General features: G+C 46.7%; 2 protein-coding genes and 1 long non-coding RNA gene across 3 annotated transcripts; 2 read left to right on the top strand and 1 right to left on the bottom strand.

Moving 5' to 3' along the window:
* Positions 1-2,132: 2,132 nt before the first annotated feature.
* On the top strand, positions 2,133-33,038 carry BCO1 (beta-carotene oxygenase 1). The gene is made up of 11 exons (XM_005907884.3): positions 2,133-2,237; positions 8,194-8,322; positions 11,311-11,440; positions 12,983-13,130; positions 14,620-14,767; positions 17,246-17,469; positions 19,420-19,677; positions 26,611-26,716; positions 28,714-28,808; positions 30,116-30,227; positions 32,584-33,038. The coding sequence occupies exons 1-11, from the start codon at positions 2,174-2,176 to the stop codon at positions 32,811-32,813; spliced, it is 1,644 nt and encodes a 547-aa protein (XP_005907946.1). The 5' UTR covers positions 2,133-2,173; the 3' UTR covers positions 32,814-33,038.
* Positions 33,039-50,442: 17,404 nt separating this feature from the next.
* LOC138991851 (uncharacterized) lies at positions 50,443-52,475 on the bottom strand. Its single transcript, XR_011467744.1, has 2 exons — positions 52,318-52,475; positions 50,443-51,148 (listed from the first exon to the last, which is right to left on the bottom strand). It is a non-coding gene; the product is annotated as an uncharacterized lncRNA (long non-coding RNA).
* Positions 52,476-52,642: 167 nt separating this feature from the next.
* On the top strand, positions 52,643-104,962 carry GAN (gigaxonin). Its single transcript, XM_070388658.1, has 11 exons — positions 52,643-52,952; positions 78,856-78,970; positions 80,978-81,328; positions 82,777-82,994; positions 83,209-83,330; positions 86,320-86,432; positions 87,260-87,409; positions 88,283-88,419; positions 88,682-88,810; positions 96,085-96,194; positions 96,307-104,962. The coding sequence occupies exons 1-11, from the start codon at positions 52,786-52,788 to the stop codon at positions 96,486-96,488; spliced, it is 1,794 nt and encodes a 597-aa protein (XP_070244759.1). The 5' UTR covers positions 52,643-52,785; the 3' UTR covers positions 96,489-104,962.
* The last annotated feature ends 1,594 nt before the right edge of the window (positions 104,963-106,556 follow it).

Genomic DNA, 106,556 nt, shown 5'->3' with positions numbered 1-106,556 from the left:
AAGCCAGTACATGCAGAGTGCTTCACCAAGTGCTTGACTCAGAAAATATTTTCCATGAATGGGGACCATTGCTTTTCTGAATATACAAAATGGACAAGGAGAACGTGGTCATGTTTTCACTTTATAGCTTCAATCTGATCCTCTCAACAAACCCCATGACTCGGGCATTGCCAACCCTTTTGGCAGAATAAAGTGAGGTTCAGAGGGGTCGTGTGATGAGTTACAGTTTTTAAATCATAGAGCCCAGGTCTTCTGATCCCCATAAGCCCTGAGCTCGTTACTTCTGCACCAGAGTTGCCACCTTTGGGAGTGTAATTTTTTCCCAAATGCTCAGTGTACGCCAGACATTCTCCTTTAATCCTCACAGGAGCTCAGCGTTCACAACCTAGGAATAAATAACTCTGACATGGATACACATGTTTGAACCAGACAGCAGAATAAACTTGCAAGTTATTGTGGGACTGAATGGAAAATGTGGGTCAAATAGAAATGCCTTCGGAGACAGTGGGGAAGAAAGGACCCCCACACTGACTGGGGGACAGGGGCTTTTGCTGGACTTTTGACTCTGAATAACCTTGAGATTTTGGTATCACTATACCTCCATTTACAGATAAGGAAACGGAGGCTCCCAAAGGGTACATAACGTACCCCAGAAACAAAAGGGAGGAACATGAATCTAGCGTCACTGGAAACATGTAGCGTCTTTCCTTGGTCCAGAGTTTCTTAGCACCTGCTGCACAAGTGAGAATCTTCTGGAGAAGCTGCAAGACTCCTGAGGGCTGGACTGTACCTTCAGAGACTCTGGGTGGGCCTGGAGTGGGGCCCAGCACCGGCACTGCTAAAGCTCCCAACCAGGTGATCAGAACATGTGGCCACGCTGGAGCAAAGCCAGGCCAGGCCGCTCTCAGAGCTGAGCTCTGCGATCCTGAGACAGTGTGGACCCAGCCCTGACCCTGCTAGACCCAGCTGGTTGTACAAAGGCCAGTGCCTCTCACTTTTCTCACTCCACCCAGAGAGGCAACAGCTGGTTCTTTCTTGAAGCAACGTAAGTAAAGTGAGGTCAGTAACTCATCATCCAACATAGCAATGTGAGTGTGGATTTCTGGTGATAGCATCACCTCGAGATTCAGAAATGCAGAGGAACCTTCAGTACTATTCCTTACAGTTCGTGCGTAAAGTTTTTGGTTCCCAGTATTTATTATTTAAAAGGGCACATGAAACATTTTATGTTTACTTCTTCAAAAAGTGAAATATAATTAAGTTGCTCTTTACATAGGATTCTTTTTCTTGCTGGGAGGTAGAGGGTGGTGAGGAGACTTAGAGACCTTTAGTCAAAATAAAACCAAACAATTTTCCCTAAATGATCTTGCCAGTTGTTTTTTTTTTTTTTTTTTTTTTTTTATTGTAGTATAGTTGATTTGGGGCTTCCCTAGTGGCTCAGTGATAAAGAACCCACCTGCTAATGCAGGAGATATGGGTTTGATCCCTGGGTCAGGAGGATGCCCTGGAGAAGGAAATGGCAACACACTCCAGTATTTTTGCCTGGACAGAGGAGTCTGGCGGCCTACAGTCCATGGGGTCGCAAAAGAACTGGACACAACACAGCGACTAAAGCAATAGCACAGCTGATTTACTAAAGTAAGAGCATAACATAGCGTTATGTTAATTTCAGGTATACAGCACAACGAATCAGTTATACCTATACAGTACAGACACTCTTTTTTTAGGTTCTTTCCCATATAGGCCATTATAGAGTATTGAGTACAGTTTCCTGTGCTATACAGAAGCTCCTTGTTATCTATTTTATATATTAGTGTGTATGTATCAATCCCAATCTTCCAATTTATCCTTCCCCCCATCCCACCAGTTTAAACCCATCAAGAAAGTTGTTTGTTAGTTTTGGTTCAGCCAAATGTGGAAGTGGAAAGGGAGAGCTGGGGATGTAATCGGAGGATTAAAGATTAGCTGCCACACATGGCCGGGGAACTGACCTTTGACCAAATATAAGTCACGCCAGCACAGCTTCTCCCTGTGCAGGAAGAGATCCCAGGCCCTCGCAGTGCCATCTGAAGGGAGGGAGATGTAAAGGAAGCTGCAGGGAGGGAAGACAAGGAGTGGCCAAGAGCAGTCCCTGAACACGGACGAGCATCACTCTCGCTCAGAGCCCTGCACAATGGAAATAATATTTGGCAGAAATAAGAAGGAGCAACTGGAGCCTGTGAGGGCCAGAGTAACAGGTGAGCATTTTGTATAAACCACGGGTACTTACATGTTTAGATGTACACTTTTTTTTTTCCTGCTTATAAAAGTAATGCTTACTGTAAATCATTTTTGGAAAATCTGGAAAACCGTAAATAGAGGTGACATGATCCATATTCTAGGCATATTCCCTGTGAAAATCTCGGTGTGCTTTTATGCATTATAACTCAGCTTTCAAGGGGAGTCAGTGGTTCTCACTACTTCCAGGAGAAAAGTCCGAGGACTACTGCTATTGGCTCATAGCCAGTGGGATTATCCTGCAAACTGTGCTCTGTCCCCAGGGTGCGGTATTTGTAAAAGTGGGTGCATCCTAAATTAATTTCAAAATGATACGAGAAGCGTGTGCGAGGGCCCGTTCTTGTGCATGCGCGGTGCGGGAGGGCACCGCAGATCCGGATGAAATTTCCTCAAAGGTGCGGTTTCAGGGTGCGAGCACTGCAGAGCAGATGAGACAGTTCCAGGGTGGGAGCTGCCACACGAACCCTCCTTGCATAGCTTTCTCCTCCTCTTCTGCATGGCCACTTTCCTGGGACCATCTTGTTTAGACTGTACAGGGCAGAGAGTGGTCTGCACTTCGGATCCCAGGAGCCGTGCTGAGAACAAGGAAGGGGGTCAGCTCAGCCACACCGCTGTTTTGGACAGATGGGCAGTTTTCACAAGGACGAGACAGCACTGCCCTCTGAGAGGCAAGTCACATTGGAGCTTTACAGCAGACGAATTGCCTTGGAAGGCTTTTGGAAGAAAGAAATAGCGTCTATGTGTATTTTTTCTGATTACAGAGGTAATGTGCAATCTATATATGTATGTATATTCAGTTCAGTTCAGTTCAGTCACTCAGTCGTGTCCAATTCTTTGTACTTTATATCCAAAGGGATATAAAAATCAGCTGTATTTCTTCTGTCTCTTAAGGACTGTTAATATTTGAGTCTATTTTCTTTAAGTTTTTAAAAGAAACATCAATATAGATAGTATATGCATGCGTCCTCCGTCGCTTCAGTCATGTCTGACCCTTTGCAACCGTATGGACTGTAGCCCACCAGGCTCCTCTGTCAATGTGATTCCCCAGGCAAGAATATTGGAGTGGGTTGCCCTGCCCTCCTCCAGGGGATCTTCCCAACCCAGGGATTGAACCCGCGTCTCCTGCATTGCAGGTGGATTCTTTACCACTGAGCCACCCGGGAAACCCATAAGATTAATCTGATGATAGGTAGACTTTATATATAAATACTTTTTCAAAAAACAAATGTACACTTACTATTAACTTTTTATTTTTAAAAAAAGTGGATCTGTGATACCCATCATTGTATGCTCTGGGGTACGGTGGGCATTTTGCCATTATACTCCCTTGCAGCTCATGTTTATTGGCTGCATGTCAATACTTGGAAATTTTAGAGAACAAGAATCCCAGGACCTGAGATGCTGAATGAACCTCTAGATCTAAGTCAGTTGTTTTCACAGGATGGTCCCCAGCCCTGCAGCACGAGCACTCCCCAGGCTCTTGTTAGAATCTCAAATTCCTGGACCCACTTCAGACCCTCTGAATCAGACACCCAGGGGTGGAGCCCAGAAATGTGTGTTTTCAGAGCCCTCTGGCTGCGTGCAGGTGGGGGACCACTGCTGTAAACTGGGCCCCCTTCCTGACAGGTGTGAAGCTGCGGGCCTGGGAGAAGCATCGACTTGCCCGAGGCCAGGCGGCCAGCAGAGGACAGGCTCCAGCCCAGTGCCAGCCTCCCTGCAGGGTCACGTCTAATCCACCAGTCAGGGTCTGCTGGCAGGCAGCTCACTACACACGGTGCTGTGTGGCCACATCTGTCCAGGGAAGCCAGGCCAAGGCTCTGGCCTCACATTCGGCTGTGCTTTCGTGACTCTGATTCTTCCTTTACAAGACACTTGAGCATTTCCTGACTCAGTTTCCTCGTATGGCTGATAAAGTCAGCACATACCTACCACATGGGATTGCTGCAATGACCAAATGATTTAATCGACTACAGCACATAGTGCTCAGTAAACGCTCTTCTTAGGGCTTCCCTAGTGGCTCAGCTGGTAAAGAATCCGCCCGCAATGCGGGAGACCTGGGTTTGATCCCTGGGTGGGGAAGATCCCCTGGGGAAGTGCATGGCAACCCACTCCAGTATTCTTGCCTGGAGAATCCCCATGGACAGAGGAGCCTGGTGGGCCACAGTTCATGGGGTTGCAAAGAGATGGGCATGACTGAGCGACTAAGCACAGCACAAATGTTCTTTTTACATCTAGGGCTTTACTTTTAAGCTCAGATTCATCTTTCCCTGCTCTGTCTCAACCTGCTCCTTCTCCTGTGTCCCAGGTCACTGTGAATAGTCACACCCAGGGCAGGAGACTCGGCTGGCACTTTTTCAGTGTTCCCCTTCCATTTCCCCTACAATTAGTCAAACTCTAAGTCCCTTTGTTTTATCAGTTTCTCTCTGTCCCACTGCTACTATCTTCCTCCTCTCTCAGGTCTTCCCACCTCTCTCTAGCTTCTCCTCCAACCCAGAGTCCACACCATAGCCAGAAATAACTTTTGGTACCCCAAATCTGATCACATTCCATTAGTATGAGAAGAGGTAGGTCCTTAGAGACAGAACGTGGATTAGGGGTTGCTAGGAGCTGGGTGGCATATGAAGACTAACTGCTAATGAGCACAGGGCTTCTTTTGGGGGTGATGGAAATGCTCTTGGGTTAGTGGTATGGTTGCACAACATTGTAAATATACTAAACACACACACACACACCCTGAATTGTATACTTTGAAATGATGGATTTATGTTATGTGAATTATATCTCAATTTTTAAAATTGCAAAAGAAAAAAATTAATCCTATTATTCCCTGTCACACCCATCAAAAGTGTCCCTTTCTTCTAAGCACCAAATCAAAGCTAGATTTGGTCTTACTGATCTTGCCCTCTACTTAGCCTTGCAGCCTCAATACTCGCTATACCCTCACTTAAAAGTTACAGGCCAGCTCTTACTAAACAGCTTGCATACTTCTTGGTCTTTGAACCAGTCTCTGGTCTCTGGGTTCAGGTTTTTCCAGAGCTAAGAATTCAGGAGTAAGTCATTTATTTGGGATGTGCCTCCCAGATAATCACGATGATGTGATCACTGACCTAGAGCCAGACATCCTGGAATGTGAAGTCAAGTGGGCCTTAGAAAACATCACTATGAACAAAGCCAGTGGAGGTGATGGAATTCCAGTTGAGCTATTTCAAATCCTGAAAGATGATGCTGTGAAAGTGCTGCATTCAATATGCCAGCAAATTTGGAAAACTCAGCAGTGGCCACAGGACTGGAAAAGGTCAGTTTTCATTCCAATCCCAAAGAAAGGCAATGCCAAAGAATGCTCAAACTACCGCACAATTGCAGTCATCTCACACACTAGTAAAGTAATGCTCAAAATTCTCCAAGCCAGGCTTCAGCAATATGTGAACTGTGAACTTCCTGATGTTCAAGCTGGTTTTAGAAAAGGCAGAGGAACCAGAGATCAAACTGCCAACATCCACTGGATCATGGAAAAAGCAAGAGAGTTCCAGAAAAACATCTATTTCTGCTTTATTGACTATGCCAAAGCCTTTGACTGTGTGGATCACAATAAACTGTGGAAAATTCTGAAAGAGATGGGAATACCAGACCACCTGATCTGCCTCTTGAGAAATATGTATGCAGGTCAGGAAGCAACAGTTAGAACTGGACATGGAACAACAGACTGGTTCCAAATAGGAAAAGGAGTTCGTCAAGGCTGTATATTGTCACCCTGCTTATTTAACTTATATGCAGAGTACATCATGAGAAACGCTGGACTGGAAGAAGCACAAGCTGGAATCAAGATTGCTGGGAGAAATATCAATAACCTCAGATACGCAGATGACACCACCCTTAGGGCAGAAAGTGAAGAGGAACTAAAAAGCCTCTTGATGAAAGTGAAAGAGGAGAGTGAAAAAGTTGGCTTAAAGCTCAACATTCAGAAAACCAAGATCATGGCATCTGGTCCCATCACTTCATGGGAAATAGATGGGGAAACAGTGGAAACCGTGTCAGACTTTATTTTTCTGGGCTCCAAAATCACTACAGATGGTGACTGCAGCCATGAAATTAAAAGGCACTTACTCCTTGGAAGGAAAGTTATGACCAACCTAGATAGCATATTGAAAAGCAGAGACATTACTTTGCCAACAAAGGTTTGTCTAGTCAAGGCTATGGTTTTTCCTGTGGTCATGTATGGATGTGAGAGTTGGACTGTGAAGAAGGCTGAGGGCTGAAGAATTGATGCTTTTGAACTGTGGTGTTGGAGAAGACTCTTGCAAGTCCCTTGGACTGCAAGGAGATTCAACCAGTCCATTCTGAAGGAGATCAGCCCTGGGATTTCTTTGGAAGGACTGATGTTGAAGCTGAAACTCCAGTACTTTGGCCACCTCACACGAAGAGTTGACTCATAGGAAAAGACTCTGATGCTGGGAGGGATTGGGGGCAAGAGGAGAAGGGGACGACAGAGGATGAGATGGCTGGATGGCATCACTGACTCGATGGACGTGAGTCTGAGTGAACTCCGGGAGTTGGTGATGGACAGGGAGGCCTGGCGTGCTGCGATTCATGGGGTCGCAAAAGAGTCGGACACGACTGAGCAACTGATCTGATCTGATCCCAAGGAACACTGGGCGAAGGAGGCGTTGTCAAGCCATTGACCACCAGGAGTTATTGGAGCTGCATCCTCCGGGCAAAGCATAAACCACGCCTCACGTTGTGTCCACCGAGGGCAAGGAAGTGGTGGCCTTGGACCCACAGCACCCCATCTGTCGTCGGGTGAGAGCAGCTTCCAGGGGCATTAACTCTCCAACGTGGTTCTGGCTTGTCCATGTGTGTGCAGAGCTGCTCCACAGTGAGAACAAAGCCCTCAGGTGAAGAGCTTTAGGTATTTGCAGAAAGCAGCCTTCAGGGAGAGATGAAAGCCAAGGGGATGTGGGCAGGGCGCCGACAGCACCTGCAACACTGTCCCAACAGCCGTGGAATGCCTGCCTCACGTATAATTTAAACTTTTCTAATAGCCCCGTACCAAAAAGAACAAAGAAACAGATGGCATTAATTTTAATAGTGTTTTTCCTTTAATGCCACATATCCAAAATGTTATCAGTTCAACATATAGCTAATGTTCTTAAATTGCTAATGAGATGTATTACATTTCTTTTTCATCCTAAGTCTCTGGAATCTGGTGTGCATTTCACAATTACTGTACATCTCAGTTGGGACTAGCCAAGTTTCCAGTACCCAGTTCCCCTACATGGGACAGCACAGCTCTAGAATGTTCTTTCCTCATGCCTTTGCAAGGCAAACACCAACTCTCCCTCAAAACTCAACCAGGTCACCTCCTCCAGGAAGTGTTCCTCACCCTCCTGCTCTCAACCCACCTTGGAGTGGACTTCTGCTCCACCCAGCACCCTTGCTGAGTCTGTGGAACTGCCTTTATCACAGTGTATTTTGGGTATTTTCCTTAGTCTTTGTCTCTTAATGGATGAGGAGTTCCTTGGAAGCAGTGTGCATGGGTGCTCAGTTGGGTCCAACTCTTTGTGTCTCCATGGACTGTAACCTGCCAGGCTCCTCTGTCCATGGGATTCCAGGCAAGAATACCGGAGTGGGTTGCCATGCCCTCCCCCAGGGGTCTTCCCAACCCATGGATGGAACCCGTGTCTTACGTGTCCTGCACTGACAGGCAGGTTCTTTCCCACTAGTGCCACCTGGGAAGCCCCACTTGAACATAGGCATGCTGCCTGTTCATCTCGGTACCCTCAGCGCCCACACAATGCCAGGCACATTCTTTCTGGAAGTGAACAGATTCCGTGAGTGGTAGAGGGGCTGTGTGGACACTTCTTTGAGCTTTTTGGTTTAGGTGCAGAGCTGGAAACTAAACATTCTTTCTCTCATCAGGCAAGATTCCAGCCTGGCTGCAGGGGATCCTGCTCCGCAATGGGCCTGGGATGCACACGGTGGGCGAGACCAGATACAACCACTGGTTCGATGGCCTGGCCTTGCTCCACAGCTTCACAATCAGAGATGGTAAGAGCACCGCATGGTTTGCCGTGGGTGCTGTGACAAATGACCACAGATGGAGTATCTTAAAGCAACACACAATTCTATTTCTCTTCTGGTTTAGTAGCTAAATCATGTCTGACTCTTTTGTGATCCCATGCACGGTAACCCACCAGGCTCCTCTGTCCAGGGGATTTTCCAGGCAAGAATACTGGAGTGGGCTGCCATTTCCTCTTCCAGGGGGTCTTCCTGACCCAGGGATCCAACCTGCATCTCCTGTGGCTCCTGCATTGCAGGTGGAGCCTTTACCACTGAGCCACCTGGAAAGCACCTAAAAGTTTCTAGTGAGTCTCAGACTAAAACTTTACTCTCAGAGGTAAGCAGCTGTTTCCTGTTCTTTTCTGAGATGGGCAGGTTGCCAGTGTTGGTGCAGCACAGCCTGGCCTGGTCTCTCCTCTCCTCTAGAGCTCTCAATGCCTCCCCTGTGTCTCACAGTGGAAATATAAACAAAAACATTAAGTACTTCTATACACAATTTAAGAGGGCACACATAAGGCAATCAGGGCCCTCCGATTTGCAAGTAACATAAAGCCAGTACTTCTCAAAAGATGGTCTGTGGGTTTCTGCATCAGAATCCCCCAGGATGCTCATTTAAGCTGTGAATCCTGAGACCCTGCCCAGGGCTCAAAGGGAAGGATAGAGCATCTGTGTTCCCAGATGACCCCGAGCACACTGGTGGTGTGGGCCTCAGGCCTCCGTGGTCTTCAAAACCAGGCGGTTCTAGTGCACAGTTGGCATGAGGAACAGAAATCAGTGCCAAACCGGGAAGACAAGAACTGGAGTAAGAACAGCAAAGACAGAAAAATGACTCATAACCCTTAGCAGAGGCCACCAGAAGATAATGCTTTCAAACACTAACAAAGATTTCAATCATAAAGGCCAAGTGGAGATGGGGAAGAGTATACAGGAGCGCTTTTTTCAAGTCTAAAATTCTTTCAAAATTAAAATTTTTTATAAAGCAGATTTGAAGATGAGTCAACCCAGGTCCCCCTTAGCGATAGATTTGATTGTTTTCCAGTAAGAAACCAAGTCGTCATCCCATGAGGATCGAACGTGTGAATTCCAAGAGTCAAAGTCACAGAGATATTTTTTTCAATTATAGTTGATTTACAATGCCGTGTTAGTTTCAGGTGTACAGCAAAGTGAATCAGTTATACACATACATGTATCTACTCCTCTTTTTTTTTGGAGAAGGAAATGGTAACCCGCTCCAGTACTCTTGCCAGGAGAATCCCATGGACAGAGGAGCCTGCTGGCATGCTGTAGTCCATGGGGTCGAAAAAGAGCCGGACACAACTGAGCGACTGAACAACTCTTTTTTTAGATTCTTTTCCCATATAGGCTATAACAGAGTGTTGAGTAGAGTTCCCGTTCTATACAGGAAGTCCTTATTAGTTATCTACTTTATATATATAGTAGCGTATGTATGTCAATCCCTGGGCGAGAATTCCCTGAGATGCAGCCTCTCCTTGAAGCCATCCTTGTGACAGTGGATATGTGATGGGCATTTCTCTGATGGGAACGAGTTGTCAGTGTGTCTTGGGCCCCACTTTTTGGCATATTATAATTGCACCAACCATGGAAGCATAGGTTATACTACAGCAAGGAATGTGAAAAGTCAACATAATGTCATGTGCTAATTAATGGCAAAAAACCCCCACCAAACTCTAGAGGTTTCAAATTACCCACCAAAATGAAGGCCCCAGGCCTAAGTAGTCACAGCCCTGAAGACCTGGTGGGGTCCCCACGGGTCCCCCAGCCTCCCCCCATTCCTGCTGCTCTCAAGCACCTAACTGGTGCTTCAGCCGCTGTGGACTCAGCCCTCACAGGAAGTGGGCTGTGCTCCCCAACCCCACATCTTGACTTACAGACTCTGGGGAGACTGACTGGGAACACCTCGCCCTCTTTCCTAGCCCCACCTCCCCGATTCGTGGTTCAGTTCCACTTATCCTTCAAGGGCTTTGAAAAGCTGTGGCAAGGGAATCAGATCAGAGTGACACAGCCACAAGCCAAGGAAAACAGACTCTCCCTGAGAGCTCCAAGAGGAACCCGTCCTGCTGACACTTTGATTTTTGCCCTGAAAAACCCACTTCAGACCTGTCTTTCAAAACAGATAACAAATTTGTGTTTCGTGAAGCCACTACATTTATGATAATTTGTTACAGCAGCCACAAGAAATTAATACAGGTCTAGAATCATCTAGTATATTTTCACGTTGGTCTTGGCAGACTGGTCAAGGGTCCATGCTTTTCTGGAGTGAGTGAGATTCTCTCCAGTGTCATCAACACATGTACTGACCCTCTCCTGTGTGCAGAATGGGTATAAGAGTGCTCCCTGGTTGCAGAGTACGGCAGAAGCCAACACAATATTGTAAAACAATTATCTTCCAATTAAAAATTTTTTAAAGATTTGAAAAATAATTTTAGTGAGAGAAAAAGTCTTCTGTACCATTAATAATTAAAAATGAAACCATGTTTATTTCAATTAAAAAAATGTTACTCCAGGGGCTAAATTGTTAATGTAAGGCTCCCAGAACTGAACTGGGTCCTTGGGAAACCCAGCCTGAGTATGGGGCCTTCTGGATCAGTCCTCTAAACCTGGACCTTACCTGGAGGGACTCCAACGTGGTGGAAGGCATGGTCAGTGGCCTGGGCCAGCAGGTCTCTGGGTGATGCTGGACAAGGCGATGGAACATTTCTGAGCCTCAGTTCCGCCATCCGTAGATGGAGCTGGGACTAGGAATACTTACCTTGCCGTATTGTTGTGAGTCAACCTTGCCAAAATGTATGTGAGAGTTCACACCAGCGCTTATTGTATCCAGCACACACATTTAAGGGACGGTCTCAGTAAGCCAACCCCACCCCCACCCCCACCCCTTCACATCCCTGGAATGGCTCAAATAAGTTCAGATAAGTTTCAAATAAGCCTGTGATGATTCTGCTGCTTCTCTTTCAGGCGAAGTCTACTACAGGAGCAAATACCTGAGAAGTGATACCTACACTGCCAACATCGAAGCAAACAGGATTGTGGTGTCAGAATTCGGAACAATGGCCTATCCAGACCCCTGCAAAAACATATTTTCCAAGTAACTGTCCGTTTTGTATCTAGTCCCGCTTTCCAATATCCTTGACGGTCGAGACAACCAGCGTTTGCTCCTCTGACGGTGTGTTTAGGGTGGATGGAAAACTTCCCATGATGGCCTTTGACCATGCAGGCTACGTACTTCTGGATTACAGATAGCAGGCAAGGCAAAGAGCATCTGGCAGATTGTCAGATGTTCTCCCATATGGCTGGTGGGAGAGCACTTTGAAGTCACCTATCAAAATTACAAACACACATTCCCTTCAGTCCAGAGAGGTGCTTGCCTGTTTCTGAAATGACAAATGTACAAGGTTATTCGTGGCTGAATGATTTGTTATGATGAGGAACTGAAAATAACTCAGGTGATCATTAACAGAAGAGTGTTAAATAAATCGCAGTAACACTATACAGGAAAACACCAGGCAGATATAAAAAGCACTGAGGATGCTCTCTATGTACTGAATGGAAAATTCCCCACTGCTAAGTGGGGAAAAAGGAAAAAAAAGCTAAGTGTAGAAAGAGCATATAATATGCTGTAATTTGTGCTATAAGGCAGGGGATATCTAGGTTTGTTTTTGAATGTGCAGAAAGCCTGGGAGAAGGCATGGGCGAGGTAGGGAACCAACGGGAGGAAGGACGGGGGAGATTCTCAGTTGTACACATTTAAAACCATCTGGGTTGTGATGCATATGAATGCCTTACGCGTTCTGAATTGTTGGCCAGGGAATCAGGCCAGTGGTCATCATCTCCTTTCTGATAGGCTTTAGACACAGAAGGGGTACATTAGGGTAGACTGGCCTGGAGAGGGAAGCTGGTTTCTGCTTCTCCAGAACTGACATCATCTCTCCAATCCCAGCTTCCAGCGCTGGGGGTCCCGCAAATAGCAGGCTGGGAACAGCCATTGCAGACGGGGGAGGAGCCAGGGGGCAGCGGGAGGGAAGGAATTGAAACCGCAGCTTGTGCGGCATCCTTGCTGTTACAGTGATTGCCAGTAGGGGGAGCACTCACCAGTACTCGGGGCCAAGACTTCCTGCTTTGAGTGTGCCTTCTAATCGGATGATCAGTTCTTAACTCAGTTTACTTTCCTTTTTCAAAGAAACGAATTTCTTGGACAAAGTTGAGGTAACGAGGGTGGATTGTCATTCCTACTCAAAGCAGAGATCAACTGCTTTTCTAGTTTCGGGGGAGCCATTATGGGTATGTGTATGATTTCTATAGAGCTGCTTAAAATACTTGAGAACTGTCCACCAGCTCTTGATGGCTCTGGTGGGGGAGACCTTTGGATCTGGGGAGCTGGGGAGGGCTCAGTGGGCAGCCTTGCTGTCCCAGCTGACTCCCTTCTTAGCTGATTGGTTGTGGTGGTGCTTTGGGTTAACTCGATCTCTGGACTGTCAGATTCCTCAAATGACCAGTTGTGACCCAGCACTTTCCCTCCCTTAGTTGAAGTAGAGTGTTTTAAGTGGTAGGCGAACTAAAGCCATCTGGAGTAGAACCTTCGAGCTGAGTGGACACAGTGGTTGACCTGCTGACTTGCTTTCCTCCCCAGAGCTTTCTCCTACCTGTCCCACACCATCCCCGATTTCACAGACAACTGTCTGATCAACATCATGAGGTGTGGAGAAGACTTCTACGCGACCACAGAGACCAGTTACATCAGGAGGATCAACCCCCAGACCCTGGAAACCCTGGAGAAGGTATCAGTGAGTCTACAAGCAGCCTCAGTGCCTGACTTAAGGAATGGACCCTCTGCGGGGAGGCCAGGAGGCTGCAGGCACTCAGAGAGGAGCCCCCTCTGAGCCCCTCGTCTCGGGCATCTTAGCACTCTGCCCTGCCATCTCTGTGTCTGAATTCGTTCCTAGCACTCCCGTGACAAAGGAACACAAACTAGGTGGCTTAGGTCAACAGAAATGTGTTCCCCCACAGTTCTAAAGGTCGGAAGTCTGAAATCAGGTGCTGGCAGGCCCTGTTCTCTCTGAAGCTTCTAGGGAAGGAAACTTCTTTGCCTCTTCCTGCTTCTGGTGGTTGCCCCTTGGTTTACAGATGCCTCGTTCCAATCTCTTGTAAAGATACAAATCACCCACCCTATTCCAGAATGACCTCATTTTAACCCTATTTCCAAAATATAGACACGAGCGGTTAGGACCTATTTCAACTTGCCTTTTTGGAAGGTCCAGTTCGACCCCTGACAGTGTCGACAGTCCTCGGCACTGAGTGGCCCCTCAGTGGAAATTTGAATGAATGACAGACAGTGCTGGGCTGTCCAGGACCCCCAGCATCCCTGGAGAGGAAGGCATTAGGCAGAGAGCATGGGTGCAAAAATCAGCGCCCACGTGGATACCTTTCCTGGGCAGAAGCGAGTCTACGTTTTCACAAAGATCAGTAGACCCACTTTCAGTTTTCTCCAGCTGGCTGTTCAAAGCCTTGATGTCTTTGCAATACATCTTAACGATCTGTTCGAGGGAGTGCTTTTCTTAGCCATGAAATCATGTCCAGCTCCTCTGAAGCTAGGCAGCATAGGTCCAACTGAGGAGCACTTTCCACAAAGCTGCAGAGAGGAATCACTAGGTGAGAAGGAGGTAGCGCCGACTTTTGGCTGAAGGTTGTGCCGTTCTCAGGGAGGAAGGGCGGACAGCTGGTTCCCTGGCCACCCCATTGCTCTATGATTGTGGCCTGTTTGGAGTCGGGATCGTTACTGAGGTCGTTAGTCAGTGTTTCCCTTTGACCAAATGCTTTTTGTAACCTCTCCGTTCCCAGAATAACCCTAGGAGAGAGGCCTGGGGATTTATGCCTCTGTGGGATACAAAAGGGGAGGATTTAAATGACTTCACCAGGGCCAGGATTAGCACCCAGGCTGCCTCTCTGCCCACGATGTTACTTGGAGCTCTCTGCGGTGAGGCATCGGGTTTCCACACCGAGGCCACCCGGTGGGGCCAGAGAGGGACAACCGTCAGAGAACACACGTAGCTCACCAAGCCCCCTGCAGCCTGTGTGCTGTGGGAGCCCCCACGAGGTTACATCAGGTCGCAAGAGGAAGCGTCTCCTTTAAAGGCAATGTCTGCCTTATTTTCAGGTTGGGAGACATGGAAAAATAGCCATCACCTCTCTGAGCCTGGAGTCAGGCAGCTCTTGGCGGGACTTTGCCCTCTCCTCTTTTTAAAAGCAGCTGACTGTCCTGTTCTGCAGGTTGATTTTCGTAAATATGTGGCTGTAAATCTGGCAACTTCACATCCTCACTACGACGCTGCTGGAAATGTTCTCAATGTTGGCACGTCCATCGTGGACAAGGGGAAGACAAAATATGTGATCTTTAAGATCCCTGCCCCAGTCCCAGGTGGGTCATCCTGGGGCTGGGATGAGGCGTGAACACCAAGGTGGCTCTTTGGGAAGAGTTCTGGTTCTGGTTGATGGCACAACACTCAACCTGATACTTGCCCACATCCATGACTCAGAGGACCATGGACTCGCTTTTCTCCTTTAGGAGAAAAGGGATGATGCTACGTTTCCTTTTGGAAGAAGTGAATCCCTTTGCTCTTTCAACCTCCTTTTCTTTTGATTCCTGTTCATTATTTCATTAATTTATCTGTTAATCATGTATTTATCAATCTATCCACTGATGTTGTCATCCATCCATCATCCATCCTTCCTTTCATTCATTCATTTTTTAGTTTTCTGACAAACCTCCATCTGTCAGGGCTGTGCTGCTCTTTCTCATCCAAGCCCCAAAAGCCAGGCTCCCCGGGTTGTTCAGGGAGCTCAGGCCTGCTGGCATCCACTCCAGATTCCGCCCTGTTCCCTGAGCCTTCTAGACATTCTTCACTCAGGCCCGGGAGCCTGGCATGGCGCCCAGGCTGATTGTGATTGCGCGTTCCTGCGGGGGAGAAGGGTGGGACTCCTAGCCCTTATTTGGGCAGGACCCTCTCACAACCACACCCAGGAGACCAGGCCTCCGAGGGTGGCTGTGCGGGCTCCGGGGATGGTGCAGGACTGTGAGGGTGCTCAGTTAGACCTTCTGGTTTAGGAAGACAGGTTTCCATAGGAGATTGCCCCTGGCCCCTCCCTTACCATTCTGTAGAGCACCCCCGTCCAGCAAATTCCAGGCTCCACTGGCAGACAGGAATCCCTGGGTCCCATGGTGCAGTGAGTGCTCTTGTTAAATGGAACCCCCGTTAATTAAGCCAATAAAAGGATGCAGGGTCCGGCTCAGGATCCTAGAATGTCCCACCTGAGGGTAGGCTAGCCATTTGAGTTTGCCACCTCATGTTCCTGAGGACCGGGAGCCCCAGGGGATCGGGTGACGTCCCCACGGCTCACAGCAGGTACCCTCCGCACCTGCTCCAGGCTGGCGCTTCACCAGGATTCACACCTGCCCCCCGCCTCCCAGGCCAGGGTGCCTTTCCTTCCCGTTTGCTTTGTGTTCCATTTGTTTAGTGAAGAAAAGACCTACCTACCCCACAACCCGGCAGCCTGCCTCCCACCAGCCAGCTGTTTACAGAGACCTACCTACCCCACAACCCGACAGCCTGCCTCCCACCAGCCAGCTGTTTACAGGGTGCACAGGTGGCCACAGGAATGGCAGGGACGCTTGCATGTAACTCATTATAACCCAGCCGCAGGCCTGGGTGGGGAGGCCTTTTGGCCAGCAGCTGACTCATCCTTGCAGAGGAATAAGGAAACCGAGCAGTCCCAAGCACCTCTGTGCTGGGTGCCGGGTGAGGCGCCTGGCCTCCTGCAGTATTTCCTTCAGTTCCCCCCTTCCCTCCAAGGGTTGTCCCTCCAAAGAACAGAGGAGGTGGCCAGGCTGAGGGGACTGTGTCCTTTGGCTTAACCCTGTGCCTCTGGCTGCCCCGCCAAGCCTCAGTTTCCCATCTGTAAAATGGGAATCATACAGCCGACCCTGACTGCCACAGTCTGTCACATCAACACAGGCACTTGGGCTCACTCCTAGGTCCTTCAGAACAGGAAATGCCAAGAGAAATTCACAGAAACCCTGTGAAATGCATGTCAGATGATGGACCTCAGCAGCATGTCAAAGCCTTCATCTTGGGAAGCTAGCCCACGGCCCGGGCGTGGCTGTGCTCAGTCGCTCAATCGTGTCCAACTGTTTGCGACCCCATGGACTGTAGCCCACCAGGCTCCTCTGTCCATGGGGATTCTCCAGGCAGGAACACTGGAGTGGGTTGCCATGCCTCACTCCAGGGCATGGCCTGGGAGACTGACGGAAATACAGAGCCGTGGGCCCTGCCCCACAGGCTGAGTCAGCCTCCACACTTTGTCATGACCCCCAGACGATCTGCGTGCACGTTCAATGCTTCAGGAGCATTGCTCCAGAGCCGGGGTTGCAAATGTTTTCTGTAAAGGGCCCCAGAGTAACTATTTGAGACATTGCCAGCTGTGTGGTCTGCGCCACGTCTGCTGGACTCTGAATCCTGAAGGCAAAGCAGCTGTGGACTCTGCAGGAGGCAGCAGCGTGGCCCTCGCTCCAGATAAACCTTTATTTTGGAAGCAGGCGGAGGCCAGCTTAGCCCCAGGCCAGAGTTACTGACACCTGGCCCTAAGGCCCAGAGACCCAGGGGCCTTGAGTCTGGGGAGGCAGCGGTTTCAGATGCTAAACCAGGCCCCTGGGTCGGGTGGGGGGAGGTCCAGTCCCTGCCTCAGCCAGGCAGCAGCCCTTCACCCGGTTTGCTGTCGACTCTCAAAGGTTCTTCTCAGCGGGGCGGGCTGAAAGGCTGGGCTGTAGGATGCGGTGGCCCTGTGGTGTCCTTGGGAGGCAGTCAGGTCCCAGCTGCTCCTGAGGCTGGCTTCTCTCCAGGGGGCAGGAAGGAGGGCCGGAGCCCCCTGAAGGACACGGAGGTCTTCTGCTCCATCGCCGCCCACTCCCTCCTCTCCCCGAGCTATTACCACAGCTTCGGAGTCACCGAGAACTACATCATTTTCCTCGAGCAGCCTTTCAAGTTGGACATCCTCAAGATGGCCACGGCTTACATTCGGGGTGTGAGCTGGGCTTCCTGCCTGGCCTTCCACGGGGAGGACAAGGTAAGGCCTAGCCAGGCAACCCCCCACCCCGCAGCCCCAGGACAGCCAGAGCCAGCCGGAGGTCAGCAGGCAGGGGCGGGCGGCTCAGCGGGGGAGGAAGCGAGCTCCCAGGCAGTGTCCCCAGAGGCACCAGCTAGCCTTCCAGAGACTTCTGAGGCTGGGTGGGCCTTCACAGGGGTCCCGAGTTAGGGCAAGGGGCTCAGCATCATCTGTTCAAACAGCACACGAGTGTAGAAAGCAGCTGCCAAGCCCCCTACTTCTCCCCATCCAGCCCTGCCAGAGGGCCCCCTCCATCGTCCATTCAGCACCGCTCTGCTCCCCTTCCTGTGCACCACGAGCATCCTTGGGCATCCGTACAGAGGTGTCTTTGTGGCCACCCCCTCTTTAATGCCTGCATTCTCAGGGAGGAGAGGAAGCAAAGCAGCTCCCCGAGGTCCCTCCCCTGCTCAGAACCTTCTGCTGGTTCCCCGTCTTCCCCAGAATCAGACCCACAGGCCTCTCTCACTGGCCTGGGAAGGCCCTCATCATGCCCTCAGCCCAGCCTCTGGCTCCCTCCTACACCTCAGACCTGCCGCACACACGTTCCTGCCTCAGGGCCTCTGCACTTTCTGCCCCCTCCACTGGAACGTTCTTCCCCAGCTGGCTCCCTCCCCTTGTGAATCCAGGTCTGGCTCTCAGGCCCCCACCTCCATCACCAAGGTCCCCCTAGCTGTCACAGACCCCTCCCCACTACCAGACTTTCTCCACCTCCCACCTCATTTTCCCAGTCGTGCTCAGCCATCATCCTTCACATGTTGTACATTTGGTCACTGACCCTTGGCCTCACCCCCACTGGACTATAAACTACATGAAAGTGTGGGGGGTTTATCTCTCTAGTTCCCCTGAAAATATGTCAGTGTTTGTGGCACGAATGAGCTGGGCAAGGGGGCCATCAGGGGGCCGGCGGAAGTGGGTTTGCCCTGGGGGACCACCTGGAGCATCAGGGCCCCATTGGCCTCCAGGCTGCAGGGATCCCCCAGGGATCTCTGGCCCCAGAGAGTCCCACACTGAGAGCCCCCGAGCCCTGGCAGGGCTTTGAATGCATTTGTAGAGTTTTCTGAGCAGTCCCTGCAGCTGACCCCTGGATTGGGTTTATGGGAAAGAAGTGCCTGTCACTTCACCCTGTGTTCATCTCCCACTGTCCCTTCTCCTCTGCAACACTCAGCCCTCATCACCCCCACTTAACTTCAGAGCTTGATTTTGGGGAAAGAGAGAAAGAGACGATGAGCCAGAGAAGGTGGCTGGAGCCTCCTCTCCCTCCTTTCAGAGGAGGATGGTTAGGCCAGAGCTGCCAAAAGAAAGAAAACACCCCTTCACCCTCGGATTAAGCAACTAGGGCTGTAGATACGGCTAATTGCCACCCAGAGCGATACCGCCTATGACACCCAGAGGTGTGTACGGAGGCCTACTGGGCTGATATCAGCTTGACTAGACTGGTCACTCAGCACCGCAGCCCTCCAGGGCAGCCTGGTTGCTGGGACAATCTGCAGTGGGCCGGGGCTTTGGTGGGGGGTCCAGGACGGGGTTTCAGGGGCTCTGGCCATGGGTGGGACCTGAGGAAGCTGAGAGGGCTGGTCCTCCCCAACTTGGCCATTGCCGGGGAGCTGGCCACTTGCCGCCCACCTGGATCTCAGTTGAATGAAGGTCGGGGAGACGCTGCACTTTCAGGGCCCTCCCTGAAAGGTCTGGTCCTCCACGTGAGGCCGAGACCCCATGCGGCAAAGCTTCCCTCCTCCCCATGGCTTCTGGTGAGGTTTGCCCCCTGGAGTGGGACAGAGAGGCTCAGAAAGGGGAGGGGTTGCTTCAGGGTCCCGAGCAGGTGAACCGTTGGCTGGGGCTTGTTCCCCACCCAGTGCTGCAGCGTGGGGCTGGCAGAGGGAGCGCTGAGCCCCGGGCTGCATCTCCTTTCAGACTCACATCCACATCATCGACCGAAGGACGCGGAAGCCCGTGCCGACCAAGTATCACACGGACCCCATGGTGGTGTTTCACCACGTCAATGCCTACGAGGAGGACGGCTGCCTCCTGTTCGATGTCATCACCTACGAGGACGGCAGCCTCTACCAGCTCTTCTACTTGGCCAACCTGAACGAGGACTTTAAGGAGAACTCCAGGCTCACCTCCACGCCCACCCTCAAGAGGTTCGTGCTTCCCCTCCACGTGGACAAGGTAACGGCTTGAGTTCTTGGGGAGGTGAGCCCACTCGGGAGGTGGCTTTGGTTCTGATTTCATTGACATTGAAATTCAAAATGAGGTGTTCTTAGAGAAAGGCAGAAAATGCTTTCATTATTTTTCCAAATATTGAACATATTCAGGGTAGAAATTTTAGAAAATACAGATTAAGTGAAAAGGAAAAAAATCACCATAAGCCCATTGCAAATATATTTGTATTGCCTCCCAAGTCTCTCTCTCTCCGTAGATAGACAGGCAAATAGACAGGAAGATATATATACATATTAGTATATAATGATATATATGCATATAACATATGCATATTGTATATATACATCAAAGCTGTTAAAAAGTATGTACAGTATGATTTTCTTTTCTGAAACTAATATATAGCATATAAATATGTATTTCTTAATTTTAGAGAAAAATTGCGCTGTGCATAATTTTTAACAGCCTTAATGAAATATAACTCACGTACCATACTATTCACCCATTTTCACTCATTTAAAGTGTACAGCTCAATGGCTTTTAGTATATTCACAGAGTTGCACTACAATCAATTTTACAATATTTTCATTTCCCCCAGAAGAGCCTCCCCCATTCCTTCCACCCCCAGGTAACCACTGCCCTACTTTCTATCTCTGTGGATTTGCCTATTTTATTTCATATAAATGGAATCATACCGTAAGCAGTCTTTGTGGCTGGCTCCTTTCACTTAGCATGTTTTCAAAGTTCGTCAGCACCGTGGCACATATCAGTGCCTCTTTTTTTATGACTGAATATGTACACACTGTTTTTTGTACTGCTTTTCCGTCCTCCTCATATATCTAAACATCTTTCCATGACATTAAACATTCTTCTGTGACATCATTTTAAATATTTGCCTGACAATCTGCGGTGGGGATTCATCTCCAGTTGCTTACCCATTTCCCTGATGTTGAACAGTCCTGTTCTTGCATTCAAAATGACCACCAGGCCAGACATTACCGTCAATTAGGGTGCTGCTGCCTAGGCTCTGGGCTTGGTTTTAAAGGCTACAGAGGCTTCTGGCTCCAGAACTTCCTTACTTCATGACTTAATTCGTTTAAATGAAACCCAGTTGAGTTCAATTCAATTTTGATGGCTCATCTGTACTGAACACACTCTATGTACCAGGTACGTTGCTAAGCATTTTATTTTCTTTACCTCACTTAGTGATCAAAACCTATGCAAGAGATCCACACGTTAGCCTCATTTTACAGATGAAGAAACTGAGGCTCAGAGAGGTTAAGGAATGTGCCCAAGGTCACACAGCCTGGTAGCAAAGCCAAGACTGGCTCTGAGCCCTTCCTTGGAGCTGGTAAAGGGTATAACTCTGCAGATCGCCCCAGGGGGTCACCTTGACCCCTCACAGGGCCCCCCTGCAGGCCTAGGGAACAGGAGACACTCCTACATGCCCAGGGAGGCTTCCGCCACCCCCAGACCCCTCCCAGCCAGAGGCCCTGGGGCCTGCATTTGAGCCCAGCTACGTCAGACCACAGAGCTGGGTCCTTTCTCCTGTCCAGCATTTCCCCCATCTGCAGTCACTTGTGTATCTCTGTCATGATGTTCACTGTATTTCCTACCACTTCTGTTAAATTTACAAAATCACATTTTCATTTAAATCAACTCACTCTTTCCCTAGCTCATTTGGAAGGGAACCTATGACAACCCAGGGCAAAGCCAGCGTTGCGCGCTGCCAAAGGAGAAAGTGATGACCGCCGAGTGCTGTGATGAAGCACAGGTCCTGAGCACGGCCTGATGCTGTTGCTCTTGCCAAGACCCAATCTCTCCCTTAAAGAGAACACTGGGAAAGTATTCAGTGTTAAGGGTGTAGTGGCACCTAACTGAGACGCTCTCCTTGACCCGGTTGGGAAGACTGGAAGAGAGGAAAGGATTAACTTTCTCCCGGTATGATTCAGGGCTAACGAGTGAACAGCAGGGCCCACAGAATCTCCACCTGAGCCCCTGGCCTCCGCGCCCCCCCCACTCTGGGAAGTTCCACAGTGCAGCGCTTGGAGCATTTCCTGGCTCCAGGGTGCAGTGGGGGCGGGGTGGGGGGCTGTCACCCAGAGGGCGAGTCCCGAGGCCGACCCTTCCCCCTGCCTCACAGACCTCAGCACAGAGAGGAAGCACTCTCCCCCGACGCCCGCAGCGCGGGATTCTGTCACCTCTTAACAAGCTCGAGAAACAATCTGCTTCCTTGGAACCAAGCTAAGAAGTTTAGCCTGTACAGTTTAAACAGGCGCTGCGTGAACCATCTGCAAAGAAAAGTGAGCGCTGGGAAGGGTAGCTCTGGCCACGCGTTTTAATTGCTATTTATTGTCCCTTAAAAAAATGTCTTCTTGCTTCACTGCATGTGAACAGGGGAAGGTTGAGCAGGCAGACATGGCCTGTGTGTTCAGATCCAGCAGCTCCGATTCCATCCCATCCACAGTCTACATTACGGAGGGGCCTTGGGGGCTGGCGATGCCACCATTTCTCAAATGCCCTTCATTCTGGGGCCTTTGCACATCGCCGTCCCTCTGTTGTCCTCTTTCCATGAGTCCTCCATTCTCATCCCGGCCGCAGGTCGGACTGGCCTGGGGGCTCCGGGACCACCAGTCCATTGAAGGCAGAACCTCTAGGGGAGGGGTTAGGATGGGCATGGCTCCCAGGCACCCCCCACCCCCACCCCAGGATCCTAGTTCCTGCTGATCCTTCAGGTCCAGCGTCCTGACCCCCTCAGTGGGTTTGTACATTCCAGTGGCACCTACAGCTCTTTGCTCACACTGATGTCAGGAGTAATGAGCTTGTTGGGTCACCTCGTCCTGTGAAAGGTCCCAGGGGGCCCGGACTCTTGGTCTTGCCAGCCATTTATCCCCTGCACCCATCACAGGGTCTGGTTCTCCGCAGGTTCTCTTGAAGCCCTTAGATATTTTAAATGAATGAATGAGAAAGGTGATGCAAGGTCTCTCAAAGGACACAAGGCCTTCCTTTAGCAGTTGGAGCACTTCCAAAGTGGAAAGCGCCTTCCACGTAGAATGGGCTAAAGTGAATGAGGCGTGTTCAGAAGTCTGAGGTCTCCCAGCTGTCCCAGATTCTCTGGCGTTTGGGCCAGCTGGGGTCAGAGGAAGGAGGGGCCCGTTGGTACCCTTGGCCTGTTTGTTAGGGTGGCATGGGGGTTGTCTAAGGCGGAGCTAGGCCTCCAGGGGCCTGGGTGGTGTGGCCCATCTGTGCCAGCTGCCCTGCCCTCACCCTGCAGGGCTCCGTGCGCTGCCATGGGGGTGGCATCTTTGACCTCGAAGGGGTGGCTCCAACTCCTGGCTCCGTGAATTTGATTTGTCTTGTGTTCAAATAGCAAGAGAAGCCCCGTTTCTCGAGGGCCCCCTCTGCGCTGGGCCCTGTGTTAGACGCCTTTTCTTCTCTTAGACCCAGGCCAGAGGGGCCCCTGCTCTGGCTTTTCTCCAGTGGCCCTTCTCCACAGGGTGAGGAACCCACGGGGCCACAGGGTGCCCACCCAGAAGGGCACCCTTCCGACCCCAGCCATACCTGGGATCCCTGAGTTCCTTGCCCAGATGTCCCACACCTGCCTCCAGCGCCTGCCTCTGTCCTCCTGAGGGCAGACAGTGCTCTGGTGTGTCAGCCTCAGGCCCATGAGGAAGACAGGGAGAAAAGGGGGTGGGGAGCCTGGGCCCAGAGGCCGGCCTTCATTCTCCCCTGCAGCCCATTCCAGAAGGCCAAGGAGTCCTGGAATTCTAAATTCACACGCGTCCTTCCAGACCCAGCACTGTGCACTAGAAACCTGCCGCGATGAAGCAGTGTTCTCTGTCCAACGCAGTGGCCGCTGGACTGGATGCCTGGGCTATTGAAATGCAGCCAGTGAAGCCGAGGAATGGAATTTTAAATTTTACTGAATTTAAATTTAAATAGCCACCTGTGGCTGGGGGTGGTTGCCTCACCCCGGGCAGCACAATTCCACAACATGTTGAAGCTCTGTGTATAAAGTAAGGGAAGATAAAATGGTATTTGACTTAACCATTCAATATATGTGGACAAAGGGTTGGTGGGCCTCTGCGCTCATCCTGGGTCCTGCAAATGTTGTGTGAGTGCTGAGTCACTTCGGTCGTGTCCGACTCTGTGCAACCCCATGGACTGTGGCCCACCAGGCTCCTCTGTCCATGGGGGTTCTCCAGGCAAGAATACTGGAGTGGGTTGCCATGCCCCCCTCAAATGTGTGGGGCCGTGTAATGGTCTGCATGCTCCTCACTGAATCTGCATGTGAGTGCTTGAAGTTATTTGTCATCCCCATGACAACAGATGAGAAAGAAAGTAACGTGCCAAACGTCGCAGAATCATCGTAGGATTTGAGCTGGGATTTGGGTGCTTGTCTGTCTCATTCCAAGTTACTAACTACAGTGGGTTTGGCCCTGGACCAAGTGTTTTCATAACCATTATTTAATTTAATCCTAACCACGGTGCTCAGACGCTGGTCGAAGGAACCTTCGCTTGCACTCGCCATCTGTCCAGAAGTTACAGATTGCCCCCAGTTTTACAAACAAGGAAGCAGGCTCCAGTTCACCTAGTCTCAGGGAGGCCTGCCGGAACTCACGAAGAAACCTATAGAGTCAGATTTCACACCCAGGACCGCCAAACTTCAAAGCCAGTGTTTTGGGGGGATGATTGAGATTAACTTCTTCTCCTGGGAGGTCCCTCGCATCGAAGAATTTCAAAGCCAGTCTGCAAGATTTTATTGAATTCTGGCTGGAGAGCGATTTCTTCCCAAAGTCATGCACACTGGCCACAGAAAGCAGCCGAGTCATGCTCGTTACTGCTGTGTGTGGAAAAATTCATGGTCCATGCCTCAACCAGTCTGACCAGTTTCATGCTGGAGCTAGAAAACATGTCCGCAGACCGCCTCCCTGAGAATCAAGCCCAGGACATGCACTAGAGGCCCGTGGCTGCTGCCTCGTGACTACAAGGCAACAGGCAGGGCCTCTCACCATCTGTGAGGCTGCGCGCACAGGCGGAGGCAAACAAGAGCTGCTCCCAACAAGACACCCGGTGTGCCGGGCGCTGGACTACTGATTCTTACAACCACCTGCAAAGCACGTGTTCTGCCTCTCGAGCGTTCACACATTCCTTTAGCAGTTGCTTCTTAGGAGCTGCCTGTGTGCCATGCACAGGGTGAAATGTGGTCACTGTCTTCACAGGGAAGACAGCATCAAAGAAGGAGCCAGGTCCATAAAGGAGATAATTACAGTGTGGGACAGACACCTTGGAGACACTGCAGACTGAGCTGTCGGGGAAAGGGACGCTGGAGCTGAGACCTGTGGGAGGGGAATGGGCCAGCCTCAGGGTCTTTGCACCTGCTTTCCCTGCTGCCTGCAGTGCTTCTGTCTCTGAGCAGAAGAACCCCAGTGTGGAGGTCTGGGCTCAGCTTCTGCTCCCCTAGTGCGACCTTGGGCAAGCCACTTTCCTACCCTGGGCCTCAGTTTCCTCCTCTGTCAACTGGGATTGCACTAAACACATCTCAAAATTCAGCTTCTAAGATGCAGTAAATGTCCTGCCTTCCTAGCAAAAAGCTGCTGTTGTTCAAATTTGCTGCTGGGTAGTTGCTAAGTCATGTCCGACTCTTTTGTGACCCCATGGACTTTAGCTCACCAGGCCCTTCTGTCCATGGGATTTTTCCAGGCAAGAATACTGGAGTGGGTTGCCATTTATCGATTTAATTATAAAAACTTGTTTGGAGACATTTGGAAAGTCGAGAAAAGTTTAAATGAGAAGTCAGGCATGGCAGTAATTCTCCTTCTGGAATTTCACAGATGCCGGTGGTCTTGCTCCTCATCCCCTCCCAAGTGCCCAACTTGAACTCACCCGCCGGGGGTAATGGCAATAACAATAATAATAATAATACAATTATGTGATCAACAGCAGTTAACATTTGTTTAGCACTTACTGTTAACCTGGCCTTCTTGTAAGCCAACAGCATGGGTTATTTTATTTAATTTGCATGATAACTCAGAGATGCATATACTATTTATGCAATGCTTGCGCTATACCTCATTATACAGGTGGGGAAACTGAACTTCAGAGATGTCAAGTAACTTGCTCAAGTACCATGGCAAGTGTGTGGGGACACAGGGAGTAACTGCTGCTCGATAGATATTTAATTAGTTGTGTTACGTCTCTCTCCCAGGTTAAAGTACTGAACCAAGTCTTGACTGCCCCTTAAGACCAAGAGACGTCCTTCATAGATATTTTTTCCTCCCAAGTTATTTTTATCTCATGTTTGTTTTTCTTTCCTGCTGGCTTGTTTTTCTCCTATTTTTTCATAGGAGAAAATACTGAAAATCTAGAAAAACATAGACAAAGAAATTAAAGTCTGCATCACCCGCTGCATGCTCTATTGTTACTATTTGGCACATTTCTCCCAGGCTCTTTCCACTGTGATTTCTTTTCTTTTTTAACATGGCTGAGCTCAGACCGTGTCTGCGGTTCTCTCTGCTGCTCTTTCACTCGGTGTTCTCTGTGTTATTATGAACTCTTTATAAACACCTTTTTAATAACTGATGCAGCCTTTGACAAGTGACTCATACAGTATTTAAAAAGCGAGAACTTGTAAGTACTTCCATTTCACTTATAAGTACATCCATTTCACCTGTGAGGGATCAGGCAGCCCAGAGCAGGAGAAAAGTTCCAGGGTTTCGGAGCCCCCTTCCACAACCCACCAGCTTTGCCTTCTTCGGGGAGTCACCTCCAGTCCCCGATTCTCATTTTTAACTGAAAACTCCAATCATGTAATAGCTGCTTCTGGTGGCTAGCATGAGGCCAAAACAAGACACTGAAGCATTCTTTTAAAAATGTGCACATAAAGCCAGTGTTTGCTCTGGACAACGTTTTGATTTATTTGGAAAAACTGATCTCTTTCAGAATGCAGAAGTGGGCTCCAATTTAATCAAACTGTCGTCTACAACAGCACGAGCCCTAAAGGAAAAAGATGACCAAGTCTACTGTCAGCCGGAGTTGCTCTATGAAGGTAAAACGCATCTTCTCTCCTGTGTTCAGAGGAAGGGGTGGATGTCCTCTTTACGTAACGCCTCCTTCCAGTGCAGAGGAGCTGTGTGTGGACCAGGGAGGCAAGGGAAGGCTGTGGGACTCTAGGCATTGTACTGGAGACGCTTCTCTCTCGTGTACCTTCATACCCCTCCCAGCACTGGGGTGGTCTCTAGACCCAGGAACTTTCACGGCTGGCCTTTTGAATGCTGCCATGTAATTTTTTTGCTTTCTTTTAAAACATTTATTTATTTGTTGCATTTAAATTTTTATACACTTTTTAAAGGTTACTTTCCACTTAGTTATTCCAAAATATTGGCTGTGTTCCCCATGTTGTACAATCGTCCTTGAGCCTGTCTTACATCCAATAGTCTGTACTTCCCTGTCCCCACCCCTATATCATCCCCTCCTTCCCCCTCACTGGTAACCACTAACTTGTTCTCTGTCTCAAATGCTGCCATGCATTTGCAAAAAATGCTCGACATCGCTTATTATTAGAGAAATGGAAATCAAAACTGCAGGGAGGTATCAGCTCACACCAGTCAGAATGGCCATCATCAGCCAAAAAACAAACAAAAAAAATCTATAAAAAAAATGCTGGAGAGGGTATGGAGAAAAGGGAACCCCCTCTTGCACAGTTGGTGGGAATGTAAACTGATATAGCCACTATGGAAAACAGTATGGAGATTTCTTTGAAAACTAGGAATAAAACTACCACGTGACACAGCAATCCCACTGCAGGGCCTACACCCTGAGGAAACCACAGTTCCGATGCTGCCGTGTGCTGGACAGCACAGCATACACGGGTCTCCACCTGGGCACACTGAGCACCCTGCAGAACAGGCGCCATCTCCTCTGCTGGCCAGAGGAGAAAACTGGGCCTCAGAAAGGCTGTGCGCCACGCAGAACGTAAAGCCCCTTGGAGAGAAGCCACAGCCCCCGGAGCAAGGCTTCCCTGCCCAGCACTGCGGCTGCGGGGCGGAGGGGGCAGCGCTGGGCATTGCAGCTGTTGAGCAGCGTCCGGGGCCTGCAACCCGACTGGGAACCACTGTCCTAGAGCAGAAGCCTGTGGAGCAGGGCCTGTGCCCCGTGCTCAGTGCTGTCACCAGCACGAGACAGGAACCAGGCTCAGAGCAGGGTGTGCTCAGTGCGTAGGTGAGGAGCGAACTGGCCTGCCCAGGACACGGCTGGGGAGTGGAGGGGCAGGGCTCCAGGGGCCCGGCTCCCCACATCGCTGCCCCATGCCATGGTGGGGGGGACTTGGAAATTTAATCTGACACAGCGGACATATGTAAATATGTATACATGGACATGGATGAAATTTGAAGGCTTTTTTGGATTGCAAAAGTGATAGGCGTAATGAAATTCTCACATGAGAAACTCAGAATGGACAATATAAACTACGAGCCACAATAAGAAAGTTATCAGCCAGTAGCACTTCTAAACTTTTCCTTTACACTCGTAACATAGTGGTGATAATTCTCTAGGCAGCCTTTTACGTCTAACGTTGTCATGGGGACATTTTCCCATGTTACTAAAATTCTTTGTAAATATTACTTCTTATTATACGATTTCATTAGATTCATCTAACTATTCCCCACTGATGCTTCCTCCACGCTTCAGAAGTTTGTGTTCACGCCCACATACATTTGCACGCACATACTTTTTTTTTTTTAAGAGCTTTTAAAAAGTTGCAGTGGCCTCTGATTTTAATCATGTAATTCTCTTTGATTTCTATCTTGGATAATTAAAGATGTTTATACACTTAAAAACCAAGGTCTATCTTACCTTGCTCCCGAAGCTTCTAATAGAGCTGGGGTAATTATCTGAAGTTCCCTCCTCCTGCCCTTTGACCACCCTTGATCCAACTCAGGGCCTGAGTGATGTTCAGGGATCCTGGCTTGGGAGCCATTTTTGTAGAAGGGCGGGTGGTCCCACCCTCCTGAAGGGGGCTTTGTCAGCCATGTCATCTCCTTCCAGGCTTAGAACTGCCTCACATCAATTATGCCCACAATGGGCAGCCGTACCGCTATGTCTTTGCTGCTGCAGTCCAGTGGAGCCCCATCCCAACCAAGGTACTGGTCCCCGGCGGGTGGCAGCCTGGGATGGTCATGTCTGTCTGCAAATCTGAGTTCTCAGGGATGTCAGGACTGAGATGCCCTTGGGGATGGGGGTAGGTCAGAGAGTGAGGTCAGTTTGGGACAAAATATGCTGGAAGCAATGACGGAGCATCCAGGAGAGGGAACTGCTCCTAATGGGCTTCACTCAGGTAAGACGTGGTGGCTGGAGTTTATCCAGTGATTTCTTTATTGGATGCATGTTTATTGAGCACCAGCTTAGGCACACAGGAAAAGCAAGTGAACAGGAGGATCCTGGTTCCTGCCCTCAAGGAACTCATAGTCTCAAGCAGAGAAAATAGAGCTGAAACTTGGAGGATTTATTTTGCTTTTTAAAATTTTTTTATTCAAGTATAGTGGCTCAGTGGTAAAGAATTCACCTGCCAATGTAGGAGACGAGGATTCAATCCCTGGGTCCGGAAGATCCCCTGGAGAAAGAAATGGGAACCCACTCCAGTGTTCTTACCTGGGAAATCTCATAGACAGAGCAGCCTGGCAGGCTACAGTCCATGGGGTCACAGAGTCGGACACACCTTGGCAACTAAACAGCTGTAACAACGGGGCTGATTTACAATATCATGTTAGTTTCAGGTGTTCAGCACAGAGGTTCATATTTTGGTTCCTAAACTGCTATTTGTTGAACACTTGCTGTTTCCCAGGGACCATGCTGAGTGCTGTACAGACATCACTTTTCCTTAGTAGCTTCAGTTTTTAGTAAGAAAATGGAAAATCTTTTTTTAAAAAACGCAATCAGTGCAGGAATGTACAATGAGAAAAATTAAGGTTCCCACATGCTCATCCACACGCCCTGAGTCACTTCCCATTAATCCCACACCCTAAGGGGAAAGAGGCTTATTAGAGACAGAGAGAAGGCCAGGGACTCACGCTTGGAAAGCAATGAAGAAAGCACATTATGCTTTAAAGGCTGGGCAATGAATATGTTAGATTATCTGATACGTATAAAAATTGCAATATAGTGCCCAATATCAGATAAATCCAGGGTTCTTATTTCTTAAAGAATTCAGAGTGTATATCAGCTCTGCTGTGGTGGGGGGACCTTAGCTTAAAGCCGGAGAAGGAAGGGAGCTGCTTTCCTGTTTTTGTGCTGACCAGAGGCAGGTGTCATCTGGGGCCTATGCTCGCTGGTGTGAGGTCCCCATCTGAGGCGCTCACCCCTTCTCTGGGGCCTTGACGCCTTCCTATTCGCCGGGAATGAGCATGCTCTGCAACCATTCATTTCGCGTTTCTCCCCTTTGCATGCGCAGATAATAAAATACGACATTCTCACCAAGTCCTTCTTGATGTGGAGAGAGGAGCACTGCTGGCCGGCGGAGCCCCTGTTCGTGCCCACACCAGGTGCCAAGGACGAGGATGATGGTAAGGCCCGGGAAGGGCAACCCACCTGCTGCACTGTGCTTGTGGTCACCCCTCAAACTCAGACACCGTTCACACAGCTGGTGCAGCCATGCTTTGAAGTCCAGGCGGTTCTGAGTGCAAAGCAGTAGGGCGAGGGAGTCCCCAAGCCCACCCCCACTTCTGACATCAGCTGCAAGTTCAGGGGTCCCCAAGACCACCCTCAGCTTCACTAGGAGCACCCACAGAAGACTCTGAAAGCTGTTACACTCGTGGGGACAGTTATCTCAGCGGAAGGGTACAGACTGAAAGAGAAAAGGCGAGTGGGATGGAATCCGGGAGAATCCCATGGGTGGTCTCCGGTGGTCCTCCCTGCGGGAGTCACGGACCACTCCCACTTCCCCAACGAGCCCCACGGAGCGCGGCCAACCAGGGGTGCTCCCTCAGCCTCGGAGCCCGTGTGGGGCGTGGTCGCGCGGACCGCGCTGACTTCTAGTCTTCGCCCCTCTGGAGGTCGAGCTGACGGCTGTGGCCCAAGTACTAAATTGCTTCCGTCGTGTCCCACTCTTTGCGTCCCCGTGGACTGTTGCCCACCAGGCTCCTCTGTCCATCGGATTCTCCAGGCAGGAACACTGGAGTGGGTTGCCATGCCCTCCCCCTGGGGATCTTCCTGACCCAAGGATCCAACCTGCATCTCTTACGTCTCCTGCATTGGCAAGTGAGACCTTTACCATTAGTGCCTCCTGGGAAGCCCTGTGGCCCAAGGCCTCCCCTGAATCACTTTGCTAGGCCGGGTTGGATGGCACAGCCTCAGGTAAACAAAGACCTCTCGTCAGACCGACAGTCCAAGGACTCGGGCGTCATCTCCCAGGGGCAGAGGAGAGACCTCCTTTTGGGGGAGACTAACACAAAAGCCCACTTCCTTGCCACAGGGCAACACTGCCCTGGCCCAGAGTGTGGAATCCTGGTTTTAAAATTCATTGCGGTGGCTGGGTCAGAACTTGTAACTCCTCTGAGCACATAAACTTTCCAGGGAGCCCCTTAAAAAGCTTGTGGGACTCCTCTCTCATCCAGGTTTCCACCTGACCTAAAGGTCCTTTCCCTCCTTGATTTTGCCCCAGAAATGCCCTGCCCGTCCCCCTGGGGATGCCAAGGAGGGTAAATAGAAGCCTGGGTGGGGCTGCCAACACCTGGGGGGAGGGCAGGCTGCCCGCTGAGCCTGCCAGCTGCTTCCCTTGGGCGAGAAGGGAGTGGTTTTCTACCTGGGACTGTCTTCCTATTGACCTGCACAGCACAGCGTGCCAGGCAGGGGACCCGTGTCACTGTCGCCTCTAAGGTAGGGGACGGTTGGTGCCACCTCCTGCCGAGGCTGGCCTCCCCCGGGTTGGGCGTGTACGCCCTGCATGTTCTCCTGTGGACAGGAAGCAGCCTTGTCTTCATTCCACCAGAGGAAAGGCTCGGAGCTTGAGGTCACTTACCCACGGTTGCACGCCCAGTACATGCACAGGGGAGGGTTTGAGTCCAGGCTGATTTGACCTCAGTTGTGCTCAGCCACTCTGAAACCCGGGAGGCCTCGGGAAGAATCAGGAATATTTGCTGGAAGTTTATTGCTCTATTTTGTTTAGCCTTCTGTCCCTTTGAGAGTGAATATTTAGACTATTCTCATTTCACAAAGGGGAAAGCTGCACACGCATGAGGTGGTTGCACTTACTCAAATGCCATTTGAATGCAGCAGGTCTGAGTTTAGGCTAAGTGCAGTGTTGAAGCTGATTCGCTGTAACTGGAATTTCTAAAGAGTAGGAAAATAGCCATTCTTCTGTATGTGCAATAATTCACAAAGTGCTTTCATAACTGACCGTGCAAGATCCTCTCAGCAACCCCCTGAGAGTGGGGAGATTATCCCCACTCTACAGATGAAGAGACTGAGGCTCAGAAAGGTGAGGGGATGGGCCCAGCCAAGCCTTCCGATTTCCCTGGCCTTTCCCTTCAGCTCACACAGAATATCAAATTCACTTCCCTTCTGTTTCGATTCAGTTCAGTTCAGTTCAGTTCAGTCGCTCAGTCATGTCGACTCTTTGCGACCCCATGAATCACAGCACACCAGGCCTCCCTGTCCATCACCAACTCCCGGAGTTCACCCAAACTCACGTCCATCGAGTCAGTGATGCCATCCAGCCATCTCATCCTCTGTCATCCTTCTCTTCCTGCCCCCAATCCCTCCCCAGCATCAGGGTCTTTTCCAATGAGTCAACTCTTCGCATTAGGTACAGTCAAAGAACAGGGAGACAGAGCTGAGAAACTTAGCACCCCCCTCCCCACCCCAGCTGGAAGAGGTTCAAGGGTGCACTTTTACAAAATGTCTCTCTTTGTTTCCCCAAAGGGATTATCTTATCGGCCATAGTCTCTACCGATCCCCAGAAGTCGCCTTTTCTGCTGGTTCTCGATGCCAGAACTTTTACGGAACTGGCCCGCGCGTCCGTCGATGTGGAGATGCACCTGGATTTCCACGGGCTGTTCATCCCAGATGCAGGCAGGGACCCGGGGAAGCAGGCCCCTTCCCAGGAGGCGCCGGCCAGGGCTGCCGCCGGACGTGCGGCCCCAAGAACCTGACAGCCTGGAGGCTTTGGTCCTGGGGACCAGCTCCGCCCAGCTCACGGCTGTCCCCGCCCCGGGGGAGGTGCAGGAGAGGTGGTCCTTCGTTCCATTTCGCACTTATTCTTTCCGCAGCTGCTTTGAGTCAACATTCTGAAAACAGAACTCATCTGTATCTTTTCTTTCATTTTATTTTGGCCGTGAGGACCTTGCTTGAAAGTCAATCAAATATTTATTGATTAGCTCTAGCCCTTGTAAGAAAGCCCCCTTCCTTGAGTACAAAGACAGTGACCATGAATCAGAAACTGTATTGTCACATAATCATTGTCCCTAGAATGGGCACATATGACCCATTGGAGAAGAGACACAGAAACATTTATCATTGCTCCCTGCTCCCTCTCTGCTTTCCCGGTGGACCTGGTCGTGAGTTCCAGCTTTCTCAATCAGCTGACCCAGAAGGCGTGTGCTCTGTGGTCATTCCATGCAAGGCATGGCATAATATAAATTAAAACTTTAAAGCCCTGTCAGACCTTAATTTTATTTTTTTACATGGCTTCTTCCTCTGAAGGTCTTCTAAGGCAGAGAAACAGAGGCAAAGACAGGCGCCTTATGGTACACCCAGGGGGCCAGAGGGCTGGTGTGGGGTGGAGGGGCTGGAGTCCAGGACTGAGTCCTGTCTTGCCTGACTGAGAACCAGGGCAGTGAGGTGCATCAGAGCCACACAGGACAGGAGTCCCCTCGGCAGTGTTCCCTGGAGATTCCACCACGCTGGTGTTTGTTTTCATCCAAGTTGTCCTGTGTTGGGTGTATTTTATTCACTACTCTACCCTCTGCACCTAGAAAACTGCCTGGAGGATCAGGCTCTCAATTAAATATTTGTTGGATGAATGAATTCCACCAATGAAGAAATCCAACTCCAATGTACCCGCAAGAAATAGGTTTGTTTTTTTTTTAAGAAATACATATTTTACTGAAGGTGTCCCAGGAAGACCAGGAAGGTGGTTCACATGGAGACCAATGAGGACGCCCAGGTTCCTCTTCCAGCCATCCTTGGTCTCTCTTTCTTCCCCTGTCGCTCCCTCAAAACCTCGTGTGCCATTCCAGCATTTCCATTTCAGCTCAGCTCATGGAGCCCATCAGACAAAAACCCAAACCCTGGGGATGGCAAAATAAATAAATAAACCTTGGGGATGGTAGACTGAAGACCATCTACTCTTCTCCTCTGGGGACCTCAGCATCTCCAGTATTGATAAGATGGATCGGGAGGAAATGTCAGCCATGGTGGCCTACGAAACGTGTGATGGAGGCCTGCATTTGGGTGGCAGGAACGGAAAAGAGTTGACAGATGGGACAGTCACTCACCTATTCATTATTTTACTTCAAATATTTGAGAAGAGGGTGGTATCTGAAAAATACTTCCCCACCTCTATTCTACTCAATTCTCATTGCCAAACAGTACCCAGATGTGGCCATGAAAAAAGGGTGCAGTTCAGGATGGAAGAAAAGTATGTCATGGTTTATTTGCCTTGCTTAGGAAGACAGGTGAAATACCAGACCGATGAGGAAGCCTGGCCTACCACGTCTTTTCTTCTCAGTTTCAAAAACACCAAAGGTCAATGGTAGGACATCCAATTTATCTCGATCCTGAATTCCCCTGTGTTTCAGACACAGGCCAGGGTAATTAGCTCAAAAGGCTGTAGGAGCCAAGACACATGCGCCTTTCTTGAAGCCAAGACCGTCTGTCTTACCCTGGGAGCCTTCCTTGTTATGCTTCATGTGGGTATAACACGTGACCAGGAAGCTCTGCAGGAAAAATCACCGGGGATTTGTTTATTGCTTTGATAAAGCCACGGTATTTCACAAGCACTCTAAGGATGTGTCAGGTACGTGGTAAGCCTGCAAATGTTTGACCCACTAACTTTTTCCATCCAGGTTTTCTCTAATTTGATCCCACCCCAGGAATAAGCTAGGTGTGTACGTGGACACGTGCTTAGTCGCTCAGTTGTATCCAACTCTTTGCATCCCATGGACTGTAGCCCGCCAGGCTCCTCTATCCATGCGGATTCTCCATGCAAGAATACTGGAGCGGGTAGCCCATCCCTTCTCCAGGGGATCTTCCCAACCCAGGAATTGAACCGGGGTCTCCTGCATTGCAAGCAGATTATTTAGCAGCTGAGCTACCAGGGAATATCAACTCACAAAAATTATAAGTGCATTCCAGCTGTATCCGCATTACTGGGTTGTACTCATTTCCTCTGAAAGTCACCAAGCATCAGACTGACTGTTGAGATGGCTGCGGGTCCAGATTACATGAAAACACCTTTGATCACTTCCTACGCTATTTAGAGACAGTTTGGATGGTTTTTAAATGGCCGGGAGAAGTCTTTCTCATGGCAAATCAGAACATGCAGACAGAAAAGTCGCCACCGACTTCCTCTTCATCCAACAACGGTGAGACCCGGGGCCTCTGCTCTTCAGGTTCCTTCCAGGAGTAGGAACCAGGTGCAGACACAGGGCCGCCAGCTGCAGCTGGAAGTGGGCTCTCGAGGTCAAGCACCAGCAGGAGGCTGGAGTTCCCTTGCACACGGCGAGCGGGGAGGGACGTGGGAGCCCTGTGTTGGGACAGGTGGGGATGAGCCAGCCTGCCTTCCTCCTGGGGACCAGGAGGGACGTGCTGAGTGGCCTTCAGGAGCACCTGGCAAGATGCTGAGGGTGTAGCTCCTGAAGAGAGTGTGGAGCCAGAGGTGGGTTGACTGAACAAAGCAGGTGCAGAGTGAATTCCTCAAGAGAGCAGTGGAAAGAGAGAGAATTAAGGGGATTGCTTTCTGTGATTATAAAATTCATATATATTCATTGTAGAACCCCTCGTGTTAACCAAGAAATGAAAAAACACCCATAACCCCGTTACCAGAAGAAAACCCTGAACCAACAAAGACCTACTGTACAGTACATGGAACTCTACTCAGTGTTATGTGGCATCCTGGAGGGGAGGGGAGTTTGGGACAGCGTGGATACACGTCTATGTATGGCTGAGCTCCTTCCCTGTTCTCCTGAAACTACCACAACACTGTTAATCGGCTACACCCTAACACCAAATAAAAAGTTTAAAGGTAAAAAAAAAAGAAGAAAACCCCTGAAATCCTTCTGGTGTATTTTTCCCCCATTTAAAAAAATTTCTGATGCAGTTTACATATTGGCAATAGGTTTATAACCCACCAGTTTATAACCTGCTTTCCCCGCTTATTACAAGTATTTTTCCCAAATCACTAAATTCTTCTAAGGGATGCAAATTATTCCGTCTCTGGGACATGGTGTGACATGCACCAGCCAGCAGGTGGACATTTTGACACAAGATCTGTGACCTCATGTGTGTATTTCCAGTGCCCACCCCACATCTCTCTCTATATTCAGGTTCTTGTTATTGTCATCCTTTTTTTTTGTTTTTGGCTAGATTAGGCTTCCCAGGTGGCTCAGTGGTAAAGAATCCACCTGCCAATGCAGGAGGAGTAGGATATGCAGGTTCGATCCCTGGATTGGGGAGATCCCTTGGAGGAGGAAATGGCAACCCACTCCAGTATTCTTGCCTGAGAAATCCCATGGACAGAGGAGCTTGGCAGGCTACATGGGGGTGCAAAGAGTCGGATACAGCTGAGTGACTGAGCACATGTGCATTGGCCAGATTCCCAACTTTGGATTTCTGAGCCAAAGAGTAGAAAAACGAGGTTTGGATGTTCTTTCAAAGGCCAAAGGTTCTGATTGACTCATAGGAAACTGAGAAGCCATTCTACAATCTAAGAGGCTCAAATGGTCACAGTGGCTATAGAGCTGAGAAATCCAACCTTCTCAGCAAACAGGTAAAAAAGCAGCTGCATGCGAAAAAACCGTTGTGCAGATCCTCCCGTCTTCCTTTCCTCTGTTCTTTCTTATGCTCTGTATCTCTCCACTCAGTTCAGATACTTGTTCTTCTCAGGCGTATGGTCACTCATGCACTCACTCACTCATGGACTCATCTACTCCCTCAGTGATGACCAGGACCACATTGGCATATAATGATCAGCAGAACCAGTACCTCCTCGGTCTTCAGGGATCGTATAGCACAGTGAAGGACACGGCACCAAGGAACGGGCCAACACAACTCAATGGAGTAGCAGTAAAAAAGGGACCCCCAGGGACCCCTAATCATGTCTGGGGAGCCAGAGACGGCTGACGTGTGAAGGATGGTAGTAGGTAACTAGGTAAAATGGGCAACGCAGATAAAGAAAAGGGTGTGGAGTCAGGAGAGAACTTCGTAAACTTGGGGTAGACATTTACCAAGAGCTTCTGTAGCACAGAAGAAGATGGACAGAAAAGACAAGTTGCAGCCAGAACCCCAGTTTATCCATACTCAGGTATGGAGTGTAATTGGCATTAACTAAAGAGAAGTCTCTGATGGTTTCTTCAAGGACAATCAAGGACAGATAGTATTTTTTTTTTTTTTAATAATAGCTTGTTTGAGATCTAATTCATATACCATAAAATTCACTCCTTTAGAGTACTCAATTCAGTGGCCTTTAGTATATTCAATATTGTGTAACTATTACCACTGTCTAATTTTAGAACATTTTCATCACCCGTAAAAGAAATCCTATACCCATGAGCAGCCACCCCTCATTCTGCATCCCTCCCCTACCGGGTTCTAGGCAGCCACAAACCTACTTTCTATCTCTATGGATTTGCCTAGTCTGGACATTTCATACAAAAGCAGTCATACCGTATGTGCGTGTTTTGATATGAACGGAATCATATGGTAATATGGGCATGTCTTGGTAACTGATTTTTCAGCATGTTTTCGAGCTTCACCTGTGTTGTATGAATCAGTACTTCATTCCTGTTGTGGATAAATAGTATTCCATTGGATGAATAAACCACATTTGGTTTATCTGCTCATCAGCTGAGAGACATCTGAGTTGTTTCCTGGTTTTGGCTGTCGTGAATAACATGCGTGTTCAAGTTATTAATGTGGATGTATATTTGCATTTCTCTCAAATGAGTGAAATTGGTGGATCCTAGGATGAATGTGTCTAACATTTTGAGGAATCGCCAAACCGTTTTTCAAAGTGGCTGCCCTATTTTATAGTTTTACCAGCAGCGTCTGAGAGTTTCAGTGTGTCTACATCCTCCCTAATCGGCTATTGTCTGCTGTTTTTAGTTTAGTCATCCTAGATACAATGAAGTATCTCATCATGGTTTTGATGGGCACTTCCCTAATAACTAATGATGTTGAACATCTTTCCAGGTGCTAATTGGCCATTTGTGTATCTTCTTTGAGGAAATATCCACTCACATCCCTTGCTACTTTTAAACTGGGGTATTTGGAGTTTTTTTCTTTAATTATTATTGAATTGTAAGAGTTCTTTATATATTATAGAAGTAAACCCCTCATCAAATTTATGCTTTGCAATATTTTCTCTCATTCTTTGGGCAGTCTTTTCACTTTCTTGATGGTGCCTTTTGAGGTGCAAAAGTTTTAAAATTTTGATGAAGTTCAATTTAATCTAATTTTTCTTTTATCTTTTCTGCTTTTGGTGTCGTATCTAGGAAACCATTATTTAATCTATGGTCCCAGAGATGTATGCCTATGTGTGCTTCTGTGAATGTTACAGTTTTAGCAGTTATATTTAGGTCAGTGGTCCATTTTGAGCTAATTTTTGTAGACAGTGTGAGCTAGGGGTCCCACTTCATTCTTTTGCATTCAGGTGTACAATTGTCCAAGTATAGAAGTCACCATTTAGGGTTGATAAATCTATACAGAGAAAACGAAAGCACGTCCTTTTCCTCCACCATCCCCTAGAAGAGGGTGCCTTCAACTAATAAGAAGAGACTGCAGGACAGCTCTCTGCTGGTGCCAGGGACAAGGAAGCCAAGATGGAAGCCTCAGTCAGTGGAGATGCAGCATCTTCCTCCATCTTCACCTCTGGGCCTGGCAAAGTTCCAGGAAGTCCAGCATATGCGTGTTCAATTCAGAATCACATGCCCTGGTAGGATTTTCTAGCACTTTCTTTCCTTAAGAGCATCCACTGTGTTCCTGGAGGGCCGAGGGGGACTGGTGTTTCTTGAGATGCTGACCCCCTCCAGGAGGTTGGGACCAGCGGAAGGCACGGGGTCCCTGATTTTGTCTTCAGTCTGCCATTTGGGTTGGACAGGCAGGAGGTCTCAGCCCAGTTCAGGGTTCCTTAAATTATCATCGGAATTAATGTGGGAGGAACAGTGATGGCTACACTGTGCTTCTTCTCTAGTTAAGGGCAGAAATGGAGCTTATTATGCTGGTAGCAACAGTATAACAGTAGCTGACATGTGTTGACACCCACAGGTGCTGGTTCCCACATCATCCTTGCAGCAGCCCTGAGGTCGGTCCTGGTACCATTCTCGTATTATGGGTGAGAAAACTGAGTCTCAGAACACTTGCGTAATTTGCCCAAGATCACACAGGTGGCTCCTGGGACCCCAAAGTCAAACTGCTCAACCACTACTTTTATTGTCTTAATTTCATTCACTTCATCACCCTTGGGACTACGTATAGTGCCTGGGACGAAGTGGGTGCGTAATTAAAGGACAGCGCGAGAGTTGAGAACAGGGGCTCCAGCCTTACCGCCTGGGTTTTGATCCTCTCGAAACCTGATGATGCCTCAGTTTCATCATCCATAAAACAGAGACAGTACATGTCCCTCATCCAGAGAGTTGCAAAATGTAAATGAAGGTTGCCTGACACACAGCAGTTGCTCAATAAGTTTTAGCTCCAATGAGCCTTAAAAACAGTTAAGAGGTTGAATCTTGGCTCCCAAACCATATGAGTCATAAGACCTTTGATAAGTTGTTTAAACTCCCAGTGCCTCTGGTTCCTGCCCTGCGAAATGGGGATGACATTGGAACACACTTCACAGGGCTGCAGTGAGGATGAAATAATGTCCTTGTAGCCCTTAGAAGAAGTGCCTGCCTCTGAGCTGTCACCATTTGATTTAATGAAGATTGTGGGGCAGTTCATGCAGAGGGTGCTACTTGTTGCTGGTCCTCCTATCTTTGGGAGGGGCCTTACTCATGGTCTGGGGAGAGAAGAAGGGGACCGCGTGCCAGGCACCCAGAGTGACCAGTGGCATCAGATATGGCAGAAGCATATCATTGGCACACCCAAAATAGCCATCACACAACAAACAGTCTAATCCGGCATGACCAGAAGACCATCTGATGGGTAAAGAACAGGGTCTCCGAGTTACACGGTCTCAGCTCAGACAGCAGCCATCTCCTAGGACGGATGTGATCATTAAAAGAATGCCATGTATCGAAGACACAGGCCAGTGCCAGGCACAGAATGAGTGGCCAAGGGATCCACGTGGCAGGGATTTTCGTCAGTTTTGATCCTCATCTAAAATAGTGCTGTGTTAGTTTCCTGTGGCTTCTGTAACAAATCATCCCAAACTTGGTGGTGTAAAACAACATAGATCTATTTTTACAGTTCTAGGGGTCACAAGTCTAAAAGGAGTTTCATGGGAGTAAGTTCGAGGTGTCCGAGGGCAGCTTCCTTCTGAAGTCTCTAGGCAAGAGTGCCTTTTCCAGCTTCCTTGGCTCATGGTCCTGCTTCCCATCACTTTTTTCTCTCTGCTGTCTTCCTCACCTCACTTTTTCCCTTCTATAAAGTCAAATCTCCCTCTACCTCCCTTGTATAAGGACCCCCATGGTTGCATTTAGGGCCCACTGGATAATCCAGGACCATCTCCCTGTTTTAAAATCCTTAACTTCCTGACATCCAAAAAGTCCCTTTTGCCACATAGCTGACGGACCAGACAGGTTCCAGGGGTTAGGACCTGGGTCTGCGGGGGCCTTTATTCAGCCTACTGCAAGCAACTAGCTCTTAATGCACTCAGTGAAGATTTGGTGAGTGAATGCGTGAATGTTAGCCACTCACTGTTTTCACTGGTATCGTCTGGGCTTCAGGATGTGTGTGGTCTCCTCACCTTCAAGTTTTCTCAAATGTCACCTTCAATACACATCTCCTGTATGTAGCTTAACATTGCAAATTGATTTCTCTATCACCCCCACACACCCGATCCCTTTATCCTACTTAATTTCTTTTTCCCTGTAGCGCTTTTTGTATTCTAGAATGCTATAAAATTAACTTATTCATTATGCGTATTGTAACAAATCATCCCAAACTTGGGATGTTGCAGGAAGCCCTGGGCACCCTGAAGCCCCTCCACCTTGCCCCCTCATAGAGGACTCAAGGCCATCGCTCAAGTCCTCTACAGCAACCATTCTGAACCTGACCCACTGCAGAAATCGCAGACGCATTTCCTCCAGCAGACCAGCCCTCACTAGAACGTAAGCTCAGAGGTTACATTCAGGGCAAGGATTTTTTTTTTCCTATTCTTGTCTCAGATGTTTCCTGGGTGTTTAGAACAGGGCCTGGCATGTAGTGGGCGCTTGATAAACGAGTGCGTAATGAACACACACTCTTAACGCCTTACCAAGTTTCCCTCAGCTGCAGGTCGAGTTCTTATCTCTCATGCTCGATCTTGACTTTCACAAGGAAGGTGCTGGGCCGTGGTGCAGCCCATCAATTCTAGGTAACCTACATATTATCCCTGTTCTCCACTCCCTTCCATCAACACGCTGGCAATTCCGATTTCTAAAACTCAGGTAACCTCAATTCTCATCTCCACCAAGACTTGTGAAAGTCTGGGAGGGAAATGGACGGGTTGACTTTGGCCATTTTTGAAGGATAAACTTTCTGGAATCTGGATGATTGCAGAGTTGGGAGGGTGAGCTGTTCCTGGCTGACACTGCCAGGGTTCGTTATGTTGGATTAGACTGTTTCTACTGGTCTGCTGGAGGAAATGAGTCTGCGATTTCTGCAGTGGGTCAGGTTCAGAATGGTTGCTGTAGAGGACTTGAGCGATGGCCTTGAGTCCCCTATGAGGGGGCATGGTGGAGGGGCTTCAGGCCCAGGGCTTCCTGCAATTGTATGTGGGGTTCTGTACACCTGTATGTCCATAAGGAGAGTGGAGTCCATCGCTTGTACCGGCTTCTCACCAGGGAAAGTGGAGGACTTGTGTGCTGCCCCAGCCACGCGGGTGCTATGGCTCTGTCTCCAAACATGTGGGTCAGGTTAACAGGCCCTACGTGGCTCAGCAAAGAAAGGCTGCAGCTTGAAAGGCAGGCCCCCTTTTCCCCACCCCACCCCTTAACAAGTCTCCAGGCTCCTGTGTAAAAGATACCGAACCAGGCACTGGTTCAAATCTCAAGATGACCAGTCCCGATTCTTGCAAGACTCTGGGCATTTCTTGAGGCTTCAGCTTTTCTCATAGGTAGAACTGGGATGGCTCTTCTTTCTTTGATTTTTGTGTAATTATGAAAGTGCTTCAAGAGTACAAAATGCTACAGAATTGCCAAGTATTCATGTCACAGGGAACCTGTGCCTTTTTTGCTGTGGCAAGACTGGCCTGTTCTCTACTCCATCCATCCACCCATCCCACACCTGTATTCTCATAATGAGCATAAAAGCTACTGTGCATGTGACAAAAGCTTTACATAAAACACTAATCCTCATAAAAATCATGAGAACTGAGGTTCAGAGAGCTCAGACCACTTGCTCAAAATCACACAGCTAGAAAGTAATGGAGCAGAGCCTGAATGAAAACCCAGTTCTGTCTGATCCCAGTGGCACTGTTCAAAATCACGCCCACCATAACATTCCTAAAGAAAGGTGGGGGCACAGGTCTACCAAATAAAGCACCTTGAAACCTGTGGTTTCACCAAAATGCATATACATGTTAGGGTGTACCCCACAATATTTCCCTGCTTGCTTTAATAGCAAAGAATTTCCCATCAATCTTTAGGTGCAAGTGATGCTTTGGGTGTGTATGTTGGGGGGGACCCCGGTGTAGTGTGTTAGGCACTCAGTCATGTCTGATTCTTTGCAACCCCATGGACTATAGCCCACCAGGCTCCTCTGTCCATATAATTCTCCAGGCAAAAATACTAGAGTGGGTTGCCATTCCCTTCTCTAGGGGATCTTCCTGACCCAGGGATCAAACCTAGGTCTCCTGCATTGCAGTGAGGTTCTTTACTGTCTGAGCCACCAGGGAATCACTATTACAAACACCATTTTCCATATCAGATGCACATTATTTATGTTTGAATCTTATCTCCTGCATTGGACTAGAAGCTCCTGGAGGGTAATCCCTGAATCTGATTCCTCCTTTCTCCTTTCCAAGGCTTAACCCAGTCTCCAGCATGAAATAAGCAGACAGATAATGGTGACCCCATTCAGCAAATACTGAATTCCTCCCTAACCCAGTCAGGTGCCATGGGAGGTACAGACAAATATGAGGTGGTTCCTGCTCTCATGATATTTACAATTGAACTGGAGAGGCCAAGCTTCCAGAATTTGCTTGAAAAGGATCTTTCCAAGCCTCTTGGGACAGCAGTTTAAAAGCTTGGTACATTTCCACAGTAATAGAGCAGTAGGCGAGATGGTAGGTAATTAAGACAGCAGACAAGAAGTTTCGTTAAATAGGACAAATTTTGTGAAAAGCAACAACCTGTTCCTCTGGAAAGGCGGCACTGTGTCAATTGAAGAGCACGCCTTCAAGCCACAAAGTACAAATTACTGATGTTGAAACCACCGTTTCCCAAGAGGGAAAGTCGAAAACAGCCACCTGTTCTAGGAGCTATCTGTTTTGCCAGAAGGGTCTCAGTCCCTGATTGCTTGACCTTTGAGGGTCATGTTCAGAACTTTAGCAACACAGATAAATCCAGGTTCCTTTCTGACAAACTTGGGTAGAGTGGGGCTTATTAGATTCAGTTCCATTCATCAGATGGTTACCAAGGTCACTGTGTAGGTGCCGGGGACGTGGAGGGAAGGGCAGGATAATGAATGGCTGAAAACTTTGCAGTGAATCAGGGAGTGAAAATCCTGGTTCCTCCACCAATCAGCTGAGGGACACGGCTTTGTGAACCATGGCATGGAGATCCTAATATTTACCTTGCAGTTCCTTGTAAAGATCTGTTGGGAAAATGTATGTAAAGCTCCCTGCACAGTGAATTGCACTAAGGACTCCACAAGTGGGTCCTACAAGAAGTGGCAACTGTAGGAAAATGAAGGAAAAGACTACTTCTGATTTCAAGAAACACCCAGTCTAGTGAAAAAAGACCAATATGTTAACAGATAAATGTCATTTGTGTGTTGGGTATGACTGTCTTGTTTCGTTTGCTCTTTTTTTAAAAAGTGACACTTTACGGAGTACTTAACTATGTGTCAGACTCTGTGCTAGACAGTTTACCTGGCTCATCTCATTTATTTGCTCAAAACCCTATATAGCAGGAACCACAATTTTTACTAATGAGGTGTCAGAGTTTCAGACAGTTTAAGTAACACACTCGGGGTTACAGAGCTGGCGAGGGACAGAAGGAGTACTTGAACCCAGAAATCTGGCTCCAGGGACAGATTTCAAGGCACAAAGAGACAGAAAAAAGCCAGGAGAGGCTTCACAGAGGAGGTGCGGGAGCAGCAAGGAGTTTTTCAGGCATCAAAGTGGTGAGAGAAGGAGTCCAGGCAGGAGGTAAGAGGTGGCAGGACCAACAGCTGGGTCTGTGCAGAGGGCCTGGGATAGAGGACGGTGAGGGTGAGGAGGGAGGGGTGGGCCAGATGGTGGGACGCCTCGCAAGCCAGGCACAGGGACTCGGGGAACCAGCAAAGGATGAGGAAGACAGCATCATGGCCTGTAGGGAATGGAATTTATGCCGACGTTCAAAGGGGAAATTACTCTGGGTGGTATGTCTAAATAATTAGGCCGTATCATAATTTCCAGCTAAATTACTACTTTCTAAATATTGTTTATGTGCAAGTCTAACCCTCTCTCCTACTAGCCTGTAAGTTCCTTAAATGTTGACTCTAAGTGCTTTTGTTCTCCCACAAATACCTGGCATATGGTAGGTGCTTAAAAATTCTGTCAAATGGAGGAGTGATTAGAAGCATGAATGAGTGAGTTTCTGAAGAAGTGAATTTTAAGCTGGATTTAAGAAAAATGCATGGAGCTGATGTGGGTCATAAACCTAAATGTGAAAGAGAAAATAAAACTGCTACAAGAGAGCATAGGAGAATGTCATCATGGTTTAAAGATTTTAAAACAGAACATGAGAATCACTAGCCATAAAAGAGAAAACTGATCAATTGAACTTCATTAAAATTGAGACTGTTTATCAGAGACAAAGAGAGTGTAAAGACAAGCCACAGGGTGGGAAAAGACATTTGCATTCCCATATAGAAAATAAAAGAACTCCTGAAAATCAATGTGGAAATCAACTTTTAAAAAATGAAACAAAAGTTAAACCAGCCCTTACAAAAGCTATATCCAAGTGAACCAAGAACATAAAAAGGTGCTCGACATCATTATTCATTAAGGAAACAGAAATTAAAACAACAAGATACCACTATATACCCACAGGAATGGGTGTAATTAAAAGACAGACACCACCAATTACCAAAAGACGCGGAGCAACTGGAACTCTCGTGCAAGACTGATGAGAGTAAAATTTGGTACAGCCACTCTGGAAAACTGGCAGTTATCTGCTAAAGTTTAATACATGCCTTTCCTATGACCTGGCAACTGAAATAGGGCGCAGCCACAGAGAAAAACATACATACGCCACCCAAAGACTTGAGAATGTTCATGACAGCTTGATTGTAATAGCCCCACACTGCAAACAACCCAAGTGTCCACCAGCAGGGAAACAGACACATAAGTGGTGGCATATGTGGTACAGCTGGTTAACTACTGCTGCAAGCCACAAATGCAAGAATTTCAAAGACATCGTCCTGAGCGGAATAAGCCAAATGCAAAGGTTCAAGAACAGGAAAAACGAATCAATTGCGATAGAAGTCAGAACAGTGCTTTCCACTGGGAGGTTCTGATTAGAAGCAGGTCTGAAGGAACCTTCTGGGTTATGGAAGTGTTCTTTATCTTCATCCATCTGGTGAGTTCACAGAGGTATCCATATGAAACAATTCATCAGTCCATATGCTTTACGTTATACCTCAATCAAGATGTGTTCCAAAGATAATAAATACATTAAAGTGTTAACTGGGTCAAACATTGCTCATTAAAGAGATCTAACATAGTTCAGAAAATACAAGAATGAATCTAAAGGTAAAAAAATAAAGGCATGGAGCATGAAATACAAAGGAGTAGAATGGAATGTTTAAAGAGTAAGAAGGGAAGATGGCAGATAGAGTCAGAAAATCATTAAGTTCGCTATAGTCCAGCATTAACATCAGAGAGAAACAAGAAATGAAGCTGTCAACCTGGACGGAGAGGAGGAAGCTGGTGGGGCCTTGATTGTAAAAGTGATGAGGCTAGACTTCTGACTTGAAAATCAGCTAGAAGGTAGTGATTCCTGAGCTGGGAAAGATGCCTTTATAAACCAGGATGAGGATTGTGGCGATGACCGCGATAGGAAACGTAGCAACACTTAGCGTTTGTGGAGCTCCTGCCATGCGGCAGGCCCTTGTGTGGGAGCTTCTCAACTGCTCTGGGAAGTTACTAAGGTTACGCCAGGGAAACTGAAGCAGTGGAGTAATGAACCCTGGAGCCTCCAGAATAGGAGGATGAGACCCACAGGGAGGTATAGAGGAAGTCCAGGGACTTAAAGGAATTCAGGTGACTTTACATTTAAATAAGTCTAAGGAGCAGGCAAATTACTTACATGATATAAATGTTGCAGAATAAATCAGCTCATACACCTTCAGTGTATTGGCTAGAATTCTACAGGGAGGACAGAAATTGAGTATCTTTTACATGCTTTTAGGTATGGTAACAATATATAATACTCAAACTAAATTTAAAGAATACAAAGTGGAAAATGGCCTGGCTTGAAGGTTCTCACACAGAACTTGGTTTGAAAGAAGTAATTGAAGCAACATCTGTCCAGAGCTGTTATATTGTGACCTTCTGAGGTTTGGAAGCTTCATGTCCTTGAATCTTCATCTTCCTTGACTATTCATTTTCCTCCAGATTGGCAAGGTCAGGTTAGGCAACAAGGGATGAAAAGATCCAGGAATATGTTCTCTCTTCCATCAGTTTGTTTCTTTCAGTCAGTCTATACTTATTGTGTATCTGTTATTTCCTATGCATTGTTTTAGAGGCTAGGGAATAACATTGATAAATAAAACAGGAAGTTCCTGCCAGGCCTCATGAAGCTTAAAGTCAGAGGAGACACCTAATATACAAATAAACATATGTTAAGTAGTGACTGAATGCAGTGAGAAAAAATGAAGTAGTTGAGTGAGGCATTCGTTATACAGGAAGATTAGTGAAGTCCTCTCTGAGGAGTTGGCATTTGAGCTCTGATCTATGAAGAAGGAAAGAACAAGGTCTGAGAATATGAGGAAGGACATTTCCAGCCTGAGATGAGCCAATGCAAAGGCCCTGGAGTGGGCATATGTGAAGCCTGTTCAGGGAACAGCAAAAGGGCTGGTTTGGTTAGTGAACATCAGGGGAGAGGAAAGTGATGGGGAATGAGGTTGAAGAGGAAGTACAAGGTTGATCACACAGGGCTTTCCGCTTTGGATTTTTTCCCTCAAGTTTGATGGGAAGCCTTTGGAGAGTCTTGTTTTGGGAAGTGACTGGATCTGATTAACTTATGAAGTGAAAGAACTCAGAATGGGGCAAGAGGAAAAGCAGGCAGCACAGCTAAGAGGTTGGTGCAGGAGTCCAGGGGGACTGACTAGTGGCTGGACAGGGTGGTACCGACGGAGGTCAGATGAGGCTGGACTCAGGACAGTCTGCAGGGTTTTGCTGCTGAATTGGATGAAGGGCATGAGAAAAAAGGTCAAGAATGTCAAGAAATCTCTGTCTGTGGTTAAGTGAATAATGCTGTCACTTTATTTGGGGAACAATTAGGGTTTTTAAAAAATATTTTATCTACATATTTATTTGGCTGCGCCAGGTCTTAAATTTCGGCTTGAATCTTTTTGAATTGCGTCATGTGGGATCCCATTCCCCGACCAGGGATCCAAACCTGCTTTGGGAGCACAGATTCTTCGCCACTGGACCACCAGGAAGTCCGGGAATGACTGGATTTAGAGTAAAATCAGGAGCTTATTTTCAACCGGAGATGTTAGCCTGCTGTTGCATAGACTAGTTGGAGTTCAGTGCGGGACTGTGGTAACAACTGAAGTAACCCGTTCAGTGGATAGAAAGACCCCAGGTCTCCCCACTTATTGAGATTTATTCACTCAGCCGATATTTACTGAGTGCTTACTGTGCCTCAGACACTGCGCCAGGCGCTAGCAACACAGCACGGATTTGGACAGAAACAGTCACCATCTTCAGCACAGCTTAATTAGCTCACTGGTTCTGAGATACTTCTCTGAATGTTGTGTAAATATGTAGAATCAACTCTCAAGAGTTATAAATACTGAGACGTTCTCTGACTCAGCGATTTGGAAGAGCTCAGATTTTCGGAAAGGAGCCATATATAGATTTGGACCAAAGACAGATTTACCTAATAAAATATCTGAAGACTGCCTTAAAATGAATCAGAAGAGACTGTCTCAACCACATTAATGTTTAAGAAGAGTCAACTTGGTGTAATGGAAAAGCTTACAGGGCTGGAAGGCAGAAGCTTGGGGCCAGTCTGTTCTGCCCCAACTAGGTCACATGTATGACCTTGACTGAGTCCTTGACTTCTCGAGCTTCAGTTTTCACTTCAATAAAATGAATCCACTCAAGTCAGTGTTTTCTAAAGAGCTTCTAAACTATTAATTCTTTTGCTTTGCATTATCTCTTTTACTGGACTCTTATTCCTCTTTCTAACATTTATTTTAAAAGAAAACCCCAAAGTGATTCTTTCCTTGGAGGGTTCATTTTTGGAAACAAAGTATTTTCTTTTTGCAAACGAAAATTGTTTTTCCTGATCATAAAATGATACATAATCAGAAAAGCAGGAAGAGAGTAAAAGTCTCTTGGATGAGCGCATGGGAGGAAACTGTTTTCACCATCAGCACCTTTGCAACATGTATCATATAGCAGGTGCTCAATAAATATTTGTTGAGTGAATGACCACTGTTAGTACCTTGTGAAAATATCCTTTTCCATCTTCAGACCCAAAAAAGAATCCTTCCTCTGGGGCTCTTTAGCCTCTAAAAGGGATCACTGATAGTCACCAGAGACTGAAACTGCTGGGACGTTTATTAAATCTCTTAGATTACATGTTTCACAACAGCTTGATGTCTGATATACATGGAATGTAGAGAAACAGTAACACTACATACACCGCTCTGATGGCCATAAGCAACGTCAAGGGTGGCTCGGTTTGAGCAGTATCAATAGACTGCAAGACAGTTCATGGTCTAACCAGGAGTGGCTCTGGCAGCAGCTGCCCGACAGATCCTCCCACACGTGGGCCCTCTTCCTTCCCTACAGCATCAGTATCAGGCTTAGTGGGGGACCCGAGTTCAACTCAACAATTTTATTGAGGATCAAGCACCCTTTGGATTGTTAACTCCCTTCTCAGTAAACCAAGATGGACTTCTGATTGCCTCTGGAAATGAACGGAAGCCAGATCTTGTTTGCAGACAAGTGCAGCATCTTTTTTTTTTTTTCCTCAAATGGAATGTGTGGCTAATGTTGAAAAACTGGGACACTGCACATGTGGATCTGAATTTTCAGATCTTTTGAAAAATTATTGGATTTGGCACCACTGGCCCCTTATCTCCTGGAGCCATCAGCTGGCAGTGCAGGATGGCCTCCCACCTAACTCCCTGTGGGACCACCTGCCCCTACTGTGTTACAGTCTGCCGCCCATGCTCCTTCACCCAACTTGCCACCTCTGATTATGTGAGGCATTCAGTGGGCACCCACTAAGCACCAGGCACTGTGCAAGTCCCTCGAAATAGGTAAATACAACACAGCTCCTACCCTGGAGGAGCTCGCAAACCAAGTATACAGCGGTGAATTACAGCGTTGCCAGCTAAGTGCAGAACAGAAGAAGGCAAAAACACGGTGCAGCACAGGGACTCTGCCCGAGAAGCTGGCTGGAGGTCCTCCGAAGGTCACCGAGCTGGGTTTTGAAGGGTGAATGTGAGTGATTCAGGCAGGTGGTTGGCGGGGAATACTGCAACTGTGGGGATGGAATGGAGAACATTTACACGGTCTTCTGTCCATCTGCCTGCTGCACAGGGGAACCTCTCAAGCCAGCAACTGCCTTTCCCCTGTCAGGTGTCAGGTGGGAGGCTGCCCTGATTGATGTTGGTCTGTCTACAACCCTCTGCCCAGGCCCTCCTATACCTTCCTTCTGTCAAAACATCAGAGAAGTTTCACCTCTACCAGGAAGAACCTGCCTGACTAATCCCCATTCACCTCCAGTTACTTCAACTAAGGCAACACTTCCATTCTGGGAAAACTGGTTACCTGAGGGTGATTCTGTTATTTGAGCTCTTTGTTTTGGAACCGCTGACATTCGAAGACTAGATCAGCATTCCAACTAATTCCAAGTAAGTGTTTATCAAGTACCTACATATTTGATATGAAGGCCTTCTGTCATATGTATCGTTTTTGACTCCAGCAACAACCCAGCTGAGAAAGAAGACAAACACAAAGAAACTAAAAACAGATTGCAATTCAGAAAACATTTATTAAATGCCCGGTATTCACAATTTTTAAAATCCCTCCATCCATCCAACATCCACTGAGCACTAACAGGGCTAGGCGGTGGACTTGGCACCTGGAAATGGAGATGCACTAAATTTACAAGCTAGCAGGCAAGATAGGCAAATAAACCCCTTACAGTAATTTTCCTGCCAGAGCAATGTTCAAAGTACAGCAACAACTTCAAGGAAGAAGTGTTTCAACTGTTCCCAGGGATACTGGGCAGATATCATGGAGGATATAAGCTCTAGCCGCTTATCTTGTTGACTTTGCATTATGACATTTTACCACATACAAACAAATACAGAGACTAGCACAACGAATCTCCACATATCTATGACACAGCTTTAATAGGAGTAACTCATAGCCACCTTTGATTGATTTATACCCCCACCTACTTCCCTCCTTCCCTTCATATTGTTTTGTAGCCAATCCTAGATGTTTTAATCATTTTATCCATAATACTGATCTAGAAATGTCTGGATTTTCCACTGTGCTTAGTCACTCAATCGTGTCCGACTCTTTGCGACCCCATGGACTCGTACCCCACCAGGCTTCTCTGTCCATGGGGATTCTCCAGGCAAGAATACTGGAGTGGGTTGCCATGCTCTCCTCCAGGGGGATCTTCCCAACCCAGGTCTCCCGTATTGCAGGCAGATTCTTTATCGCCACCTGGGAAGTCCAAGAATACTGGAGTGGGTAGCCTATCCCTTCTCCAGGGGACCTTCCTGATCCAGGAATCCAACCGGGGTCTCCTGCGTTGCAGGCTGTTTCTTTACCAGCCAAGCCACCAGGGAAGCCCTCTAGTAACTTCCTTCTCCCTATCTATTCTTTGGTCAGTGACTCCACCAGAGTTAAATACCCTGATTCCTGCCAGTAACCCCAAACCCCTGGCTGGTTCAGGGTAAAGATGCCAGACTTTACTGGGGCCTTTGAGTTGGCTGAAGGAAAAACCTAAGCTGATCCACTGAAAACCCTATCCCAGCCTACCTGGAATACTGACCATGTTCTTTGGGCCTTTGGCCCTGGTAAAACTGCTAATTCCTTAGGAGCTTGTGGAGTCCCTAACGTTTGGACAAAACGGGGGCTACATTTCACGTTCCCATGTGCCCTTAGCAGCCTTCCCAGAAATCTCTGACAGTGTAGGGCTTGCTCTGCAGATAGAGCTGTCCCACACTTGCTTCCTGTCAGCACTTTGATCCTGACTGGGTGGGGGAGCCTGGTCACACCTGTACAGAGCCCACCTCTGTCTGGGCTCTCTACCTTCCACTCCTTCAGCGTTTCTGTCTCTCTCTGAAAGGTACCAACATCACGCAGCTACTCAATCCAGAACATTACCCAGGACTCCCTCCCCCTCCTAATTCTGCCTGTTCTTTTAAAGCCATCAGCTACTGCCCACCTCCATCATCACCCTTCCATCTAGGCCACCAGTCCCTTCCCTCAAGTAAGGCAATATTTAACCACGTTTCTACCGTTGGCATCCAATCCCACCCTCCAGTTCTCCACGCAGCAGCTCGATCTTCGTGAAAAACCCTATCACGGTTCCTACCATCTATGGGATCAAGACCAACCTCCCGACCGTAAGCCAAAGAAGTCTCGCTTACGTCTTCAGCTTCATCCGCTGCATTTCCCTCCCGGGCCCGCAACCCAAACGCTCTTTTCGGGGCTGGCTTTCTCGGATCTCTGTGCTCTTATCTGGGAAGCGCCTTTTCTCTCGTAAATAATGAAAGCTACACCTAGTGCGCCCTTTTTTACGTGCGGTTATCTCACATCAGCCCGCACCAACACCTAAGAAATCAGCTTCATCTTGCAGAAAGACAAACTGCGGATGGGCACCTTACCCATGGTCACACGGCTAGTGAGCGGAGGAACCGAGGCTCGGATTCAGATTCACGGCGCCAGAGCCACGGACTTAACCCTGGAGCGCCGGCGCGCGCACACCCTTCCAGCGCTGCAGAGATAGCTCTCAGCCGCCGACCCGCGCCCAGGCAGCGCCAGTTCCGGGATCGGGGCATACTGGAGGGGAACGAGGCTTCTGATTGGCCGCCTCCGGCGACGGAGGGCGGGACGGAGAGAGAGAGGAGGGCACGGGGGCGTCGCGGAGAAATGACGCAACGCCGCGGCTCCTTAAAGGCGCCGGCCGCTCGCAGGGCGGACGGCGCAAGCGCGTTCCGGAGGCTTGGGCTGGATCTCGCTTCGCCGAGCGCGGGGCCGAGCGGACTGGGCGCGCGCCGAGCGCAGGCGGCTCGCGGGGTCCGGCGGGGCGACTTCCAGAGCCCCCACGGGCGGGCGGAGGAGCGGGTGCCGCGATGGCCGAGGGCAGCGCCGTGTCCGACCCTCAGCACGCCACGCGCCTGCTGCGCGCGCTGAGCTCGTTCCGGGAGGAGTCCCGCTTCTGCGACGCGCACCTGGTCCTCGACGGGGAGGAGATCCCGGTGCAGAAGAATATCCTGGCTGCCGCCAGCCCGTACATCAGGTGAGGCGGGGGCCGGGCGGGGCCGCGCAGCCCCGGGCCCGGGGGCGGGGCGCGGAGCCCCAGGTCCCCAACCCCCGCCGGCCGCCGGGGTCCCTGTGGTCAGCTCTCGGCTCGTTGTGCCTCCCGGGAGACGCCCCGGCCGCCGGGCCTCACCCCCGCCCAGGACAGCCGCCCCGAGGCCCGGCCCTGCTCCCTGGAGCGGACCCTGGACCGCAGTCCCCACCGCTGCCGTCCCTCGCTCCTCGGGTCCCCGCCGCCCGGCCTCCGAGGCCCCCAGACGCCGTGCTGGGCCGGACCCGGGCCCGCACCCGCGCGCAGGGCGGAGCGGCGCCGGGGAGAGCCTGTCCCCTCGCCGGGGGCCCGGCCAGGGGATCCCGGCTTAAGTTTGCCGTTCGCCTCGGAATCGACGCGCGGTGGGCTGGGCCCCGCGCCGCGAACGCGGCCAGGGAGCGCCCCTCCCACGGAGAAGCCGAACACACGCCTCCCCTCCGGTGCGGGCAGAGGGAAAACCCATGGGATGTTTTTCTTAGGATGGACGGCCCGACCCGCCCCCCCCCCCCACTTCCACTCCAGGCCCGGGCTCTTCGCAAAAGTGACTTTGCCACCCCTGTGGGTCCTCGTTTAAAAAGAAGGGCAGTGTCTTACAGATGGACGTTATAGTAAGCTGTCGCACATTTCGAAAGACTTACTGTCATTCTCAGGATGCTGTTATACAACCCGAGGACCATGATGAGATTTTAGCGATTTAGAGAAGGCATTTTAAAACGAAGATCAGCCTGTTTTGTCAGCTCAACTAACGAGGTGATTTGAAGGTGGATAGGACAGTGTTCATACAAGGGTATCACATCTTGCAGGGGCTGGTATGTTGTAGGAACTTTCTTGCAGACTGAGTTGCTCTTTTAATAAAAGATGAAGAAAATGCTAAAAGCTGGAGAAACTGCCCAGTAAGCTCGTTAAATACAGACTAATAGTAGAGAATGTCACTAGAATTGACAGGTCAGAAAAAAGCAAAATGATGTGTGCTGTAGACTCAATGCCTTGTCCTAGCAGACCTCGGCACACAAATTGCCTTTTAACCTGTGCGTTAAGAGACATCTGTGCCTCGTCAGAAGCATTTCAACTAATTTCTGGTAACTTCTGGCTCTTCCTGGCTCTCTTTCTTAAAATCTATTTGCACTCTGTGGATTTCAAAGGTGGGCTTGGGGTGAGTTATTGTTAGTGTGGGGTTTCGATTGCTCACGTGACAGATAGCTCACGGCTGGCAGTTTAGAGCTTTTGAGCAATCAATATAAAATTGGGATCAGCAGGCTAGCATCTTCCTGTGTACAGAGAACTCCTTGTTTGAGGAAATGCTGAGGAAAACTACTTTAGATGCATTCTTGTCGTTCTCTAAGTGGCATCCAGCTGGCTTAAAAGAAAACCGTGAATCACCAAATACATGCTCTCTGTTCCCTTGGCATGCTTCATTTTTCTCCATAGCCCTTACCACGATAACATACCCTGCATTTTACTCATTTACTTTGTGGTTCTTCCCCAACCACAGTGTAAGCTCCATGAGGCCAGGGACTTTGCTTTTGTTCATTTCCACATCCCTGGCATGCAGAAGGACCAGTGCCTGGTGGTTAGCAGATGAGTGGAAGCAGGGACTGCCTTCCTTTTTGCCACAGCCGACTGGACGTGAGGGGACCAGTTCTGGTTCATTTCCATCTCAGACACTCAGTTGTCTCTGATGGAGAAGAGCCCTGCACCTGCTTTGTGCTCCCAGCTTTCACTCTTTTTCGAGTTGTCAGTAGATGACTTCATCTCGGCTTCAGCCCACTAGTCTGATCAATGAGGGATAAAATGTGTCTTCCTCTCATTTAATCTTGGACCAACCCTGTGCAGAAATAGGTAACTGGGCTTTAAACCCCTCACAGGTCTGCACACAGGTCTCCAGAAGTATCACTGGCAAGGTATCACTGCTGTATCTGCCAAGTTAGGAAAGATGGGGTTATCTGATTGTGACATAGTGGCACATATGATAATATTCAGTAATATTAGTTTATACTAGTAGTAATTTAGGTGAGAAATATTAGCGATCATAGTAGCAGAGCCAAAAGGGACTTCAAACCCTCTAGTCCAATTCTGTTAACCTTCCAATTAAAAAAATGGAACACGGTGGGCATTAGTGGTTTATATTACAGTGAGGTTACCAGCACTTAGTGATTCAACTAGGATCAGACTCCAGGTTAGTGGTACCTAGTCTCCTTCTTGTTTACGATACCAAGTTATAGCATTATTTGCGTTTAACTAGTCTTTGTGTGAACTCTCTTACTGACTTTGTTTATTAAGTACTTTCACATACTGTCTCATTTTGATTTTTATTTTCAGCCATCTTGCACAGTAGGTAGGGCAGTTATTTTTGACATTTTCTAGGTAAATATGAATTGGTCAGTATGTGTTTTTTCAGGGACTGATTGACTGCTGTAGGTTTATTTGGTCATTGAAGCTGTATATTTGTTCCTGGGGTTCTTTTAAAATTATCAGTCTCAAGGCTTCTTCAAAGTAATATGACTACTTTATATTAGTATTTAGAAACGAACTGTTTAATTTTTGATGCTGATTATATTGGACTTTTATAATATGTCCATTTTGTTTGAATGAAACTTTAAGGAGTTATAGTGAAACAAAATGAATTGGTATGTTCTAGAACTTGATGTTTCTTACTTTCCCTTTTGAAGCGCAAACACTTAGGTCTGGGATGTCATTAATGAATGGATTGGGTGTTTGCAAATTTGGTAGTCTGAGTTTTGTTTAAAGTCTCCAGTTTGCCTGGTTTTAGTAAGTGTCATAGGTGTCTGAAGTTGTGTGGCTCAGAAACAATGTTATATATTGTTTCTGTATCATCAGCCAAGGGAACCAATCCAACTTTGTGGCTGTAGGAATTGAAGCAAATCATTTGGCATACTTTTTACTCCATATAAAAAGTCTTTTAGCCTAACTTGGTTTTAATCTTTTCCTGTGCTTTATCTTTGGTTTAGCATTTGTTTTTCCTCCTGATCGTCTTAGCACCAGAAGACTTTCATTATAAAAGGAAAAAGGCAGGAAAACCTCAATTCAGCAACAAACTCCTAATGATCACCTGAAGGAAGGCTGGGTGGGGCATGTGTCACACCGCCGAAGATTGAGGTGCTCCAGGGAGGATGGGCAGAGACTCCCAGAGCTCGTCACTCCCCACAGCTTACCGTGGGATGCTGCTTTCCCGGCATGCCCTCTGCCCAGCACTTTCTCATGATCCCTGAATGGTATTTTCACTTCGGTTTGTTGGCAAAAAAACAATCTAAACGTAGCTGACGACCTTTAAGAATGATGACATTGAATTCAGAGCTATAATGACAACCCGCAGCAACCCTTTCCTTTCTCAGCAACCATGAGACCTTCTGGGAAAGGTTCCCTGAGGCTTGTAGGAAATTTCCTTTTCTCCTGAGTATTGCAAAGTTTGCTTTGCTTCATGTCTTAGGCTCTTCTCATTCTGGCACAATTCCCTTGATCTGGTGTGGAGTTCGCCCTCCTCTCTTTCATAAACTGTGGCTCTTGGGGTGTGATGTCTGTGAAAGAATTTGCAAGTGAATTGCCGTGTGGTTCTGTGGTGGTATAATAGGGCTCTGTACAGGTTCCAGTCCCATATCCACTTTGGGGAATTTTGGTTTTCCTAGGGAATCTGTTGGAACAGGAGTTTGTTTAGCTTTTAGCCCCAGAGAGTAAAGGAAAGAAAGATTCCCAAGAATTTGGACCTTGTGATAAGTTAGCCAACAGTAAGAATGGCGACTTCTGTCCCTTGTGTTTTGAGAAAAAGCTGGTCTAGTGGGTGTGGAGTGGAGCCATTGGGCCTAGACTCCAGCCTGGATCTTCTTGGACAGTTGCATGGGCCTTAGTCTGGTCTTCTCCTCTGTGAAGGGAGGTTGATCGGGCTCTGTGCTGTTTTGCTCTGCTCTGTGTGTCTGTCTCTGTCTTACCGCTTTATTGCACCATCTGTAGTTTTGTTGGGGCTTCCCTGGTAGTCCAGTGGTTCAGATTCAGAGCTTCCACTGCCGCGGGTGCAGGTTCCATCCCTGATTGGGGAACTGAGATCCCTCATGCTATGCAATATGGCTAAAAAGATTTTTTTTTTTTTTAAATTTTGTTGCACATTGATGTTACAGCCTTCCCTTTGCCTTGTCATGCAGGACTTGGTTGCATATTCTGCTGCATATGTAGCTCTGTAGCTCTATAGAGTTCTTTTGTTACGAGCGTTTATTTTATGCTGTTAATTTGGATGCGTTCCAAGGCCTAAGTATTGATGAGCCTGTTTTGCTGTTTAAATCTAAAATTTGACTCATAGATGATGCTGATGAAACTTCCTAACGAGACTAATATGATACCTGTGGGAGTCCAAGTTTCATGGTAATGTGGAAATTGTTGTCATCCTTTCCTTGGGTACTTGAAACCCGCCCTTTAGTTTCTGAGCACTGATGTCTATTAGTTTTGTCTGCTGTGTGCAGAGCAAGCTTTCAGTCCTGAAGTCTCTTTTCTTTCACTTGTGCTTGAGTCTCAAAGCAGCTCATGAATGATTACATAAGGGTTTTGCATAGTGATTGTGACCTGTTAGGTTTCTTAGTCCTCACGGGTTCAGCTGGAAACTCCAGGTTCTGAGATGCTTACTGATCCTGAGCAATCTTTCAATCAACTGTACCTACTCATGCCGCGCTCTGATGGTGATGGAAAATACACTGGGCTTGAACATCTTATTAATGGATCTAGGCCGTGTTTGGCCTTGTTTGTTTCTATCCGTTTACTGTAAGGCATCCTTAACAACTGCTTAAAAAGATGAAATCTGCCCTGAACAGCTTCAGTCACATGGTTCAAAATGATCATCTCCATTCTCCTCTTTCCTCCTCCCCCTCCTCCGCCTCTCCTCCCTCTTCTTCCTCCTTTTCCTTTAGTATTGGATTAAACCTTGTTCTTAATGTGAGATTTTCTGAAACCAATATTGAAGCATGTTCTCTTTCAGAAGATCAAAGAAAGATTTTCTCAGGGTTCCTAAGAAAACCAAGAGCTTGTAAGTTGGAGGTCTGAGTTTAGCATAGATTACTCATTTCAGCTGAAAGATACGCGTTTATATATACAAGGCAGCAGTTATCACTCTTAGTAGCAGCGAATGCTCCAATTCTGGACAGGTTCTTGGAAGGTTTCAAATGATGAAACAGATCAATACAATTCTTGTTAGACTAAGGGATCTAACATTAAGAGAAGTGTTGAATGTTTAGACTTATTGTATAGCTTGCCCAAGACTTGTTATTTTGAGTAAAAAGCAGTGTGGCAGAGGTGCATCTTTAAATCTGAGCACCACTGAATGCCAGCTGGTAACCTCTCCCTGTCTTAACTGTGCCCTCTGGCTTCTGCCTCTTCTTCCAGTTGCCATTTTCTTCTGCAAGTTCTCTTCAGTGTTCTTAAAGTAATTTTTATTATATAATTTAGAGAGTTGAGCGAAGTGCTTTTCCACATAGGAATTCTGGCTTCGCAGATTTTTTGTTGTTCAGTTGCTAAGTGGTGTCTGACTCTGTGCCACCCATGGACTGCAGCATGCCATGCTCCATTGTCCTCCGCAATCTCCTGGACTTTATTCAGATTCATGTCCATCGAGTTGGTGATGCCATCCAACCATCTCATCCTCTGCTGCCCCCCTTCTCTGTCTGCCTTCAGTCTTTCCCAGCAGCGCGATCTTTTCCAATGAGTTGGGTCTTCACATCAGGTGGCCAAAGTATTGGAGCTTCAGCTTCAGCAGCAAGTCCTTCCAATGAATATTCAGTGTTGATTTTCTTTAGGATTGACTGGTTGATCTCCTTGCTATCCAAGGATTTAGGTTTGGATAATATAGACCAAGCATCTAGGTTATAAAACCACCTTATCTGTTGTTTAAACTATTAATCAGTCTGTCTCATGATATCAAAGTGAGGCTTAAACTCTAGTTATATTCCATAAAGAAAACATAATTAGGACAAATAAGGAGTTGTTTTGCTTCTGAGTCCTTTGGGGAGTGGCATCATCCTTTGGAAGAACACAAGTCTATCATTTTGTATGCTCGAGCTATGATATAAATGAATAATTTGTAAGTTGGAATTCTAGGTTAAGGGTGGAGATGCAGGGTGTGAGTGTGACAAGGAGCAGGTTACGGTTGCAACCTTGAATTCTGAGTGCTTCCCATGGGTTGTCTGCCTCCTAAAACAGGATGGGTCCAAAGAAGGAAGGAGATCAAAGGCTCTAGTAAAGCTGGCAACCACAGCCGTGTGGAGGGTGAAGGTAGTGTGTCCTTCTAAATGTCCTTCATCGCTCAACTGGAGTTCCTGACCCCTGTGCTCAGAAGAGCGGAGACTGAAGTTGTCTTCCTCAGCGTTTATTGCCAAAGAATGTCTTCACCGTAGAATGATGGTCTAATGTTTGCTGCTTTCAATTCTCTTTGGGAATAAATTGTAATTTTTTTTCCTTCCTTTCAGAGATTTTAAGAAAATAGAATACTCAGGGAAAATAAGATCTCAGGGAAATATTTTGTTAGATAAAAGAGTTGGCCTTCAGGCAATAAAGCTTTAAGAGGCAGCGCGTATCAAGTGGAAGTGGGGAAGACTGCTTTTTAAAAATAGACTGTTGTAATGGGGTATAGACCAATACAATGTGCTTTTTTTTTCTTTGTACAGTTAATGTGCTAATGGATATAGAACTTTAAATGTACATTTTTGCTCATAAGTATTTTGTGATTCTTTTTAAAGACCATTTGCACTTGCAATTTTTGTGTTAACGTGAGTAGAAATATTGTAAAACATAGTTTTATAGTCACATTCACATTCATCAGTAACCAAGTGCCTCTGCCTCTGAATAATTCTAAATTGTCATGTATTATTGAGCTCAAAATATTTTCAGACCTTTGTCACTTGAATTGTACAAAACAGTCAGTTCTCTGAATTGGAGAAACCTCACATTTAAGGTGTGAGTTTGGTCTGCATCTTATCTACCGCTTTGAGCCCATTCACTGTGAGTGGCTGGCAGTGTGAGGAGGTGGGATTGGGAAGAGCAAGAAAATCCTTAGAAAGCAAAGTCAGTGATCACTGTTTGCTGCTCTCTCCTCTCTAGAGCCCACTTTTGCTTCAGTGGGCTGAGTTGGAGGCCAGCAGAAGCCATCGTTGTCTTGAATGTTTCATCTGTTAGTCACAGGAAGAGTTTCTCTTCCTGTGAATTTCTCTCAGTCCTGCAGTGGAGCAGAAGCAAAGGAGAGGCTCTGCTTCCTGACTTCCTGGTCTTTTTCCCTATTGATAGGAAGGGGAGTTAGGAAAACGGACATCACCGTCGCAGCTGTCAGAACATTCTCTAGAAATGTCATCACCCTTTAACCCATGTGCTTGTGAGCTTGTGAGCTTGTTAAGTTATCTTTGATGTTCACTTAATTTTACACGATATTGTGTGGTGTGGTAGTACCAGAATTTCAAGAACGGAAAAAGAAGAGATTGATTTTATTTTCAGAGGATTTACTTCTGAAAGTCTGCTCTAAAAAGTATACTTAAATGACTCATCTAATCATTCGCTACTGTGTTAGTAACCCCCATTCATTACATTTGCAGAAACAGCTGTTTTTAAGTAGAGAATATAGATCCTTGGTCAAAAGTTTCCTAAATGCTTGATCATTCATTAAACTTTTCTTGAGCATTGCATTTATGCACAGTGCTGCCATGCCCTGGGCCTCCAGGGCTCTGGATCCGTGGACTTCGGCTGGCGAGGCAGACAATGAAGAGATCTCGTTACAGAGAGATGGGAGGGGTGGACCAGGTGGGGGAGCACCACTCTGAGGAAGAGCTGTCTAACCTGAGATCTGGAGGGGGTGTGGAGGAGGGAGAGTCAGTGTGGGCAGAGCTGGGGGCCACAGGGAGAGCAGAGGGAACCGAAGTGCTGTGATCCGATTCACGATTGGATTGGAACACCAGCCCAAGGAGATGATGCGCAGTTGGTGGAGCTGCAGGAATCCAGACTGGGGGCAGCAGGGCCTCATAGCCCTGAGTTCAGAGCGGTGTGCACACTACCCCCACCAAGGCCCAGCTCCCGCTGGAACACTTCCCAGAGGGCTGTATGTTGGGAGCTGGCTGGGCAGGTGGCAGATACAGGAAAGGGACTGCAAACTTTTTTTCCAATATAGTTTAGTCTGTGTGAGATAGTTTAGATTTTATCAGAAGAGTTTAGGTCAGGCGTTGATGAGAGGCATTTTGGAGGGTGCTAGAATGGTTCATCATGCGAAATGCTGGGCTGGGTGAAGCACAAGCTGGAATCAAGATTTCCGGGAGAATACGCAATCAGATATGCATCTCAGATACATAGATGCCACCTTCCTTACGGCAGAAAGTGAAGGACTAAAGAGCCCCTTGATGAAAGCGAAAGAGTGGAGTGAAAAGCTGACTTAAAACTCAACATTCAAAACACTAAGATCATGGCATCTGGTCCCATCACTTCATGGCAAATAGATGGGGAAACAATGAAAACAGTGACAGACTTTATTTTTGGGGTTCCAAAATCACTGCAGATGGTGACTGCAGCCATGAAATTAAAAGATGCTTGCTCCTTGGAAGAAAAGCTATGACCAACCTAAACAGCGTATTAAAAAGCAGAGACATTAGTTTGCCGACAAAGGTCCATCTAGTCAAAGCTATGGTTTTTCCAGTAGTCCTGTATGGATGTGAGAGTTGGACCATAAAGAAGGCTGAGTGCCAAAGAATTGATGCTTCCAAATTGTGGTGTTGGGGAAGACTCTTGAGAGTCCCTTAGACTGCAAGGAGGTCAAACCAGTCAGTCTTAAAGGAAATCACTCCTAAATATTCATTGGAAGGACTCATACTGAAGCTGAAACTCCAATGCATTGGCCACCTGACATGAAGAACTGACTCATTGGAAAAGACCCTGATGCTGGGAAAGATTGAGGGCAGGAGAAGAAGGGGACAATGGAGGATGAGATGGTTGCATGGCATCACTGACTTGATGAACATGAGTTTGAGCAAACGTCAGGAGTTGGTGATGGACAGGGAAGCCTGGCGTGCTGCAGTCCATGGGGTCACAATGACTTGGACGCAAATGAGCAACTGAACTGAACTGAGAATGGTTCAGACAGGACATAGGAGTTCCCTGGGCTTGGCTTCATCAGTGGAGTCGGAGCGGCTGGAGTAGAGGGATTAGCAGTAGGACTTGGTGAGAAAAAGGGAAGAGCCAGGAGAGCCCCGGTTCACGTCCTGTCATGAACAACGCTGGTCATCACTTCCTGGGCAATGAAGCACAGCTCTCAAAGACTCTGTCAAGTACAGGCTCTGTCCTCAGAGCTTACAGCTCAGGTGTGAAAGGACCAAGTGTGGAACCGAGGCTGTTTTAATGGTACAGATACTTCCAGCCACAGGCGTTCCAAGGAGGAGGGGCCACTTGCTTGACCCTTAAGGTGCCAAGGAGGAAACAGTGGAGCCTGGCCTTGGGGATGAGTTAGAGGTAGAAGGCTGGGTGGGGCAGGTGAAGAGAGGGGCAAAGAGAAGGTCCCGGGAAGCACAGGTGTGCGTGCAGGGGCCAGGTGTGTGCTCACGGTGGTCAGCACGCCGTGCGGGCTGGACTGGGGGCTGGACTGGAGTGGTGCGAAGTGCGGTAGACGGCCAGTTGGGATGGTGTTCTCCAGTGCCCGGCCAGTTCGTCTAGAGTTCTACTCAGTCGTTCAGCAGTGGTATTACACCAGTAATGGGAACGGGCTGTGCTCTGAGAAGGTAGCTTGGTGGGTGGTTGTTCCCAGGGCCACAGAGTTGCTGACTGATTCAGGCCCCAGCACCCAGGCCCCCATGTCAATCGTGGCCAAGGTAGACGTTAAAGGAGAAATCAACCGACTGCTATTTGGATGCAGGAATTAGACTGAAGGAAGAAGGAAGAGCTAACAGGTTTTGAGCCCAGCTGCCTGTGAAGAACGGGGAGGACTACGATCGGTCTCTGAGGCGTCCGGTTCAAGGTAGCGTTGCTCCAGAAACACTTTAATCAGGCTCTTCTAGTTGTTGCAGCTTCTACAGAGTGTGACACATATCTGTGAATATATGCATTTCTCATCTCTGCCTCTCTTGACCTCTCGCTTTTTATTCCTTTCCATCCTTCAGGACCCAATATCCCTTCTTTTGTAATATTTTTCCCGTTCTGCCAAATAATCGCTCCCTCCTACAGGCTTCTCTGTGGTGGATGGTGTGTACCTTCAGTGCCGCATGTGTCTGTCTGATTCAGTAAGGAGAAACAGAACAGACAGATGGACTGGGTGCCCTTAGAGCGTCTTTTATCTCCAGGGCCAGAGGCACTAGATCCATTAGTAAGTCTGTAGGTAAGAGAATTGAGTTGCCTGCAGTCTAAGTGCCGATGAGGAAGTCGGAGATGAGAGTTCAGGATGCTATGTCTTGGAAGTGAGATGAAGCTTTTGGCCGAGGCATTTTACTATATAGCTGAACGTGTATCGGGGACTGGGGGAGAGGGGCAGAATAAACCATCTTAGGACAGATTTTAACCCAGAAGAGAGTCTTGAGTTTTGTACCGCTTTAGATGGCGCGATCAAGCTCAACAAAGTCCCATTTCTGGTGCCAAGAAACCTGGGAGCAGGAACCAAATTCTTTCTTCAAAAGTAGTAGCTCCAGAGAGAGAGCTTTTGTCACAACATGACTAAAGAATTAATAGAGAAGCATTCATTCCCGTGACAACATTTTGGAAGGCATTTTCAGCTTCAGGTTGTTTAGAGACATTTATTAACAGATTATAAATGAAGGAGGCGCCAGAAACAGAAAGAGTGTTTTGAGATGCTGAAGTGAAAGTCATCGTGAGCTGTCTCTCATTATTAAAGGGAACTGAAAGGGCAGTGGCGGGCTGCGGGGGTGGGGTGGGGGTGTATTTCAGGCCGTAGTGGGTTTTTGTTTTCCTACTCCCACTATCTTTTTTTTTTTTACAAAAAGAAAAGTTTCTTAAGCATCGTTTAATGCTTTGGTTTGAACTGCTTTGAAAGGAAGAATACAAAGACGTGAAAATACATTCATATAAATTCTTACTTCTCCTTTGAATTTAAATCAGGAGTTCCATTTTGCCTTGGAAAAGGCAGACCTTCCTTCTGACTCTATGAGAAGAGGGAACAGAAAGTGAGGAGAAATACGGACCTACTTCTGTGATAAGAAATTTCAATAGTATTCAGTGCCATTTGTGTGCGGCAGCAAAGAAGAACCAGATCTGCCAGTTTTTAATTAGAGAAGACTTGTGAGAGTGCCCCCAAGAGTGCCCCCAACCACTCCAGTGGTCCAGTGGTTAAGACTCGGAGCTTCCAACACAGGGGTTGTGAGTTCGATCCCTGGTCGGGAACTAAGATCCCACGAGCCATGTGGTGCAGCCAAAAAGAAAAAAGAGTGCCCCCAAACCAAAGGGGTTTCCTCTTGAGATGGCCGTTTCCATGGGCTCTTAAGGTTACAGGAGGAGCCTCTCCTAAGCAGCACCTGAAAAATCTTACCCAAGTAGAAAATCTGGAATTGTTTGACAGGTTGAGGCATGAATGTCTTTCTTTTATTTCTAGAAGGCCAGGGTGTGACCAGAACAAGGAATCAGGCTTGTTTCATCCTAGAAGAATTTTCTGCTTCTCAAGTTGCTGCGTCATGGTTCTGTCTTTGAACTCATCTTAAAGTTTTAACATGCGTTTTCAAACCTTGTCTTTTAAAAGGTAAATTTTTATTGACTGCTTTACTTTGAAACATATAAGAACTGGATTTACATTTTAAGAATCTTTTTTTTTTCATACAAAAGGTTTTATGGGAAACCACATCAGAGTTCAGTTATTTACATCTGCCAGAGTTCCGGTTTTGAACAGTGCACTAATATAGTGTCACAGTTGCAATCTCTCTCTCTATACACACACATATATATGTGATTTCTGAGTCATCTTTTCATTTGAAGTCATTTTGTATCCCTCTTATATCTCAAGGTAATGCCCATAATCATTTTTAATAGTTATTTATTATGACATCATTGATGTTCCATATAATTTGCTTCATCATTCCCCTTTGACCTTTTAATTTTCAGTTCTTTTTTTTTTTCTCCTGAATAGTAGCACTATAAACAAGTTAGGAAAAAAAACAAAATTCTTGGTTCTTTTTCTTGTATTTTTTGTGGGTAAACCCACATTAGGGACTTTGTCCCAGGCATATCTGTATCTGAAGATAGAGCAGATTTGTTCTCGTTATATGAGGCCAGATTACTGTCCAGGAAGACTGGATTATCATATCAAGACCCTGACAGTATGTATCTGATTTTTTTTTTTTCCTTTATATTTATTGCCATTGCCTGGTCACTTTTCCAGGTTGTTTCTCAAAGTTATTACTCTTTTGCATATCATTACTATTTTTTTAGGCTGAATTTTTAAATGTTATATGTTTGCTATTGTGAAAATATTTAGAGCAGGGTTTGGCAAACTTTTCTCTAAAGGGTCAGAAATATTTTAGGCTTTCCAGTCTGTATCCATCCAATCTCAGTCACATATTCTTTGTTTCTTGTTTCAACAACAATCTTTTAAAATATAAAAAAAATTTTTTTAGTTGAAAGGGCATACAAAAACAGGCTGTGGTTTGTAGTGTGTCAGCCGTGATCTAGAGTATCTTTTTAAAATTTGGATATGAAATCTTTAACTCTGGAGATCATCTTTAGTGCTATTTACATATTGTGTGATGATCTGCATGCCAGTCTTCAGAGAGCAGGGGCTGACAGTCAAGGTTAGTCTTCCCTGGCTCTGTCCCCCTGCCCCCATATTCATCTCTTCCTTCTAGGACATTCTGTAGTGTATCCTTTTCCTCGTTCTTAAAAAAAAAAAATGGTAATAATTTTCATTCCTTTCTGGCTCCTTTTCCTGAACATAAAAGTATGCTTAAGTCCTTTCCAGCACCCAGTACATAGGCAATGCACAAATGTTAAATAAATGCTTCTGATAAAAGCAAACACACTCTGCATCCTCTTCCAACAAGTGCACGATTTTCTTGACTTTGTGCCGACAGTCTGTGAAGGAAGCGTGTATGTATCTCGTCCTTGGTGTCAACCTCTGCCCGTAGGCGCCTGTCTTCTCACTCCATTAAAACTGTTCTTCTAAAACTGCTAAATATAATGGCCAAATCAGGTAAAAACAAAATTTTTTTAGAGTTGGTTTACAATGTTGTGTTAATTTCTGCCATACAGCAGAGTGATTCAGTTACACATATACACACGTTCTTTTTCATTGCGGTTTCTCATGGAGTAGTGAGTAGAGTTCCCCGTGCTGTCCCGTAGGGCCTTGCTGTGTGCCCACTCCACGGATAAGAGCTTCCGTCGGCTAGCCCCCGCCGCCCACTCCACCCTCGCCGGCGCCCCGCCCTCGGCCACCAGCAGTCGGTTCTGTCTCTGTTTCCGTTTCATAGATAGGTTCGTGTGTGTCCTATTTCAGAGTCCACGTATAACTGATACCTTATGGCATTTCTTCTCCTTCTGACTTAGGTGAAAACTTTTAAGTGCCCGTCCTCCTCGACCTGTCTGCTGTGTGTGTCGTCCTTGGTTTACCGTGCTCTCGACACCTCTTGTCCCATTCCCCCAGCCTCCTTTTCTGGTCCCCCGTCTGTCCCCAGACGTGGTGCGGCACCGGCTGTGTCCTCGCCCTGCCCTCTCCCCTCCGCTGTCTCATCTCCTCCTCTGGCCTGAGCCCCAAGCGCGTCCATCTGACGGCCGGGCGTGCAGCCACCCCAAGCCCGGCCCGGCCTGCTCCCTCTACCCCCAGGCGGGTGGTCCTTCGTCCGCTGTGGTGGCTGCTGTCCTACCAGGCTCTCCAGGAGGACCCGGGGGAGTCCTCGGGGAGGCCACCTCCTCCCTTTCCCTGCAGCGTCACGTTAACGCCAAGACCTGCCGTTTCATCCTCTCAAGTCTCTGGAAGCGTCTCCTCTCTGCCATCGCCACCACTTGGGTTCTAGCTTCCACTGTTTTGAGTTGTGGCAGGCTCCCTGCTGGCCTGTCTGCCTCTATGCTCAGGCTCCACCCGTCTCCCAAAGCTGCCGCCAGAGTGATGTTTCTAGAGTGTAATTAGATAATGTTCGAAACCCCAGTGTCTTTGGGGATGTGGTTGATTCAGGCACTGGGGCAGGAAAAATAGACTGTGTGCCTGAAGTATTTGTGCCAGCAAGTAAGGAGGGGCTCAAAAGAACATAGAGGCTTTTAGCAGGAACGTGGAGCTGCCCTGAAAGAAGTCTTGATGGCCAAAGCTGGAACGATTTGAGCAAGAAAATGAATAACAATAACGTTGGATTATAATCCATAGAATAAAGAAACACTGATGTATCTGAGGATGGATAAAGAAATAAATGGGGGAGAAGAGACAGTCCTTTCTTATAGAAGAAGCTCAATTAGTTAATGTAGAAGCAGGATAAGAGAATCAGAAACTGTCAGTTGAACACCACGTTAATGTTGTCGGCAAGAGCTACCAGTGGCAACTAAAATTAGTGGGCAAGAGTTTGAGGAGAAAAAGGATATTTGCATATTCTCATCTTAGCTCCCCCAATGTATTTATTAATTACAAAGGGGAAAATGGTAACTTACAGTGGAGAAACCCAACAAACATCACCTAACCAAGTGGCCATGGTTAAGGTCAGCAGTAACAACACATTGACATCATGTTCTCCCTGATGTGAAGGACACAGTGTCAGTCTGGTAGTGTCCCTGTCAGAAATGCTCAACCTCAGTCTAATCATAAGAAATTCAGTTCAAGTTCAGGGACATTGTACAAAGTAATTGACTAGCGTTCACCAAAGTGTCAGGTCTCAAATGGAGAAGAAAGATTGAGGAAGAGTCGCAGGTTAGGGCCACAACAGCTGAGTGCAGTTTGGAACCCTGGGTTGGGTCCCAGAACAGAGAAAGGACGTTATGGGGAAAGCTGCTTAAATCTGAATGAACTTAATAGTATTGTGCCAGTCTTTATTTCTTAGCTTTGGTCATTGTACTAAGTTTACGTGAGTTAGAGGAAGACAAAGGTCAAATGATGTGGCTTATATGTGGAATCTAAAAGATAAGGATATAAATGAACTTATTTACAAAACAGAAAGAGAGCCACAGAAATAGAAAACAAACTTATGGTTACCAAAGGGGAGAGAAGGGATAAATTTAAGAATTTGGGATCAGCGTATACCACTACTACATATAAAATAGACAGACAATATGGACCTGCAGTATAGCACAGTATAGAACTCTATTCAGTATTTTGCAGCAACCTGTAAAGGAAAAGAGACTGAAAAAAATATATATGTATGAATAACTGGATCACTTCGCTGGACACCCCAAACTGACACAACATTGTAAATCAATGCTACTTCAGTTTAAAAAAATTAAAAATAAAAACTTTTTTTCTTTTGAGTGTTTTGTATTGGGGCATAGCTGACTAACATGTTGTGATGGTTTCAGATGACAGCAGAGGGACTCAGCCATCCATATACATGTATCCACTCTCCCCCAAGCGCCCCCATCCAGGCTGCCATGTGACACTGAGCAGAGTTCCCTGTGCTGTGCAGCAGGTCCCTGTTGGTTATCCATTTAAACACAGCAGTGTCCATGGCCATCCCAAACTCCCTAACTATCCCTTCCCACTAGCAGCCGTAAGTTTGTTTTATAAAATCTTTTTTTTTTTAAAGATCATGTAAGTTTATTAACATTAGTAGATATGCTCCATGAAGGGTATACAAGAACCCTACAACTTAAAACTTTCCCGTGAGTCCAAAATTATTTCAAGTAAAGAGGTTTCTCCATTTCCCCTCCAGGTGAAGTGCAGATTCTCCTGCATGGTCTTTCAACTTGGGTCTATTTGATTTCTTAAAATTCATTTGAGGTTCAGTTCAGTTCAGTCGCTCAGTCGTGTCCGACTCTTTGCGACACCATGGACTGCAGCCTGCCAGGCCTTCCTGTCCATCACCAACTCCCAAAATTTAGTCAAACTCATGTCCATCGAGTCGGTGATGCCTTCCAACCATCTCATCCTCTGTCATCCTCTTCTCCTCCTGCCCTCAATCTTTCCCAGCATCAGGGTCTTTTCAGATGAGTCAGCTCTTCTCATCAGGTGGCCAAAGTATTGGAGTTTCAGCTTCAACATCAGTCCTTCCAGTGAACACCCAGGACTGATCTCCTTTAGGATGGACTGGTTGCATCTCCTTGCAGTCCAAGGGACTCTCAAGAGTCTTCTCCAACACCACAGTTCAAAAGCATCAATTCTTCGGTGCTCAGCCTTCTTCACAGTCCAACTCTCACATCTATACATGACCACAGGAAAAACCATAGCCTTGACTAGATGAACCTTTGTTGGCAAAGTAATGTCTCTGCTTTTGAATATGCTATCTAGGTTGGTCATAACTTTCCTTCCAAGGAGTAAGCGTCTTTTAATTTCATGGCTGCAGTCACCATCTGCAGTGATTTTGGAGCCCCCCCAAAATAAAGTCAGCCACTGTGTCCACTGTTTCCCCATCTATTTCCCATGAAGTGATGGGACTGGATGCCATGATCTTCGTTTTCTGAATGTTGAGCTTTAAGCCAGCTTTTTCACTCTCCTCTTTCACTTTCATCAAGAGGCTCTTTAGTTCTTCCTCACGTTACTATGTGTTTTTGTCCAGAACAGCGCAGGGGCAGTGGCGCGTCCTGGGTGCGTGGCATCAGGGGCCCGGGATAGCCACTTGTCCCGACGTTGTCAGTGTTGGTTTGATCACATGGTTAGAGATGGTGTCTCCTGGGTTAATCTCACGCCTTTCGTTGTAATTAACATGTAACTTAAGGGGTGAGACTTGGAGGTTATGTGAACATTCTATTCCCCACCAACTTTCCCTCCCTAGTTTCAGCATCCAAGTACCCTGTGTAACTGTCACTCCTTCTGTATTTTATTAGTCAAGTCTTCTAAATTTTAGGGGTAAGCAGCTGGGCAGGAAATCAAACGATTACCACGATAAGAACAGCAGAGGGAGAAACAGGCTTTCAGCAGACTGGGACAAAGCATTTATTGTAGAATAAAGTAATGGGTACTTCATCCAGAGGCTTCAGATGAGCAAGTTTAAAACTCAAGACTCCTAGAAATGGCCGGCACCATTTCGTTTCACTGACATTAAACCGTGGTTAGAAGTGGGGCTGGTCAGTTTCTCAAGGGTGGGGACCACCAGCTGGTTGAGGTCCAGTTTTTAAATCCATGTCCAGTGCTGAATGCCGTGCAAAACAGAGTCACCATTTTTATGGGTTTGGTTTTTGTAGTCTGTACATCTTTCCCTCTGGCGATTGCTGCATTTCTGCAGGAATAATTAATGTCCCCTACGGTCGTGTACACCCACCGTCCCGCCCTCCCTGTCCCCCAGACTCACACCCTGACTCTCACTCTGCAGTTTCCTTGAGCTGTCCCTGTTTGAGGGGTACTTCACACTTTTCCACATTCTCTTATTTCAGGAGACATCATCTTCCCTAAGATAGATTTCTCTTTTGTTCAAATCACACGACTCTGGAAGGCAGATATTTTGTGTTTTCATATTTCTTCCAGATATTGATGTCACTGGATGTGGTTACTCAGAGCAGATCTAAATATGAAACGCTGTATTTCGTCTTCAGAGCGGATGATGTGATAAGAGGAGGAAGATGGAAAGCGTTTTTGTGAATCCTCGCGGGCTCTGGGTCAGGGAGGTAGTCGGGGCGGGTGGAGACCGTGGAGGCATCCTCTGTGACGAAGTGGCTCTGCTTTGGCCTCATTACTGGGGGCTGGGTGGGTGGGCAGACACCCAAACAGTAACCTTTGGTTTTCTGGAACCCTTTCCTAAGCTTCATACGTGCCCATCACTCTGTAGCTGCTAATTTTCTGCGCGGTGCACCAGAGATGTGCGGGGACGGCACTGAAGCAGGCATTTGGGCTTATGCACAGAGGACAGGCCTCCCCTTCAGCCAGTGTCCATTTGGGCCTCAGCACAAAGGCCGATGATTTCCTCGGGGGCCTCTGGGTGGTGGAACGTTTGAGCTTTCAGTTCTTGAATTGCTGACTGCAGCACACCCGGGGCGGAGGCTGGCGAGAGCGTCCCCTTCCCCCAGTGTGGACCAGCCCGCGGGCGCCATGCAGGGGAGCGTCCAGCTGCGTGGCTGGACGCACGTCTGCTTTCTGAACACTGGTTCAGAACACCGGTTTCTGAACACTGGTGCTGCTTTTGTTTTGGACCCGGATGAGCACAGTAGCTGATCACTGCAGCGCTGAAACCCACTGGCTGTGTGCTGTTACCAAGTCCCTGATGTTTCCCACATCCCCTTCAGACGCTTGATGGGGTAGAGCAGGGAGCCAGAGTCCTTGCTTTCAGAGGCATAGGCATGAGACAAACACCGTCTATTTAATAGTGGCAAATTCTAGGAAGAGAAATAAAGCAGGGAGGGGAAAGGGGTGTTATTTTAGATAACACAGTACCTGGGCCGCTCTTTGTGGGTGTTACCGGAGCAGAGACCTAAAGTCAGTGAAGGAGTAAATCTTCCCCTAATCAGGCAAGTGGGAGGCAGACAGAATATTCCAGGCAGGAGGGCACACATCAGACTAAGCTGGGAAACTTTGAAAATATACACTGTCTTGGACCTGACATCATCGGTCTAGGACCTGCTTTATCTGTAAAAGCTCTCCGGGAAGCAGGTTGGGGAGCTACTCTTAAAATCCATTAGAATTATGAGTCATGCCAGGATCTATATGAGGGGAAAAGTTTTGATGGTAAATAAGTAAAAACCACACTCTCTCTGAGTAAAAAAAAAAAAAAAGACTGGGATGCAGAGAGAAATGATTAGAGGAAATTAAAGGAAATAACAAAGGAAAATAACATTGGACCCACTCTTGTAATCATGTTCAATTCTTAAGAGTAATAGAGAAATGTGACCCTGCTCCCCATTTCTGGTTTTTTTCATGGCACCCCCTGCGCTGGTGGCAGTTCCCAGACGGGTCACACAACACCATGACCTGAGCTCTCTCTGGTTTCTCTCCTCACTGCCCGTTGCCTTTGCAGGGCCCTGTAGGTGGAGCGTCGTGGGGATCAGCTGGCCCGTGTAGGTCCAGGTGCCATGTGGGGGGGTTCCTAGAGGTTGTTCTTTGCAGCTGCTTCGTATCCCGCTGCGCACCCCAGGGTCTCCTTGGGCCTCCCTCTGGGACGCGTGGTCACGTGTCAGGCGTCTGTGCAAATGCATGTCCCCCGGGTGGATGGAGTTCTCAGCGGGTGGGAGCCGGGAGATAGATGGGTTCCTGCATTCCCAGCTGCCAAAAAGCAAGCCTTGTCCTGAGAGGATGCCGTCGGTTGATGGAAATATTGCCTGCACATACGTATATCATGAAGTCAACTGGGACTAAAAACAAAAATCATTTGAAAAGTAGACTTTCTTTTTAGAGTGAATTTCATAGGAAAACAGAGGAAGAGAGAGGTTCCATAGCCGCCTACCGGCACGCGTGCAAATCCTCCCCCACCAGAGGGGAGCCTCGGTCACGACCGACGACCCTCCACTTCCCCTTCACCACCCAGGGTCCATGGTTGACACTAGGCTTCACCCTTGGTGTGCATTTTGTGGGTTTGGGCAGACGCAGGATGATCAGTGTCCACCATCGTGGTAGCGTACTGACCAGTGTCACTGCCCTGAGATTCCTGCCCAAAAGGCCCATTTTGGGTATGGCTTTTAGGAGCTCATGAAGACTTGAGAGGGCGCATCCGTAAGACAGACTCCCCGCAGTGCAGACGTCATCAGGGGGGCCTCTGTGGGCATACGCACTGCTGAGCCCGCCGCCCTCTGCTCTTGGGAGCTGCCCGGTTTGACGGGAATCATTGGAAACAGTGTGAGTAATGCCCATGAACTGCCCTCCCTGGAGTTCCTGTGAAGCATGACTCCCTGAGCATTGCATTCTCATATATCCTGTCTGAGCAGGTTTCTTTGCTCTTATTGGAGACTAGCCTTTGCAGCTGAGGGGAAGGAAAGTCACTTAGATGTCTTCTGTGTCACTGTCACCTCAAATCCCAGTGTCAGTAATGTCTCGGCTGAGGAGGAGGACCAGACCTGATGATCCGGGTGCTCGTTAGGACATCTAGGCTCAACTGAACTTTCCCAGCCGTTGGAAGCCTGTTAGAAGAGGACAGTGTATAACCAGCAGAGGACTTTGCTCTGTTAACACTTATTTAAAAGTCATGGACCTCTTTCATAGATGTAAAACTGAATAATACCAGCTTCTTTATTAGGCAATGAGTTTTTTCTTATTATACCTCTTTTCAGTGTTGTCAAAAGAAAGCAAAGCTGATTTTATTTCGCTTCTGTTTAATAGAACAGAAAATACGTTCTTGCCCAGAGAGTAGGTAATTGGAGGGAAAAGGAACTCATACCGCGTCACCCACAGGAGGCATGTTGTAAATCCTCGGAAACAGATTGAGTTGGCTGGACTGTATCATCTAGGACTCGACAGATGCGTCTCAGGAGCAGAGTCTCCACAGTAACTCTTGGGTCTGTTTCAGCAGTTCAGCCCAGGAGTGTTCAGGGATGGGGGAGCTCTCAAGTCACCTCATTTAACCTCTTCTCTCTACAAACGGGAGAGCAGGGATGGTGAGGGGGGAGCGCCCTGCCCTGGAAACAGAAAACTGGGCAAGAACGTTACAGGCGTGGATGTTTATATCTAAATGCCGGAGGCCCCGTCTTAGAATACTCCCCACTATTCCTTGTTGTAAAGAGTCTTATGAAACTCTCAAAGTGGTATTTTAAGACTACTGCAGCTTCTGGGAGAGTTTGTTAGTTGACGTCACATAGTAATAAAAGCAAGGATATTGTGATTTCCGATGGATGAATTCACATATGATTCCAAACCTGGGGCAGAGACAGAAAACGAGAGAAGAGGGAGAGCAGCAATATAGGTACAGTCCATTATCCGTAAAGTAATCCACAAGGATATATTGTACAACACGGAATATAGCCAGTGTTTTATAATAACTGTAAATGGACTGTAACCTTTAAAAACTGTGAGTCACTATATTGTGCACCTGTAGCTTATAACATTGTACATCCACTGTACTTCAATTAAAAAAGGAGTTGATTTACCTGCTATTATATATGGACTGGACTTCCCTGGTGGGTGGTAAAGAAGCCACCCACCAATGCAGGAGACCTGGGTTCGATCCCTGGGTTGGGAAGATCCCCTGGAGAAGGAAATGGCAACTCACTCCAGTATTCTTACCTGGAGAATCCCATGGACAGAGGAGCCTGATGGGCTACAGTCCATGGGTCGAAAAAGAGTCGGACACGACTTAGCAACTAGACGACGACAACAAATATATGGACTAACTATAGAAACAAAGCCGTCAGTTATTAGCTCTTTGGCTTAGCCTTTTCTTTTTTAAAATTAACTCAGTCCAATTCACTGAATTCTCAGTTATATGCGATATGTGGCAAGGGAGATAGAAACGATTGAGAAAGTTCTAGATAAAAAAGGGAAAGTATGGAGGAAATATGTTGGTAGATACTGGGAAAATGAGGGTACTTACTGGAGGAAACAAACGTGAAACAATGGAACAAAAACTGTAGAGATTTAGTTGGGAGATAGGGAAGTGAAGACAAAAGGAGGAGGAATAAGACAAGTTTATAAGGTTTATCGGTGAGAAAGGATGGTGACTATCTAAGAGAAGAAAGAAGGAAGTCATTGCAAATGGTCATGGGCTGTGAAGCAAGACAGTTTCACAACAGGTCTGAGCGACTTTTAGCGTCTCAGATGGAAGGGACTAACGGCCAACTTTGACTACATTCCTGACAGACAAATGGACATCAGCCTCCTGGAACCTGCAGACTGGTGTTGGTCTGTGAGTTGTCACCTGGCCATGATAATATAAGAGGGACAGGAAGGTGGGAAATTTTGGATCTGAATTTAAACTGTAATTAAAATAAAGTTTTGTGATTTGACCCTCAGACATTTAAGGACTTCAATAGTACAGTGATTCAGTTTTCACGGACTCTGAAAAGGGTCAGATTTTATAGACGTCTGAAATGGTCAATATTTAAGGAAGTGTTTTTTTTTTTCTGTTCTCTTAGCCATTGGGATTCCCTGGTGGCTCGGATGGTAAGGCATCTGCCTGCAATGCGGGAAACCCAGGTTTGATCCCTGGGTCGGGAAGATCCCCTGGAGAAGGAAATGGCAACCCACTCCAGTGCTCTTGCCTAGAAACTTCCATGGATGGAAGAGCCTGGTGGGCTACAGTCCAGGGCGTCAGAAAGAGTTGGACACGACTGAGCAAGTTCACTTAGCCATGGACTATACCCTGCCAGCTGCTGAAATAAAACTGTACCTTTAAAAAATACATATATATATTCAGTAATTTAATTTTTTTGCTGTGGTGAGTCTTTGTTGCTATGCACGGGCTTTCTCTAGATGCGATAAGTGGCGTGTGGGCTCAGTAGCTGTGGTACACAGGCTTAGTTCCCTCACAGTATGTGGGATCTTCCCTGACCAGGGATCGAACCCATGTCCCCTGCCTTGACAGGCAAATTCTTAACCACTGACCCACCAGGGAAGCCCCAGGAAACTGTACTCTTTAAAAGCGATTCTTTTTCATTGTGAAAACACGCAGCAGTAGTTGACCCCTGAACAATGTGGGTTTGAACTGTGCGGGTCCATATATGTGGATTTTTTTTTTCAGTGTTGCATGGGTTTACTGATACATGGGTTAATTGAAGAAAATCTACATGTAAGTGAACTCATGCAGTTCAAACCCATGTTGTTCAGAGGTCAGTTGTACATGATCCATGGTTGGTTGAACCTGTAGATGCAGGTGTGGGGGGCTGGCTGAGGGACTTGAGAGTCTGTAGATTGTGGTATCTCTGTGGGTCCTGGAATCATTCCCTCAAGGACACCAAGAGATGACTGTATAATCATCTAAAAAAAAAAAGTCCAGTCACATGGCTGAAAAGTAGAAAGGGGGCACGCTGATCAGCCTCTTCAGAACCTCTTTCCCCATCAGCCCGGCCCGCCTCCCCCCACGCTCTCCGCAGCCCGTGGGCCAGCACAGCCAGCTCTGGTTGGAACCACTCGAATTCTAGGTGGCACTCCTCTGTGTGAACACATTTTGCAGCTAGTGCCTTTAAATATGTTCAAGACTGCATCTAGTCAGGATTAAGACGCCACAGAGTAATCTGAGCAACAAAAGTTTAAAGAATATTTAACTATAAGAGATTATAGAGTAATGAGGGATTGGCCACAAAGAGGAAACTCTACAAATTCAAGGCGTAGCCGACGTAAGGAGCAGCTGAGATGCAGAGTTGATCGGCCAGGACAGATCAACGCGTGGCAGAGAAGCCACACTGGTGGAATTTGCTTGAAGTCAGCCCTCTGGAACGCGCCAGAAGTCTGTCCACTGTGCTGCCGGGGAACGCTGCTCACAGGGAGGAGTCTCAGCAGAGACAGTTTACTGCAAAACTGCCTCCAGGAGTGTCAGGGCAAGCTGCCGGGCGGCACAGGCAACCGTAGCCCCAGGAGCCTGCCCGGCTGCGGGACCAGGGCCAGGCGGCAGAGCCTCCCCCTGCGGTGTCTCCCCAGCACCCTCCGCTTCGCACCCTCCGCTTTGCACCCTGCCAGTTCACCCCTCAGAAGGCTCAGATCGGTTTTCATGGAGCCTGCAAGAAGGGTGGACTCGGCGCCAAAGAGGCGATATGGTAATGGCCAGCACGGCAACTTAGAAATACTGACACCATCCTCAGTGAAACATTCCCTGAGGACGCGTCTGCGTACAGTAGATTGTAGAGCCCAATATTAGTGATTTCAGTGTGATTCTTAGCACTTCTGCTGTCTCTCTTGATTGAGAATTGACTGAAAAATTTTTTCTTCACTTGTAATAAAAGTGTCACTTGTATAGATACACCTAGAGTGCAGCAAGCAGAAAAGACTTGCCTTTGTGTAAAATTATTAGTTCAGGGGAAACTACAGAGGCAGGAACCGCAGATACGGAATGTAGGGGGGAGGCAGAGTTGTCTAAATATCCTCTCTCTACCTTCAGATGCGGTATATATTCCATCGATTCCGCCTGCCTGAAGGCCTCCCAAGGCCTCCTGTTGCCCCAGAGTGAACCAGCTTCCTCCTGCTGGTGCAGGGCTGTTATCCTTAGGGTCATCCCTCCACCATTCCCTTCCCTGCTTTCCTGTGTTGGATCATGTCTTTTTTTGTTCAAAATCTTCCCTCTTTCTGGATGTTTTCTGGGGCAGTTTATGGAACAGCATTCTGAGAAGTGTTGCATGGAAGATCATTTGTTTTGAGACTTTGTATAGATGAAAATATCTATTCAGTCCTGATATTTGGTCGGCATTTTGACCGGTTAAACTGCTCTCCATTGCACACCTTTCAGAGTACATCAGCCGTCTTCCACTGGAGCTGGGCAGCCTTCCTCAGCAGGGCAGGGGAGTCGTTACCTACGTGGAGCAAGCATCTGGGAACTCACCTGTTTGCTAAGACTCTGTCCATCTGTTGTTCTGCACTTAATTCGTCCTTCACCCTCCTTCCACGGCTGCCTCATCCTGCCGACTCCAAGCCTTTGGGCAGGTTCCTAAGTGTGGCTTAAGTGTGTCTTCATGTCCCTCGCTGCTAAATTAGGAGCATCTTTTAGACCTTGGGTAAAGGACCTGTTCTTAAACAAGACCCAGAAAGCACTGACTGTGAAAAATTATTCTTCAACTTGTTCATCACCGTAGGGAAAAAAAAAAAGTATCAAGTCTGCCAAGGTTTACTAAGAGTTTACTAAAGAAGGCCTGCACCTCATTATGAGAAGGGCAGTGAACTCAATTAAAAATGACACTTCAACGTGTATTTCATGAAAGAGGAGCCACGTGTGGCCACGGACCTGTGAAGAGATGTTCAGCACCTGGGTAGTGAGGGAAGACGGGTCACAACCACACCAGAGACCACACTTCACTCATCGACGGGCAGGAGTAGAAAGTGGGACAGAGACGAGTGTCGTAGAATTTGCGGGTCCGCACAGTCCCCTTACCCACACCAGATGAGGCCGAAAACTGCTCCAGCTACTGGGCAGAATAAATTGAGTATTAGCTCATACTTTGGAAAAGAATTTAGCTTAATTCTACCCCCAGGGATAAACCCAAGAGAAATTCTTCAGCATATTACAAAAGGAGACATGCACAAGAATGCCTCGCAGTACTGTTCACAGTACGCCAAACCCGGAGCCACAGCCCAGGGGCCCATCCACTGGAAAGGGGGCTATTACACAGCCAAAAAAAAGCGTGATACTCAGCAAGATGAATGACTCAGCAATATAATAGTAAATGAAAACGGCCCCAGAAGATTACAGACAGCATGAAACACTTTTATAAAATCGAAAACTTTAAACGGAAAACTTGAATACAGGATTTGGTTTAATAGTTACTTCAGATGAGGAAGGAGGGGAATGAACCGATGGGGAGGATGATTTGGTTAGAAGCAGGTTATTGTTGAGCTCCTAGCTTTTGTTTTGTGTGGTGGATGTGTGGGGTCCTTGTTACATCATTGAAAATAGCTGGATAATTAAATAGGGAAAAATAAGCCTAAAGGGCCTGGGTTCCCCAGGTGAAATAGAGACCCTTACTCACACGCCCTCAGTGCTTTGGTTGTCTGTTTCACTTGTCTTTTAAGAGGAAGCACTGAACCCTTGAACAAGTACTTTGCAGTTGAAAGTCATAGAACATATGTTGCTCCAAAGTTAATAAGCCAAATGTTCTAGATGGGATTCATATATCGATAAGTATCATATACTTTGTAGAGTATTTAGTGCATAAATATTTCTAGCTATTTCTGTTCTTTCATAGAAATTTTACATTTTTTTCCCTTTCTTAGGACAAAGTTAAACTATAATCCTCCAAAAGATGATGGATCAACCTATAAGATTGAACTTGAAGGGATATCGGTAATGGTTATGAGAGAGATCCTGGATTACATCTTCAGTGGGCAGGTATGCTGAGACCCAGAGGAAGGAGGACTGAGTAGACCCTCAGGCTCAGGGTGAGGCCGAGCAGCCCCGTCCCCTCCATCTTCCGTCACTGCGGGCTTGACTTGCATCTCCTGCCACACGCGGCACCCGAGCGCTTTCTTCCGGGGTCTGCCCTTGAAAGCAGGCTGATTTACCCAGATCCAGGCTTTGTTTCTCCCGTCCTGAGCACCACCTTCCAGTCTGAGACGTGTACATGTGGGATGCCCCCTCACTGCTGGTGTTTAAACCTCCATTCCAGTCTTGCCCTGGACCCACACCCTCAGGGAACTCGTTCTGTCTCCGTGGCATGGACCCGGGAGCCTCAGTGGGCGGTGGGGATTATTCTCTAGAGGTAAAGACTTCAAGACTCAGGTGACGGGCGCCTGCGTTGTTCTCAGTGCCTCGGTCCTGTCCCCCTCATTCTTTCCTGCTCTCTCTGTACCCTTTACTCTCTGTACCCACTTACATTTCTGGGAATTTCATGAAACCCAAGGAAGGAAGTGGTCAGTGGCTAGGGATCCTTTACTTTTCTTTGCCCTCCTCTGTCCCCCCGTACCCCGCTATTCATGTGGTTTAAAGGGTAGCATGAAGACTTAACGATCTGGGTTTGAATTAGGAGGATGCTATGTACTTTGTGCCTGGTTATGCGAGAGTGCGTTTTCTCTCTGCTCCTCTTGAGGGCGCGTGTCCTGCTCTCTCTCTCTCTCCTTCCTTCTCATTCTTCTGATTTTCCATCTGTAAAGGCTCTGTCTCCTGCATAAGTATTCTGAGTACACTCCTTACTTTTCTCTCAGCGTTCATTCTGTCCAGAATCACACTCGGTGACCATCATCCTCTTTGAAGCTTTCTGTTTCATTTCACAATGTTACCACTTTCTTGTTTCTCTAAACACTAGGTGGTGAGTGTGTGGAAGTAAGGTTATGTATATGATTATTTAAAATAAATGCACTCAAATCAGTTTGGGGACAGCCCTTAAAATACTGGCGATGCTCTGAGGCATCAAAAAACCAGACATAGGACCCAACTCTTAGCTAGCTTGTAAAATCAATTCAGCGACAGTTATGACAGGTTAGAAGCCAGTTAGAGCGTATTCATGTTCAGGCTTGCATTTGAAACTTGGAGATCTTACTTACCTGTGGTGCCAAACATGTGCATCTCAAATCGTGGTAAAATGTTTCTTGCTGCACTTCGCTGTGAGATCCCGCCTCCACGTTTCCTTGTGGAGGATAAGCACCCATGCCGTAGGCGAGTGTGGGCCGTTTGTGATCATGGCAGTATTTTAGGGGCCTGTGTCTTTATGTTGCCTCGCCATGGCATAGAAAAACTGAAGGGGGTAGAGGAGGAAGCATCAATCAGACAATGAAGAAGATTAAGGAAAAGCAAATGTTTGCAGTGGAACTTTGGGGGGATTTATTCCAGAAGGTAGCTTTGAGAGCAAATGGTATCCTTCGCACCGAGTACGGTGCTTGGTGTCCCGAAGGCAGCGCCTCAGGCAGCGTGGCTCTCCCTGTCTTCAGGGGCACATGGTATCTTTCGAATACCGTGTGGAAAGAGGAGGGATCCTAATTTATTTGGAGGAAAGATTTTCATTAGTTGAAGAGCTCGCATTTATAGAAATCCCTTTCCGTTTACCATAGAATTGCAGAACTTGCGACTTCCTGATAAGCATTTCAGTCATTTAAGGTTTTCCTCCGAGTTAAGCATGAGCACCGTGGACAGTTCACTCAGAAGGGCTGTGGTGGCTCATGTGGGTAAAGCGAGGGAAAAACTGGGAGAAGCTGACCAGCCACGCACGGTCTGTGTCGTCCCCAGGTACCTTGGGGCCCTCTGTCTGCTCTTGAAAGCAAAGTTGAACCGAGTGAAATCTGCCAATCCTCAGTCGCCTTTGACCTGCAAAAGTGGAGCTCCCGTGGTTTGGCCTGCTAGATTAGTGGTGTGGGTTCTAGATGTACACGCCCAGATACAAACTGTCCGCGACGGTCCTTCCAGATCCGGCTGAACGAGGACACCATCCAGGACGTGGTGCAGGCGGCGGACCTGCTGCTGCTGACGGACCTCAAGGCGCTGTGCTGCGAGTTCCTGGAGGGCTGCATCGCCGCCGAGAACTGCATCGGCATCCGCGACTTCGCGCTGCACTACTGCCTGCACCACGTGCATTACCTGGCCACCGAGTACCTGGAGACCCACTTCCGGGACGTCAGCAGCACCGAGGAGTTCCTCGAGCTGAGTCCGCAGAAGCTGAAGGAGGTGATCTCTCTCGAGAAGTTAAACGTCGGCAACGAAAAATATGTGTTTGAAGCGGTCATCCGATGGATAGCGCACGATACGGAAATAAGAAAGGTACCTTATAGCATGCTCTGACTTGGACATTCCACTTATTCGTATGTGTCTGTTCTTCACCCCAGTTCTACATGTTTTATCTTTCTCCTCCAACTTGAAAAACTTAGAGTTGTGATCTAAACCATGACCTGTTATACATCTTCCCATAGGCTCTCTAAAGCAGTTGGTTTTTTTCAGATCCGTCTACCAGAGTGAGTGTAATTCATCATATAGCAATGAAAATATTAACACTTAAAAGTGACTTGACATCCTTCAAATGTTGTTTTTAATGGGAAATGTGTTAGAGGATATCAGGTTTGAGGTCATTAGGGAGGGTGCTTTAGCCTTTACATCACAGGGCTTTGAATCTCATGTGTATATCCTAGAGGCTAGCTCCAAAATAAATATATTACATTACAGACAGGCTTTCAAAATGCATAAGTGCGTTTTTAATTGTTCTTAGTAATCCTTGATTTACATGTTAACGATCAGCTTGTAATTTTTTAATTCTGTAGGCCCATAAGCTGTGTCCACTGGGAAACCGCACTCCTAGCCTCGGCTCAGGTGGCACAGTTAGTGTTGTTTTCCACGTTGGTGGTGGGGCAGCTTAGGAAAGAGGAGAGAAGAGTTTCCAACTTGACAGCACCACTGAAGCAGCTTCTCTGTGACCCTCTTCTTGCCTTAAAGTGATGAGGGTGTCAAAGGTGGAGTGGCTGCCGGGAAAGAAAAGGCAGTTCCTCATTCTTTGGTTAATCCCAGCTTGACGCTGTAAGGACTGCTGGCCTTTACTACTCAGGGTATAGACAAGTGGACCTTAAAATGACGGTTCCAAAGCCCAGAAAAACTAGTCGCCTTAACATATGTACAGTGCTGTAGTCATTTGGTTCAAATTTAATGATTGAGTATGAAAAGCATGTAATTTATATTATACATGTTAGATCATTTTTAGTAGTAATTCCTGAAGAAATGATTACACAGTTGTCACGATTTTTGTCTTTGGAACTTGGGCTTTTTCAGATTTTTCTTATAATTTTGATGTTGGTACATTTTCATTATCTAGTTGACATATTGTGTCAAGCTCTTTCTGTAACCAATATTTGTATAAATGGGGTATAACTCATAGCACATCCAAGTTAGTGAGATAAAGCAAATCATAGCGGGGTTCTTGTAGGTTTTCCTGTTGCCGTGGGAACCCTGTAGGGTGTAATGGAAGCTTCTTGAAACTTTGCAGTGACCCAGCAAAGTGATGCTGAAGTGATGCTATTTTAAGTTAAACTTTTGTTTATCGAGGCCAGAGGAAGTAGAAAGGAAAGGGGCCGCCTCACACATTCAAGCAGCACTGGCCCTTACTCCTTGCCTGTTGATCATCTGACTCATCAACACTTGTAGTTTTCTATGAGTCGGAAAATGTCCCTTCTAAATGCACACTCTCCCTTTCTCCTCCCCGTGCTTTCCACCCTACTCTGCAGGTCCACATGAAGGATGTCATGTCAGCGCTGTGGGTTTCAGGGTTGGACTCGAGCTACTTACGGGAGCAGATGCTCAATGAGCCGTTGGTCCGCGAGATCGTCAAGGAGTGCAGCAACATCCCCCTCAGCCAGCCACAGCAGGGGGAGGCCATGCTGGCCAGCTTCAAGCCCCGCGGCTACTCGGAGTGCATCGTGACCGTGGGTGGAGAGGAGAGAGTGTAAGCATGGCCGTGAGCTGTGGTCTAAGTAAGGGAAGAGAGATTTCCAGGTGCACAAGAACTCAGGACAGTTCTCAGTATCTAAAGCCTAAATAGCAATCGATCTTTTTTTTTTAATGTTTGAAACATTCTTGAGAGCAGTAAAACTCGCCATGGTTTTTCTAAGCAGAATATAAACATATTAACTGCTAACTGATCATCTGCCTCCCCTTAGTTCGCGGAAGCCAACGGCAGCGATGCGATGTATGTGCCCCCTTTACGACCCCAATCGGCAGCTGTGGATCGAACTGGCCCCTCTAAGCATGCCCAGAATCAACCACGGGGTCCTCTCAGCAGGTACCGTGCCCTCATCTGCTTCACTTAAACACAAGATCAAGGGAGACGTGATTTCAGTGCTGTGCAGGATGACGCAGAACCCCTTAAAGATATTGCCTCTCTATGGGGACATGTTCAGCGTGGCTCTAGCTTTCAAGACTGTGGTAAGAAGAGTGTCTTCTGACCAGTCCTTACTGTTCCCAAGTCTTAAATATGTAGCTGTTTTTACGATGTCAGTAGCGGAGCATTTTTATTGGATGACTTAACTGCTGGAAGAGCAGAGCTGAGTGACCCTTACCACCCACTGCCCGGGTGATCACATCTGAGATGCAGATTTCCTTGAGCCATGCTAGTGCCCCATCTTGGAGAGCCCGGCAGGGTAGAGTTACAGCATGTAACACACACCCAAAGTAAGAGTGTCGTGTAAGAGCAGGCATTTCATAGGAGACTTGAGAAAATATTACCTAAATTAGTTCTGGCTTGAAGTTACTTTACTACAGAAAGTATGTTTTAGTTTGGAGCCTTATTGGAAGTTCTCACTACCTTGCTGGCTTCATCCCGCAGGTGCCGTTTCACTTCGTTCCAACTATTGTCCGCAGTCTTCCTGGAACTCTTCTTTCGTAGTCTCTGTTTGCCCACTAACATTACGATAACATTTTTAAGCTCTTCCACACTGTACTGTACTGTAGGCATGGCTAAAGCTGTGGACTGAAAATGAAACTGTAGGTTCTACGATTATCGATGTTTTCATCAACGGTAGTCAGCTGAATGGAGTGGTGTAGGCAACAGAATGTGGGTCTGATTTCTTGTTCTTTTTCTCAGACTTACCTTCCTTAAATTTTCCCCCCATAATGTGTATAGTTGTTCATAATTTTCGCACATGCACACCTACCACAAAGGTTCCTGTATCATTAACTTTCAGGTTTCCTAGAGGGGTGGTTGTTTCAGAAACTTGAAGCAGTGAGGAGAGGAATTGTTTCCAATCATGTTGACCAAAGTTGTGAAATGATTGAGTAGTTCCTATGTGTCCAGCCTATTCCATGTTTCTTCTTTTCTTGCCTTTTTTTCAAAAAAACTTGACCGACTTTTTTTGTCATTCAGTTTTTTCCCTCTCTACCAGATTAGAGGTTATATTCTATGTCTCTGTCCCTTTGAAAGTTACATCAGCATCCTCATCCTGTATTGTTAACAAAATCTAGAGTTCATCAGTACATTTATACTCTATTTTTCATGTTCCACAGTTTTACAGTATTAAAATACGTGGTTAGTTACAAATAAATATTTACATGTATATGTGTTTTGTTAATGTATGTTATATACACACCTATAGGTAGTATTCATTTAGATTTATCCACATATTTACCAACTTCTTTGTTTTTTCCCTCTTACTCCTCAAACTTGCCATCTGGGATCATTTTCCTTCTCTCTGAAGTTCATCCTTCTGAACTTAACATGGGTCTAATGACGGCAAAGTCCAAGATTTGTCTAAAGATGTCATTATTTTGCCTTCATCCTTAAAGGATGTTTTTACTGGGTATAGAATTTTAGGTTGGCCTCTATTATTGTTCAGCACACTGAAGATATTTTTCTTCTGACCTCTGTTATTCCTAGTTGTTAAGTCAGTTGTCAGATATAAAACTCTGTCTTTTCTCTGGACTGTATTTAAGTTTTCTTTTTTTTTCTTTTTTCCCTGTCATTTCAGTATTAGGTGAACATTTTATTTAAAATTTTACCATATTTGGGGATTGTTGGGCATCTTGACTCTGAAGGTTGGCCTTTCATCAAATCTGGAAAATTTTTATTTATGTCTTCAAATGTTGTCCTTGCTTATTCTCCTCTGTCCCTCTGCTTTTGGAAGTCAGATTAAGCATGGCTAGACCTTCTTACTCCATCCCCTGCCTTCTGCCTTCTTTTTGTTTCCTTTGGGATGAATCTGCCATTGAACCCATCCATTGAATATTTTATTCAATCTATTTCATCTTTTTTTTCCCTCTAGAATTTCTTTTTTTCAAACCTGCTGTGTCCATCCCTTCGTATAGAGCTATCTTTAAATAACATAGTGAGCATTTTTGTTTTATCATCTCTTTTATTACTCTAATATTTGAAATTTGCAGTCTTTTTCTAGATTACTTCCTATTGTCTGTTTCTACTGTTTCATCTTCATAGAGTCTAGTTCCTTTGTATACCTGAGTATCTTGGCTGGGTGCTGATCATTTTATTAAAAATTATTTGTAGGAAAACTTTAATGATTTAAAATCTTAGAATATTAGATTCTAAAACTTAGATAAAGGTACTGTCTTACATAGAAGTTTTGCATTTGTTTCTGCCAGTTGCCTAAAAACACTAATTTGTAATTACTGTAAATCAAATTCAAATTTTGAGATTTCCTAGATAAGTAAGGATATTTAAATTTGGCTTCTCATTCTGGTTGGCCTTCCTCCTGAGGGTTAGAACTTCAAAGAAGCTTTCCTGCCAGAAACTACACTCTCTGTGGGCCTGGGATTTAGATTTCTGTTTTCTTCATGCCCTCAAAGCCATTAAGAGAAAGCTTGCGTTTTTCCCACATTGCTAATACCCTCAGAGCAAAATGGTTTCCATGCATGGTAACCTCTCCAGCCTACATTTCCCTTCAGTTTTACCAGTGTCCCTTTGGCTGTTTCTTCTTTAAGAAAACTATTTTATTTTAAAATATGGGCTGGGGAATGGAACAGACAAACTGAAATAACTTAAGAGTCATTTGATGACTGGATGGGTGTCAGTTTCCCTTTTAAGCCACAGAGAAGTGGGAATCTGCTCAGAGATTCTGAGTGAAGTGAAATGGTCAGAGTGACTGACAGATTAACTGTGTCATCAAGGATTGAGTGAAGTGTGACAAACATCTCGAATCCCTTGTCATCAAAAAGGTGCCTCCACGTACTCTCTCTGCCCTCACGGCATTTGCATTTGCTTGGGAATGGGTATTGAAAACTTACGCTTCAACTTTCTTGTGTGTCTCCTTTGATTTTTTCAGAAGGGTTTTTGTTTGTATTTGGAGGCCAAGATGAAAACAAGCAGACCCTGAGCTCAGGAGAAAAGTATGACCCAGATGCAAATATGTGGACCGCTTTGCCACCGATGAACGAGGTAAATAAAGCGTTGCTTTTTTTGTTTGATGTTTCTTTTTACCCCCATTAGCGCTTTCGTTTGCTTCTGCCTTTGAGTGAAATGACAGAGACAGCGGCCCCACCAAGACCCCTGCCTGGCATGCCTGTGCCCTCCACCCCACCTCCTGGGAACACACTTGCTTCAGTCCCTTTGCCAGGTACCCGCGGGGCACGCTGCCCGCCTCCTTCTTAGCAAGGCCTCCCCCCGGCCCTGAGCTCCCTTTTTGCCTCCCTTGCTTTCTTTCTGTTCATACCACATCGCCCCTCCTCACACACTAGGCCTTTCTAAATTGTTCGCTCAGACTTTTGGATGGCAGGGCTTCTGTCTGCGTGGTCAGTGCTGTGAGTGGGTGAGTGTCACACTGCGGGCAGCCTTCGTGCAGGCCCGTACGCACCACCCCACCACGACCACCGGCAGGCCTGTTGCTGGGGCTCTTACACAATTTCACACGTCAGCTGGGAGCCACTGCTACCCATGCTGAACAAAAATCATTTTATGGAACCAGGCGGTAATCGTTCTTCTTCTTGTCATGAGCTGACTTGAGCGAAAGGTAAGGATTTTACCTGTGAATCCACCTCGTGTGAAATCCCTTGTTCCGGGAAATTCCTGGACTTGGGTTCTCTGTCTCTTGTGATAGAAGAGTGAGCTTCTGGGGAAAGCAGAACTGTTTGAGAGACACAGTTCTGAGTCTTGTATTTCTTTGCAGGAATGTAATGAAAACCTGTCATTTGTATTAAATATATGATTATCAGCTTTCAGTATGAGAGTTGGCCTTTTGTCTACAAAGCTCTTTCATGTTTTTTCAGGCAAGACATAATTTTGGAATTGTGGAGATAGATGGCATGCTGTACGTTCTAGGAGGAGAAGATGGAGAAAAAGAGCTAATTTCCATGGAATGTTACGATATTTATTCTAAAACCTGGACAAAGCAACCTGATCTGACCATGGTTAGAAAGGTGAGAGCCACCTCGTGATGAGACTCACACGCGGGCTTTGAAAGGTACTGTGTCTTCACTGCCACGGTGCCTTTTAACGTGGTTGATAGTGTTAAAGCGCTAACATTACGCAAGTGTGCCTTTGCTGGCAGCTCCTTGCCTTCACCGTTGCCAGTCACATGCCAAGCTGGGGAGCTGCGTGAGAGAGTTCACGGGGGCGCTGGGCTCTGGGCAGCGCTCTTGTGCCTGCGGCCCACACACCTGCTCCGTGACGGCACTAACCTAGGCAGGAACCAGATCTCCCAAACCTGTTTTCTTAATCGTCATGCACACTTGGGCGGAAGCATTAATCCATTGATCCAGAGGTAAAGAACTGCCATTGGTCCTGAAAAGAATGAAAACTAAGGGCTCCATTACCTGTTCAGGACTTGGTCTGTATTTCTGTTCCCTGGTGGAGACGGGCATTTCATCATCAGGCCAGAGCCTTTTTAGTGCCCTGGGCATTTCACACCTAGGTACTGGGACTCACTGGTAATATGATCACTCACTGTGTGTGCCCTTCCAGCTGACTTAATTTGGGGCGAGAGTTGAGTGACATCTTGCTCTGTGGACTCGGCGTCTTGGACTCTTCACATAGTGGTGAGAGAAGAGAGCTTGGAAAGCTCCTTTAAAAGCAAGGCTGTGTGCTTATCTCACTTAGTGGAGCAGTGTCAGGTGGAGCTGATCCTTCCCTCAGGACAGTATATGTATTACCCATGCTTGTCCCATTTTTGAAAGCCAGCCTCCGTCAGACCCTTTTCCAAACATCTCCCAGGGTTCCAGCCAAGCTGGTGTTGACTCAGCCAACTTTTAATGATAAACGTCGCCTCCCCCACTGTTGCTTCCTCCTTCCAGATTGGCTGCTATGCAGCTATGAAGAAGAAAATCTATGCCATGGGCGGAGGATCCTACGGGAAGCTCTTCGAGTCTGTGGAGTGCTATGACCCCCGGACCCAGCAGTGGACCGCCATCTGTCCCCTGAAAGAGAGGAGGTGAGAGAGCGGGGCGGGCTGGAGAGCCCCCTTCGCCCGGCTCTCGCTTCTCCCTGCTTCTAAACGGACCTTTTATTTGACTTGCCATTTGGTTCATATAACGCTAGATGAATAATCCACACTCTGAAAAAGGAAGACTCATGTATTTGTGAAACACTGAATGTCACAGAGCTAAGACAAGCAAAAGAGGAATTAGGGAGTCGAGTCCTGAGATACATCGATGAACCCAGTGCTCAGTGTGTGTGCGTGGTGTGCCTTTCAGGTTTGGCGCGGTGGCCTGTGGAGTTGCCATGGAACTGTACGTGTTCGGGGGTGTCAGAAGTCGCGAGGACATCCAGGGGGGCGAGATGGTGACTTGCAAGTCGGAGTTCTACCACGATGAGTTTAAAAGGTACATGTGGACGGCTTCGTGTGGCTTCTGCAGCTCTCTCTCTGTGCTTTCAAAGGCATGTCTTAGCTTCATTTAGTTTTGCTTTCAAATTGTTCCACTGAACTTACCTATTTATGTCTAATGCATACCGGATATTTATTTAGTGACTTCAGAAGTCTTGGTAACTCATAGGAAAGCCAGAGAAAAATGTTTCTCAAGTGCAGAGCAGACCTTGATGCTTTTGATAGCTTTTAGGAGAAAGTTTAAACTCCTTAACTTAGCAGATATGGCCTTTTGTGATATGACCTATGTGTACTCTTTCTGCTACGGTTCAACCCAGGTGCTTCACCTGAGTCCCGCTGGGTGGTATCTTCCCTCCAAAGCGTGGTATCATTGTCTCAGCTCTGTGCTTTCATACTTTTCCTTTTGCCTAAAACTTCCCTTCTCACATTTATCCAGTTAATTTGGCTTCTTCAAAACTCAGCTTAATGATCACCGCCAAGAGAAGGCCTTCTCATGTCTCCCGATCTGAGTTGGACTCCTCAGTCTGTGGTCCCATGCCTGTCTCTTGGATTGTGACTGTGAACTGAAGCTCCTTCGGGGCGAGTTCCAGCTCAGCTTTGGGTCCTAGCTTCTGGCCTCACCCTGGCTTGTATCAGACACTCAATAAACGTGGTATTGGAGATTCTTGAATCATCTGATGGGCTGCCATACATGTGAGGTGGAGTTGCAGCATCGGTCCAATCCCCCTCACTTTGCTCCTCTCACCTGTTTTATTATAACCACCCAACAGCGTTTTTCTTGCAGTAATATGTTCACATCCTACAGGGAAATTGCTGTGCTCAAGTTAATCTTGTGATAGCATTTCGATCGTGTTGCCAGAAGGGGGTGCCAGAATATAATGTTTAATTTCACAGTATTTTAGGGTAAACAATGCACAGGTGCCAAGATTTTAGAAATATGTATGTTATCTATTAATGTATTTTAATTTTATGATGTTTGCATAGCCTATTTTTTTTTTCCCCTTCAGTTACTGGGGGCAGACAATCTTAGGAAAATTCACTAGACAAAGTGTGAGAGCAATTTGAGAATGCTTGCTACTATGGTTGGGACAGGGGAAGAATTTCAAAGACTTTTCTACACCTCTCTTCCATAATGTGTTACTGTGAGGGCTGACTGTTCACACTACAAAGTAGTATATGAATTTCCTTCCCAAATGAATCTCAAAACAGTTGCCCAAGTTCATTAACAAGCAGGGGTCAGTACACTTGGTTTCTGATAAAATATTGATATAAGCCTTACTCATAATGACTGAACTACTGTTTGGACAGTGTGAGCTAGAGAGCTGTATCTCACTTGCTGGAATAATCAGGGTTGCTTATGGTTTTACCATTTCCTGTTCTGTTTTGATTGTAGAGGACTTGAAGATGGCTGTGAAGTTGTCAATCTCCCTTGATATGCTATCATCATTAGAACCTTTAGATTTCTCTCAGGTTGTCTCCTGTTTATGGAATATTAAGTAATAAGAGTATTGGGCTTCCCAGATGGCTCAGATGGTAAAGTGTCTGCCAGCAATGCGGGGCACATGGGTTCGATCCCTGGGTCAGGAAGATCCCCTGGAGAAGGAAATGGCAACCCACTCCAGTACTCTTGCCTGGAAAATTCCATGGATGGAGGGGCCTGGGTAGGCTCCAGTCCATGGGGTCGCAAAGAGTTGGACATGATTGAGCGACTTCACTTTCACTTTTCACTTTCAATAAGAGTATTACTTGCTTTCGTTCATAATTGTTAAACATGACTATTACTTTCTTCGTTGCTATTTAAAGTACTTCCCAATAAAATTCACTTCTCTAGTTTGCTTATATTCAAGTTCTCCAGTGTTTGTTCACAAATAGAATGAAGAAAGCTTGATTTCTGTTGTCAGTATATAGGACTCTTGTCTAGATAAAGCTAAACATAAACACACGATACTAAGTGCCATATATTACCTCACTTAACACATTTAATCTTCAAAACAGCCCTCTGAGATACAGGTACTCTTTCATTCCTGTCTTGCATATGAGGAAATCAAAACACAGAGAGGTTGAGTCATGTGCCCCAAAACACACAGACAGCATGTGGCAGAGCTGGCATTTGAACTCGGGCATCCTGGCCTCAGAGACCACCAGTTCAAATACCACACAATAGTGCCTTCAAAACTTAGTCTTTCCCATGAAAACCTATAGAAGGGGGAAAACATCTGTGAGTAGTTTCTCTCTTTAAAGCTCAGATGTTTCCAAGTGTGTGGTATTTGCATACTTTGGAAGCTGCTGCCAAATGAACAACCTGCCTTAGATTGAAGACTATTTATTGTTTTTAAGTAATCTCTTGTCTTTCCTGTCTTTGTTCCCTATTTTTAGGTTAAAAGTTTCCTGGAAAAATGCCACATCTTACTATTTTCTGTGTTTCTGACTAAAAGCAAAACTGTTTGAAGGAAAGCAAAAAATTTTTTAAAAATTGCCTTTATTTATACCAAGTCACAGTAACAACTTCATATATCCAGAAAGACGAGTGTGTCTCTCTCTGTTCTTTGCACTCCTGCTTCTAGTACTGTACTAGACTAGTACTGTCATCCTCCCAGTGGTCTATATGTCTTTTAAAGTCATCTTTGATTCTCTCTTATGCTTCACATCTCATGAGTTGCCAAATCGTATTTTTTTTTAAACTCTATAGTGTTTTTTGCACATACCCACCTTTATTTCTCTGCCACAGCTCCAGTGAGTTCCCTGTCATGCGTGCGGTGTCCTTAGCCTTCTAACCAGTCTCTCAGATACATTTCACCTACTTGTGCTTCTGAAAGATGAATCTGCCTTTGGTCATTTCATTCAGATGGAGATTATTCCTAGTTACCCCCTGCTTGCCAAGTAAAGACATGAGGATTTAGCCGCCTCCTCGGGGCCCTCTGTGATCTGAGGTTGAGAAAAACGTCCGCCTTTCCACTTCTTCCTTTGCCGTGCTCTGGAGTGCCGCTCGCTTCTTACAGCCATCCGTGTCTTGTTGCCTCTGAGCATTTGCTCAGCCCACGTGCCCTCCCCTTCTCCTTTTTAATAGATAAATCAGTTAACTCTTCTCTGAAGTCAAGACCTGTCGGCTTCATCTTTTGATGAACATGTACTTGGATAGACATCTCTGACCACTGGCCACATCCGCATATGGTTCTCTGACCTGCGGATCAGGGACCATTACGGGAGCAAGGGTTAAGTGGAAGTCACCAGAACGTTCCTCCCCTGCCAAGGTAGAGAACCAGGGGCAGCACTGCATTCTGAGGAACATGCAAACCTCAGTGCCACCATCAAAGACTCGCAAGTACAGGGATGGTGCCCCACACATCCCCACTTAATTCACTTAGGATAAGTAGAAAAGTCAGCTGCAGTGTGGAAAATAGCTGTCAGCGTTCCATAAACTTAACAGGTGGTTAGGTGGTCACCGACCTAATGATTAACTAGTAGGAGTTAACTGGAGGAGTTAACTGCTAACCTGTGAGAGGAGACTCCGATGAAAGCAGAAATAGTCAAGAAAGAAGTGCAGCTGCAGCCTTTAGGACCGAGGGAAAGAGTCCCAGGAAGGAACAAACTTGGAAGTTTGCTCCAGACCCTGCAGGGCTGGGATTCACCTCTGTAGAGCAGGGGTGATGTGGCCCAGGATACAGCAGAGCCCTTGGGCGCCGGGGCCAGAGCTGGTGTGCAGGAAGCTGCTTGCTGGCCAGCAGAGCACCTCCCCGCAGGTGAGCACCTCCGGGGCCCCTGCACGCTGGAGACAGCAGAGCAGACCACCGATACCAGGGAAGAAGCCCTTTCCTCTCCCAGCCTTGCAGTCCCTCCAGCGCCCTCTGTTGACAAAGTTTAGCATTGTACTTACCTTCTCAAAGAGCCTGCTGCACATCAGAGTTCATTTTTTCCATTGTGTGATCTGTTTCATTGGTTTCTCCTGTCTTATTTCCTTCCTTTTACTTACTCTGGGTTTATTTTGTTTTTCCTTTTCTACCTTCTTCAGGTAGCATATTAGATTTTTAAAATTTCTCTGCCACAGTCCCCTATCTTTCCATCATAAGCCTATTTTCCTTTTTCACTTACTGAGCATCGTTGTGCTAGCTGTGTCCACATCCCTGCCTGGTAGATAATCCCATCATCTGAGTCATCAGAGTTGGCGTCTGTTAATTGTTTAGTCCCCTGAGAAGGGGCTCTCATTTATCTGGCTCTTTTGCTGTCTGGATTACGTCTGGGCTTTGTGAGCAGGACACTATTGAGGACCTGAGGTATCTTCTGGCACTCCAGAGAGGTGCTCCCAGCGTTCTGTAGCCAGTGGGCGTGCTCAGACTTGCTGAGCCTCAGGTGCAAGCATTCATGGGTCCAGTGCCTGTAAGACACGAGGTCAGTGATGGCCCGATTTCACTTTGCAGGGATAGCTCTTAGTTTTTCCCTTTCCCTATTTATTAAAGGCAGCTCAGAGGCAGGGGCCAAGCTGTATTCCCAGTCCCACAAACTGCTTGATACCAATTAGCTTTCAGATATTAGAGGAATCGGATCTTCGCTTTATAGCAGCTTGGCCTCTGAGTTGTTCCATGATCTTGGACAACATTCTGCTTCTACATTTCTTGGAATTCAAAATAGGGAATGTACCACTCTGTAACAGTCTGGGGAGAATGTGCATTGGGAAAAAAGAAAGCGCTGCTCTTAGTGAAATAATTGTACGTGCTCCGGTAGTGAGTGGAGGCCTGGACATTGGTGGTGCTAAAGGGCTTACATACATTTCCTCTAACTGAGGTCTGCTCTGACCTGGCTATGCTTTTAGCTATGAAAGGGAATTGGTCAAATTTACTTAAGTGAACATTATTATATAGCAGAGTCTAGTTTGTTTTGTTTTAAAGCAAAAAAAAACACCAAAAACCTTTTATTTGGGAATAATTTTAGACCTGTAGGAAAGTAGCAAAAATAGAGTTCCCATAAGCCGTTCACCCAGCTTCTCCTACTGTTAACATCTTACATGCTGTAGCATTCACTTTGGTACAGTATTAAGTAAACTACAGACTTTATTCGACTTTATTTCACCAGTTCATCCACTAATACCTTTTACCCAAACTGCAGCTGACTTTTCTACTTACTCTAAGTGAATTAAGTGGGGGTGCGTGGGGCACCACCCTTGTACTGGGGAGTCTTTGAAGGTTATCGGATGGTTTTTTACGAGGATGTCTCCACCTGGGTTTGTCTGATGATGCCTTGTGACGAGGCTGAGGTTGTGCGTTTGAGGTGGGGATCCCTCATCAGTGCTTCTGGGCCCTTCTCTGCCTGGTGTCAGGGGGAGAGACACTTTGTCCCATTACTGGTGATGCTAATCTTGATGACATGGCTAAGGTGCCATCTGTGGGGTTTCCCCCACTGTAAAGTCACTGCTTCTCCCTTTGTAATTCATGAGTATCTTGGAAGAGGTAATCTGAGAATATGCGAATATACTGCTTCTCCTTAAACTCACCACCAATGGAGCGTCCTCGATGGGCCGGCCTCCCGGGAGTTAGAGCCATGGTGTTTGCCTCCTGGGGATTCTTCTGCTTCCCTCATTCCTTCTCCCTATGTCAGCTGGAGTTCTGTAAAGAACAGCTGTCCCTTCTCCCTATTTGTTTTTAATGGATTCGGCCGTTTATTTATATCAGTATGGACTCACGGATATTCATCTTACTCTCTGAGTTACCCGGCCAGGACTGTTGTTTACTGCGTTGCTCCAGCTGGTCCAGCTGTGGCCGTCAGGAGCTGCATGTTGGCTGTGTCCTCTGACACACCTCATCCTTTCTGCAGCGCTTCCTCCGTGGCAGCACAAGATGGTCCAGGCTCATCTTGTGTTTTCTGTCTCAGCTGTGGAATCAGACACTTCTTCATGGAGCCCTGGCTCCTTTTCATGGTTATTGAATTGATTTTCAACAGAAGAGCCAAGGCAATTCAGCGGGGAGAGAAATGTATTTTTAGCAAATGATGCTGGAAAAACTAGCTATCTATATGCCTAGATATAGGGATAAAAAGGACTTGACTCTTATACCTTACACTATATACCAAAGATAACTTGAAATGTATTATCATAAGACCTAAATGTTAACACTAGAACAATAACATTTCCAGAAATTTTAATTTAAAAAACTTTTCAACTTTGGAATAGGCAAATATTTTCTAGAAGGACATAGAAAGTGTGAACTATAAAAAGAAAAAAAAATGATAAACTGGAATTCACCAAAATTAAAAAACCACTGTTCTCAAAAGCCCCCATTAAGGTAATGAAAAGACAGTCTACATGCTGGGGAAAAGGATCTGTGATACACATATCCAAAAAAGGACTTGTAACTGTAAAATAAAAAAGAATCTTAAAATTCAGTAAGACAGAAAACCCAGTTTGAAAAATGAACAGATCTTTGAGCAGACATTTCACCAAAGTAGATACACAAAGTATCCAGTAAGCACACACAGAGATGCTCAGCATCTTTAAAGTAAAAAAAAAGACCAACAATACCAAGAGCTGGCAGAAATGCCCAGCAGCTGGAATTTTCACACGTTGCTCATTGACATGCAAAAGGACACAACACCCTGGAAAACAGTGCGCCTTTTCTTATCAAAGGAAATACACCTTTAACCATATAAACAAGCAACTCCATAGCATAAGCACACAAAAGAGCTTTGCCCTCTAATGTTCAAAATAGCCAGACACTGGATAGTTAGTTAATCCCACAGTCCTGTCAGACTTGCGATTCCATGGACTGCAGCCTGTCCTGCTCCTCTGTCCATGGAATTTTCCAGGCAAGAATACTGGAGTGGGTTGCCATTTCCTTCTCCAGGCGATCTTCCCAACCCAGGGATCAAACCCAGGTCTCCCACATTGCCGGTAGACGCTTTACCAGCTGAACCACAAGGGAAGGCTGACACTAGAGGCTGCCCCAGTGCAACACTAGAGGCTGCCCCAGTGCTACACCAGTGTAGGGCAGTCCTACTTAAAATAACAAGAAATGAGATAATGAAGCCACAGCATGGGTGATCTCAGGAACACTGTGCTGAGGGACGGGAGCACACTGAACAGTGCAGTCTCTGATTCAGTCCACGCCACCTTCCGGAACAGACAGGCTTCAATCTTCAGTGACAGGAGGGAGATGAGCGTTTCCCCAAGAGGGGGTGTGGGGGTCGTGCCTCCTCCTGTTGGCGCCCCGAGTTTTGTCATCTCAGCCGGCCCGGATGTCACGGGCCATCTTCTTAGCCTCCTTCATCCTGTCCCTCTGTTTTCAGGTGGATCTATCTTAATGACCAGAATCTGTGCATCCCGGCCAGTTCCTCTTTCGTGTACGGAGCCGTCCCCATAGGCGCCAGTATCTACGTCATCGGAGATCTCGATACAGGTCAGCATGTTAAGGGTGATCTCGCGGGAGCCGTTTCCCGGGGTGGGGGCGGTCAGGGGCCCGGGGCCCCCAGGCACCGTATGTCACCTCTGCTTGTTCTCCTGGGGCGCAGGCACCAACTACGACTACGTGCGCGAGTTCAAAAGGAGCACGGGAACCTGGCAGCACACCAAGCCCCTGCTGCCCTCCGACCTGCGCCGCACGGGCTGCGCGGCCCTGCGCATCGCCAACTGCAAGCTGTTCCGCCTGCAGCTGCAGCAGGGCCTCTTCCGCATCCGCGTGCACTCGCCGTGACGCGCGGCCGCGGGACGCGCAGCTGCTGACCTCGCGCCGGCCTCCGTGCGGTAACGCGGGTGGTTTTCTAACGCTTTGAAGCCTGGGCTTCAGCTCTTGTTCCGGAGAAAACGTAAACTGCTGGAAAAAAAAAACTACCGAGCGGGGGGAATCCGTTTCTCCCGTAGGTGTGTCCCTAGACCAACCGGGGCTAGTCAGTGTCCGAAGAAAAGGGAAGTGGGAATCCTATCGTGTAAAATATGGAAGTTAAAGCCCTAAGGTGCATTTTCCCCGAGGGGATCTCCTGTCTGACTGACCGGTGTGTTCAAGTACCTGGCTTTGGTTGGGGAGAAAAAAAAATCCGTATATGCAAATCAACATATCCAAACATACCGGAATTGCTTTTCCACTGCACTTGGAAGGAGATATTATGCCTAACTCTGCCCAACCATTAAGGGTTTGTGCCTAAAAATGTTAGTTTGGACTCAATGCCAGTTAGTCTCCATTTAACTACTAGTTCTCCATCCTAAGAATCTTTTTTGAACTAAATTATGATGAATCAAAAAACTAAGATAAAATTTCTCTTGTATGACATTCTATCTTAGTAATCTAAAGGGTCAGTAAATTAAGGAGTCAGGTGGCAGCCCTCCTGTGACTTTAAAGGAAGTTCTAACTTCTGTGTGATTTCAGATGAAGATGCGGCAAGCTGTCATGTCTGGGGTTGAGAAGGATCTCCTGCAGTGCCATTCTTCCTTTTCAACTAAGCAGAACCATTTTATAAATCTGAGGACATTAGTAAGTAGGAGATTTTATAAAAGAAGGACCCGAGTCGGACAAATAATAAAGGTCTGCTATGACCAAAAAAAAAAAAAAAAAAAAAAGGTCCAGAGAAAACATATAGGGATCAAAAATTTACAAAAAAAAAAAAAAACCTGAAAGCACACAGTCTTGTTTACTACTGTCTAGGGTTTGAAAATGTCTTAGAATGCGAATCCATGGTAAGAATCAAGCCTTTGTAGCAGAATTTTCTCAATGCCGTTCACTAGTACGAGTTTCTGACAAATTACATAACAAGTAAAGTTTGGCTGGTAGAATAAACTACCTCAACTTAATTTCATTCTGTTCATAGTAGAGCAAATTAATCCTTTCCTCCTTCCCTCTCTCTCCATGTCAACCCACATTGACCCCACTTCCCGTGGGGGGAAAAAGTCTAGTCATTCGTGGCACTTAACCTTGTAAGATACTTTGTTTTCCATTTGAATTATGCCACTTTCATGTGAAACCAGGGACTTCAAAGTGACTTTATCATTTGAAATTTATGCAATATCAGGTTTCTAATCAATATAGAGGTCTTTATTTCTAATTGTTTTCTACAGCTTTTTTTTCCCCTCCCTCTTAGTATGTGGCTCTAAGAAGCAGCATTTAGTCTTAGAGATTAACGAACGTATCCTTTGGTTATAAATTTGAGAATAGGAACTTCTTCTGGAAACTTCTGCCTAGAATGTTCGTATGCTTTTCACATGCGTATGAAACATCACTTGCGTTCCTCCACCCAGGGGCAGTAGAAGGGGCACCTGTGGGCAGTTTTTTTTCTTCTACTTGTTAGAAGTCAATCCAGTGCTAGAAAAGGTCGCTGGGCAGCCTTGCTGTGGGGATTCTGAAGAACGCTGTGTGCACGTTCGCTCTCCATCCTGGCAGAAGACGCGGGTCACAGAGGCACGGGGTTTCCATCTCCTCTATCAGAGGCAGGAGGCCACTCACGTAGCAGATCTGACCCCTAAGTCAAAGCCAGCCTCTGTGCTTCGTGCCGTGTACCAGTCAGCTGTTGTCTGCACGCTTTCCCCAGGATGTCTTGGATGTCTTTTAATCAAGGCAAACTACATGGCCACTACAAAGAAAGAAAACTTTCTTTGTACAACTAGATGTTAATTTTATGGGAAATAAACTGCCGAAAGAGTGGGTTTTCTTTGGTAAAATGCCCCGTACAGAACAGAACCTTAGCCTTCAGAAGCCACCACTGAGGTACACTAAGTGGTAACCGATGTCCTGTTAAAGCTGTGACAGTCAGCAATTTTCTTTTCTTTAATTTCTGAAGTTTAAAGTTCTTTCCAGGCTACGCCAGGCCTCTCCAAGGAGACAGTTCATTGTTCAGGAGTGAATGAGTCCCTGTTGCAATATATCAGTGCCTGCATGACTTGGTCAATTCATTTTATAAAAGTTTTATTATTATTTAGTTCGTTGACACTGTAGCTGCAAAAGTTAGGTAATGTTTTCTAAAAGTAAATTTGCCACATAATATGGGATGCAATAACCAACAAAAGCTGCTAAGTGCCAAACTTATTTTATTATATATAAATATAAAAATATCACATTGAAGTTTCGAGATGTATTTAATTTTATTATGTTCCAAAATGAATCATGACTTTCTTGTAAATCACGGTTACATCAGTATTGTGAAGTAAATTTGAACTCATTTCATGCAGGTTTGTGTTTTAACCATCCACTTATGCCTTGAAACATCCTTTCTTGGTAAATTTTTGATATTTCTTTTAACAGAAGGCACTTTTACCAGGTGTATGTTGAAATTAGCGGCTAAAGATAGATCTTAAAATTTTAAATACAATATCTTGGGGGGAAGTGCAATTTATTTTCATTATCCAAGTTGTCTCAGGTTAGAGTAAGTGAATATTGAAAGGATTTCTTCTAGGCTACAGTCTAAAGTAGGTTTGTTTGTTTCTTTGTTTAATACATCCAAACATAGTTGTTGGTTTTTTTTTTCAAAGATTTAAGTGTTTAATTTAAAATGAAGTTTAAAAATTTTTTTTGATAGTGCTTATATCCTGTGAGAGATAAAAGTGTGTATGTGTGTGTGTGAGGGGAGAGAGAGTGTGTGTGTGTGATGTGATGTGGTATGTCTGTTTATATATGTTTACTTTTGGAATTGTCATTCCAAACTACATATATTATTGTCTCCTGGTGCTTCAGAGAAATTCTTGAGCCTCTGGCCCTTCAGCTTATACTACTGTGTTAAACTCATGTTGAGTGAATATATTGATGTATTTGTAGTTTGTAGTAAGTTTTACTTGCCATTTGCATTTCTTTTTTTTAGCATAGTAAAAACAGTGCTTACCAACTCATAGTTGGTATACTGTAAAAATTTGGCCTAAGAAATTTCTAAATTCATCGTTCCTTTCACTAATCTGTTCTTTGATCGCCGTCAGGAGTTGATAGTTAAGAGTAGGCTTTTTTCAAACTGTGCAGCAACCAAAAAGGAATATTTGGGGGATGTTGGACAGTATACTGTTTGTCTTGAAGTATTGTCTCACCTTGCACTACCACTTTAGTGATGGCACTTTCTTCAGTGACACTTTGGAAGTGCCATTTTGTCCTTTATGAGCGGGGAGTTCCCTGGGCGATGCACCGGAGATACATCCTTTGTATTGACGGGGTAAAGACAGGGCTCCTTTGCTGCAGCACTGCAGTTACTCAGGGTAGCAGGTTAGGGTTCTAGAGAAATGTGTTAGCTGCCTTGGTCCATTGGCTTTCTGCCTGGTGCGTTCTTCCTACAGTGTGCCAGACCAGGGATCCCCAAAAATTTTCCAAGGAGCTCTAAAAACACTACAGTATTACCTTCTAGAATGTTGGCTCTCCTGTTTCAAGAGGAGGCTGCCTGTGGTCAGATGAAGACATGGAACTGTCCAGGGAAAGAATGAGGTGGCACTTCCACTGCATCAACTTTGAAGGTGCTGGAACCCCCTTACAGAGCACCCAGTGGAAGGGAAGGGAAGGGTGAGGCTGCTTGGATTCAGGGGCTGCCCTTTGTGCTCTGAGAGAAGTGATCCCACTTGGCACAGAAAAGCCCGCCCTGGGTTTAATCACCAGTGTTGATTGAGCTCCTATTCAGAATTCTGCTTGGGCTTCTGAGGAGCATCACAGGGAGGCAGGTGAAATACGGACCTCCCTCTAGACTGTAAACTCCTCGTGGGAGGGACCCTGCCTTAGTGTTCTGCTAATCCCAGTGCTTGGCACACAGTAGGTAGTCATTTATTATGACCAATGAATATAGTGTCCTTGCGATCCAAGTGACATTCTTCACAGGATTGAAAGTGACTTGCTTTTAAGTGGGATTTTTAAATGAGAAGCTTTGTATACAGATGGGCCGGCCTCCTGACATAGAGCCGGAAACCTAGAGAATAAAAAAAGCAAAGTGCCTGACCTGTATTATGCACAGCTCTGTGGTCTGTTTGTGCCATGGGATTTTTGAGACCCTATCCTCAGAATTTAATAATGTCTATCACATTTAATTTTTTTTTTCACTGTTTTTTATTTGGGGCTTAGAATCTTCCCAGAGCATACTCTTTGACCCTGACTTGCCTGTGATAGGTGCACTGCTCTCTGGTGGACAGAAAGCATCCCGTAGATACACCTTCATTCCCCACTTCAGATGTGAATGGAAACCAAATTTGGGATCCAGTCTTTGGACTATCATTTCACTGTTCAGCCCATTAGAATATCACTTAATATTATAGGCAGGCAAGTATTTTAATCATATAAGAATCACTTAGAGTGTAACTTAAACTCCCAAATATATCCTTTACAAGTTACACAAATATAAACTAAAAGATCTTTGGTTTTCTTTGTCAGTTAGCTGTGGGAAATTTAAGAATTTACTGAAGTCGTAGGAGCCGAGGTAATAAGGATTTGCGTTTGAGAGAGAAGCTGTTTTTACTTTGAAAAGCTGAAGCTTCACTTACCCTTCGCTTTCTTACCACATTTAAGGGAAAAGATACTGTGTCTTAGAATGTTGAGGAAAGCATTTTTCTAGTTTTCTAGCAATCCGTGAAGTATTCTTTGGGGCTGGTTCAGAAATGATAGAAGTTTACACTACGCGGGTGAGGAGTGTGGCGCACTTGCTGACGTCTGAGGAGAATGTGAGCTCAGGTGAGCTGCCCTTCTGTTGCCAGTGAGATTGAGCTGGTGGCTTCATCTATTCTTTTTTTGGTGGGGGGCAGGGCACACTACCTAGTAAAACTTCTAAATTTTTTGTCTTTTTTCAGAGGTAATTCTATTGTTTTAATTTTAAACATGTCTCAACTTTGTCACATTGTAATATGTGACATGTGAGAACCTCACATGTAACCATATCTCCTCTGGTCTGATTCATACCCTTTAGGAAAATTAGTTCTTGCTCAGTTCTACATTTGAAGTTCTCTAAGTGGAAGGACTTTTAAACTCCTTCCCTTTCTTATGAAATTAAATATCTAATTTGTTGTTGAGTCACTAAGTCTTGTCCGACTCTTTGCAACCCCATGGACTGCAACACGTCAGGCTTTCCTGTCTTTTACTGTCTCTCAGAGTTTGCTCAAATTCATGTCCATTGAGTTGGTGATGCTGTTTAACCATCTATCTCATTCTCTTGCCCCCTTCTCCTCCTGCCCTCAGTCTTCTTACCCAGCATCAGGGTCTTTTCCAATGAGTCGGCTCTTTGCATCAGGTGGCCAAAGTATTGGAACTTCAATCAGTCCTTCCAATGAATATTCAGGGTTGATTTCCTTTAGGATTGACTGGTTTGATCATCCTTCCAGTCCAAGGGACTCTCAAGAGTCTTCTCCAACACCACAGTTCAAAAGCATCAATTCTTCAGTGCTCAGTTTTCTTTATAGTCCAACTCTCACATCCATACATGACTGCTGGAAAAACCATAGCCTTGACTGTATGGACCTTTGTCAGCAAAGTTATGTCTTCACTTTTTAATACACTGTCTAGGTTTGCCATAGCTTTCCTTCCAAGGAAGAAGTATCTTTTAATTTCTAATAACATTTAATATCTAATAACATTGCTTAATTAGCTAGTGAGACATATCCATTGCCTTTTCTTTTTCCTGTTGAGATAAAAAATAATCTAAAATTGCTACTCAACTGAAATTTGGGCTGATTTTGATATTGGTGTCCCCAAGGCCCAACAGAATTGTTGCAAATTCTTAAATCACTGTGATTTGAATTAGAGAGGATGCAAGGGATGAAAGCCCTCAGAGTCTGAGTACACACTGCATAAGATAAAGTGGGGCAGACTTAGCTACTTCTGTGACCCAAGTAAATGGCCACTTCAAATAATTCAGACCCCAAGTGGCTATAGGTTCATCTTTCTGGTTGGTGAATTATATTTATTATAACTTCATTTTTAGCATTTCAGTAGAAGTTTTTAAGGACTTTATTTGTATTCCTCTCACTCATCAGTTACAAGGTGTACCTTAGAACCTTGAAGTACACTTTTTCAGGTTACACAGAGGAACTTGGTTCAAAGATGACTGTACAAATAGTTTGCTTCATCACGTTTCCTGTTTAATTGGATGAGAATCACACATGCACTTATTCCCTTGTTCTTCGTGTTTATAGGAAAAACTGTTCTCAGCTGCCTCATTATGTAGTGCTGTGCTTGATCCCCTGCCAATTGAGAAGAATTCAACACATTCTGTCCTTTAACAAAAGCCTGGAAGCAAGCAGTAAGCGGCCTTGAGGAATACAATTCTCTAAGGCGTAGTTTCCATTTTACTTTTAATCAGGAGGAACAATAATTCTCCTAGAGCTGCTGCATAGTGATTACTTGAAACTCGACTTGAACTTTAAAGAATCTTTACAAGGCTGTATTTTCGTAGCGTAGAAAAGTAGTATGTTTAAACACCACTGCTATGTAAAATAGTAGGCTTCATTGCCATGGTCATTCACAGCAGATAGGAAAACATGTCTGTAATTTGACCCAATGTTTGGGATTCAGATGCTTGGGGTTAACTGTTCTTCATATTCGATAAGGTGCTAGTGGGAGCAGTTTAAGGATCTAATAGGTGTATTTTCATGAGTTTGTTTCCCAAGAATCTTACCTTTGCTGAAAGTATAGGGCTCATGAAGTTCCTCTGTTCTGATAACCTGGGGTTTTACAGTGAAACTCTCAAAGTGTGGAGTTGAGTTATACTTAAAATCACAAGTGATCGGATTTGTCTGGTGTGTCAGTGGAATGTCCCCAACTTCCTCCTGGACAGGGTACACCTGGGCGCTGTCCTCCCCAGCAGCTCCCAGGTCCTTCAGTTTTTGTAAACAGACCTTCCCTTCCGGGGGTGATTTCTTATTAGGAATTACTTAGGACCCCTGATGGCCAAAAAGAGTTACGCCCATTCCTAAAAACCTGGCATACTAGGAATAACTTACATACCAGGTAAAATCTAAAACCTTCACTGTCCCTGTGCATTAATAAGATTTAATGGTTAGGCTTGTGCTTTTCATACTAAAGGGCTTGCTCCCCTCATCAGGATTCTGGCAAAGTTCTCAGGTGGATCTAGCCGTGGGCCGTGCCCACTTTTTGGTTTCCAAGAGAGCCGGGGTTCACCCCCGGACAGCCCCAGGCTTCCTTGGTCGTAATGATTTTGAGGAAATTGTAAACATTCTCTGTACTGGCCAGGCGAACCCAGTGGTTGTGAGCATGCGTGGGCGTTGGGGGCCCGGTGCATGCTGGGTGTAAAGATGGCTCCCACTGCCGCGTGCCCCTCGAAGCCCATCACCCCAGAAGCAAAGGATGGGTGTTCACCTGCCCGGGTTCCTGTGGAGAGCCAGCGGAGTGAGGAAGGTGAGAGCTAGGCGCCTCGAGCACAAATTGGGGGTGATTGGGACCTCGGCTGCAGTTGCCGCCCGTCTCAGCCACAGTCTTCGCCCCTTGCTCAGTATCCTGGCCTCAGAGCTTTCTTCATGCTCGCATCTGCCGCCACATGATGCACAAGCAAATACACGTTCCCTTTTACAAGATGCATATTTTTTGGATCCGTGATACCACTCTCCCGCTTCTCTAAAACCTGGAATTCAGGGTAATTCTAGACAGTGGAAACACCCCAAGATATGTGTTTAGGATATTTAGAGTGGTTACAAATATCCTTTGTTTCAGGGTTTGCCTGATGAAGTACTCTGCTGCTGCTGCTAAGTCGCTTCAGTCGTGTCCGACTCTGCGACCCCATAGACGGCAGCCCACCAGGCTCCCCAGCCCCTGGGATTCTCCAGGCAAGAACACTGGAGTGGGTTGCCATTTCCTTCTCCAATGCATGAAAGTGAAAAGTGAAAGTGAAGTCGCTCAGTCGTGTCCGACCCTTAGAGACCCATGAACTGCAGCCTACCAGGCTCCTCCGTCCATGGGATTTTCCAGGCAAGAGTACTGGAGTGGGGTGCCATTGCCTTCTCCATGAAGTATTCTAATAATATTTAAAAGTTTCTGGAACTTGAATTTTTCTTTTTTTCCCTAAAATATAAAAGGTAGTAGTCAATGCTAGTCAAATAAATGATATTTTCTATGTTTCAGTTTGAGATCACTAGACCTAAACTACTTCTCTGAACTTGGATGTTGTGTGGAACCTAAAGACAAACTTTGTGGTGGTGTGTAGAACTTCTTTACCTTCAACTAAAAAAGGGTTATTTAACAAAGTAATATCAAAAAAAAAAAAAAAAAACCAAAACAAAGTAATATCAAAAGTGAGCTACTTAATCCTTTTATAAAGTCACTTCCTTTCCAGTTCAGATTATGGACTTCTGGATTTAGTGGTACGTGACTTATCCAGCTTGTTTTGATTTCAATAAGACATTTTATAAAGTCATTCTTGATATTTTTGTGATTGAGAAAAGGAAGTAGAAATAGGTTTAAAGGAGCTGAGAAATAGGTGCTATTGATGAGAATGGGCCCTTGTGTCCACACGGATGGGAATAATCGAGCAGTGTGTATTCTTAATGTTTTCTTTAATAACGTATAAAAATACAGATGACAGAAGCATTGCGTGTTAGGTGCTTATTTTACAGTCTAATAACATGGCTAAATATAGTCTTATGTCCAGATTCACAGAAGACAGTTCCCAGTTGAAAGGGAAAGAAACAAACTGTGGGATGGGGTGGGAATCATTGATAATTTGAACGTACGCCAGCTGTTTAAAGTAGTGCCCTTGTCTGTGTGTAGGGGCTGGTAGTCGGACGAGGAAGTCTGTTTTGTCCACCCGCTGCACTGATTGGCCCCGGGAACCAGCATCCAGGAGGATGACAGCCAGGCTGGCGGGCGCTCTGGAAGCTCTGACAAGAAGCTCTGGAGGCCCCAGGCTCTGGCCTTGCTGGGCTTTAGAAGAAGCAGGTGTGCGTGTCCCAGACCACTGCCTCCTGGCTCAGGCCAGGAAGCAGAAACTATAGAGGTAGAATGTTTCTGTCACTTGTAGAACTTTCTAGAGTTGCCTCATGATAAACGGGGTGCCTCCTGTGGTTTTGAGCGCTCGGCTCTGAGGATCACCCCAAAGCTGCCCTCTGCAGCTGTGTCTCGTGAGTATGATGGAGTCAGCCAGGGGGGTCTTGGATGGTGTGCAGATACTGTCACAGGCTCCAGAGCTTGGAGGTTCTGTGAACAGTTTAGTTTAAAAAAAAAAAAAAAGGGGGAATGTTTGTGCTTCAGCTTTCACGTTGCTTTGGGGGAGAAGGCCTCTGTTCCTCTCGTGTGCTGCTCCCATCCTCCCTGCCCGCCACCTGCTCACCACCTCCTGACTGTGGCCGCTGGCCCGAGGCACAGTCAGCATGAGCAGAACCTTCATAAACAGACAAATCTCTAGAGACTTCCCTAAAACCGTAATTGTCAACTAGACAGCGATTCTTGCTCTTTCTGTATTTTTCGTTGTCAATCTCTCAGTATCTCTGCAGAGTTAAGAAAGCTAATAAGTCAAAATCGTATTCTCTTAAGCAGGGCTTAGGTGACCTATGGCCTGGGATGCCATCGAGGGGACCGTGCAGTGGGAAGAGTTGGGTTGGCCGACCTCTTCCAGCACCTTCTGACTCCAGGAATGGGTCCACTCACTAGTGGGTCACTTTGTCATCCCTTGGGAAGCGCCTCCAGAGGACCTGCCTCCTCCCAGGCTCTGTCTGTCCCTCTTCCATGAAAGCCATGCAGCGGGGGCTCCACTCCCTCTGTCCTTCCCGATGCCACCTGCCCCAAAGCGCAGGAACGGAGCAGAGGCTGGGCCAGGCACCCAAGCCCAGGTCATTGGGAGGGTGCTGTCCATGTTGTTCTCCAGATCTGTGTCTTCTG

The sequence above is a fragment of the Bos mutus genome, chromosome 18, assembly GCF_027580195.1.
Source record: "Bos mutus isolate GX-2022 chromosome 18, NWIPB_WYAK_1.1, whole genome shotgun sequence".
Classification (NCBI taxonomy): domain Eukaryota; kingdom Metazoa; phylum Chordata; class Mammalia; order Artiodactyla; family Bovidae; genus Bos; species Bos mutus.
This window is presented reverse-complemented; position numbering and strand designations above follow the sequence as displayed.

What these genes read in the sequence shown, in the direction of transcription:
- BCO1 (XM_005907884.3), top strand. Translation starts at nt 2,174, where the DNA reads ATGGAAATAATATTTGGCAGAAATAAGAAGGAGCAACTGGAGCCTGTG. An exon ending in GATCCCTGCCCCAGTCCCAG is followed by an intron (nt 14,768 to 17,245) that starts GTGGGTCATCCT and finishes GCTTCTCTCCAG; the next exon opens with GGGGCAGGAAGGAGGGCCGG. An exon ending in TGCCAAGGACGAGGATGATG is followed by an intron (nt 30,228 to 32,583) that starts GTAAGGCCCGGG and finishes GTTTCCCCAAAG; the next exon opens with GGATTATCTTATCGGCCATA.
- GAN (XM_070388658.1), top strand. Translation starts at nt 52,786, where the DNA reads ATGGCCGAGGGCAGCGCCGTGTCCGACCCTCAGCACGCCACGCGCCTG. An exon ending in ACGATACGGAAATAAGAAAG is followed by an intron (nt 81,329 to 82,776) that starts GTACCTTATAGC and finishes CCTACTCTGCAG; the next exon opens with GTCCACATGAAGGATGTCAT. An exon ending in GTGGGTGGAGAGGAGAGAGT is followed by an intron (nt 82,995 to 83,208) that starts GTAAGCATGGCC and finishes GCCTCCCCTTAG; the next exon opens with TTCGCGGAAGCCAACGGCAG.